Genomic DNA, 133,858 nt, shown 5'->3' with positions numbered 1-133,858 from the left:
ACACATCTTGCAAATTTTGCAGAGGAGCCTCCCCATCTCGCCCTAAGAGTGGTGAAGAGACCTTCAGAGGATGAACACTGAAAGCCTCCTTCTTATAACTGAGGATGTTAAGAGGATGAACACAATGCCTTGCACCCTGCTTTCTAAAGCTCCTTTCTGAATCTTGAAAGCTTTGGACAATAATGCAGCCTTCAGTATTGTGTGGCAAGGAGATTATTGTTCTTCACAGCCCGCTAGGAAAGGCTGCAGGATGGCTCCATAGCAACCTGTGGGTGAGGAGAAGTGCTGTGTTTATTCAGGTTGCAGTCCCTGGAGATTGTAGGATTCACTGTGTACAAAGGTCTAATTCCAGTGTACATCTTCATCTCCTGCATTTCTCTGATGTGCCAAGCAGATGTAGGGTGAAGATCCCAAATGCTTCTATGAGTGCTGCAGAAAGGTCAGAAGATCATCGGGATGGTTGAATCTCCTTGAGGTGATGCTGCCATGAGGATGCTGAAATACAGCTGTCCGCTGGACATCATGAAGCACTCTGGGAGAAGGGACTTCACCTTCTTTAAGTCTTGTCAGTTTTTCACATATTTGTCAGATTCTGCCTTCAATTTTTTCTCACATCCACTTTTCCCAAGTTTTGTGGTTATAACATTGATGGCTCTACCCACAGAACATGCTCTTTCCTTGGAACAGAATGTAAAGAGTTTGTCTGTCTATCTTTTGAATCAGCTTTCACGGGCTAAGACTAAACCAGCCCTCTATAGGCTGTGAATTTGCCAAGCCGGGGAAATTTAAAAGTGCAACCCAAATCTGTAACTAGGGGCTCTCTCAGTGAGTCACTGAAGTTTGGAGCGAATGGAGGATCACACCACAGGTCTGATCTTGCCCAGTTTCCTGCGAACTATGATACTTCTCAACACAACCATCCCATGAAGCCTGTGCCTGAACACGGACAGAAGGAGAAACAACATTCACCACCAAAGACTCACAGACTGGAATCTTATGCTATCTAAGACTCCTATATTTTCAAAGAAAGTTTAAATAGACAGACAAGTAATTAAGAAAAAAAAAAAAGGGAGAGGGGAACACCTTGAATTTCATCCTTCTCATGGCAGATAGAATCATAATGTCTCAGGTAATTAGCTTTGCCTGAGATGATGATCACTCATTTTTGGAGTATATAAAATCTATGAGTTGTGATGTGAGGCAACCTGCAACTCTCTTTGCATCCTTCTAGAATTCCTTCTGTACTTTTATATCTCTCTCTAAATCATACCTCCTCTCCTGCAGAAAGGCTCACCAGAGCTTATCAGATTCAATTACTGCTGTTTCATATCAATGTTCTCATGTGAAACCAGAATACAAATAAGCCAAGCTCCATACCCCCAAACAATTACAAATGCCGATGATTCACCAGTTATTCATGCCAAACCAATATTTTTCAGTATTTTATAGTTCATGAGTGAAACATTTCAGCATGTTCAGACTGAAATCACTGGCATGCCAGAAGGCATCTAATGGAGAAGGGCACTCTGCATGGGGACTCATTGAGTTTTCAGCAGCTGTCGTGCAATCACATATCTTATGGACCCTTTTTACTTTTCCCGTAGGTATGGAGGTGAGGGGATAATAGAAGTTATATTTACTTTCAAGAAACTTTAGAGTTAGATGATAAAGCTAACCAATTATTACTTTGCTACCACTGTAAGATGGACACACTTTGCCCTCCTACCACCCCAGACTTTTCTCTTAACTAGACTCCCACTGTGACCCCGTCCAGCCCTGCTGGTCCCCACAATTCAGAGGCTGTGCAATGGCCTTACAAGCTGCTGCACTTGTGTAGATCTCTGACAAAGGTGGTACAGGTGAGCAAGGAAATCACCCTAGTGTATCAGCCCCTTTCATACATGCCATTGTCAGCAGCTGCAGACGAGTGGTAGCATGTCACATGGAGCAGTTCTTTAATTTTGCTATAAAAACTGGGATCAGGGTTGACAGTGCTGAAAATGTGGAGGACTGCAACAAATTTTGAGGCAGACAATCACCCTTTAGCTCTCCAAAGCCTGAGCTCACTACTTTGGTGAAGAAAAGTCATTTGCATGCTGGGCTGTGCGTTTCTACTGGTGAGGAGCAACCCAGTGCTAACGAATTCAGGGAGCAGAATACAAAAACCCATTTTCAGTGTCCCATGGTCAGAGCAAGAACTGCCTCATCTCAGGTATGTTCTGTTGCCATAAAATTTGGTCTCTGAAAAGTTCTAATGAGACCTGCCTTTTATCTTGATTTCCATCAAATGTAATTTTTCAATACACATACAATGAAAAGTTATGTGCTGGTGTTTAAACTTTTTTTCTGGTGTGTAGAAAGAATTTAATTCACTATGCATGGGTAACCCATTTGTTTATACTCAAGTAAAGATCAAAGTCAGCTAATAAGCTTTGCTGTCACCTTTAATAAATGGTTTCACAAGATAATAACTCCATGCAGCTACGCCCAAGGGTCATCAGCATTTTTAGACTCTTTACGTTTCAGAAAAAAGTCACACTGTAACAGCCAGCAACACTGTGGGAGAGCTATCAAAAACAGATATTTTGATTGGATATTAAGGTTATGAGTTACTGGGGACCTGTAGCCACAGAGCCTTTAAGCAGATCCCCCATCCCAGAAAAGGTTTACACCAGAAAGCCTTTCCTCAGCTTGGACAAGGGCAAGCTGGAAACCAAGCCTAATCAGAAGCATGTGTCCCAACTTAGCCACCATGTGAAACACCTTGAGCTTGATTGTAGATAAATTTAGTCAAGCCAGTTCAAGCTGACTTGGAATCCCTGCTGAAAGGACAGCTGTGGCTTCCTTGTCTTGTTTCTCTGTGCCTGTTTGTTGCCTGATGTTGGCACCGGCGCTGCTACATGGGCTGCCTCTGCTCACTGACAGATCCAAAAATTATTCTGAAATGAAAAAGGGTAAGACTTTTGCTAGATCTCCATATCCTAAGGCCTCAGGATCGTCAGTCACAACACAGGGTAGGAGTTAGAAAACTGCAATCAGAGGAACAGGAGAGGGATATGACTTCCTACCCCCTTAGCAACCATTTGCAGTTAGATTAGTGTAAACCAATTTGTGAAATCTCAAGTGATCACCTGCTTCATGGAGAGGAACAGGGAGAGGGAGTGTGTGTGGGGAATCTAGCATGTTATAAATATAAAAATTAGCAACACCTTTCCTTAAATTTTGTGTGTTAATGAGGTAGTTTTGTGTTTTACTTTTACTATGATGATTCTCTGGCCTTAAGAGTGTTTTTGTATGCTTTAGCAAAGCAAAGATCTCCAGAGACAAGTGAGAATGGGGCATGAAACTGGGGACCCTCTTAACACAAAATGTGGCAACCTGGGGGAATTGTAAATCTCCTCTGCCAAGTAGCAAGGTCGAGTTTGCTGGGGAGCTAGTAACACAGGGTGCTAGTTTGAAAAAGATGCCTCCCATCAGTGAGTGTCCTCACAGGATCATGAGGAGGTCATATGAGTCACAGGAATCTCTGAAACTCTGACATCCAGGCTGCTCAAGGAGTATGGGAAGAAAGGGGATCAAAAGAACTGATAATTGGGTTTGGGAGTTCGGGGTTGGTTTGGGTTTTTTTTGTGCATATGTGTGTGTGTATCACAATGATAAAGAGATGTGTTATAAGTGGTGAAAAATAATTAAAAAAAGGGGAAACTGCAAAGATTAATTTTGGAATTAACTTTTTGACTGTGCAACTTGTCCTTCTAAAGGGCTGGTTGTGTAACTGGAGGTGTTGGGGCAGCAAAGCTGCTCTGTGCTCAACATGCTGCTGTGCACAATTAGAATTAGAAACTATTATAACTGTTACGACTGAAATTGCAGTGTGATGCATCTAGTCCTTTTGAACTCTGGATTCTGCATTTGCTTATATTAATATCTGAGAACAATTACCTCATCTCTCCTTAGGGAAGTTGTTGAGGCCCCATCACTGAGCACTAGTAGGGCCTGATTTACAGAGGCAGTGAGCAATCACCTATCCCATGAAAAACCAAGATGGAAAATAAACTTCAGAAAACAATCTGGTACTAGCAGAGGGACAGGATAGCTGTGACCCTATAGTTTGGGTCAAAACATAGGTATGTTTTTTTCCATCTCAGACTTTTGGAATTTGGCTCTTTGTGTTCACCAGATAAGTTAGTAAAAATAACAAATTTAAAAAACCCTCTGATCAACACACACAACTCAGTTCCTCAGTCAATCTCCACACCTTCCTTCCTCAGCCCATAAAAAGGGCTTGGTTGAAAAAAAAAAAGCAAACAAAGAAACCACAAGTGAAGTGGATTATCACAACCCTGAAAAGGCTTGGTTATAGAAATAAATTTCTTTTGAATAGATTATTCCCAGGGCTTACCCATCTCTCCAAAGGAGCAAAGTAGAAAATTTCGTCTCCCATTTGATGCTGAGAAGCGACTACACATTTGGATTCGGATGTGGTGTCCAGGTCAGACATCTGTTCTGCACATGTCTTCTCAAGAGCATGGGCACAGAGGTGATGTGGAGTTATAGCTTTGCTTCTCTGGCTCAGGTGGTAGAAAAGGAGAGGTAGAAACTGCTCTGTGAGGAGTAGATGCTGCTACTTCCTTCCAGGAAAGATTAGGAAAGAAAATATGACTCTGAGTAAATGCATGGGTTTCTTTGAAGCAAGATAGCTACAAATATCCTTTCATATCCTACATAAAGAGCTCGAGGTAGTAAGGAGATAGTAAGAGGTCTATGGTCCAAGAAGCCTATGGGTAGCAAAAGGCAGATCTCTTTATAGCTAGGGAGGTCAACATACTGCAGTAACAGTGCCCATCCTCCCATGCCTGCCATGTTCTGGCGAAAAGACAGGCAAGTGCACTGAGAGTGCCTTGCAATGGAAAGGGATAACAGTAAAAGAGTTGAGGTTTTACTGTCTTAAGATGTTCTCAAGTGTGTTGGTTTTGATCTACCAAATGCAATAAAGCGTAAATCATAACTATGACCTGTATGTGAAAATGTACCCATGTGATTATACATGAGTGGTTTCCCAGAGAAAGCCCATTATCCTAACTATGAAGTCCAAACTTGTTAATCACTCCAGCATGTGTCCTCTCATTTTTTCACTGGCAATGTCTGATTTTTTTTCTCCAGTTATTGTTTTAAGATAATAGAGCTTCAGGCTTCATTCTTTTTTCCTTGAGTGTAATTGTAAATGTATTTCTCCTAAATTCTGCTTTGGGTAAACAAGGTGGTGTGCTCATACCTCTGTGGAGTTCTATGTGCTTACTTATTAGTGGAATTTGTTATGTGTACAGCAATATAAAATGTGCTGTATTATGTTTGGTCACTTGGAGGGATCTTGTAATGGATGATATCAACCATTTCAGACATTCTCTAGTTTATCAGTGTGCCATGCTGTATTCCAGACACAAATCTTTCTCAATGCCTTAAGTAATTGCGGCACAAAGCTGGCTTATGACAATTGTGTATGGGTAAGATGTGAGAGATGTGGTTGCAACACCTATTCTCATTGAATTATTTCTGGAATGTGATGCATTTGAAAACGCTATTTCTGCAATGCCTTCTGTTTTATTATACATCCTTGTTTTCTGAACTTATATGGAGAAAGCAACAGTTTGCCAAAGGGAACCAGTATAATCCACAGGTGAGACAGCTCAGGTAATGGTCTCTGGAGTTGTTTGTTCATAAACCTTTAACTCTACTTTGGGCCTGTTGGTTTTATTTCACCATCTGGAAACAATAGCCTAGGCACTGGGTACCAAAGGTAAATAACACAGCTTTTAAATCTTGATACATGTAGTATGGTATGGAAGTGGAAAATTGCTGCTACTAGGTTTTCCTTGATGTGTGTCTCAGGGGAAAACGGCAAAGAAATAAAAGCTTCTTAAATTAATCACAATGTTTTTAATGTTGGGTTGTTTGTTGCTGGGTTTTTTTGAAGGTATGCTGCAAATAAGTAAAAGCACTCATGACTTCTAATTTCTAAATTGTTAACATATTATTTTTTTTAAATATCGTGAAAATGTTTGGGGTTTTTTTGTAATATAACACAATGTAAAAAAAGGTTATTTTTCAGTTTGGAATAGATCTCTTTTATTTTTCCTTTTTTCACAGTCCCCATCTGACTAGTGAGGGCATTTTGAACTTTTGAAACTTTCCCACTGGAAACTTGGTTGGGCTTCTGATCAGCATGCCCACACAAATAAACATCAGAAGAAAAAGAAATGAGACCTCAGACTGGAAAGGTAAAGGAATATGAGTTGAATGTTTCACATCAGTTGGTCTTTTCAAAATACATTCAAAATGATTTAGGAAGGTGACTGAGGCAATCTTGCAAATGTAGGTCAGGAGATGTAACTTCAGCTTCTCCAAAACTATTGCTACAAATAATCTATCTGTTACACACCTATGAAAGCCACAATGGATTTCCAAGCACAAATCCAACCAATTTTATTCTGTGTTAGTGTGACAGGCTAACATTTCTTTATAAATAGGAGAAGGAACACGTTAGGTTCAATGTGCTAACCTTTCATACGATGCCTTCATAAACAAAGTATGGAAACGTGATCTTAATGAAATGACTCTAAACTCTGCCCAAATTAGTTCCAAAATTGCACTCCAAGAGTGGCTATTAGTGATTCACAGTCAAACTAAGTTGAATTAAATGTAGCTCCACTGTGATCTTTCATGGGCCGAGTACTATTTGATATTTTCATTAATGACTTTGCTTATGAAAAAAGAGAGACAGTTTGCTGAGTTTGTGGGTCATGCCAGCCAGGAGACGCAGCCAGCCCTTTGAAAGAAGGGATGAAAATTCCAAACAACGATGACACAGTACAGAAGTGATAAGTAAATAAGTAAAAGGCCATTCCAGACAGACAAAAGCAAGATCAATGGCTCAATATGTTGCACAAATATGCAAGTTGCATAAATATGAGATGGTAGATGATTTATTGGATGGTTGTTTTGTAGAAAAAAAGAATGTAACATTGCAGTGGATCACAGGCTAAAAACGAGTTGGCAGTGCAATGCTGTTGTGAAAAAAATAGATGAGAACATATAAATAGGTGTGACACCTGTGAGATAACAACACTGCCCTTCTAGCCTACTCAGCAGAAGTAAGGCTAGCTTTAGATACAGTAACATGTTCAACTTTGGACACTGTGCTAATTAAAAAAAAAACCAAAAACAACAAAAAAAGCCAAATGAAAAAAACCCAAACCAAACCACGACCACCAAGAACAACAAAAGACAAAAAAACCCCAAACAAAACCTGGTAGTGCAGCAAGAAGGGCTAGAGGTCTAGTAAAGATGTTTCATGAAGAAAGGCTAGAAAATCAGGGTTATTTTGCAGAAAGACAGTAGGTAAGAGACTTCAAACATGTAAACATTGCCAGGAAAAAAAGACAAACCTTTCCCCCTTTCCAGTGAGACAAAAGGAGAAATAGCAAGCTTAAACCATAGCAAGTGAAATTGAGGTTACATGTACGCAAGAGAGTTGTGATGTGTGGATCAGAATCCCAACAGCAGACATCTATAAGAACAAGTCAGACCAACATCTTAGGGAATTACATAAGTGCAGGTGCTCTTTCCTTCAGGTGAGGGATGAACTAGCATGATGTTACATCTCTTCCAGCTTGGCTTTTTCTGATTTTGCAATATGTCTTCATGAATCATGTAGGCATTGATGAAACAAGAACGTCTCTATGGAAAAAATATTTTTTCAAAATATTTTGACTAAGCTGCATGCATTGACAATTCATAAAGCTACTTTTTGCTAGGATTTCACTGTTGTATTTGGTTACTTTTTTCTATATTTTTCAAGATATTATAGGCATTTCTGGGACAGAAGAGCAGCGCATAGACAAACCTCTTAAATTCAAATATGTGCAAAATCAAACTGGCTGCAGAGGACAAGTGGGAGAACAGTTCACAATGACCTGCTCTGAGTCATGTTTGAGCCTCACCTCTAACCTGTTAGGTAATTGTTTACTGTGTGCTGTTTCCCTGCAGGTGAGTGATAAAGCAAGTTCAAATTTTAAGAGGAATTAAGAGAGGTTGTTCTCATTAGATTGTAGGGAGCATTAACCTAGATTGGCCTGTACTTCTACAGTGGCAGCATCATGTGCTGCAGGTAACTGCTCTTCTATCTACAAAAAGATGTAACAAAAATTTCCTGTATGCACATAACACTTTTATAGCTCATCCTGGTGTAGTATAGTAAAATACTTTTCAATCCTGTCTTCAAAATCTTTCTGTCAGAAACAGAAGTATAATTTTCCTTACACTGTTTATACACAGAAAATAAAGTCAATCTCTATTTGGTGTTTTTCAGAGGCTTATGTGTGTACATGTGTGGATCTGAGCTGAAGCAACTTTGTCAAAGACATACAAATAGATGCTGAATGCAAGTGCATCTACCAGATACAGGTAGCTGTCCTGTGCTGAGGTTCCTTCCTTTCATTTAGCTGTCATGAAGCACTAAACTACCTCAAGAAGCACTCTCATTTCTAGTGAAATGCTTTTGCTTTTGCTGAGAGTGTTAGAAAATAAGGTTTGATGGGTTTTGTTTGTTCACTAAAAAAAAATACTTATGAAAAGTTGCCCATCTGTGGAAAATGGACTGTGGTAAATGAATAGTGCAAGATTTTAGCAAAATAACCACCACCACCACAACAATAACAGATAATAGTTTCTGGTTTGTCAGAAAAGCTCATTGATCCAATTATCAACCTGCCAAGTTGGCTTTTTTTAATGAAAATTAGAACTTTTAGCCAATCTCATTCTTCTTGTTGACCAGTGGGAGAGTACCAGTGAAAGGTTAATATGTGGAATAAGTAGTTTCAAAAGAAACAGAACAAGTTAAAGGAGTTTAGGCTATTTTTTTTTCTTCTTTCATGTACCATGTGTAGATCATATCTTTTGCAACACTTTAATGCTCTGGTTTCATTCTCCACTTCTAGTCTTCAGTTGAGTTCTCAGTAAGAAGATAAAGAGAAAAGAAGCTGAGAACTCTTGCTCACCATTGAACTTTCATATCCCTATCAACATAGCAACAAGAAAAGGAGATCTAGTCATCCAAAACACAGCTGATACAAACAAAATACATTAACAGTTCTTCTAAGCTGAGTAACACTTGGTATTTAGGAAGATAGTAACAAAAGGCTGCCTGCAGCCTAGTAAGACTGAGAATCTGAGGACCATCTGTAGCGAATGAAAGCTTTTTGTGTTTGCATTTGGGTTTGGGCCATGCAGGATATGCAATGCCTCTGTTGGGAGAGTCAGCAGACAAACATCGCAGGTACATAGCATGCTCTGCATGGCACTCCAGGAAGAGTAGAAAACCTATGCAAAAAATGAAAGGAAACCTATGCTGGCTGTGCTGTCATATCCGATCAGTTTGTAGCAACTACAGATAAGTGCTAACCACTAATTTACTTAGTACTACTACGTTAATTAAATTACTTAGAACAAACCTCTCTTCAGCTTGGTGTTTGGAGAATTTTTTTGCAAAATCAAAAGAGACAATGACCCAAGTGTTAAGAAGATGGAAACATCTTACTGAACTTGCCAGGCCACAGCAAAAAGATTTGGGATATCTAAAATAACTTGGTACCTGGTGCTATCATCCTCAGTTACGTAAAATTATGTGGGACTCAGATATATCAGGAAGAAAGGACTGAGCCTCATGCTGCTATCTTCTAAAGATAACTTGCTCTCTTCCTGATGCCTAGTAAGAATTGGGATATGCCTAATCAGACCAAACAAAAGATGTAGAGATTAAACTGCACCATTGGTATGCAGTAGTGAGATGACTGGAGAAGATCTCTCACATTCAACAGCTTCATTTCCATGCTTAAATTATTTACTTCTTTATTAAGTCCACTTGAATCAGCATTTCATCCAGGGAAATTAAATGTATGTGAAAGAACAGTTGGCATCTTGACCACAAGCTATGTTATAGATGCAGATTTAAATACACAAGCCTGCAGAATTAGATATTACTAATGAAGGAAACAGAGCAGAAAACCCATTTGCATATGCTTACTCTTGAAAAAAAAAAATGTTACAGAAATCCTAAAAGGTCAATGAAAAATATTTAAAAGATAAAAGAAAGCAGAGCTACCACAAATATTTCTCAGAGCACTGCTGTTTTGCTTCATGGTTAGACTATTGATTTCAGCAATGTAGGAAAAGTGGCAGAATTATCTGCTTGTAATTATGACACAGATTTAAGACTGTTACTTGTTTTCCAACATTCTGGGAAAAAAAATCTATAGCTTGTGAATAACTCTGTCCTCCCCTGCTCTAGACCAGAAGCAGTCATGATATTTTGGCATGAAATGTTTTATTTCTAGAAACTGCTAAGATAAAATTTTGCTTATGCTTTGTCTGTAGATTTCATTATCATTTTAAAATCAGTTCCTGCCTTACCCCTCCTCAACTGCAGGATACAGGAGGAGGCCTGGAGAGATGGTTCTGGAAATGACAGTCCTCTTAGGCCCCACTTTTGTGCATCAGGGGTGATGGTACTGCACTGGCACCATCCAGCAAGAAGTTTTAGTCCTTCTTAACACTGGTTCTTGGATTTGAAATTGACTGCTGCAGATGAAAGATTCCATATCCCAATTACTCACTGCTCAGTTATCCTACACCCCAAAGGTTTTCAATCTGTAATAAAAACACTTTGATTTTGATTCTCTGGAAAGTGGGCAATTTGTTAACCATGATTTGATAGGTTTGCCTCTTGCCATACCAAATAGTTCATCTGTGTTTTGAGAGCCTTGTAAATCCACTGTGGCACAGAAACTGGAAATCTTCCATTTAGAGTTTCCCCTTGCATTTACAGAATCTAAGACATGATGTAACTTTTCAGTACAGATTTCAGGTGAATTTGTCATTGAAATGAAGATGTCAGGAAAAATAAAAATTAAGAGGCATTCCAAGTTGCTTATGGAAGAAAACATCACAAACGGCTATTTGCATTCATATGAGGTGCCCCAGATTAATATTTATGTAATTATGAACTGATAACAGATTTACTTTGTTGTTGTAAAATGAAGTTGTAGAGGCACATGGAGAATCAGTCATCACAACTGATGGAGAAACATTAAACCCTTCCCAGAAACTGACAAGAAGGGGCGCACAGAAATGCCAAGCAATGCACTTTGATACTTGAACTTCAAGCAAACACCCTGAATCAAGACTTAGAGTTGGTAAATGAGCACCTGACGACCATTTTCACAGCACCCATCACCCACTGAGCCTTGCCGGGTGAAGAATAATGTATTTTACTGGGGGCAGATCTGCACATTTGCACAGGGGAAGACAGGGGCTGTTCCAGGCCACACAGGCAGCACTAGGACAAGGACATTCCTGTGGCTTGTTTCCGATACATTTCTGTTCATTATATAGAAGAACATAGTCTCAACAAAAACCTGGCAGATAGGTGAAATTTTTGAGGTAATTGAAGCCGTGGAAGAATTTTATAAGTAAGCATAGGTGATCAAGCATTTGAGAGGTTTTCACAAGAAAATATCAGCAAGACACTACTTTTTAAATGCCAGAAGGAAATATCTGGGAAAGCAAGTGCAGGTCACTGCAGAGCAGCCCAGCAATAACATGTGTATCTCTTTGGCCTTTCGGATGCCTCTGAACAAAATCCCAGCAGTGAGTGAGGGCCTGGTGGAGGCTGGGCACCACAATTTGCTGCAGAGTCTCTCTAGGTCATGCAACTTTGTTCCCCCTCTCCTAGTGCTTGTTCAGCAGTGCTGTGATTGCTTTTAATCAGGTAGCCAAAAACAGCTGCAGTTTTCTCCTTAGGTGATTTTGTTTCTCTTGGCTCACAGGCTGTAGCTGTGCACGCTCCCAAAGGTGATAGGACTCGGCTTTGGGCAGAAGGCATAGCTGGTGTTTTTTACCTTCTGAGTCCCTTGTGTTCTGACCCTGCATTTTCTTCCATATGAGCTGCAAAATATTTGGCTGCTCTATTGGTGGCTGGTGGCATAACCCAATGGTTACCTTGAAAAGTGGATGATAAGAAAAATACTTGGAATGAAAACCTTTGTGTCATAGTAAGTATCCCCTTTAGTTTCTGTATATACAAAGGTAGTTTTCTTTATATCTGATATTTTCTTGTCTATGTTACATGTGGTGATGCTAGAGCAAACTTGGTGAATTTGCAAAAGGAGTCAGTTTATCTGATTGCATTTGTTTTCCTTAGTGTTCTTTAAAAAATAATTATATGTGATTAGTAATATTTGCTGTAGCTTGGCAATACATATAGCGGCAACAGATGAGATTCAATCTCAGGTGAAACTATCATCCTCAGCTAATATGTGTGGGAGAGGCATGCAGACAAGATTTTCAGCTCATTTATTCAGTTATGTAATGGCCTTTTAAACATTTTCCATTTATGGTCCCTATTTAGTTTACTATAAGTCGCAATGGTTTCATGTCAATCCAAGCCATAACATATATCAGACAGCTCAGCCATAAATAGAACCAGCCTATGGTGTTTGTGCATTTCTTCTTTAATGAAATAATCAAATGTTCGTTCCCTGTCCCTTAAAATGAGACTTCAGAAAAAAATTCATTTTGATTACTGCATGGAAAAAAAGCAGTTCAGGGAGACTAGGTCCTTGCCCATAGCAAATGCAATAAAAGTTTAGAAGTTCTTCCTTTTAAAAAAAATTGAACCTACCTTTTATGTTATCTGCCTTCATTTGTGATTGAAAGAGAAAACATGGTGGGGCAAATCACTCCTGTAGTATTATTTTCAAACTCCCCAAAGTCAGGAGGGCTGACAGACTTTTTGCAGTATTGAAGTTTGAATTGGCGCCTTATTTACTTAACTAAGGAAAACCCTTGGCTCTGCTGTAAATCAGTCACGAGTTCCAGCAGTGTTTGCTTCCTTAATTACCTTCAGTGCTTTGCTCTCTCCTAAACTTTTTTAACCACCACGTGTGTAACATACCAGTGGAGGATGTATCTTTTTTTGTTAAACATGTCAATGGTGAGTTATGTTATTTGGGCTTCAGCCTTGGGGGTCAATGCTTTTTTTTCCATACCTCCTCTCTCTAGGCCCTGCACCAGAGGCATGAACCAGAATGCAACCACAAAGACAGGGCTTTAGGGAACGTAACCCAAACCCCATGGTATCCACTAAAGAGAAGCATAGCCCAACACAGGCTGTGTTGGGGTATGCAGTGCTCTCAGGCCCCTCTACAACATGCATCTCCCCCAAAAACAAGCAGAGAAAGTGAGTGAGGAACATGTTGATGGTGGTAAGAGCTGTGTTCTTAAGAAAATCATTGTGGTGTGCTAAGGCTTCCCCTGTGTCAGAACCAGCAGGTTCAGTTCAGGTGTGGCTCAGGGCAGGGTGCAGCGTTGGGGTGCCCTGTGTCATCATGAGCAGCCAGGCTGGGTGCAGGTTTTTGTGGAAGCAGGCTAGCCACAAAATTAGCACAGCTCCTCTGCTGAACTGCCTGTGCACAGTGCCCAGTGCAGCAGAAATGCATCCCTGGTGATTTTTCACCTGTTGCCCAGGACTGATGTAGCTCCTTAATTAGCAGTGTTCATCTCTTACTTTGCTAGGTGGATCTCTGTTTTAAGAGTGATGTTGTTGATGTGTGTTGGACTGGCTTGCACAATTTTGCATGGTGCTGCTTGGCACCCTGCTGAACAAACTGAAGCAACAGACCTGTTTTACTCTGTAATGCCCAGTGAAAGACACGTGGGTCCATTACTCACCTAAGTTGTCAACGTAGAAAACGCATGTTATAAGACAATATGTCAGGTGGACATGCAGATGGACCCAAGGTAGCTTTCATTTAGCCTGCTCAAGTGCTGGTAGTATTTGAACTGTGTGCATGGCCAATAGCCAATCTTACCTTGGAATCGGGATAAATCTCTAGGCAGTTAGCCCATGTAGTGCTCAGTGCAAACACACCTAGACCTGTAAGCTCTGGGTGAAAGCAGCTGGGGTCTGTCTCCACTGTACTGTCTGCTGGACGCCCTTGAGACGCTTCCCTGGTGTCCTTGGTGCTCCTGGTGCTGACACCCAGAGCAGGAAGGTGAGGGATGGCTATGTTGCGGTTCTGGCAAGACACTTCGCTTCAACACCAGTGGCCAGTGCTCAGCCCAATCCTCTCCTGCTCTCCACTTTTTCACTGTGGTGCACCCCACATTCCTCTTTAACATATTTCTTCCTCTTTACAAGGGATACATTAAACCACAGTAAGCCATATGACGGATGTTAAGCCTCTGCCAGCTAACTGATTATCTGTGTGGGTGCCTCCCTTTTAGCTGCAGGCAGAGATGGGGATAGAGGTCAATCCCTCGCTGAAGGTCTCCAGAGAGGCATTCCCAAGAAACCAAGATGCTGCATGGTCTTTCTACTTGTGGGAGGGCAAATCGCTTCCATGGCTTTTCTGAGGGACATGAGCTCTGGTGAAAAACAACAGAACTTTAAATTCTGAACTCCCAATATTTCAGCCTCAGAGGCTGGTCCCCGGGTCTTTTGGATTAAGAGCACACTGCAGAAAGAGAGTGGAACTGCTGTGCCTATTTCTGTGTTAATGAAGACAAACTGTACCCTATATTTCTTCTCTGTATTGACTTTATCAGATTGAAATCTGATGGGTCTGGTATATTTGTGAGAGCCTTGTGTGCATTGTTCTGCTGTTTGGTTTTGATAAAATGTGGTATTGTACTTGATGTTCTTTAGCTACGTCAAACCTTGCTTCATGGCTAATGCATGGCATTAGTCCATACCACAAATTGTGCAATGCTTTACAGCAAAAATATTGAAGCTTCTTGGGGATTAAGAGTATTATTTCAGTGTGAGTTCAATGAAAGAAGAAAAGACAGAATTGATGGAAGAATAATTGCATTGAAAAATTAATTTTGGCAAGTTGATTATACGGAAAATCCCCTTTCTTTACCTTTTCGATCATTATGCATTCATCTGTTGCTAAAAGCAAACTTTTTTTTTTTAATTTTTTGGTTTTAATTTCAAGCTGAAACAAAGCAGTAATGATAAAAAAGCAAAAATTTTTGTCTGGAAGCCCTTCAGAAAGCACATCTAACCAGGGGTAGGGGAGAGAATGATGAAAAATTTTACAATATCTGGTCTCTCTTTCAGTGGGTATTTTTAGTAAAGTCTCAAGAACTAAGACAGTTCAAACCAGCATTGTTTCAGTGTTTCTTGTACCTGACCAAATTCTTATAATTCTGCTGAAATAATTGAGGTGACAGCAGAGGTGGATATGGTCCATTCTGCATAGAGCTGGCACTTGGATATATGGAAATCTCCGATGGGAACTAAATGCGTGTGGCCTCTGTGCTTATATTTGGGCTGCTAAATTAAACAATGAAGAAACATCCTTGCTTGATTGTTTATGCCATTGCGCTTTCACAACATCCCTGACACATTTTTTGTCACTTTCTCAAGCAGTTCCCAGCATGTTTTAGGACTAGCTACTCCCCCCTAGCAGTCTGCATGGGGAGAGAGAGTCCAATGGCCCTGGGGACTGCAGGGTTTAGTTTGCCTGCAGGGACATAGCGGCAGGATCCGCAAACTGAGGGGGCTTTGTAGTCCTAGGGAAGCAGGGGTGACAAAATCATCTGGCACTTCAGCACCCCAAGATGAAGGTTGCCTTTTCAGCCGAGCCCTTACTGAGCTTGCAACGCTGTGGTTTTGGCCTTTATGGTGAGAACATGAGACTCTTTTCCCCTGCCAGGTGAATAGCTCCTTGCCCTAGCAGTGCTGAATTTATTCTGCTCCCTGTATTTCCTATCCAAGGAGGCCCCTGTGTTCTGGAGGGCAAGAATCACTGTGGATTAAATGGTCCTGCTTACAGGTGAAATGTCGCCTCCATTTCTCTGGGTAGCAGCAAGAGAATGCTCTCACACCCACCCTTTGGACTCTGGTTCATGAGCTGTACCCATTCATGCTGGGCTGATAGAAGAGATTAGCAGCATGATGGGCTGCCACACCTGTCTGGCTGTAACTGCCCTGAAACAGGGGCAATGAGTATCAGCTTCTTACGCTCTCTAGGTCATACACTGATAAAGACAAGCCAGTTGCTTTTTCGCTTTTATTTTATGTCACTCTGCCTTGAAACAGTGTGTGGCAGTAATACATGACCCCTCACATGCGCCTAAATAAAACTTAAAATTCCATTTCCAGCATAGATTCTTTGTGACTTGTTCTGGTTTTGATTTTTGCGGTTTTGTTTGTTTTTCCACAAACCCAGTCTTTTCTGAGACTGGCAGACTGTTATTAGCACTACAACTAACTAAAAGAATAATAACAGCAGTGATAACCTATATGAACCAGATAACAAGTTTATTAAATGCCACAAACACTTTTTATCATGCAATGAAAATGCTGCCTGAATCCAGAAGGTCAAAGAAGGATGTTCCACATTTATGCAGTAATTTATTCCAGCAAGATCACTCCAGCTTGCTCTAAAACCAGCACTCATACATATTATAGGAATCTCTACCCACTGGAGTTTGCATGTGGTGTTTTTGTTTATTAAATTCCCAAGACCTCAGGTCATCATTTGCATTGTGTCTTGGGCTGACATTGTTGCAGTATAAAAACACTGAGGCTAATTGTTCTACTATTACAAAGATCTCTTGAGACAAAGCAGATTTGGAGGATAATATAGAGCAGGTGCTCAGTACACAGGAAGCTCTGTTGTCCGAGTAACAGGTACCACATGAAACCATAGATACTGTCCTTGGTATTGGTTACTTTAGTCTCTAGATGTTTCAAACCTTCATAAATAGAGAGGCAGCTTAGACAAACTCCATGAGTATCTTCCATATCTAATCCTATAAGCATAACATTAATTTATGTTTTGCATAACTATGCATGTTTTTCTGGAAGTAGGTCTGCCTTTATTTTACTTACACTGTGTTACAGCTGTTAGTATCTTTAAGGGCGTAGACTCAAAACTGCATTTAAGCTCTGTGGATAAGTTGTCTTGAATGGGTGAAAGGAACAAGTCCTGCAAAGTCCAATATAAATCTTTTCAAGTCATACATAAATATTTTTTTTTTGTAGGATGTTGTAATTCATCCTACTGAATTTAAAAGAATGATATTGCTGTAGCAGAGCTGCATAGAGTGTTTCAAGTTCTTCAGAGAGGTTAGACATGAAATTCCATGGAATTTCCAGGAGGAAAATGAGAATATATGCCTTTATTATGACTCTTTATCCCCAAGAGAAACAAAAACCTTAGCCAGTGAAAGAAGACAAAGCTGAGCATCCCATTGCAGGTTCCTTGCAAAATATGTCCTTTTCCTTTTGCTGCAACTGTTAATTGGTGGCAAAGAAAAGCAGGCAAGGCTGCAGTGGAGTCAGATATAAAGGCAACCACATAAAGTGCTACTCCATTTTTAAAAATAACTTCCATAATCATATGACAGAGAGGATTTTTAAATGTAAGCTTCTTTTTGTTCCTGGAAACTGTAGTTGCAATCAAAATGGAACAAACCTAGGAATGTAAAAAATATGACTATAAATTATTCATCAAACACTGAAGCAAAAAACAAGATGTAAAATAATTGTAGAAATTAATATGAAGGGGGTTTAGAGGTGGGAAGAGATTTTTTTTGGTGGTTTGGGGATTTTTTTGGGCTTACTTGTATTAAAGTATCTTTTTCTTCTTTGATAAAATACAAGTGACATAGGATGAAGGAAAACTAACTATAATGGAGCAATTCCAAAACCGATACCAAAGAAGCTGTACCGTGATTTTACCCTGAAAGAAAAACTGGATGTATAAGCTAGCCTGTGAAATTTAGTGTTTGATTCAGCTGGATATTCCAGGAAAATTCCTTCCACATAATACCTGAATAGTTCAATTATAAATGCATTGGCAGCTGTAGCAATATCCAATTACAACATTCAATAGTCAAGCAACGTTATTTTATGGTAAAAACCTTTAATAGCAATTTCCTGGTGTTTGTTTTGTGTTTAATTAAAAGACTCATAATAATGCATGCTCATAATGGCATGACTTTTTATAATATATATACTGTACCTCATCAATACAAAAAAAATCACAACAAACCAAGAGAAACAGTCATTCTTAGCAGCAGAAGGGGGAGGGGAAATTTGAAAAAAAAAACAACAAATGACATGTAAATTAGCACTTATCTCTTCTTGTGCTGTGATGTCCAGATGAATAAACAGGAACTAGTTTAAGATTTTTTTTATTAACAGATCATTTTGTAGAATTATATATGTTTGATTCATTATGAACTTGTGAGCTATAATTAGGGATTTTCTAAGTGCTGTGCAATGAGCTGGTAATTCATAGTGCAGTAGTGGCTCTCACATTTACCCCTCCATGTACATGTGCTTTCAGTGCACCCAGGATTAGCAGCTAACTGATGGATCAAATGAGTTGAGATTACTGCATGTGAAGAGTTAATGAAGAGTTTTTAATACACCTTACAGTCATAATTTAGTGTACTACACAATTACATACCTGTGAAGAGGAGACCTTTCAGTCTGATCAGAGGATAATTTGGTGGATCGTTTCTCTTTTTTAAAGGCCTGCTTATTTAGCATTCCTTAGTTGATAGAGTTGATCTCCATAAAAATACATGGTAAGAATTAAATAGAAATAATAACTAATTGCATAAGGCTTTTGGAGTAGCATTTGCATTGCATATATTGGTGCCTACCTTCTAACTGCCAGCTAAGAAACAGATAGATGTATATATATGTGCATTATGTGATTGGGTGTATTTATTCATATTTTTAAGAAAATTTATTGACAGGAATTCAAATATTTATACTAGTTTTAGGAAAGTCATGAAGTTAACTTTCTTAATAAATAACTTGTTTTCTTTCTAGAGATTATGAATCACATTTTATGTTTCTTAACTACCTAGGAGTAGGTCATGAATAATCAGTCATGCAAAGCTGTCACACTTGGTTAAATAGCTCAGTCCTGGTTTTACTGCTTCAGTCCTTTATATCTTTAATTACCTTTATTTAGCTGATATGAATCACCCTAGAACACATATTCTCCTAAGCAGCCATATTTCTGCATGTATTCTGCAAAGTACTGATTGCATTTCTGGCTGAAGTGCAAAATACAAAAATGCATCTCTTTCTCTTTGGTAGGACTATGGAAATATTTCCCATACTTCTTAATCCTTTTGTCTATGAAAAATTATTTCTTCCCCCCTTCATCTTTCTCCTCCACCCCACCCCCCCCCCCCCGCCCTCCCTGCCCCAACCCTGCTCTCTCCTAGGTGTATTTCACTGCATTGCTATTCTTACTCAGTTGCCTTCTCATACAGATACACACATTTTTATTTTATACAAAGTCCCTTGCAAGAATACGCTGTTTTTTTCCAGCACCCTCACTACTGAACAAATTTCTTTGGATATGCAGCCCAAAATACATTAATGGATTCTTCCATTTGCAATTGAATATCCTCTGTCCCTAAAGAACCTTGACTCCAAAACTGCCCCACAGAGCTGGTCTCTACCTGGCAGCATGGCACTCTATATTTAAGAAAGCAATTCACTCAGAAGGGGCTTGATAACTTCAAACATAAACATTACTGTCATAATGAATGCCTGAAAAAGCCACTTGGCAACCTAACCTACTCAACTGCTTGGTAGTTGTAATGAAAAAGTGATGATGGGTTAAAGCCATAGTAGCTCGAAAAGCCAGTTGATGACTGCCGAAAACACTCAGCCTAATGTGAATGTCACTTTCCATTTATTTTTTCATAATCCTGCTGTTACAGTGGACAGACAGATTTGTTATAATGGCTAGTGTCTGCAGATTAAATGTGATTAGTTCTCCAAAATGAAAGGAGTGCATTTTCATGCAGAAACTTAATTAGGCTTTAAAAACTGACTTGCTAATCTCCAAAGGAAACACAGACAAAAAAAGCCCAAAGAAGATAAACTAGCCAGATTATTTCAGGATGACAATTTTGTTGGATCTATTACTTCAAATTATCTCATTTTTTTTTAATGTTTTAACTTCTGTTCAAGGACTACAGCTGATTATGTATACATGAATATAAGCAAATGACTCTCCCTTTCTCGTTGCAGTGGGTTGGACTAGATGACATTTAAAGGTCCCAAACTATTCAATGGTTATATTACTGTAGCTGATAAGGTGCGTTTGTGTGTCCTATATTTCTGATCCTGTAACATGCTTGTGACCAAGCACATGGTATTTCATGTTTGCGTGTTTTGGACTAAGTATATATGAGGGCTCAGACAAGCTTTCTCTCTCACTTCTTCCCTGTCCCTTCGAGCTTTTGTCTTGTTTTCAAAATTTTCCCTTGAAACTTCCAGCTCATGAGTAATAGGGAAACATCTATAAAAACAATACCTACTGTGAAAATACCTGGTAAGAGATAGCTGCAGAATGTCAAACACATCAACAAGTCGTTAGCACCCTAACCTTCTGATGCATTGTCTGACATCAGCGATGCCTGCAATCAGACTGGCAGAGGCTGCTGTTCTGGCTGGTCTTGCTTTTTCAAATTCCTCTTTGCATATTCACTGCCAACTGTACAGAACTGATACGCCTTTTTGATGAAACAAAGGAAATATTATTGGACAAACTGCTGATAACAATATGTTGTTATTTGCATATCTAAATGCTGGCTTGTGAGTAAGAGCTGTGGGCCTGGGAATGGGTGGGTTTCTGTTAGACTGACTGGAACTGTATCTTTGCCTAGTACAGGAGCTTTAGTGAATAATAATCACCAGGTGTCCTCCCATTGTCTGTACACAGACACCTACAGACAGGTAGAAGCCACTCTTTCCAGTCCACAGAAACATGTGTCTTTCAGTACATATTAAAAAAAGTAAGTTTTACTCTAATGTGATTTTTTTCTTGATGTTCCATGAAAACATTGATAATTTTCATCATGGAAAGTTACATGAAATGTTCACAGAGGTTTTTAACCAGATTTGGAGTTTCTGATTCCCAAAACTGTGACCCCACTTGAGTCTACCTCATTGATTTTTCTAATACAAATGTGTCATCTTTTCCAGGCCTTGGAGAATGCAGCTGACGAGATTGGTTTTGCCTCAATCTGAATACACTGTCTCTTTAATTTCCCCCTTCTTTCTCTTCCCTACCTACCCACTTACCTTACTTGCCTTTTATAGTACTGCCCCTCCACAATGTTAGTGATAAATATTAATGTCCCTTCCAGTTCCTCTTGGGCTTGCAACATTCAATCTATTTTGCTAAAAGACCTGATAAAGCTTCTGCCTCGCACATTATAGCAGGTACACCAATGTTCATAGCACAAGGTAGAGGTGCTCTACACCTACTGCTTATTTATTCCCTCCAAACTGTAGTATGCACTTGGGAGTCAGCCTGGATAGAACAGCTCCACATACCCACCCTTGGAAGGGAAAATCCCAGGTAAAAGTCAGAATGCAACAAACAATTTATGACCTGTAGATCTGTTTCTTGTATAACAGGTGTTTCCAACACTGGGAATTCAGGTGCTTTTTGCACTGCTCCAGGCTTTGGAAATGGTCCAAAGCTGCACTTGGAAGACCCTGATGAGACAGGTGTATTTTGCATGCAACAAGCCAATGTGTCGCTTGTCCGTGGTTTCTCTCAACTCCATCATTTCCTGAAAAAAAGGGGTGCTTCTGTCCAAGTCCCTTGATGGATGAAGACCTTTCTCAAGATATTACACCTCTCCACCCACAGAGGAAATTAATTTGGAAAATGCATCCTGTGAGGCCTCTCATCGACAAAAACTCTTCTGCTCTGCATTTACTGAGCAGCAGGTGTGCCCATCCCTGGGCACAAGCAGGGGAACATGAGTCTCATGGCCCTGTCACACCCACATCACTCCAGTTTAACTCTGGGTCTAACAAAGATAATCATATTGTCATGTTATATTTAGCACTTTGTCTTTCCAAATTGTCAGGACAATTTGGAAAAGTTGATATGTGAGCGCTTTTACAAACAATCCTATAAAGAAGGTATTAGACAGCTGATGGGCAACTCTGTTTAGTAGTGCCATTTTTAAGAGATATTTGAGAGGGAGCTGCTGTGCAGGTGTGGTTGCAAAGCAGATAGAGCTAACCAGGAGCAAAGTGCTTCATGTTCCTCTGGTGCGTGTGCTGAATGTTAAAGGGTGGTGAGAGCAAAGTACTCCTGGATTTTCCTCTCTACTGTAATCCAAAGTAGGCCATTTTCATGATGCCCTGCAGGTCTGCCTCTGCTAGGGCTATGGGAACAACTGGAAAGCTGTTTTTAGAGCTCTGCAGAGCGCAATCCTACAGACAGCATCGTAGGTTCTGGAGGGTAGGGTATGAAAGCTCTGACCTGCTCTGCAGGCAAGATTGAGTAGGTGATGGTGCCCTCTAGTGACTTCCCAAAGAGAAAATGGGATGGTGCAAATAACAAGGGAGTGTTTTTGAGCTAGTTTAAGTCCTATGCTGACAAAGAATTCAGGGCCCTGTCTTTATTTTTCTGCCTGATTGAATGCAATTATTCTATTTATTACCAGCAGCATGTTGTTCCAACATAACAAGAGTTTTGTTAAATATTGGGCTTGGTACAGTTTGAGTTTTAAATTTACAGACTTTTTGCTATAGAATTCTGCTCTACTACAGTAGAGTTTTCATAAAAGAAAATACACAGCTATACTATTCCTCTTTAAATAAATAGAGAACTTTTTATAACACAAGGGCTATGTTTTCATACAAACCTGATTAGTCATACTATGACTGTTTTCTTGCTGTGGGAAATTCAGGTTAAAAAATCTAATAACTGGATTTATTCCCTGTGCTCACATAGTGGACCTTACTTAACTTTTTGGGATGTCTTCATAATTTCTTTATTTTTTTCCAGCTGAGTTAGGTGGAATTGAATCAGACGTATTATAAGAATAATGTTAGGTATGCAGACAGTGTTTTCTGAATGCAGATGAGTCACTTGTAAAGAGCATAGGAACAGTGGATATAAAAGGCTGACATACACCAGGATTGCATTCAAAGTAGCTCTGATCCACTCACCTTCTTTGGTATGCCCTCAGTTTTTCATGAACCAATCCATTCTGCAGAGATGGTCTTGTTTGCTCCCAAGCTCTTCTGTCTGGGCAGTTTTTCTTGTTTCCCACATGACAGAACATTGTGATTTTTAAATCACTGCTTTGATTCACTTTCTACCTCTAAAGAAAATGATCCTCTTCTGTGAGACCCATACTACTTAACTATCATTAACAATCAAAGTTTTGGTATATCACTCCTCCTGGAAAGAGAGCTGGTTTTTGTGTGTGTGTCTGTTCTCTTATTACTGAAAATATGTCAATGCTAAATGAAAACTTCTAGATTATCTCAAGTACAAAAAAAGCCTAGTAATTTTCCTGCTTGTTTCACCATGGTTGTTCATGGCTTTGTTTAGCCTCAGTCCGAGGTGAAGAACTAGGAGGATGAGGAGGGGAAAACATATCTATTTTATGCTTGGCAAAGGAGCCATCACCCTGCCTCTTCAGCTCCTCTTATTTGTTCCCAGAATGCATCAAAATGGACAAACATAGAGCAAACGAGTATTTTACCTTGTACCAAACCTGCATGCTCCTTGTTTGCTTCACTCCTCATGTCTTTAAATATTCAGCCTGCAACATCTCTAGGCCTCCTCCTGCTCTGTGGATTATACCAAGCCCGGCATGGCCCTCAGCCCTAGCAGTCACCTCTAGATCAACATTGTACCAGCGGGTGGTGGATGAGTTTGTGAGAGCTGTATGAAAAGCCTACAGGCAAAATGAGGACCAGGTAGTATTGGGGAAGTGAGAAGGGGTGCAAAAAAGGAAGGCACACATAGGAGAACAGAGGTGATAAATTGAAAAATGTAGGAGAAAAAAGAAAGGATATATTTGGGTTCCAATTCAACCAGGTTCTTTGCATCTCAATATTCCCAAATTCTGGAAAGCAGAAATACCATGTTTGCAAGAGGTGAACAGTAACAAGGGAGACAGAGGAGAAGAGAAATAGAAAAAATAAAAAGGGGTATTGGAAATGAGGCAGCTAAAACCTAGGTACGTGTCACAAGATACCCAAGCCTTTTATCTTTGCTGTTGCTTGCCAAGTGACCATCTGAAATAATCAGAGGGTATTAATTAGATTAGCAACAAGAATTCAGTGGGTGGAAAAGTGGGACAATCTGCTTATATTATGCATGTCAGCATGTATGACTTCTGTGCTAACTCAAGGCGTCTATTCTGCCAGTCCTAGGTGTTCCTTCAAGCTGACAGAAAAGTGCTCTGGGTGGAAACAGGTGTACTTAATTAAGAGTAACACCAACCTGTATCTCACTACTTACAATTCTGGGTGGAAACAGATGTACTTAATTGGAGTAACACCAGTCTGTATTTCACTACTTACAGATCTCAATTAGAAGAGGGTAAAAAATGTGTTAGACTCTGTATGTAGGCCCTGTATGAATTGGGTGTCATGTCTGCAGAACCTCCCCTCTGAGAGGATGAAGCAAGCAGTGAAGCAAAGGGAGGTGTTTCTATTTATTTGGTTTTAGGTGTCCTCAAGTAAGACTACCAATTATGAAAATTAGTCTTACACTTTGATCACACTTTTTTTGGTTTAGTGGCTGTCTTTTTTTTATGTACACAAATGCTTGAAAAAGCTAAGGCCCTCCCTTGTTTGTACTACTATAATTTTAATTTTTTAATTAGTAACTTTTTGTTCACAGGTTGTTTTTAAGTATAGATAATGTTTCTGAAAAAAAAACCAAGCCTGTGCTGTTGAGTTTGAAAGAGCAGGTCTCTTTAGGACGCGATACACAAGCTTAGGACTGTATTACATGATCTTACTGGCCTTTCTGTGTGCATTTGCAGCCACCCCTTCAGCTATCACTCTACCTGATTCCCTCCTATGGAAGAGCAATCTTTAAGGATGTGCCTGACCATCAACAGAGGAGTGTTTCAATATATTCATTGTTTTTACACACACACAATTACTACAGAGGGTACAGGTGCCGAACCCCACCTACACCTGTTTGCCCACGTGGGGTGAAGAAAATAGGTTTTCTCCTTGTTAGACAAGGTGATGGAGAATCAGAAAGACTTTCCTAGATATAGATTAAATATTGGAGCAGGGATTGATAACAGAACTGGAGACTGCCTTACTGCTATGTCCTTTTGGTCTAGCAGGGGAAAAAAAAATCATAGATGAATTAGTAATTGACTTCTACTAGGAATTGTTGGGGGGGTAGTTATTAGTTAACTTATCCCAGTACGAGGATTTACCACAGACCTGGAAAATTTTATTTCTAAGTGCTCACAGTCTTTATGTTTTGATGTGGTGGGGGTTTTGGCTTCTTTATTATCAAGTAGTCATCTCTGAAATTGAGGTCTTTAAAGTACCTCAGTTCATGTACTCAAACCATAGAGCTTCCAAATTTATGCTTGTTCTTCATCCTGTATCTGAAAAAGCAGAATAGATTAGAGAAACTTATCACATTTTGAAGGGAATCAACACTTGGGAATGGATGGCTCTTACATTTAAGCAAGTTGTTCTTTGCCTGCTGTTGATATATCACAGACAGACTGAGAGGAATAGGTCTCTGCAGGTAGAACTGAGAGTAGGGTTTGGCTGCAAAACCTGGATGACTATAAGGGTACACAGAAGGGCAAGGACCTGTGTTGCAACTGTATAACTGACAGCTGGAAAAAACCACTTTCAATTATAAATTAAAAAGTGCACAAGAAACACTGAGATAATCCTACATTTTCAGTCACATGATGGGACAGGACCACACTTTGAGGCAATCTGATTTTCTTCCTATAGATTTAGGATCCTGCCACAATTCCCTAATTGCTGTGGAATGTTTGTAATAACAAGCAGGGCATTATCACTACATCTGGATTGTACAGCGCTAGAATAGTTTGCATTTCTTTAGTCTCATTTACCATGGGGAATTTAGATGTAACCTGACTGGTGAACCTGCATGATTAATGTTCCTTTTTTTAGGAGTGCAGAAATTGAGATGAACTGTGGTGGTATTTATTTTCCCACCACGCTAGGAAAAGAACTAGGAAAGCTTGAGATTGGAACACAGTGGTCACATTCGTAAAGGGTTAATTGCTTTAACCCCTGAAGTACAAGTATAGCTTGCACAAATATCTTTATTCTCAGCTTCAGTGTCTTGGGCATTCTCCAAAGAAATTCATAGTAGAAACTTCTTTAATGGTGTAACACAGAACAAGTTCTCTCAGGCTTTCAAAATGTATTGCATTTATAAGTAAAAGAATTGTATTAATACTGAGAACACACATAATCTCTTATTGCTGAGACCTGCTTTGTGAATATTCTTACAACTAGCATGGTTATTTGAATGGTCAGATCACAGTTATAACGTTTCTTCTAGGATCTATTTCTATAACATACAGAATTAACATGCTTCTTAGGTGCTGGTTTTGACTACACTGTAAGCAAAAGATTTGAACCAAGCCTTACTTGAACCAATTCAAACTTTTAATGCTATTAAAATCTACATGATTATTTCTAAATACCACTTCCTTTTGAGCAAAATATAGTAGGATCTTTACAGCAAAATGTAGATCTTTACTTTCTTGAAACTGAGGTTGAGAAAGGTGTTGGCTTTTCCAATCCTCTGATAGGTGGGACTTACAATTTAAGTGACAGTGTTTCGTGCTGACTATTTTAAAATGCTTCATTATTTATGTATCTTTTTTTTCCTCTAAAACAGAGAAATACATGTAATACAACAGAGTGGTTTGATGGTGATTACCAGATAGTGGTAGAAAAAGAACTGAATATATTAAAGACAAGAGGACCATGTGTGTGTACTGGTTTTGGCTGGGACAGAGTTAATTTTCTTCATGGTAGCTAGCATGAGCTACGTTTGGATTTGTGCTGGAAACAGTGTTGATAACACAGGGATGTTTTCCTTACTACGGAGCAGTGTTTACATAAGCCAAGGCCTTTTCTGCTGCTTGCCCCACCCCTTTCAAGTGGTTTGGGGGTACACAAGGAATTGGGAGGGAACACAGGCAGGAGAGCTGACACTAAATGATCATGGCGGTATTCCATACCTTATGACAACATACTCAACATATAAAGCTGGGGGAAGAAGAAGGAAAGGAGGGATGTTCAGAGTGATAGCATTTGTCTTCCCAAGTAACCATGACATGTGACAGAGCCCTGCTTTCCCCGGGATCGCTGAATACCTGCCTGCAGATGGGAAGTGGTGAATGAATTCCTTGTTTGCTTTACCTGCATGTGCAGCTTTTGTTTTACCTGTTGAAGTGTCTTTATGGCAACCCACCAGTTTTCTCACTTTTCCACTTCTGATTCTCTCCCCCATCCCACTGGGGTGGAGTGAGAGAGCAGCTCCATGGGGTTTAGTTGCCAGCTGGGGTTAAATCATAACAGTGTGGCTTGAACTGTCTCTATGAAATGCTCTTACCATGTTAAGGTGCAAGTAATGAGAAGCAAAATGACAGTCTCTCCCTTACGTACAAGTGTGCAAACAACTAGATACCTGTGTTGACAGGTGGAGAAGAAAATTTCATTATTTAGGGGTTTTCTGTTTCCCAGCAGCAAGGTTACTTTATAATGTCCATAGTTCATTGTACATAATGACCCCATGAGTGTAAAATCAGACTCACAAAAAAGTAGCTTTTTGTCTGTCTAGCTTTTTCACCTGGTGAGAGCTCAAGAACCTGGAGGTACTTACGTTTTGTACCCCCTTCTCCCCTCATTGTTATTCTGAAGGATGTGTACTGAAATGACCAGCTCAATTCCCACAATCTATCAGCCATCTGATGACTGCTACTAACCTTCACCAGATTAGAATGATTGTTTAGCCATTTAGCTGTGGGAGATAATGCTAGTCCAAGTTCTTGGCTCTTAATTCCTCAGTTTCCAGGCTAATGCATGTAGGCAAGATGAACCTATCTCAGCTGTGGTTAAATGGATATAAACAATTAAGTAATTATAAATCAATGAGCTCTGTAACTCTGGTATTATAATAATTACATTTTAAAAAGCACTACTTAGTTACAATTCAGGAATTATTTACAGGCAATAATTAAGGTCAAACTGACTTCCTCCTGTTACGCAGAGTATTTGTATGAGCAGCATGTCGAACAATAAATAATTAAAGGCAAACCTAATTGCCTAGTGTACTGAAGTGTGTCATTATCCTAGAGATTATGCTCTTGTGTCTATCAGTGGTTATATTTTAAAGAGAAAATATGTCTTTTTTTAATAAAAATGCAAATTGACTTAATATATTACTTTTTGGTTAGAATGGTATAATTTCCTTCGGGGTTTTTTTTACTGAGCCCACAGGAAAGGGAATAAAGTAACAGGAAAAAGAGTATGGCACATTCCATGTATGAAGCAATCCTATGAAGAAAGAATAGATGAGAAAAATTAGTGCAATAATTTTACGGGATTATTCCCCACAGTATATTTCCCAGTACTTTGTCTGGTCTAGTTTGCAAAGATGCAAATGATGTTGGTTTTATTGCTTCCCTTGGGGGAGATTATTCCAGTCTAATAACACTCACAGTTAGGAAATTTTACTGATGTTCAAACTGTTTTTCTTTACCTGACTTTACCCCATTGCTCCTAGTCGTAAGTTCCCACAGGCGATTCAGGATAGCTCCTCTCCTTCCTGGGTGTTCTGAGCCAAGCAATACACAAGTATTTCTTTTAATCTTTCATCGAAGTCTATTTAAATGATGGACACTTGGGCCTTGGAGGGCCTCCAACTTTGAATGCAGGCTCTGATCACTGTCCTATGTCCACACGTATGTCTGTGCATGGACACACTTTCAGAGTCAAGTATTCATGAAATGCTTACCCCAGACAATGCCCTCCTGGTACTCACTGACGGATTCAGCATTCTCTTGCAAATGGATTTCTTTTCCAGTTGGAAGAAAATTCACCCCAAAGACTGGTAACCTTGAGGAAAGGTGAATCCATAGAATCAGTACACAGTCATAACGGTGGGAAGGGACTCCGGGAGGTCTCTGGGCTGACCCCCATCTCAGAGAAGGGAGAATTATGAATGCAGACCATGTTGGACAAGGCTTTGCTGGGCTGGGTCTCAAAAGCCCTCAAAAACAAGTGTTCCCAACCTGTCTTTTTGACCTTTTCCTCATTTAAATATTTGTTCCGTTGCACCCAGTCAGAAACTACTATTGTACTTGGTAGTCTTCTGGGATTCATTTTACGTTTGATAAACACTTTTCAGCAGAAACAGCAGCTGAAAAGTATCTCATGAGTTCTGAAAGGTAGCACAATCTTCTCCAGTTTTGGGTCAACTGAGTATTGTCAAGTTACCTTCTCTCTTTCCAGTCTTGTTAACTTGTTTACATGTTGAACCTGGGGGGAAAAAAAAAGTCTTTGCAGTAACATCTTGAGAAAGCATACTTAAAGTGCTTGTGTTAAAACACTCTAGAATTTGGTCATATTATGAGAACCATTTCATAAAATGTTGAAAAGTTTCTGCTGTCTGATGAAATATTTCACTTTACATGACCTTGGTTGTCACACTGTGCAGTCTTTCTGCATGATTTGTATGAAAAATGAAATCTTCTACAAGAAACACTCTTTTTCTGGTCATGAGACCTACATCAGATCCCCTCGGTGACATCTTCTAAAGGGATTCACTTTCAGATCCCAGTGGTGAAACTCTGTCACCAAAACCCCATTTCCTGCTCAGTTCTCTTCTCTTTGCTTTGCATTCTTACTGATGAACAGGAATTGAGCCTTCCCCAGCTCCATCTCCTCTTTTTCATTTCCATTGGCACTGAATAATTAAGTCACCTACTAGTGCCCTTCCCTGAAATATATCACTATATCTCACAGTTCTGGCAGACTTAATTATCGCCTTGGAATTGTGCTACTCCCAGACGGATGTGTCACTGATAAAGAGATAATACCTATCCTTTTTGCAACAGCAAGTGGAGTGAACGTTTATACAATTTATTTTTTTCTTTTTTAGCTAACAAGCTCTAGTTCTTGCAGTCTTTTGAAGACCCCTGCCTCTTCTTGCTCTCCTCTGTGTCACTTTCAGATGCTGTATTTGTTGCAGTGGGGTTCCCAGTTCTGTAGGCTCAGTATTCCAACTGAAGTCTTACTAACACTAAGAACAGATATTCCATGTGTCTGTCAGGCTGTGCTCTGCTTTACACATCCAAGAGTGATGTCAGTCTCTCATTTTTTTTTTGTTGTGGCAGCATAATCTTTACTCAAGTGCAACCTGTGCTTAGATAGACGCCCTGCCTCCATGTACTCAAAATTGGTTTCTTAACAGTCATTCTCCATTCTATTTTTGTAGAGTTGTAGGTATCTGTGTAAGTGTAACATCTTCCACTTGACCCTTTTTCAAGTCCTAATCTGGTTTTCTTCCAGTTTCTTGAATTTTCTTATTGATAACTGCAGCAGTCAGCATTGTTTTCTGAGACTCTTCTCCATATTTTATTCAGAGTTAAGGGTTTAGTGAAATATAGTTGCAGTGCTCCATAAACCAATGGAATGATTTTACAGAATCACAGGATATTCTGAGCTGGAAGGAACAAACAACGATCATCAATTCTAGCTCTTAAGTGAATGGCTCATACAGGGATCAAACCTGTGACTTTGGTGGTATTAGCACCATGCTCCAACCAATTGAGCTGATCTCAGGGACTTGTTTAACAGGTAAAAGTCACAGTATTTGTAGTGGGGAAAATAGGCATTAATTCAGCAATAGATGTACTTGTAGAGGGAACAAAATAGCATGCCTGCTTTATAAATAGATGTGATGAAAAAATGATATGCCCTGTTGATATAAAGTTTCCAAAAAACAAGGAGGACATATTTCATACAAAGGCTGTTTAGGAAGCCATTGCAAACATGACAAAATGAAAGAGTTATGTTCCAAAGCAACTGCATTTATTTTTAATTTAACAAAATATCAGGTTTACAATAAGATTCTTTTTTAGAGATCTACAGATACGCATAGAATCCAAAATAATAATTTAGGGATACTGGAATAGCCTTTAGCAGAAATATTTCAAAGAGGACAGGCTTTTCAAAAACTTGGCTTCATCTTAAGAACCAAAGCAACCAGCAGCATTCTTAGAGACTTTTAGCATGCATGGCTTTGAGCACTTCTGAAAATTTGCCTATAGAGGTGGATGCCGAGCACTTGGAAAAATTATCCTTGAGCACTTCGGAAAATCTGGCTACATTTTAGACAAATGCCTGTTCTGTGATCTCTCACCCTTTGATATACCAAAGCTTCACATTGCTATTTGCTTGTTGACAGATATTTATCAGCTTTTAGCTGACTTTAAAAAAATAAGAGTGGAAGGGAATCCTGGGTTTTGCAGAGATGTCGCTCAACTTTAGAGGGAAAGTCAAACAGCCAGCCAAGCAATCAAACAAATTTCTCAGTCCCTTGAGATGATCTGTAGCCCAGAGTCCAGCTGCAGGCCTGGAGAGTGTTTCTCGCACTCCAATACTTAGTTACACCAAGATTTCAGGGTTTTATTAATGTTATTAAGAAAGGTTTGCATATACTTTCACACCACCAAATGGTAAGAAAGTACATCCTTTTATGCTGATGCAGAGAATGATTAGACAGTTTGTAAATTACAAGTAAGTACTATAACTAATCCCACTGCAGAAAAAGTATTTCCTAATAAAAGAAACAGTAAGAACATGTATCCTTCGATGTATCCAATAGTTCACAAAAAGCTAATTTTAAAAGATCACATACAATGGCTGTATTAATCTAGTTTAGTGTAGCAGACATTTACTAAGGTTTCTGGATTACATTCATGTTTTTCAGATATGCATTTTGACACAATACATTATTCCTATTTTTCATCCTGCTAGTGCAAATGTTAACCTGGGCATTCTTTTCCAGCCTCCCACCCTCTGAAGAGCATCTAAAGTGAATGTACAGAATACACGTTCCTGGAAACCTCCTTCCATATTTAACCTACAATTAAAATCTTGTTGCTTCCTTCCTGCATTTCTGGACCTATAACAGTCAAAATGCAATGTGGTGCAAGTTCAGATCAGATCAGCAAGAATATCTTGGCTGGCCTGAAAGTGTCCTAGGTGTCCTAGGTGAAACTGTGAGGCTACCTGCTGGAGTCCCAGTTGTTATGTGAGCAGTAGTCAACGCCTGACAGACTACCTGGAAGAACACTGTTGAATTCTTTTTAATCCATGTATATTAAAATGTACCATTTTTTTAAACATATGCCTCTCTTATTGTACTCATGGATGTTAAATTTATAAGAGTAGTAATTATTTGCAGCACTTGGTGGTTAACTTGCTCTTGTATCAACTACCAGTCCTATCCTGATTAATCAGTATTTAATTCTGCATTCCACATCTCTATTGACCTTTGAAAATATTTTTGCTACCTATCAGATAATTGTATACAGTAGGAGTTTACTGCAGTAGATCTTACTTGGATGATTAATTCCTTGTTTTTCAACGTGGTGAGAAAGGAAGACTTCTTGAGTACATTTCTCAAAATTACATTAAAGTAGTTCCTGAGCAGTACAAGTGGCAGAACTGTGCCATGGGTGCAGAAATCTGAGCTACATGATGGAAAACAACATTAATGGGGGTTTTTTAGAAGTTATTTGTTTGCTTATTCCCCATAGCCTCTTTTCAAAGATTATCCAAGAGATGCTTAACTATAGCAGCAAGGTAAAGATATGATTGAATAATAGATATGGTTTAGGATGAGTTTTAATCTGTACTGAATCTTCTCCCTAAATAATGAATGATATGTAGCTGATGGAAGAGATACAGGAGAGAAAGAGCAGCTGGTGTTTTGACTGATTCTGTGATATTGTAATTATGTTTCTAAATCTGTGCCAGGTGCTTTAACAATTCTAGCTAGGATTTATTCTATGTAGATGTAAGTAAATAGAGATTGTGGTTAATTTTCCTGTTTCCTGAAATAAGACTTCATAGGTGTCAGTGAAAACAATGTAATTGAGGCCTAGAAACAAACAGGAGACTTTATTATTGGAACTGTGCAACTGAAGTAATGGGGTGCTTGAGAGGTTGACTTGGTAGCTAGGGATGATTTAGAAATGATTTAGCAGGTTATTTATAGTCCATCAAAGGGTCTGTATTTGTCTTTTAATAAGAACATGAAAGCTGGGAAAGAACCAAACTTAAAGCATGAGCCCATGGTGCAGGCAGTGGTTGGAGTTAGCATGGGTGCATATTGTACGGATAAATCACTAATCAATGAAAAAATGCATGGCAGATTGATGACAGAAGCCAAGCAGTAGGGAATACAGGGGAAAATGTAAAAGGAACAGATTAGGTGTAATTAAAGAACAGGGGAGAACAGATTTGCATACAAATTTTTTGACTCACCTGCTTGAAAGCTTGACCAGCATCACACTTCATTCATTACTTACTGTGCTACATCAGGACATAGAACCTAAGCAACAAATCTGGTCTTGATTTAAGTTTGTGGTTAAAGGCAATTAGGTGAGTAAAAGTTCCTGACTGGCAGCAGAGGGAAGCTCCTGCCAGGGATGAGGAACTAATGGATGAACAGTCAAACCTAGAGTAGCATCAAGAGACCCTGGAGAGTCAGTGGGAGTGGGGTACAGAGGGCAAGAAGCTGACAGTAGCACACATATCAGTTTTAGGATAGGTGGCTTATTATATTCTTGAGTTTAATTTGATTTAAATTTAGATACTTATTTTAACGCAACATAAATCAGATAACATTAATAATAATACGTTATTATTTACTCCCAAATAACTGTTTTTAACACTGACTGCAATTGTCTCCAATGAAAGCATAAAAGTAAGTGGGAAAGAAACAATCTTGTTCAACTCACAATGGAAAAGGCTTGAGATTTCTGTGAAATGAGGTCATATTTTCTATTTCACAAAATAATTTTTGTTTTTGTTTGTTTAAAATGTCCTGTAAAGCCATATGATATTATAACAAATCTCATAATATTCCCTGTAATTCTATGATGATGGTTATTGTGCAATTTGCATTTCAACATACAGTTATGCTTTCTGGACTTGAGCCCTACTGAAACATGATTAACTTCAGGATAAACAACAAAGAGAGGATATAATTATGTGTACTCACAGGAGATGAAAATTAAAACTATTTTCTGGTTTATAGATGTTAAATGGGCTTGAGTCAATCAGAAAAGTCATCTTTCACCATAGGTTATAGCAGTCAATTAATTTTAAAGTGAGGGATGGTCACCTAGTGTAACTTCTCAAGCAGTTGTGCTCCTTTCAGTGACAGGCAGAAGTCTTAAATATTTTCTCTGCTCCAGCACCTAGCAGCAGAAACCAGTCCTTGCCAAAATCCATAAAGCTGATGCCTTATCCTCCTCTAAATCCCTTCTCAAAACCTTTTTCTACTGTGATGCTCGTGAACCACTCCCATCAGTTAGGCAAGTAGTGAGCTGTAGTGAAGTCTGTTTGCTTTACAACTGTAAAGCAGTTTTTCCAATCCACTCCCACCTTCTTTATCTCTCTCAACCATCACTTTTATCCTGTCCGATAAGAACCCTGTTAGATCTCTGATGCAGGAACTCTTTCTTATTATTGTTTGCAAAACACCTAATTAAACGAAATCCTTTCATTTGGGGTTTCTAGGTGCAACTATAATATAAATAGTAAATAGTAACTTTGTAAGATTATCATTATCTCTAACCCAAAAATCTCGAAATAAGACTTCATTGGTAGGTGATTTGCAGTGCACTAGAGTGCCACAACAGAATCTCAGCACCAGGTAAATCCTGCCCAGTAATATGGAAGAATGCTAATAGATTTGTGGAACAGTGCATGTGTAAGTCTATACAGCCTGGTCTCAAAACACCATCCAGACTAGGAAGTTAGAACAAAAAAATATTTCCATTGTAGGATGTTCTTTAGTATACAGTAAAATATTTTGTCCATACTAAGGTCTGTTTCATTAGTTTTCTGGTTGACCACCTGTGCCCAAAAAGTCTCCCACATTAATGGAGCTTAAGAATAAAATGTAACCTGAGAGTCCTCATGTTTGAACCAGTTTAATATATTTTGTCCTGCAATGAAAAGCATTTCATTGCAGAAGTGATGAGATCAGTAGTTTAACTTTACAGACGAGGTTACAGGTGAAAGTTCTGGGTCATAACTTCAGTGTGACTGAGCTTTTAGCATGTCACCATGGCTGTGATATTAGTAATTAGGTCAAAACTGGCAATAAGAATGAATACACAGGACATCACTAAGCCGAGAGAACACTATGTCTTTTGAGAACTCTGTGTAACTTGTCATACCTGTTCTAAAATGAGTACATTCTTTGAAATGCATTAAAGGAAACTGACCTTACCTTAGTGCCTCATCATAATAAATGACAGACTGAGTTAATTATTACTTGGTAATTCTTTATTTAAACTTTGCACTAAGATTCATTTGCAGTATATTCTTTCATGCAGAACATAAAAGATGTAATTGTGTGCAGAATGGGTGTGGTGTTTCCCTAGGTCAAGTAAGGAATAATTCCTTTATATATTTGCCCTGTATGAAAAATACATGCATGCTGTATTTGCTGGGATATATGAATATCCCAGTTTATAGGGCTCTTTCTATTAGTTGTTTGCACAAATTGAGGATAGTGACTTTCTTGATGCTTGGGTGTTGTTTTTCTTCTTAGACTGACCTAAGGGAGCAAGACACAGATGCATCTGCACAGTGCAGCAGTAACTATGCAAAAATTTCAAGACCCAGTCTTCACCCTTCCCCACTCCACATATCAGTATTTTTAAATTAGCTGGCCTGATTACTCCATTTCACAGACTTGTAGGACTTGTTAAAAAGCTGGGGACCAGACTTTGCTCCCAGGCTGTTGATTAGCCATCCCTGGGAATAAAACAAAGTTATTTTTGCTGAACCTTTTTACTCAGCTGACTGAAGCTGACGTTCTGCCTTCAAGAAATCTGTTACAGACACTACCTCACTGGATCACTTTTTTGAACCAAAACATATGTGTAGCTTTTGTAGGTGTCTCACATGCGTAGCTCATCCACCAAGGTGTTTGTGTGAATTAACAGAGGGTGTGAATTAACAGAGGTACTGGACATGTGGAATGAGACACAGACAAATAAAAGCAGAAGTCACTTTAGAAAACATTAGTGTAATGTTTTCATAATAATGCAGTATCCTGGGGAGGGGGGAATGCTAGCAAATACTCTACTGTTTTGCTAATCCTTTTGCAAAGTAGGATTCTTCTTTTTATTTAATCGTCTCCCCTCCCCACATCCAAAAAACCCAAACAAAACCCCAAGCTTCTCCCCCTCCCCAAATTAAAAACCAAAAATACAATCCTCTAAAAACTTCTGAGTCTGACTTCCTGGGATAGCCATCAGGTTTCTAGCAAAAACAACAGGATCCCGTTGAGATCAAGATAATTCAATGCCAAAATTGTAATTAATTCCCAGCCAGGCATGAAAGACTTCTTCCAGCACATTGCTCCTCAAAGCTGCTGCCTTTTCTCCCATCTTTGATCTCTCTTTCTACAGCTCACACCAATATTTTGAGCTTGAAGTCCCTGGCCATTCCCTACCTCAAGAACCTCTGGGACCATCTCCCTGTGCTTATTTTTAGCATGGCATTAATTTTATCATGCTCGAGGGAGGATGAATGAGCTGAGTCAACATCAACACAAAGGTTAAGAATGAAAGTCAAACCTAATCACTTCAATCATGGCTGGCTGATGTTTGTTTTCAGTATCTGGGCCAGTACAGGTGAATAAGAGAAACCAACAAAAGGCTAAACTCCATTGAACTGGTAACTCTGGAAGTTTCCACAGGGAGAGAAAAGGAAGAAAAGTAATCACCTTTGCTCCAGGGGATCAGGAGTGATGTGCTAGCTGCACTACATACACAGAAATAAACTGTAAAAGTCATCTCTGGCCATCCTTTGGAAGACTGGAACCACAGAGCTGCTAAACAACCACTTTAATTAGTACTAAATTTAGTAGCCCTCAAGGCAACTTTCTTTAGTAGCCCTTCTCTGCAAGTACTTTGGTTCACCTACTCTGCTCTTTGGGAATTTCTGCACTGAGGAGCTCTCATTTCAGAAGTGTCCAGGATGCTTGGCTACATCAGAGACAAATGCAAGCAATTACAGAGGAAGGAAACTTGTTTTTTCATCGTGGGGAAAATTGATGGTCTGCCACAGAGTATTCATTGTTTCATGACACAACCACTGTTTTTTCTGTTATCAACTATATTTATTAAGTAAATGTTTTTCTAAGCTCTACTATTTTTCTGCCCTTTAGATACTCTTGTTTTAAGTCCTTCACCCCATGTTTTTCTTAATGTTTTCTTCTTGTGTGTGTTTCTTAATGTCCCCATGACATCTTAAAGTCTTTGTCATGTTTGACTTTGCTTTTACCTTCTTAATTTCTTTTCTTTCCTTTATTCTCTCCTTCATATTCCTCTCCTTTCCCCCCAGTATTATATTTATTTATTAACAGTACTTAAGCAGTCTCAGTTGACCATGAGGTCATACATATTATGCTGGTCATAATCTACAAAGCATAGCAGAAAGGAATTTTATCCCCTTTTCACAGATAAGGAAAATGTGGCTCTGGCCAGTCAGTGTCTTGACCTAATCCACGTAAGAAAGCCAGATATTTTCAGGCTTGAGATCATTTAGGATAGGACAGGATAGGATAGGAATAGGAATAGAATGTTTCAATTGAAAGGGACCTACAACAATCATCTAGTCCTAGTCCAACTACCTGACCACTTCAGGGCTGACCAGAATTTATAGCCTGTTATTAAGGGCAGTGTCCAAATGCTTCTGAAATACTGACAATTTTGGGGCATTGACCATCTTCCTAGAGTGCCTGTTCCAGTGTTTGACCACCCTCTCTGTAAAGGAATGCTTAATAATATCAAGTCAGGATTTATCTCCCCTGACACAGATTTGAACCAGTCTCATGCATCCTATTACTCGATACTGAGGAGAAAGATCAGCTCCTGCCTCTCCACTTCCCCTTCTTAAGAAGCTGTAGAGACTAATGAGGCCACCCTTCAGCCTCATTTTCTCCAAATTAGACAAAGCCAAAGTCCTTAGCCCCCTTCTTATAGGACATTACTTCAAGCTCTTTCACCAGCTTTGTTTCCCTTCTCTGGATACATATGAGTACCTTCACATCCTTCTTGAATTGTGGGGCTGAAAACTGCACATAACATGCAAAATGAGTCTGCACCAATGATGAATAAAGCAGGGTGATGCTGCATTCAGCTTTTGACTGGCTGGTGATGCTGTTTGATACACCCAGGGTGGGGTTTGCCCTCTGGGTTGCTGCGGCACACTTCAGACTCCTATTGAGCCAGCTGTCAGCCAGCACCCCCAGTCCCCTTCTGCAGGGCTGCTCTCCAGCCACTTCTCTACCAGTTCACACTTGCACTCCATCCCAGGTGCAGAATCCAGCATTTGGACTTGATAAATTTTATCCCATTAATCATAGCCTGAAACTCCTGTCTACCTAGATCCCTCTGTAAGGCCTCTTCTCCTTTAAGACAGTCAACAGCACTGTTGTTTACTTTAGTTTAGTATAGTCAGCACACCTGCTAATGGTGCATTCAAATCCTGCATCCAGAGCACTGATAACTATATTGAACAGGACTGGCCCTCAAATGGGACCCTGAGGAATGCTGCTGCTGAACGGTTGCCAGCCAGGTGAGCCCCATTGACTGCAACCCCTTGAGCCCTGCCCTTCAGCCGGTTCTTGTCCCAGTGCACCATGAACCTACTCACATCATGGCTGGACAACTTGTCCAAAAGGATAGTATGAGGGACAGCATAAAAGCCTTAGTAAAATCCAGAAAAAAACAGAATTTTCATGAGTCACACTGATACAAGGCTATCCGTTGTGTTGGGGGGGGGGGGGTTGTTTGTTTGGGGGGGGTGTTTGGTTTTCTGTTTTGTTTGGGTTTTTGTTGGTTTGGTTTGGTTTTGGTTTTAACACACCCTTTCCCTCCATGTACTCTTTCTTTTCTGTTTTTTTTCATGCTTTTCCAGGGCGAACAGTTCATTCTCTCTAGTTACTAACCCCTGGCCACTTTGCTGAGTGGATACCTTTCCACCCATTCAGTAACAATGATCTCAGGTTACAGGACATTTCATCAACTACAGAACTCCTGTATTGCATAACTCAAGCAAGTTGAACAGTACACCCATCTTGAAATAACACTAAACACACAAGTTAATTGCATAGTTACTGTGGAAAACAAATCCCCACTAAAATTAATTATTTGGTGACTCTATCAGCAATGGCAGTAACTTGCTTGTTTAACTCAAGATAACATGTTCAGCACTTGTTATTTTCCAGTAGTCAGTCATGTAATTGACTGGTATTTAAACAAAATGATATTTTGGGAGAAAGTTTGCACATAAAATCCCAAGCTAACACAGCAAGAAAATGTCGCTCCTGCTACCTCTCTAAACATTACGGACAACTGTTATAATAACTTATTAAAAAATAAATGGAAAAAATCAAGTAAGTGCCCTTATTTATTTTTACCCATGTTCTGCTGCAGGGCAATGGGGAAAGATGCGCAACTGGGAGAGAAGGAGGAAGAAAAGACTTATTTGATTGATATGTATAAATGAAGATCAAATAGTCTTTTTGGTTTTGTGGTCCTCCTGTGTGGCAAATGATTTGGATAAGGGCAGGTTATTTGAGTTACATGGTGAAACATATGCTCTATCTCATTTACAAAGCAAAAAGACTGCTGTTGTGTCACTTTGAGTGACTAACTCTCCAAACCTAAACTTCTAGTTCTGAGATCAAGACAGAATCAGCTTCAGTTAATGGGAATGGAAATTAAATTACCAACACATCTAATAGTTAGATTCTAAGTTTCTAATGTGGAAATGAATATTTGGTTGATAAAAGAGAAAATTTGATCTTTTAGACTTTCTAAAAATTAAAGAGAAAGCTATTTATTGGTCAATTCTCTTAGAAGCAGTTTTGAATCAATAGGTTTTCCCAGTGGATTCTAGCATTTATGCTTGCATCTCAACAAAAAGAACTATGTTTGGTCTACGTAAGGAACACTATCAAAATAAAGCAGCATATGAATAAGAGGTTGTTTATTCAAATCCTAAAGTGGATACTCCTCTTCCAAGATAAAAACTTATCAGTATTAAGCCACTTCTTTTAGACTAGAGGGCTCCACCAATGACACTGTTACATGGGTACAACAAACTCCCTTCCTTTGATACAACACAATCAAAGGCTTTTTCTGCTTTTATTTTAGTTGAGCTTAACACCTTTCTAGTAAGAACAATGTAGCATTTAAAGCATATTCACAAAGGCATGATTTATCTGTGTTACTGTATAAAAATAAAAATGCATTTACTCATTTTTACATATGTCAGCAATTGAATTGGGTCTGTTATCATTTTTCCTGGGTGTCTGGAAGATTGGGATTCAGTGTCTTGAGTGCTAATGTAATAAAGAGATCTCTTGCAGAAATAGTATCTACTGGAAGTTCACGGCAGCTGTTTTTCTGTCTGTATTTTGTTAAGGTGCTTCATTATTAATGGAAATTCTAAGGGAGTTGTTATCCCATATTAACACATAACAAGAGATTGCAATCTATTATTGAGTCATAATAGCTACTGGCATGGTGTTTTTTTGAGTAGTAACTGGTTGGAGAGCAACTTCTGGACATGTTCCTGCAGCAACACCCACTCTTCTAGGGAAAAGGATTATCAATGCAAATTACAGGGGTGTGTTTATTAAAGATTACTAATTTGAAAAATGAAAAATTTGCTGAGATGAATGATTGAATGGAAAGAAGATTATAAGAATCATGGAAAGCAAAAGAGGTTTTTGTTAAAAGGGAAGTTTGGAAGCTGTAATTGCTAATTTCTTTAGATTTATTCTAAAGTGCCTATTCAAACCTCCATTTCAAGCATCAAGGACTTTTCTCAAGCATCTCAAGTAATTCTATTAGAGATGTCTAATCCGTAGGTTTTTCCCTTGTCATCTAAATTTTTCCTAGAGTCACCAAAAGCCTTGAATAGCCAAGCATGGACATCAAACCTAAACCCTTCCATGAACCAAAATCTTGACATGTCTTTGGAGGGTGTGAGGACATCTGGGGCAGACCCTGAATAAAACATTTCTCTCAAAAAAGTGACACAGAACAGTAGTTTTTTTTTATTCCATGTTATATAAATCACACTCAGTCAAAAATCTCCAGTACATTTTAATTCCTTCTTCTACTGTAGGGTCTTCATATCTGCGTCTCCCATGACAAAAGCTTTGCTGAGTGAGAGTACTTAAACTTCCTTCTGCTGACTCATCTTACTCTAGCTCAAGCTAAAAAAAAATTGTGACATATATTCAAGATTTTATCTATAAATTAAACACCGATTAGAATTCAGGACTCCCCTTTCCCATGTAAATGATCCATTGGTTGCTTGAGGATTCATAGGTCCCACTGCTACTTCTTTCCAAGCCAGTGAATAGTTTCACAGCATTTTCAGCAAGAAGGAATGAGAGTACTCCCTCCAAAGTTAGAATAACTGAATTTTTAACTCTCTTCTTGAGATGGGAGAAACTTGGTTGCACCTCCTCATTACAAAAAGGTACCGGGTTTTCATAATTCTGAATAACTGCCTTGGATGCAATTTGATGGAGCTGGTACTTCCTTCTCCTCAGGAAAAAAATTAATAATCCCTGGTTACCTTTTTTTTTTTTAAAGACAGTGCTTAGGAATGGATTTAGGTTGAGATTTCTCAAATAGGAGGAGGCTGCTATCTGCTCTGTTCCGTCTAACACTCAAATATGGCTCAAGATTAGAGACCTACTGCTCATATTGTGTGCTACTGGTTCCTTATTCTACTTCACATACAGCTTGCATTTTAAAAACATAAATCTTTTTGTACCTTTGAATACAAAATTTTTACAAGGCAGTTCATTACAAACATCAGAAACCTACCTCCTCTTTTTTTGGACAGCGCTTTCAAGCTATAAGCGCTCCAAAGACGAATAGGGAAGTACAAAACCTTTACAGAGCTTAGGCAGATCAGATGAGTCAAAGACCTGATATTACTTCTCCGAATGGGAATTGATTTACACCCTACTGGGAAATCACACCTTAATCTTTGGGCTGGTTTCAGCTGGGATAGAGTTAATTTTCTTCATAGTATTTAGTATGGATCAGTATTTTAGATTTGTGCTGGAAATAGTGTTGATAATACAGGGATGTTTTTTGTTATTGCTCAGCAGTGCTTAGATAAAATGGAGGCCACCTCCTCCTACCCCATCAGTGATGAGTCTGGGGATACACAAGAAATTAGAAGGGGACACAGCCAGGACAGCTGACCCCAACTGATTAAAGACATATCCCACAAGAATTCTGCAAGGAAGGATTCAGTTACTTACCTTATTTGTCCTGGTGAAATTATCTCTGGCCCCATCTTAGCCTTTTTGACATTTTAATCTTGTAAAACTAAGACTAAAAAGCACAGAAAATAATGAGAATTTTGTCTATAGATGGAATTAGTTCATCTAATTAATTAGTAGCATTAAAAAGCACAATTTCAGTGCATAGCTGACAAGGTGTAAAAATGCAACCCATGAAACTATGCTGATTTTAACCTCTCCTGGCTAGCAGCATTTTAGTGATCCCTGCTGTATTACTTTGATTTTGGGGTTTTAACACTTATTCTTCATGGCTTTTTAGCATGCCCCTTCCTGTTCATCTGCACTGTATTCCCCTCTTCAGGAATCCTGTGCTCATTCCTTGTGCTGACAATGGAAGTTTTTTATCGCATATGAATATTCTGTATTCCTTCTTTCATCCTGAAGCAGTTCTCATGTGTGGACACTTCTTCCATGAATAAATCTTTGTAAAACTATCCCCTGCACTGTAAGGATCAATTCTGAATATGGTATGAGGGAAAAAAATCAGAGACCTGTAAAGAGAGGTAAGGCAGATTGGAACATTACAGAGCTCAGAGGATTTCTGGAAGTTAAGCTGTGAATGGCCTATCATTAATAATAAAGGAATTAAACAAAGTAGTTTCAGGATTTTTTTTCCCCCAGAGATTAAGCCTTCTGATAAATTTCTTCATATAGATTTCTGCATAGATTTCCACATACACAGAAACATGATTAGGGAGAGCTCATGACTTGCATAATGCTGTTATATGGCATAATGCCACAATTTTGGTCTCAGCGTTGCAGCTTGGGAATCTTTATCAAGTTAGGGTTAAACATAGACTATATAGTAGGGAGAGAAATTAAATATAGGTAGGATGACTGTCTTCAGTCCATTGTCTCCTCATGGGAAGAGGTTGCAATGTATTGTCATTTCATTTTATTTGGTAATTAATTTTGTGCAATATGAGTTTTGGGTTACACTAAGGGTTATACTCGGGTTACACTATTGTCTACTTGATCAGACATTGTTCTCTTCTGGTCTGAATAGAATTAGTTCCTAGTTTTCAGTATAGGATAGTTTTGTTTTTAGCATTCCCAAAATCTAGTAGGAATCTACTTAAAATACCTGGACTTTACTGATGACTAGAAGTTTCAAACAGGACAATGTTTGTCCACGTATATTTTATTAATAACATTGAACTAACTATTCAGGCTACTAGAACTGTGCTGTTTTAATCATAGTTAAAGTATGGTGAAATACAGTACAATTTTCTAGTACAGTGGAAGTGTTGTGTTAGTGCTTAAACTGCAGTAGATGGAGATCATCATCCTATTTGCTTAACTGTGCTTATCTACTAATGTTGCCACCACTGCTACTAGATGCTTTCTTATTTAGGTGTCTGAGACCCTAATTGTATTCTCTCTTCTTGCCTTTCCTACAATTAAAGAATCATAATGTTTGCTCTTCACTCACTTAAAATGTTACTCTCCTCTTGTGCTATGGCTTGAGGCTTGATAGACTGAGCTGTCACTGAAATGCTATTCAATGGGTTCTCCTCCTTCAATTGCTTTTCAGAAACAGCAGCTGCTCTCTTGCTACACCTCCATATCTCTTTGCATCCCTATTTGTTTAAACTGTGGCAAGCGAGCATGACAGCAGCCTTGGGATTTTTTGCTTTCTTTTTTCCTGGTAACTGGACTTTTGGGTCCAAATAACTTACTCATCCAAGATGAGTGAAAAAAATCCAAACCTTTCAGACACCACTACAGCCCCCTAGACATAAGCCTCTCAGCATGTTAACTGAAGGAAGTACCAGGTGACAAGTGTGACAAATTCTCCAAATAAAAACTTAAAGCATGCAACTGAATTTAAAACGGAAGTCAGAGACCTCCAGCCCTAAGTATTAAGATGTTCAGAAACAGCACTGTTGTGTGCCTTGATTTTTAATTGCTAATGTACTTTCTCTTGAGGTCCTTCTGCCAAACTCCTATGTGGACAGTTCTTCATTTATATACAAGTTAAAAAACCCACTTGCTATGTTTTCTATAGGTGTAGTCCTGAACCCTTGTTTTTGTGGTGCATGCAGTATTTCCGAAGTTATCATAACCTGAAGGCGAGGGCATCAAATAAAATGATGACCCAAGAAGATGTGGTAGCTTGATTTTGAACACATGACAAAAATCATAAAAGGAATAATTTTTTTATTGTATTAATTAAGTTGCAGGGACTGTTAAGTTAAACTTAAAATAACCCTTTTAACAGTTGTTGAGGATAATGAATTACCCAGGAGGAGTTAGAGCCTGCTGCTGCCAACTAAAGTGCTTAGAGACTTGAGATAGAAGTGAACGATAAGAAGCAGCTTTCATATATTCAAATAAATTACATGTTGGGCTTGGCTTAATCCTGGCATCAGAATGATCTCAGGGGTTTTCCCTACATTATCTTAGTCTATGATTATGCAAATATCCTTTTAATGTAGTGACTCCTTAACAGGAAATCAGTCTCATACTTGCTCATATGCTCTTATGCTCTTGCAGTCAACAGACGCTTGCAAAATCCTAGTGTGTCTGAGATACAAAAGGCACATTAACTGTTTTAAGTACCAAAATTTTGCAAACATACAATAACAGGACATGCCTGGATATGTCAGGGATATAGCAGATGAATCAGGAAAGAGATGTTTCCTAACACAAAAATATTCTTGGGTTTGAAAGTTCAATCAGAATGCAAATGGTACTAAGTTCACATTTGGTTTCAAAGACTGTAAGGAAATCAGGGGAGGGGGGACAATCTTATAGAAAAGCAGGATTGAAACTGAATAAAACATGGAAATAAGACGAAGCATAAAGACAAAAGAAATGTAATCATTAGTGTTACATGCACAGCAACCTGCAGAGCCCGGGTAATCTACTGACATAGTGCAGTGATGTTGTTTTCAGGAACTGCACTGAAATGGGGACTGTGAGGGTAACCTGCTTTGTCTGGAGAACAGGAATTTAAAAATGACATCTTAAAAGAGATGTTTCATCTGGAAAGACAGCTAGTTGGTATCCTTCGGGAGGTGAGGAACTTAAGTCATAAAAATTGTGCTGTGTTACTTGTGGTAATATTAATATGTATCTGAGTAAGCAGGAGAGCTTAGTTCCTGATTTCTTGCTTTTTTAAATTTCTTCTAGGTGAAATTAGTTTATGTAACCTTTTTTCTTAAAACTACAGGGTTCTAGTATGGAAAGAAATAGCAGTTAAGCATTTGAGGACAAACTGGTATACACTAGTGATATGTACTCAAGGTGATCCCCACCGACCTTTTTTTTTTTCCTTGATTGAAACAAAGACAGCTAAATCCTTGGGGAGCCTAATGAAATTAAGCACCTAACTTTCCAATGGGATTTAGGGTAGTATCTGATTCATTCAAGCTCTTTTGAAATTCCCATCAAAGTGAACTGTTCAAGGCATGACCTTAAGGTAACACTTGGATCAGCCACAAAATCTAGACTTCCAGCTCTTTGTTTTAAACGTAAGACCTATTCTTTCTTCTATATCCAGTGTATTCTGTTTGTAATTACCAGAAATTACCATCAGAGAAATCGGAGCTAATGTGAGGCTCATTAAAGAGCAAGAATTTATGTTTAACTATTTTAAAAAATTCTTGTTGATCTGGTTTCTGGAGATTAAACCTGTAATTTTATCTGTCATAGATGAGAGAAACTTGCTAGTACAATAGCACAGTATCTTAAAAGTAAAAAAACCCAACACACATATGCAAGTATATATAGAGAGAATGTTTGTAAATGCTATTCAGACTACGTGAATTTCCACGATTCCCCATTAAATCCCATCTAGACAAACCTGCTAAGTCCATTTTCTGTACTGAGCACTAGCCAGTCACTAGTTTTCTTCTGACTGTTCTAGCAAAATCTAGTAGATGCTAGATTAAGTCTTGAGACTATAGAAAAGATTAAAAATTTAATATTTGGAAATGCTTTTGATTTCAATAGATTAAAATCCCAAGAAACAGACAATGGTTGTGGTTACACTCGAGGTTTCACCTCCAAAATAATTTTGCAATGGTGCACTCAGTATGCTGAACCCCTAGCACTCAAATTTAGCAGAAACATGACCCTGTGCTAATGATGTCAACCAAAAAATAGTGAGATTTTATTTATCATCTGATTTACATAGTAAAACCTTGGGTAGTACCAGGATAAATGCCTGACAGCTCTTTTCAAGATTCAGGGACTTAAAAATTTGCTCTTTTAAAAATCATGTTGGGTAGTATTCTTCTGGAGTAACAGCTTTTAACATGAAGCTGGCTTGAAATTAAGCCAAATATACAGATCCACCGACTTCTATGAAAGCTTTAAAGAGCTGGTAGCAAAGCGCAGTCACAGGCACCTCCACACACTCTGCTACAAAAGTCTCTCAGCTCAGAGGGCTCTGGGTCTGTAAGGCACAATTTAAATTTCACTTAACAAGTAGGCAAAGAAAACAAAAACAAAGCCTGCAAGGGTTCACCTCTCCTTAGAACAAAATCTAAATGAAAGTCCAAAGCAACTTGAAAAATGAAGCATTCTCCTAATTTCCTTATTGCTTACAAATCTCTAGAGATAACTCTCTTCCGTAGGAATGCATAAACTTGTATCTGCTCAGAGCTTTTTTAACAGTTTTGAAATTAGGAAGGATTAGTATCGAACTGGGTATTTTTTTCTGCTGCTTGATACAATAGTAATCCATTTATCGTGCTCCAGGGATTTTTTTACCAATTTGCCATCTCCTGTAAAACAGCAAGAAATTGTTGCAAACCTATTTGCCCAAAAAGCATGGCAAAAAACAACCTAGAAGAAGGCTACTAATGTATTTGTATTGTTCCATTAGACAGTGAGCTTTTTTAATGTTAATTTTTAAATTACAATTTCAGAGATAAAGCAAATAGGATGCCAGTTGTTCAGGCACTACAGCTTTCACTACAGAACATATATTGGCATCATAACTGCTTACTCTAAGTTACGAGTTCTATCTCTTTATGTTTCAAGATGCTGTATTCTGCAGTTTTATTTCCTTCTTGGAAAGCAAACAGGATGTTTTGTAGGAAGTTACTTTTATTGAGAAATGTTGGAACTTAGCTTTTTGGATGAGCCACTTGAAATGGGAATTATGTCATTTTGACATAAGCCTATCTGGTGATACTAAACCTAGATAATCGGCTCAATGGAGATCAAGCTTTTCCTGCAAACATATAAAAATATCTAGCTGGCTTATTAGCCCACAATTCCCATCAGAAAGTGATATACACTTAAAAATTATGTGAGCTTAGAAGTTTTAAATCACATGATCAGTTTTCCTATTTTTGTTCTACATAATTGGATCTGAACTGGAGGAGCTTTCTGAACACTCCAGAAAACAGTAATCATTTCACAAGTTTATGAGCCACCAAAGCTGTAAAGGCACTAATTTCTTTGATGAGAGTTCACATGAGAAGAGTGCATTTAGCTCAGTTCTATATCACTGAATGGGAATCCAAACATCTTGGAATCTTATATGACAAAACTTTTTGACTACTATAGAAATTGGATGTTTTACACAAATTTTAGAAAGGCTACAGAGTGGCAAATTGGAGCTGGATGAGAAAGTGAATATTTGTAATTAACATGACCCTAGAGGAATATATTTGGCAAAAAAACCTTTCCTCATGAATGTTCTTTTATATTTTGTCATTATACATGCAAAATAAACCAATACTAAGTGTAAATATACTGCTTTATACGTTCTTTATACTTACAGAACATTAGTATTATGGAATTATACAATTATGATCTATTCTGAAAGCATCATCAGAATACCACAGGAATTTACTTTTTGCAGAAATCAGGCAGTTCAAATATTTACCACTGACAAACAAGTGTCTAATACTGAAAAAATGTATTGATAAACATACAACCTGCAATAAGGTAGTGATAACCACTATTTCACAATAACCAAGGTCACTCCCCCCCATAATGCTTAAAGATTGCACATTGCAGGTACAGCACTGTATAGTAGGGAAAGACAAACATGGCCAACATTTCCAAGACATTGAACTTAACTGTCATCTCCATGAAAAGGGGAAAGTGTTGTCTGCCATCTCCAGTATCAGCCATCTCATCTTTTGCCCTGGTTCTGGATCTCTTTGAACCCACCTTTGACTTGATCCAACATTTTACCAGTGCCTTATTAGGAAACAATTTAGTAATTTTCTTTCCCCCACTCCCACAGTAGTTTCCTTTTAGGTTGAAGAGTTAATTAACTTCATGGAAGCTCAAAAAAGTGCCAGAGATGATGTAGGGGAAAGTGGCAGGAATGCAAGGCCCCTAGCAGAGAACACGGTCAGTCAGTGCTCACCCTGCCTCAATTCCCCCTTGGGAATAAAGTCTCAACGCTCAATCAGAAAACTGGTCACTCAAGGCTTACACTCAAGGCCACTGGGGAGCCACTGCAGAAGATCTTGAAAGACATTGTGTCATAAATATGCGATACGATGTTTTAATGAGCACTTTGATTAAATCTACCTTAGGGGGGCTAAGCAGAGGTCATAAAAAGCTGTCTTAAAGTTGCAATAAACAAAATCTTACTCAAAGTGAAGGAATGTAAAGATGTAAAAACCAGACAAGACCCAGAGCAGTCTTTCAGTAATAACTACAAAATATACACTATAAAATTATGTGTTTCCTACTCATTATAATGACAATTAGGAGAATTTAAAAATACATATGCTACAGGCTTAATTAAAAAAAAAACCAACCCTATGAACATGGCATGAAGGAATCACAGTTCAAACAATGCTTTAAACTTTATTAACTTCTAATTAAGGGGTTGTCCTCACTTTTTTCCTGAAGAATAAAAGCTACTATAACTTTCAGAAATAGAGAGTTATAACAACTTAAAGGATGTAGAATTACAGCAGGATCAGCCAATGCAGATTGTTGAAATATCCATTTTTAAGGCACACAAACAAAATGTCATGTTAGTTCTCCATAGTTGTTCAAAATCTTTTTTTTGCATCTCAATTTTCATTCCTCCTACTGTAGCACTTGACAGGATTCATAAATAGCAATTCAGTTGTTTTGAAGTCTCCTTTTCTTTTTGGATGTGTTGAACAGTCAAAACCGCCTGCTGGCATCTGTCAATCCCCTGAGTATAACAGCACCCCCTTCTGGCTTCAACAGCATGAGCTGAAATCTGGAACTCCCATCACCATGTAAGAAACCTGTACAGGAGAAACAAGGTAAGAGCGAAAATCTTCTAAAACTAGGCATTCAGTCATAATAAGTAGGCAAAGGAATATTAATGCCACTACATTAGCCCAACCTATTCAACTGTAGGGGCTGAGGTGTAATTTTAGAATGGTTCTCATGGGCCATGAGGTAGTTCTGTGCAGGTATGGCAGCCAGCATGTCTTTATCACTGTATGCACTGGCAGCACTCCAAATGTCTGCTAACACAGAGATTCACTGACAGGAAGCCTCCTGTCCAGCTGCTTCATCCTCCAGTGTGGGCATAAAGGCTAATGATCCAAGTCCCCGTCTGTTCTGGGCTCATGCAGCCTGAGCAACCATGTGTCATTTCTTCTGATGAAAACGTGGTGGGTGCAGTGGATTATCTGATAGCACAACTCTGCAACAAGTTAGTCTATCCTGTTTAATTACACCACCACTTTGGCCAAGAAGTCCTTTTATAATCTCTGTACTGGAATCTTTTAACTTGCTTACGTTTTCAGGAAGAGGTGTCTCAAACTCTGAAGTGTTATGCTACCGCTGTGTTTTGCCATACCAAGCTGTACATTGCTTTTGTGAGAACTGTTTCAGGGATCCTTCGTGTTATCTGTGTTATCTGTGTGCTTTTACTTTGAACAATTTCTTATGAAAACTTTCAAAACCGATCATTGCTACACTAGAAAACAGAAAGTCAAGGTAATTCGCTGCCTGAGGTAAACAGGTGACAGTAACCAGTGAAACTCTAACTGCAACCAGCCAAGTCTGCTGAAGGAAAAAACCAAATCCACAAAAACCCCCAACCAATCCACCATACAAGTAACACCAGGGATGGACTGATATCAAATCTGATCCTGCAAGATGAAGAACAACTGTGGGTGTTTAGATGTCTCTGTATAGATTATTTTACCATGCTGGGGTATTCTTAGTCCACTGCTTTTACTGGTAATGCTTGATACTGTTTTGTTTTAAAAAGCAATTGCACTCCATGCTGTAAATAGGTGCTAAATACGGACAGAACAAACTCGACTATTAATACATATTTTTTTTGTTGTATTGTATGGAAAAGGAGCTTTATTTCAGGCACAGATATAATTGCAGTGGTAACAAAGCAGACTGGGGGAAGATGAGCAATACTGAAGTTTCCTGAGTGGGAAAGAAGACTGAAGTGATGGTGTCATCTGTAGTCCCTCCCTCCAAACAGATCATCTTTACAGATAAATTCACACCTGAATATAAATGTTGTTGACATTTACAAGATCCCGTTTTCTCCGGCTGGATGTTTTGAAGGATCCAGCCCATGCTGCTTCATCTGCACTGCGATATCAAACAGGTAATCATAACACTCACACCTAAAATTAATAAGGTAAAAAAGTGAAATGTTAGTAAGGCTCAAGTCTTACCATGTTTTATGAAAACTAGTATTTTCCTTCCTTAAGCTTTATATCACCAATGCAATAGTCTGAATGGACAGCTCTATTACTGTTACTTCCAACACTGTGGTATGGAAAGTGCCCAGCATTTTTGTTGCATTTCTATCAGCAGATGAAGTAAATTCCAAAACTGGTACTAGGGAAGACTACACAAACAGTATTGGCAGGTGTCATATAAAAGCAGGGATTGTCTGCAGGTTTCATATGAGGAAGGACTTGTCCATATGAAAGGAAAATGTTGGCAACCTTATTAGCCAACACTGATATGAAAGAAAAAGCAAACATTGGAATTATAGATGAACCCACTCCCAAAAGCTCCCCATACATGCAGTGAGGCCTTAATGTTCTGAATCATTGTCAATGGGTTGAAAATACACATGACATTAAGTTCACTAAGGTTTTGAGGTATAGCAGCAAAAGACAGCACGTTGCTAAATTGTACTCACATCGTTTTGGCTTTTTCCCATGTTCTTCCCCACACGTAAACACCGTGACGTCTGACCAACACAGCACAAGAGTCTGGGTATTTTTCCATTGCACGTGCCATTCTTTCCTTGAGATCCTTCTCTTCTGGTGTATTTTCAATAATGGGAACCACTAGTGTATCATCATATCTGAAAGAAAAATGAATGTTCATGTATTTAAAAAAACCCTGTGCTTGGATCTATGAAGTTTTTCCCTAAGAAAGAGATTCTCCTTTGACTGTGTAAAGATGTTAATAAATTTTCAGCACTAATGATATCTTCTCTTGTGAGTCATGCTGTAACATAGGAATTCTCAGGAACATCTCTCACTCCCAAACACATACTATGCTGGCAATACCTGAGCTACACTTGAGGCACAAAAAGAAAATAACACTTTAATCTATTAGGTGTAGCTGTTTATTCACATATCACTTTGTAGTTGGGTCTCTTTACAACTTTTTCAAACTCTCCATCCTGTATTGGCATCACTTACAAGCTTTACCTCAGATTAAATTATTTAAAAGAATCATATCATGAAGAAGGAAATGAAGCTGTTTGCTGGAGAGCAGAAAAAAATTAATCCAGGTAGTCCAAAAAGCCCCTGGAAGATTGTCCTTCTAAGGCATATAAATAGAAAGTAGAGTCAACACATGAAAAATAAATTCTCTGTGATGGAGTCATTGGTGGGCTACATGTGATCTTAAGAGAGCCTCAGAACCCCAGTTCCAAAGACAAGATTATGCATGTTACTCAGTGGAACTTGCCTAAGAGTTCTTCTGAAGGAGGACTGGGATATTTGGCATTGTTTGAACCTTAATTAACACTGGCAGAAACTTGTTTAAATAGTTTTAATAAGTCCCCACTTCGGGTTCAGGTTTATCATTGAGATCACTTAGATATTTCATGAGTGGATGCTAGTAGTACTTACTTTTATAAAACACAGAAAGAAAGCAATGGTAAAAAACCCCAAAGCAACAGCTTGTACTTCAAATCAAATATTCAGAAAATTAAAGTCTCATCCCTTACAGTTTTCAATGCTGATACTTTCTCAAGGAAGCTATAAAAATAGTGAATGAAAAAAATTAAGTGGCATTTGCAGTTTGACTCATATATACTGATCACCAAAACTAGATTTGAGGCCAAATGAGCTAATGGATTGGCTTCCTAGGTTCTGCTTTCTACGTGAGTTTGGATGCGGGTATAAATAATATAACTGATCCCTAATGATAACCATAAGCTTTTTATCAAAAACTAGTATCTATAAAATGTCAAGAAGACTCTGAATGAGCTAAATACTTGATATGTCTTTAGTTTTATGGAAATATAAGCAGCCTACATTTAGTCAAAACTTAATTTAAAATACCTTGTCATATCTGGATTTTCAAAGCTGTTTACTACTGATCTAATTCTCCTTCTACAGAAGTTGAAAGGAAAATTACTCTGGCATCACTGGAGTCGTATTTAGGCAAAAAAATACTTCTGATTATCATATCTGTAGCGTTTTCGTGGATAGCTTCCAATTAGAAACAACACACTTTCAATCCCTTTCTTGAAAGGTTCCATTTTCTACTATCAAATTTCTTTGGAATTCAACGGGGACCCTTGTGTGAGGCAAGACAGTGGAATCGCTCTAGTATGGATAAATATGTGGTTATGAACCATATAACCTGAAGCTTTGATTTCTTCAGTTTTTCTGGTAAATTAACAGGGTGATACCAGACAACTTGGAGATATGGAACCCGATAAATATTATGTCTCCTGACCAAAATACGATGTCTCTTGACTAATATGTAGCAATATTTGAGAGTTCAAAATGCATATCCAAAACAGAAAATTGATGTGGATGTTTTTAAAACTAGTGTTGTTAGAAAATTCAATACAAGGGATTGTATTTTGCCACATTAAAAATGCACATGCTAATGCTGACAAGAAGGTAAAGGTTGGCAAGTTAACCAAAATGGAACAAAATATGCTTGGGCATAAAATCACATACGGCTTGCTCCCTTGCCAAAGGGCAATAGTTAGATACAAAAATTAACATCAAAAAGTGGAAAGAATTTAACATTTCAATTTCTCATCTACTTGTCACATGTTATATAAATGTTGTTTGCAGATCCCAATTCAACACTCTGTGGGTGGAGACCTCAAAACAAGCCATCACACATAATTTGGAATAACTCAGCACTTACCTCAGAGCTCATCCTTGAAAAGTAATAACATTATCTTTAATGAGCTGTTTATTCTGAATTCTCTTTCAAACTCTGTCAAGTAAAATCTGAAATCCTCTACTCTCTTAACATGCCCTAAACTAGCACAGGCAGTGATATGTGAAGTCCACCCGAATGTAGTTTTCACATGCTATCAATGCAACCTAATGTTGGTTGGCTCCAGTTTCAGCTTAACACTGTATAGATGTGTCAACATCTCAGGATGTAGCTCTTTATTTGGTTTGTTGCTGTAGCTCAACAGACCACAGTAGCCTTGACATTACAATATTTTATCTCAGATCTCTTCCACAGGCTTGCGACCTTACAGAAAGCCAATGACTCATTTATTCCAGAGGTCTTTTTACTTCTTATTCCTAACATTTTATATTACACACTTTAATGCACATAACTTGAATAACTCATCATCTATTTGTATTGTTGAAAACAAATGATCAAATATCATGCCTCTTTTCTTAAATATAGAGAAGTACCTGTAATAGCCTCCCGAAGTACACTTCTGGATTCCTTTTATCATCTCCTGATGGGTAATACGGAACTCAGTCCCTGGGTAAAGAAGGGTAGCCATAACAGCAGCCTTGGAATGAGTATGGATCACTGCACCTGCCCCTAAGAACACAAAAAGAAGAAAAAAAATTTAGAATTAATTTAAAAATGAATCTATTAGAAAAATTTTATTCACATACTTGATTAATTTCCTTTGATTGGGTCTCTTAGCAAACGGTGATCTACTGCATTAGAGGAAAAAATATACAGCAACCTAAATGAAGATATGAGATCATTACTCACCTATAAAGGATAGATTGTCTTAGGACACTAGTGTTAACTTTTAGTTAGTGACAAATTCCAGGAGACAAACTACTTGTACAAATTCAAGGAGAAACACTACTTGTACATTTCTTTACATAGTGCAATGACTGAAACACACTATTTATTTTATCAGAGTTCTGAGATTTTAAAGAATTCCCAAACTTATTTGTGAAATGAAAGTTTAGAGACTTTTACTTTGTTTTTATGTCTTCTTCAATTATCTACTGACTCTCTGAAAAAACATTTGTCATTACCTTACTGTGTCATGATGGAAAAATGGGCAGACAATAATTATAATCTACTTATAAAGTTGCAATGTTGCCATTCCTCAGGTACACATGTAAGCTTCTTGTGCAGGAAGACCTGAAGAGACTTCCTAAATCCTTTCTAAAACAACAGATGTAAATCTTACACAACATCAAAAGCTCACTATTACTGTCCACCTGCAAGAGAAAAGTTTCATACCTTTTTCACCTATTCATAATTCATAATTGTTAATCTCAGCCAATGGATGCAATGGGATCTAAACCATAGCTGCTGGATAGGCAAAACTACTGGTTTAAAGCTGCTGTAAATCCCCCCACAACCTACCAATATATTGCACTAAAAATTAGTGATGATGATCACAAGAATAGCTATACAAGAAGATAAAATTGTAAATTGTAAATGACACTGACAGGATGTTACTACGGATTCTCTTCCATTGTATATATATCTGTGCAAATCGATTTATTTTACAGTTTCATGTTTATTTCATTGTAACTTCTATGTATAAAGAATATGGTATTGAATATCAATTTTGTGGATGTACATTTACAGTGTTTCAGACACGGATGAACTAAAAACATTTGCTACATACCTCTCATAGTGTAGGCGTTCATAAAGAGAGGTGTGCACTGGCTTTTCTTTAGCTTCTTGTGCAGTGGAGGACCACTGATGTCCTGCTCATTCATGTCACAAACAAACATATCTTCTGGCTGTAAGAATGAAGAAACTATTTTGACCTGTGATGACTTGAATAGCTTTGTTTTCCTTCTAGGGAAACAAATACATATGCACCGTATATTTAATATAGAATGTGATTTTAACTTTATAAAAGTGCTGGAATGTACCACATTTATTCTAGCTGTTAATAGTACTTACTGACATTGTGTAATGGGAATTAATTTTAGGTACTCTTTTTATTATGAGGGATTTTAAGCAGGTATTTGTAAATCTACAATTTGCTCAGAAAGGAGACAGCCTGTACCTAAATAACAGAAAACAGATCAAAAGGAAAAGTAGTAACTGATTTAAAAAAAAAAGAAATGTAGATGTATTTTTCCTTCCCCACTTAAAGAACCAACAAAGGACACAAATTAAACTTACAAATAATCTATTCAACTTGTAGAACTATTTCTTTTAAACCTTGCTTTTAGTAGCTTTACATGAATGGTACCTTTGCATCAATTAGATACTCGTAATAGTACAAAGAATTGTCCAGGGCAGTAATAAAACTTTCTTTTTTTAATGTTATTTTAACAGTCAGCAGAAAATACATTTGCAAGAGATTTCCTCACTCACTGCACTCAAGCCACTGCTACTGATAGCACAGAAGAGACCATCATGGTTATCTAATGTACCTCTGCCTGCCTTCCTTGTTCACATCCCCAAACAATGCTGCTAAGCCCTGCGTTTCTATCAATGAAGGGATTCCTTTTACTCCTCATGGTATTTATCCTCAGATCTATGAAATGATAAATCCTTTCCACATATTATGCTATTCTGGGGGAGTTCCTGCTGTCATCAAATAGTAACCATTTACCATTCTCCCCTTCGCTTACATTTTGGGGTTTTTTTTGGAAAAGAGACAGATAGACAAGGTCACCTTTTCATGGGGAGAGCCCAAATATTTACTGAGACTATCAAGAAAAATATTTGTAATCACTCAAATGAAAATAAACAGTGACGAGGCGTTAATGCTTCTTTATGTATGTGCCAGAGTAACTTGAAACTGTGGCCAGACAGCTGTAAAGATACTCAAGCTTGACAAAGAATAAAGCTGCACTTGAGTTCAAATCTCACACAATTTGTGCTTATTTAAAGCAAAGAGATCTTCAAGACTAATATACACTGGCCACTGAAACACATACTGACTTGCTATGGTAGTGGAGTACTGGGAGAAATCAGCAGTTGTTTCAGTAAGCTGTTTCAACAACGCAACAAGTTTCCAAGTTTACATAAGAAAAAAATGAAATTCTAACCAAAGGCACTTTCCTGTATTTCAGGATGAGCTCTGAGGTAAAAGTACAGCTTAACGTACCTGTATTCTTTCCTTTTGGACTCCTGAAGGAGCGATGTAGATTTCATTCCTATGAAAAGTTGCAGACGGGGAAAATCAGTAAACACAGCTGAACAATGACTTTCCAACTGCACTTGATCCTTGATCCTTGAAAAGGAAATAGCAAATCTAGCCCCTAAGAACTTTCTTGCTCCTTCTATACATTGACATGTAGATGGTCATCAAAATAGAACCAAATTGTAGAAGAGCCTATAAAATCTTTAACTTGCAGGGGTACAAACCCCTGCTTTCACCTTTGTAAGAGGAAGTGCAGCCTTATTGTTCCTACCCCCAAAAAAAAAAAGCCTCTCCCTTCAATAATTCAAATTCTAATTTCCAGAATTCAGAATAAAAATTAAATGAGAAACTGCAAGCAGATACTGATCTGTGGCAAAGCAAGTCACAAAACTATTACTAAAAAATCCACAGACTACCTATAAACAGTAATAATTATCTGTAGCATTCTTCAATATAAATACTTTACTTTTTAACTGTGCAGTTTAGGTTTTTTGTGCAGTTATAAATCTATTTGTATTGATAAAGAGATAACACTGATACAATGAAATTAAATGAAATTCAAGTAGAAGTGCATCACTTCTTGCAAGGTCTACATGAACAAAAACCACAAAAATTGATTTAAATTAAAATTATTTTAAGATGGTGTCTGAATTATTCTCCATATTAGCAAAAAACTCCAACTACATTATCTCTCTCAATTGTAATCACTATTTGGCTTCAACAGTCACACAGTAAATTCAGGAGCATAGAGACATCTAGTGAATAATTAGCCAAGTTACAGATACATTTCCTACAGACCATGAGAAGTTTGTATTCCTGGACAAGAGCAATGGAGCTGGTGAAGGGTCTGGATCACAAGTCTTATTAGGAGAGACTGAGGGAGCTGGAGTTGTTTAGACTGGAGAAGAGGAGGCTCAGGGGAGACCTCATCACTCTCTACAACTACCTGAGAGGAGGTTGTAGCCAGGTGGGGGTCAGACTCTTCTCCCAGGTAACAAGTGACAGGAGAATCGGAAATGGCCTCAAATTGCACCAGGGGAGGTTTAGATTTCATATTAGGAAAAGGTTTTTCACTGAAAGGGTTATCAAGCATTGGAACAGGCTGCCCAGGGGAGCAGTTGGCTCACCATCTCTGGAAGTGTTCAAAACACTTTAGGCATGGTGATTAGGGATGTGTTTTAGTGGTGAACTTGGCAGTGGCAGGTTTATGTGGACTCGAGGATCTTAATGGTCTGTATCAACCTAAACAATTCTGTGATTTTAATTCTTCTAAAAATAAAAACTCTTAAGATGATGTATATCCATAGGGGTAAGATGTCTGTGAAGTACATAAAAATATAGCTTTATCATATTTGTAATTTTTAACATTCATGAATCAACACTGCCAACATTGCATTAATTTAGTCCTTTGCGTGAGCAAGATGACTGAGAGAGCGACATGGAGAAATCAAGTGGTGATTCAGTTACCAATGAAAGACATGCAACTTTTTTTAAAAACAGACTTTTTTCTTTTTAACAAGAAAGGAAAACTCTAATGATGAAATACAGCCTTCAAAATACAAGATATCTGACAATGAATTTTAGATCCATTTTTTAGTATGTTAACTCACGTCCAAAGTGGTATTTTTTTTTCTGAATAGTTGATATGAACAGTGAGTAATGCTGATTAGAATTAGCTGGTAAAACCAGTAGTTATATTTTAATCAAATTGTAATTGTTCACTATTTCCTATGTAACAATTCTAAGATAGTCTGATCTCTGCCTTATAGCTACTCATTTTGTAACAAAGCTACTGCTACTGTAGATATAAAGTAGTATAGTACACACACATAACTATTCCTAGACCATGTACAATATTGATATCAACTAAAACATGTATTTATTTAGGTGTAGTCTGAGCAACCAAGTAACAACTGCTGAGGAAAACTATACTACTGTGTTAGTGAATTCTCTGATAATGCCATTTGTCTTGCCACAACCAACATGAGTCACACTGAAATGACAAAGAAAATAGGCTACATTTAGCTACTGATGACAAATTAGTGCTAGAAAGATCCTTCCAGAGACAGCTTTGAAAACAAAAAATAACCCTCTTATCATTGCTCACATTGTTATTACTGCTCTTGCTTTGCTGGCAAAAATCAAGCAGGGAGGTGAGATGACCTGCACAAAGTCCAAACGGCACAAATATTTGCATTTAGAATCTTTTCTTCTATATAAAAAAATATATATATATAATATATATTTGAATAGCAATGGCTGTGCATGCATGCATGCAAGTGTATATCAGAAAATGAAAAGTCAGACACTCTCAAGTTAGTATCACAACCCTGTGACTGGTGACAGAATTGCAGGCTCTGTGTAAGGCATTTTGCAGAACGAGAACTTTTTTTCGTGGCCACTGAGAGGAGCCCTGTCTCCACAAAAGCTTGGAAATTATGAATGCGGGGAGACAAGCAAATTAAAACACAAAGCAGTGCTTCTTAGTAGCAGATACACACCAAAAATTGTTGCTATTACCTCAGTAGAATAGTAATCTCCTGCTTAAAGGAAACTACTTGCCTGCAAAATGTCTAGGGTGAGACTGATCTCAATTAACCACAGGCATTTGAAAGCCTTGTGCCTGGTGTAACCCACTCTAAATTCCATAGTCAGCAAAATGAAAATGAGGGAATGCATTGTGCTTTGAAGACAATTCATCTACCTTAAACAAAGATAGGAAAAGGACAGAAAAAAGTCTCTCTCTGAAGTTGTCTCTCCCCACTGAAGGGATTGCAGTGATTAATCCAGACTAGTCAGCTCCCTTTTGTGTGGTTAAATTTGACAGACTGTTCATTTCCCCCTCCGCTTTCTTGCTCACTCCTGACTTTCATTTTTCATGGAACTGAAATGCCCTCACCAACTGCTAAATGCAGCCAGCCCCTCTCTAACCATCACATTGTTTCTCTTTCATCATTACTTACCCATGTTTCAAGCTGATTCCTCCACCAGTTCCTGTTACCCAGCCTAAATCATAAAACAGTCTACAAAGCTCTGGGATAAGATTCCTTGGATGTAACTTATCCTAAAAATAAATTAAAGAAATAAATAAAAAACATCAGATATGCCACAAACCTAAGAATTTAAATTCCGAAACTGAGTTTAAAGGAGTAGTACTGTCGTACTGCCATACAACAGTCTAATTTATGTTTTCTGTGAATTTATTTTGCTTGATTTACAAATTTCAGCAGAACAGATTTTATTAGTTGTACATTTTTAAACAGCAGTCAAAAATAGCATAGAAAATATAGGCAAATTATTTTGTGAACTTCATATTCCTACATTTTTACAATATGAGGTTACTTCACATGCAGTTTAGCCAGAAGGTAAATTGCATTATTTTAACATTTCTTTCAGAAGGAAGTTCTTAATTTTTCCATATTCCATTGTTTATTACATCAATGAGTAAATCTGTGTCTATATATTAACCAAAGGTATCTGTAGTGTCAGAGATTCATTGATAGTTAATCTAAACCAGAACCAAGCCAAAACTATTTATTGGAAATCCTAAACATGATCCTGCACTGAATATATACAGCTAAGAAAGCTGTTCCTAACAGGTAGTGGTCTTTAATAAGTGAGTACTACACTGAAAAACAAAAAATTTTGAATATTGGAATCATTTACATGAGAAATGTAACCAGTAATCACAGAGAAAGCTGTGAGATGCTACTTTAATCCATTCTGTGTGCTTGAATTTATGCATGTACATATTGTCTTGAGTATTTCTGTTAGCTTATGTGAGAGAATAAAAAGCCAAAATCTTTCCCCCTTTACCAGTGTAAAAATAAAAATCATATTTGCTTTCACAAAGATCCTGATATGACTGAACCCATCAACCAGGAAATTAAAAGTAGAGAAACAGAATAGTATATTTATGTCAATTCATCTCCCAGGGATGGGGTAATATTTCCACCTACACTACCTCAGTAACACAGACACTTTTTTTCTTGTATGGGTTTCCTGTGAACTGGCATTCAGTTCAGATGCTATTCCTGCCTCCTCTGACTTCCTTTCTATTATTGAAAGTATCTTTTAATATATTAAAAAAATCATCATTTTACTCATTTGAAGCAAAAGAAACAAGACTCTAACCAGCACTCCTGGAAACTCATGAAGTCAAGAACCACAAACTGAACTCTCACCAGTTCACATTACCTGAAACAATTAGGACAGCAGATAAAAGCGTACATGAAGGAAAAAAGACCCCAGGCCAAATAAGCAAACACCTAAACTAACAGTGGAAAAAAACCACGTGAGATCTTCCCCATTCACATAACTGAAAATGAAACCACTACTTTCCAGCTCTTTGTCATTGAAAATAATAAGATAAATGAAGTTTACTCTGACTAGTGAAACATTTTTCAAATACTAATGACTCTGAAATGTACTGTGAACTGAAAACATTAATGTATGTGTCATATGTTTAAAAATATAAAGCAAGCACATAGTATGTGTAAACTATGAGTCCCTGTTTTGTTGTTCTGATTTATTTATACAGAATTAATGGCTGTACATAATTTTTATCTATTCACCTGTCTCAAAACTGAGTCCCACAGTATCTTGTGTTGACTCTTATTCAAAATTACATCCTCTATTTCATTTTTATTTCTAACCTACGTAGTACACTGGTATTTTTTCACTTCGAAGAAAAATTATGTCTCTTCTATTTTTGACAGGTTTATATTGCTATTGTTAATTAAATGTACACAGCCATAACAAAACCTAGATTATAACACTCCTATAGTTGTTACATATTTTCCCTGTTTGATGAATCTAGACATTTACTGAAAAATTCATATCCATGGAAGAACATAAGTGCTTTTCACCACTTATTAAAAAGAATTTCTAGAAGTTCAGAAATTCCTCTCATCAAGAATAAACATAATCAAGAATTTTTTACTATTTTTCTGCAGATTTCCAGGATTACAAATCAATTCACAGAGTTTAACAGCATTTTTCCAGGATAGGTAGATGTTGATGATAACCATAAACTATCTAAATAAAAATATTACTGTATTTCATATCTAAAATTACTGATAATAAAAATGACAGTACTTTCCATAACTACAAAAATGGTTCTTGCTCTAATGAGCCTGGGAGTGAACACATGGGAAAGCAGGAGGCAACTCAACAGGATTATCCTTGTCAAATCTCAGTTGGAAGCACTTTAGAATTTGATTTATAAGTTGAAGTACAGGTGCCACTGGGTATGCCTTCCTTCCTATTTCTCAGTCAGAATCTGGCCCAGTAGTTTTCTGATACAGGTAACATGAACAGTTTAGTTCTCTGTTGCTATGCAGTTGTCATCTTAGCATAAATTTATACATGCTATTAGGTATGAAGAAAAACTCCAAGAACTTCCATGAACTAAAAGAAGTGACTAATTTTTAAAACCATTAAATATTATGTAGAAAACAAATTTGCTGGTAAACTTCTGAACAGAAACTGAGTGGAAGTATTCACTGAAAATTTTCAGCAGTCAAATCTAAAAAAATGATTGTATTCTACAAGCCTGTGTTTGCTCAAGGAAAAATATTTTTTTCCTATTTTATTCAAATCACTGTACCTAATATTTCAAAACCAAAGCAAAACAAACCCACTCTCCCAACCCAAAACCCCAGAAAACAACATGGATCTAATAGAATGAAAATGAAGGCAGTCCCAGGCTGCTTGTGGAACAAATTCGTAAAGGTTTTGGGGATAATTTGCAAAAGGTGTAAAACTGAACTACAATGTGGATATTTTTACAGATTGTATTAAATAAAAATAAACAGTGCCTGAATTAAGTATCCCCCATTCAGAAATTGCTGAGAAATCACGTATTTTCCTCAGAAATAAGCATAGACTGCACAGATGAAATCACACCACTGATACATCATATTGATGGGCAGTAAACCATGATGAGGTTTCCTTGAATAGCCATGAAGTGATAAGTCTGATGTGGTAAAACAGATCTGTGCTACACTGTACACATGAAGTGAGAAAAGTACAACAAATAAGCTGGGAGATATCTGTTTAAAATCTGTCTTCAGCATAGAAATGGATCAAATAAATCAAAATAGAAAAAATAATGTCATGAGTCTTCAAAAAAAATTATTTTCTACAACATGTTCAGCACCACACAGTGCAAAAGGGAGGGTATTTTTAGGTGAGAAACAAAATAATTCTAATGAAGAGACAGGAAAGCAATGTGGTGAGAATTCCTCCTCCGCTAAAAGCTTTGGACTGTCAGTTTTTGTAGGAACTACGAACCTCCCACTGAAAATGATAATGTATGGCCTTTTCAAATTTTTTTATTGCAGTAACTAGAAGATTTAATAGTTTTTTAAAATGACAAATGATTAGCTGCTCTACTGCCCACCTTAGTCATTTATGCCCATGAAAGGATGTTTCCAAGACAAACGTTATTTTAGCAGCAAGAATCCACATTAGAGGGGAGTATTTTGTCAATACCCACAAAAGAGAGGGAACAAAAGCAAAAGAAAAAGCAGCACAGCAAAACTGGCAGGCAGTTGGTTAGTTGGTACCAGTATCTTTGCTGAAATATTTAGAAAAAAGTGCTGCTGTCACTGCTGTCCCCCATCACTCCAATGCCCCAGTGACTCTAAAGCTGAATGCTGAGTGATTCTTGAGGGTCTAAAGGTTGTAAGAATCAAGCAAAGGGGAATTGGGATTTTGTGACACCTCAAGACTGTCTCCTGGCCCACAGAACCACAACAAGCCGAGGTTTTGCCTAATGCAGTCCCTCTGAACAGACAGAACACCTGCACACTGTTGCAGCTGCTGGAAGAAAATGCTTCCAGTTGGTGTTGGACTTGCAGAACGAGATGAGGGGAGGCACAGGTGCAAGAGCACAGCAGTGGTTCTGAGGCAGGAGACAGGGAAGGTGAATTAATGGAGATGGCAGCCTGGGGCAAGCTTGACAAGGTTTGGAGTGTCCTACTTTAACCTCATCTTTACAACCTCCAACAATAGCAAGTCACAGGATCCTCAGGCAACCCATTTAACTGTTCCAGGTTAGAAATATTTTCCTAATGCCTACCCTAAACCTTGCTTGACAAAACTTGAATCTGTCCTCTCTTACCTAACAGTTATATACATAAAAAAAAGGGTATTCCCTTTCATATCTCTAACAACATTTTACATATTAAGACAACGACTCCATTTGCCCCTCATTTTATTTTACGACCAAGGAGATTCCTTCCCTCATTCCTAACAGGCCACATTACCCAATCTGCTGATTATCCCCATGTCCCTGCTGAGGTTCATACTGGTCTCTCGACCAGTGCCACACGCAACCCAGAGAGGTACTTTGAGCCCCATCCAGGTCATGTTTCATGTGCTCCAGCACAGTGTTTGGTTCCTCTGATGAAGCACAGCACTGCCAACTCACCTTCTGGTTGTGATGACGTATAAAACCCCAATCAAAACCAAAAAAATCACCCAAACAGAAAAAATCACAGAACAAACCTAAAAAATCCCAGTTACCATAAAAAGGGCCACAAGTCCTGTAGCTGCAGGCAAACTGACAGCTGGCAACGTTTTGGGAACTGCAGGGAATTTCCTAATATCTTGACAGAGAATCACAGAACTCTTAGGGTTGGAAGGGGTCTCTAGTGATCATCCAGTCTAGTCCCTCTGCCAAGGCAGAGCCACCTGGAGCAGGTGACACAGGAACGTGTCCACGTGGCTTTGGAATGTGTCCAGAAAGGGAGACTCCACGACTTCCCTGTTCCAGTGCTCTGCCACCCTCAACGTCAGGAAGTCCTTCCTCATGTTGAGGTGGAAGTTCTTGCGTTTTACTTCATGCCCATTACTCCTCGAATACTGGAGGCCGAGCGTGCTCAGCTCCTGCCGGCTGCATTGCCCGCTGGCCGCCGGGGCACTGCCGGCTCACAGTCAGCTTGTCACCCACCAACACTCCCAGGTCCTCTCTAACAATTAGCAACTACGAAGGCACATGCTAATTACGGTGGTTCCACGGGCAGCCCCGGCCCCCGCGGTCGCTCCGCTCCCCGGACCACAGGGGACCCCCTGCCCCGGTATCCTGCTCGCGAGTCTCCCGCCGGGCGGCATGGGGCGCGGGGTCCTGCTCGGGGGGCGCTTCTTGCGCGGCGCGCGGGGCGCCTGCGGATGCGCCGGCATCCTGACGCAGGCAGCGCCGGGACTGGGGGATGGAGAGGCGGGCGGCGGAGTGACAGGGGAGGTTGCGGGGGCGGGCGGGCACGCCCGGAGTGTCCTGCGGTGGGTTTGCTGTGCCCCGGGGCAAATAGGGGCATCGGTGCCGGGGGGGGCGGGCGGGGGTCGGTGATAGCGTTGCTTCGAGGGCTGAGACGTGTCGGCACCGGGGCGGGACGGTTTTTTCTGTCAGGCAGGAGAGGGGCAGCCTCGGGGCGGGAGCGGAAAGATGGGCGGCGTCCTGCGGCTGAGCGGGGAGCGGGGCGCTGAGGCTGCTCCGGGCCGGGCGGGCGGCGCTGGGTGCGGGGCTCCCCGTAGCCGGAGCGAGCGGGATGGAGGCACCTGCACGGCACCCGGGAGCTGCTGGGTGAGTGACAGGCCGCCGTGATGGCTGCTCTGCTGCGGATGTGCCTGCGGCGACCTGCGGCGGGGAGTGAGGAGTGAGGGCGGGTTGTTGCGGTGGATTGACCTTGGCTGGGTGTTTGGCACCCACCGCAGCCGCGCTGTTACTGCCTCCGCATCTGGACGGGGGAGAGAGGGTATAAGAGAAAGTTCATGCGTTGAGATAAGGGCAGTGGGAGGTCACTCAGCCACTGCTGTCGTGTGCAGAACAGACACGACTCGGGGATAGTAATTGGATTTATTACCAGTCGAAACCAGAGCAGGATAATGGAAAGTAAAGCAAATCTTAAAAACACTTTTCTCCTAGCACTCCCTCCCACCCCCAGCGGTGCAGGAAGACGGGAATGGAGGTTACGGTCAGTCCATCCCGGTTTGTTCTGGCGCTGCTCCGGTAGAGGAGTCGGAGTCCTTCCCCTGCTCCAGCCTAGGGTCCCTCCCACGGGAGGCAGTTCGTCCTGAACTGGGCAAGAAGTGAAGGCTGTGCAAGGGCAGGGAGCTATGAATGCCCGGTGTTGCCCGGTGGGGTGAGAGGCCGCTGGTGTTGGGCGGAAACTGAGCAGCAGTGATGGGGAGGTGGATGGGCTGGGTTTGTTTGGCAGGGTGCTCTTTGGTTTGGTCTCCCGTGGCCCTGCAAGTGCATTAGGATGCCTATGGGCTGAAAGGAGAAATTGCAGAGAGAGGTGAAAATTAGTAAAAGTAAAAACACCTGAAGGAGTTGGAATGTAGAGAGGAAAATGGAGTGAAGGGAGATGAGGCCTTCAAATATGAAAATGTTCTCTTGTGGATAAAAAGAAAAGTTTTCATGGAAAATAGGGGAGTGTTTTCTAGGTGTTAAGTATAGCTAAGCACTGAAAAAAAGAAACTTTTTAATTGGTTTAATTGGTGTTTTTTTTGGTCCATGTTTGGAGATTCCACCACACTTCTGTCCTCTTACTCTTCAGGTAATGTTTCAACTAATTAGAGAAGGGCATGGAATGTGTATTTTATGTAATTTTTTTTTCCTTTTTTTATTTTTTTATTTAACAGAGAAGTGGAGTTTGTATTTATTAATTGTATGTCTAGCATACACTTCCACATAGGAATCAAGGTGTGAGGTTATGACAACAACTTTTCAAGATGCATTTTTCAGTAGTTTTGTTGCAGAATTATCAGGCAGATCATCTATTGACCTTCCATATTTTCCTCTGTCTCTGAGAGATGTGGGAAGAGTTTTGGATGCTGAAATGAAATGTAATCTTTCCCTACTTGATCTGTAAGTTACAAGTTGTAAAACATTTAAACAATAACCAGGTGCATTGTTATGAGGTCCTGGTGTGATGCTGAGCATGAACTCTTTGGGTTTTAAGTGCACTTTTAAAGAAATAAGCTTGTGTAATAAAACTCAGTAGTAGTTCAGAGACTTTTTAGTGACTGTGGTTTAGATCTCAGTATTCCCTTCTTTCCAGCACTCGTTGCTTTTGCAGCTTTGCAGTATGAAAATCTTTTCCTTTTTCCAAAACCTGCTGTGTGTGATATAGGGAAGTCTATCCCTTTCTTGAAATGAGTGTTACTTATTTTCAAATTTTATTAGAAAAAATTTGCTTCTTTCTTCATATAGTATGTTTGTCTTTTTGCCCAATGCAGGATTACCTACCTTGAAATTAGTCTTGTTATTTAACTCTTTAGAGACCTCTTGTCTACAGTCCTTCCACACAATCTTTGTGGTGACTGTATTTTGTATCTAGTTGGAGTTAAATTTCTAAATTTGGATGTGGAAATGAGTGAAACCTTTTTTACTTCCTTACAGTAAGCTTTTGTGTTTTAAGGTGGATATATCACTCCTTGAACTCATTCAGTCTTTCCTCTCTGAACCCTTCTAATATTCCTTACAGCTTTTCAAGGTGGTGCATATCTTGGTGACATTGTCTTTCTTAAATGTTTATTGTGGCCTCTAAAATGAAAACAAAGAGAAAAACTCACGTTTTCTCTGGTAAACACTACAGCTCTTCTGGACATAAAACTCACTCTTGGTTCCTAGTTTGAGAATTTAAAGTTAAGTCAGTTTTATTTTAGCATTAGTTTTATTTTTTCTCTTTTCTATTTCTGAAAATACCACCATTTGAAGTATTGGCTCATATGGATCTAGTTTGGTTGTGTTACTTCAGTTTTTTGTTTCTCTCTGTGTTTCTTCCTTGTCTATGGTGGTGGTAGAGGAAAAGTTGTCTTGCATAATTAAAACAATTAATTCAAAATGGAATTCCTAGTTTGTTGGTCATAGGGAAGGAAGAAAAATAGAAAATAGAAAAAATAGAATGACCTCTTTATGTTAGAGGTTTGTCAATTTTTCGTTTGTTTTTAATGTATCTTAGTCTTAGAATTGGTACCAAGTTGAAGTAAATGTTTCAGTTATTGACTACAGAGTATGAATTAGGAAGTTATTCTCTCTGTGGAGCACATTAAAGCATTTCTCTTTAGTTCACTGCAGGCTTTTTTGGTATGAAAATGCTGTGATTGGTTCCATATCAAAAGGGGACAAGAAGAGGTAATAAAACTGTGTTACACTGAGTAAGTTTAAATACAAAATTCCCTGTCATTGGGATTCTTAGATTGTAGTTTATAGGAAATGATAGAGGTCTACTGGTCTGTTCTTCTCTTAAAGCCCTGCTCTTCTCACTGTTTGATATACAGCCTCAATATGCATTGAATCCCTTCATGGAGAAGGTGGAAAGCTGAGGAAAGATGAAGGAAAGAATTTTTTTGAGTTACCATTTTATTTGTCTGAATTCCCATTTAGTAGAGGTTTTGCAGTTTTTATGTAGTGTCAAGTGGGTTTATTCTGTGTGGCATGATTTTGTTTTAGTGGGACTGTTAGTAATAAGTAGTTAAGTGCCTGGGAAGATTGTTAACTACTGTATTGGCTATTAAAGATGTAGTCAGAGACCTTCTAGGTCAGTTTGAGTTCTGCTTCTCCATTACAGTTACCAATCCTGCTGTAGGGCACAATAGTAGAGAAAGTGGCAGTTTCTCATTTTTAGACTTGACATGTGCCTTAACTTTTTTTTAATTCCCCCTTCTACTTTGTATCCTTTTTTTTTTTTTTTTGACTTTTTAATGGGTACTTGCTGCTGAATCTTCTCTCCTGACTTGATCAAAGGACCAGAATGGACTGTATGTTTTGTGGTGGTTGCTCATAACATTGAAGGGAAAATGTTGCAGTTGCACAAATTTATTGCTCAGTTTTGTATTTATGCCAAAGTATGAAGCATGTTCTGGGAAATGGATCAAGTGACTCTTCGTGGAAGTGAAACATGTAAAGCACCGTGTTTAAAAATTAATTTTTTCCTCATTAAAAATGTGGATTATTTTCACTTTTTTTTCTGGGAATTCTATCCACTAGTTCTCAGTAGTCCTAGATATTTGTGGGATGTGACTTCAAAATAATGTTTTGATTGTCAAAGTTAGACTTGTTGAGTTAGACCAATGAAACTGAGAACACTTGTTTGCATCCTGTAATGTATTCTTTTTCTGCTTGCTGCTATCTGTTAATACTCTTTATGAGTAAATACATATAGTGTAAAGCCAATTGTTAACTTGTAACTTGTCAGTCATTTTTCAAATAGTACAAAACTATATTTAGAAAATGAACATAGATAGGCATTCACATACTTAATGTTAGCCCAATTTTTTTGTGTAATAGTCCAAGACGAGAGGTTGCAAGAATAAACTTTTTAAAGAAAATCCTTGAAGGTAATTCATATGGGACTTGTCAGCATTACAAGGAACATTGTCTGTATAAATTTCTAAACATTACCGTCTTGAGTAATATTAAACTGAAAAACATTTAAGTACCATGGTAAATCTGAGACAAAAAATATGTGTATTTGCTCATGCAGTCTTCTGGGAACATCATCCATGCAACTGGGCTGATTTCCACAAAATACAAGTGTTTGGGGGAGCATGATCCTGATTATGTTGCTGTCTGGGAGGGCTCTAGGGGGTAAATTACTCCGTTTCTGCTTTTGGTGCATTTTAAAATGTTGAGATCATTGATAGCTGCTTAGGTCATTAGGGGTTCACTACAGTGTTTCCATTTCACATTTTTTAAAAAATCACTGAAGGGTTTGGGTTGGAAGGTACCTTTAAAGGTCATCTAGTCCAACCCCCTGCAGTGAGCAGGGACATCTTCAGCTAGATTAGGTTGCTCAGAGCCCCATCCAACCTGGCCTTGAATATTTCCAGTGATGGGGCATCTACCAACTCTCTGAGCAACCTGTTCTTGCGTTTCACCAAAAATCTTCCTTATATCTGGTCTAAATCTGCCCTCTTTCAGTTTAAAACCATTACCCCTTGTCCTGTTGCTGTAGGCCCTATTAGAAGGTTTGTCTCCATCTTTCTTAGAAGCTCCCTTTAAGTATTAAAAGGCTGCAATAAGGTCTCCATGGAACCTTCTCTTCTCTGGACTGAACAACCCCAATTCTCTTGATGTTTCTTCATAGAAGAGGTGTTCCATCCCTCATCATTTTTGTGGCATTCTTCTGGGCCCCCTCCAACATGTCCATGTCTTTTCTGTACTGAGGGTTCCAGAGCTGGATGCAGTACACCAGGTGGGATCTCACCAGGGTAGAGCAGAGAGGCAGAATTACCTCCCTTGACCTGCTGGTCATGCTGCTTTTGATGCAGCCCAGGATATGGTTTGCCTTCTGGGCTGTGAGCCAGAAGGCTGCCACATGACCACCTTTTCATCCACCAGGACCCCAAGAGGTAGTTTTCACTGATGTCCATTGGAGCATTGAGACATTGCCCACTACCCTCTGGATGCGACCATCCAACCAAATCCTCGTCCACAGAACAGTCCACCCATCATATCCTTATTTCACCAGTTTAGAGAGAACAGTGTTGGGGGGGACTATGTTAAAGGTCTTACAGAAGTCCAGAGAGATGATACCCATAGCCTTTCCCTTGTCCATTGATGTAGGGCCTCCATCACAGAAGGCCATTGTGTTGGTCAGGCAGGACTTGCCCTTGGTGAAGCCGTGCTGGCTGTCCCAAATCACCTCCCTGTCCTCCATGGACCTTAGCACAGCTTCTGGAAGAAAAAGGACAACGAAGAACTAGAAGAATTTTGAACTGTAAAGCAGATAATGAGTAAAAAAAAAATTAAAAAGGATTAATTTCGAAGTTTTTTTAACTGTTTCTGCTTGCCCTAAGCAATATAGCAACTGGGAGAAATGTGGTGTTGTTTCCTACTGAATGATAATAACCCTTGTTGATAGGTATTAGAGAAAAGGGAATATGAAGCAGAGATGAACCTTGCTGCTGTATACAACGTACTTTCTATGTATCTGTTTCTGTTCTCTAACTAAATACAGATTCAGATGTAATAGTTTAAAAGAGAGCCTCAAAAATGAGCCAGGTATTGGAAAACTGCTTTTACAAAGTTGTACCTGAAAAGATATTTTCTTTTGGCATCATAACTATTCTTGGAAGATAGAAAGGTAGTATCCCTTGTGTTAATGTCAGACTACTGCTTTGGTGTAGTGGATCAAGTGACAAGAGATGTAATTTGCTACGAAGCCAAGGAATGTGCTGTATTCCTGAGCTCTGCCCTCGGAAGAATCCCACTAACATGGCAGGCAGGTTACTGTTACACGGTGCTGTTTTTGTGTGCGAGTTTACTGAGCCAGCTGAGTCAACTGGCAAAGTGCAGTGACCTGCCCGCTGGCTGTGCCTGGTGCAGAGTGCTGCAGGGCCAAAGAGGTTATGCTGTTGTGTTGCTTAAATACATTGGACTCTTCAGATCTTTTTATTTGGCTTGTCAAAGGAAAAAAAGTCTAAGAATTTACCTGTTCTCTCCGTAGACACCCACCTGTGAGAAGAAACACTAATGAGAAATTGTTCAAGGTTTTTAACAGATGCTTAAGATGAAATCACTGAAACTTGAAATTAGGCAATTTCTGCTAAGTAGATATAGTTAACTAGTAAAAAGTATAAATAAACATTGGAAAATATCAATGAAGGAGGCAGATCATAAGTTCCTGAAGTACTAGGGTCACAAAGGATTTATTAATTTGAAAGATATGCTTTAATCGGGAAAAAATTCCACAGCCTGGGTCGAGGAGGAGGATAGGAGAGAGAAAGATGTAGTGCTTGTGGTGGATTTCAATACAATCAGCAAAACTTCACGTCTAGCAATTCAGAGTTCTTGAATTTCCATTTCTTTTTGTAGTGTACCTTGTTTTCCTTCGTGCTCCTTGGAGGGCATGCTTGCATGTAAGCTTAAAAAAAGAGCATAATAGTGAATCTTTTGTTCTGTCTTTAAGATTCATGCAATTTTAATTTCATTTGTGTTAAGCAGTTAATTGAGAAAATAATTATACTGAAAAAGTATTTAGTCTGGATAACCATGTGCTTGTTTTGCAGGTACACCTGGTATTAAAATTCTTATGCCTGCACTTTCTCCTACAATGGAAGAAGGAAACATTGTGAAATGGTTAAAAAAGGAAGGTAAGACAGCATTTTCTATGGACATGTTTCATAATTTTTTAGCTATGTAAATCTATTCTGTAAATATAAGATTATTTTTTCTGGTTATGGATGAGTATTTTGAAGCAAAATGTTTGCTATATGGATGCTGTCATCTTGAACAATACCTGCTTTGAAATTGTTTGTTTCTGAAATGTTTTTCCTTTAGTTGCCTTGCAAAATGTTGTATTGATCATATTTTTCAAAAGTTTCCCTTAGGATGTTCCATGCTGTGGGTGGGTGTGTTGTTTTTAATTCCCAATTTTGTCATGCTGATCCGTAACTTTGAAAGTCTGAGAGCCATTGACTTTGAGGAGAGTCTCTGTTTCATTTTTCTGCTGTGACATGAAATACTGTGAAAGATATGGTATTTTTATAGTTGCTTATCGGGGTTTGCTGTTTAATATCTTAATTATAGTCTACAGTTAAAACTGATAGAAAAATCTAAATTACTTTCATAACCCTGTTTCCAAATGTGGAAATTTTTCCCTAAAAGAACCCAAACGAAAAGCCAAACTACTCTTCCAAAAAAAACCCCCTAACAACCTTGGTTATCTTAGGTTCTTTGTGCTCTGACAACTGTGTCCTTCTGTTAAAATATGTTGGAGCAACTGGATAAGAAGTGTCAGTTTTGTCTTCTCACAAGTTGAATGTAAATGAAAAATGATCTGTAGAAGAATCAGCAGTTTCTGTTCATCAGTTCCTGTTCTGTAAAGAGACCTTTTTCCTGTTTCCTCCTACCCTTTCCTCTCTTCAATTTAATATTAAAACAGAGTTTTGACAGTAACTTTGGATCCCAGGTAGCAGTTGTCCATTTTTACAGGACGTATTGCAGAGTTTTAGATGACTGTAGGAGTATATCTTGTTCACAGACATTTTTAGATTTGCTAAAGAGATGAATACATCTGGAGAAGAGAAAATCTCGTAAAGGTTGTTATCTTTGACAGATACAATTTGAATAGCTAAATGTGTTTTGACTATCTACCTAGATAAACCATTTCCTTTGGCTTTTCCTTTTAAGGGTCGATACAGCTTTCATCATTCTGTTATGAGAGCACTTTTGCTTTTACACATTTTGAGTATGTTTTGAGAGGTGGCTGGAAGGCAGCTTGTTGCTCCAGTAGTGGATGTGACCTTTTGCTCATGAAACTTCCAGTGAGAATTTCTGCAGAATTTACTAGTAACGATATGGCAGTTTATGTCTATTAAAAGAAATTGCACCAGTGTTTTTGAAACTTGAAGCTTCAGTTAAATGAGTCCAAGATTATGAGAGAAAGGAATGATCCAAAGTCCTTTTTCTATTCATTACTTTCCAATAATTGTAAGACATTAAAAATCAACAGCAGCCTGTTTGACAATAATTATAGCATTCAAAATTGCAAAAGAAAGCAAAGAGAGAGCATGGTAGAAGTTGAAGTAGATTCCTGTTTGCTCTACAACATGAATGAATAAGCTTTCCTCTTAAAAAAAGTGTTAGGATGCAAAAGCCTTACAATGGTTTTTCTCAGTCTTTCCACTATACTTCTACCCTAATGCAAAAGACAAAAAAGCTTCACACCTATTTTAGTTAATTAAAATAAAATCTTAATTGATGGTTGGACTTTGAGAGAAAACTATTTTAGTATTTTTATTGCTGGACTTTATATTTAGAAAAAAAAACCAAAACTGAATAGAGTATGTTGTCTTATTTGGCTACATCTGTGACCAAATAAGTTCCTATCAATATCTTTTTTTTCTCTAATAGTCTGGAAAATAAACATAATGACAACATTAAAAAAAACCTCAAGATAAATTTTGAAGAAAATAGCAAAAGTGATTTAATGCTTGTACTCCTCCTCTGTGTAAGGGATGCTGTTAACTACTTAATCCTCCAGAAAACTGGCCATCTAAAAGTAGTGGCATTGCTGAATATAAATGTTTGATAATCTAATATCGAAGAAAATAAATATTTTTTAATCAATTGAGAGAAGAAAACTGCTTCCATATGAAATGTTTTTCCCACTGTATAACCAGAAGGGGTCAGTATAATACTATTTTGATAATTTTCCCTGTTCTTTTTCTAAATATCAAATGTTTTCATTTTACGGTTTCACAGGATGGACAGATGATTTCAGTACTGCAGAAGAAAAAGCACTAAATTTAATTGACAGATTTACTTTCCTTCTCATTGTTAATGCAGTTTCATATTGATTCCTGTGGGTAATAAAGTCGTTCTTACAGAGATTAAAAATATGTTTTTAAAAACTTGTATTTATTATGTATGCATGTAATGTTGATGAAAGATGATAGACTGACAGCCCAGGAGACTAAAATCCTCTTGTTATTGTGGGCAGGAAATAGAATGTACAACAGTGCTAGCAGCTTCCATATGCAGTGTAACTCTTGCCACCTTTTGAGACATCAGCTCCAGGGAGTTCAGTCTCTATGTTCAGTCGACTCTGATTTGATTTGCAAAGAGTACATTAAGGAATGCAGTTTGTATCCTGTGACTTGGATACTTGTCTGTCAGTAGCTGAACAGAGCATGTAGGCTATTGAATGCCAATTGGATGTGATCTCCCAGAGGGAAACTCTGTTTCAGTAGAGATCCTGACCATTCAACCTAGCTGTAAGAACTTACGTTAAAAAAAATGAAAAAAAGGCAAACAACCCCCCCCCCTCAGATTTTTCAGGCAGCTTCTGTTGCAAATACTGCTCTCTCAGTTTAAAGTGAAAGAGCAAAGATATGCTTTGTAAAAGTATTTTTTTCCAATCATAGATATTGAGAAAGCTGATTTGTAGTTGACATCAAAGTGGGCATTGATTAGGAGCTATAGCAAATTTTATAATCTCTACTGAAAATAACTATGGTCCTTTCTATTGCACTTGGGTATTGAAACACGTAAGATTTGAATGCTGCTATGATTTATTCTTAAAATTGCATTTAATAAATTGCCTTCCCAATTTATGACAACTTTATGGCTGCATCAATGAAAGGAAAACAAAAAAAGTACTGGAAAACTGAATTATTTGGTTATCTGAAGACTTTTCCTCTTGCCCTCCCTGTGCAAGGGAATCCTTAGTTTTCTGTGAACTACCTCAGGTATCCAAGGTAAGAGATGTCATGTGTGACAAGCACATGGATGAAAGTGTTTCCTTTGTCTCTCTACACTGCTGGAGGTATTGCAGCAGGTCTCTTAGCACGGAGATTTCTTTTTAATGGTGCCGAACACTTACAGTCTGATCGCAGATTAAGATAGAGAGTTAAGCTCCTTTCTGCTTGCCAATCTCAGCTCTGTAGATTACAGAATTTGCCCAACAATTTGATTTCTTAACAGCTAAGAAGTACTTGCCTAATGAGCTGATATATGGGCTTCTTGAATTAATGATCCAGTGAAATTAAAACACTAGTGTAGAGCCTGGAGTTCTGACTTCCTCGTATAAATTGTTTATGCTCTAGTTATTGCAAAGTGCATTGTGGTTGTTGGATTATTACATTAAAGAGATCAGGTGCTACCTTATGTATTTCTCTGCCAATTTCTATAATATGAACATTTATGACTTAAAAACTATGTAAATGACTCAGTGTTGAATGCTTCCATTGTTTCCTACTGCAGAGATCACAAGGATCATACAATATCTAAGTTTCCCCTTCTAATTCTTGTAGTCTCAAAACAGAAAATAATATTTTTTTAAAAAGTATTTGTCTCTTACCTAAATACAGGTGGTAACCTGCACTAGGTTTGTTTAGATGCTTAAGCACGATAGAGCGATGTCAGGGATTCAACTAAATGCTTAGATCAGCAATGCGGTTGCAGCATTTCTGGTAATGAGGAAACATTAAAATTTTACTTCATATAAAATTGTAGGCATGTTTTAAGCTTGTATGTATTGTCTCTATAAGAAAAAAGTTGTATTTTGTTGGAGGTCAAATGTTCAACTGCCTCAAAATTTTTAATGTAATTTGAGTTTTAATGTTGGCCATCTAGTCAGTATTGATTTGTTGAAATAATCCAGACTCCTAATACCTTTATCATCTGCTAGCAGATAGAGATATTCTTCAAAAGCAGCAGAAGAGTATGCTTCAGAATTAATCATGGATTTGTGTAATGTAGCAAAAGCAATTTCTAGCACTTGTGCATATTTTTATTTCACAAAGTAAGTATGTTCCTAAAAGACCTTTTTTAACTATATAGGAGATTAAACAAGCTTTCAGATGTGCTTTCCCAAAGAGAATAAAATTCCTGGGGTTTTTATTTAAATGTCTTTAGTAGTGTAGATACTAGTTAAAGAACTGTGATACTTAAAGATGTTGTCTCCTGTGACCATTGTCTTAAACAGTTTTAAATAGCTTGCTCTGGCTGGTGGCTTACTGAATATGGAAGGGTCAGTATTTCATTCATGGCAGTGTTACTGAGTATGTGGTTCTGGAAATAAATTTCATTGTGTGTGTACTTCCTCTTGGAAAACCTACTGTAAACATCAGTATTTGGAACATGTAACAGCAGTTTGTGTTTCTTGAATCTTGGCAGTTTTATTTGGAAAGAAAAATGGGGGAGCAACTAGCTTTAAAATATATTAAAGAATATAAAATGACTATATTATATGGCTAGATCTCTTATTTCTGTAATCTGAAAAGAAGTTTAGGATAAGTATCCTTAAGTTCTGTTATATTTTGCAGGTGAAATAGTGAATGTTGGAGATGCGTTGTGTGAAATTGAAACGGACAAAGCAGTGGTTACCATGGAATCGAGTGAGGAGGGCATATTGGCTAAAATACTGGTAGGAATTCTGCATGTCTGGATAGGATGATGTAACTTCTCTTTAGACTGCTGTTTAGCATATTTCCTCAAAAATTAGTTTAGATAGCTAAATTTCTGCTCAACTTTGAAAATAATGCACTTGCTTGCATTTCTAGGGAGAACTAATTGTTCTATTTGTTTTGCACATGTACCAGACAACTGGTACATAGCACATGATTCTAGGTATGTATGTAATGGATTTTCAGTTACCCTGATTGAATTATGTTGTTTTGTATGTTTTACACCTTATGAATTATGTTCATGACATCTCTTACTCTGAGTTATAGAAAACAAGTCACAATCAGTTAGTTGGAATGTGGAATTTTGGGTGATACTTTATCCGGGATATGTGGTCTCTGTGCTAGATTATCTTGTACTAGTCATTCAGGGTAGAACATTATACAACATGGGCTGACCCAGAGGACAATTCTTGGAGTTAATAATTTTCTGTATTAAAATTAGATTGATTAAGGTTAATATAGAGAACGAGGATGAGTGTGAAGTTCTCTGAAAATAATTTGGAAGTATTGATGTTTATGTGCATATATAACAGAGATAATGCTGAGTTTGTTTGGTTTCCTTTTTTATGTTTGGCTTTAAATCCTGTTCTGTACCAAGACAGAAGCAGTAACAACTGGACAAGAGAGATCAGGATGGAGGACTTGGTTCTAACCCTAGATTGCTTAAGGTCTGCTTGCAGGTCCTACACTGTGCTTTACATACAGTGATATAAAAAGACAAGTTAAATTCTGTCTCTTTTCCTATCTTCTCCTCCTTCTCTTTTCTAACGTTTTTAAAAAGTCTTTCTTATTTCAAAATGGCCTGATGCTAATTCTCCTCAGAATTAAGAAGGGTAGGGCTGTAATTCTGTAGCATTCTGTTGTGGCTGCTATGTAGAAGTAAATATTACATTTCTTGAAAGCTCATATTTGATGCTTAAAAATTAAGGGAGACTTTGTCTTGTGCATTAAATATGTAAAATGGAAATATTTTCAAGTTTCTTATCTCTGGGGAGGGAAGTTAAAGTGTATTGTTAACTGTGTATAAAGGCAGGGTAAGTATTTACCCTCCCTTTCAATATTCACCACTTTTCTAAAATTTTCTCCAAACAATTTTCAAATATGTGGAGTTCCCTCATGTGTCCTGTGAAGGCTTAAACTGTCAACTAGCCTGTAGCACTTCCAACAAGAACAAGGATATCTTTTCTTTTTCCCTTTTAGAAATTGTGCAGATAATCGTGGATGATCTTAAATAATAAATTTACTTTTTGTTCCAAAACATGTTTTCCAGATATTCCCAGTGCTTAAAGGCTAGTCTATGCCTCACTTGAAAGAAAAGAAGACATGTAAATTATAGTCTGTGTTCCTTACGCTCCAAGGCTCCATCCTCAAGGTTTACTTGGGAGGACTAACATTTTGTGTCTTTGTTTCTTATGCTTTTCTCTCTCAAATTCTTGACTTTGAAATTTTCTGAACAGTCTCATTTCTATGCTGGTGGTGTATTGCAGCTGTTTCCTCTCTCCCTCGGCAATAATTAAACAATAGGGTGATTTGGAATAAAAATGAGATGTGTATTTATAGTAAATATTATGTAATTTGATCAGGGAGATCTCATCTAGAGAATAGCTACACAAGAGGTATGGATTGCATAATTATATATATTAGATATACTGATATTAATTGCAGTCCAACTACTTAGGAAACAGCAGAATGGGTGTGAGTATGAACTAGTTCCTAGCAAATTTTGCCCTATGCACAGTGAGGCACCTGTTTGTGCTGTTATCACAAAAGCTTTTTGGACTGGTATATTAGGTTGCCTATGTCTTCTACAGTTGCATTTTCTTACAGCAGCATGTATTTGCATAGTTACCCTTTGCCAAAACAGAAAAGGGAGGGTAGCATCCCATGTAACAGCTTTTAAGAACTGATGTTCTGTTTAGCATCTTCCTTTTTTGTATAAGCAAAGGCAGCATCCTTTGCAAAAATCAAAGCATCAAAATAAGTGGAGAACTGGGTAGGGAGGAGAGGTGGTATAAGATGGAACTCATCTGCAAGTGAAATATATCAGGATTTACAAGAAATTGTCATTAGTGTTTAATTTCTACAGGATAACTTGCATGTAAGCACTAGTTTATGTTAACAAGTAATATTTCTGTAAGTCTTTTCCTTCTTTTAATTCCACTGCTAGAGTATTTTTTTCCCAGATGTTCAATTTTTTTGTAGCACCTTGAAACTTCTGAGGTTTTGTTTTCAACTGTGGAACAACAAACATAATAAGCTTCAGAGAATCTATTCTGCAGTCCCAGGATGAAGTCTCACATCAGATGTATTTTTTAATCTGTTTTTAATCTCCCTGTAGTTATTTAAATAATTGCTCAGTAATGCTTTCACTATTTTTAATTCTGTCTTCTTCAGCTTTTAATGTTTCCAAAAAATTATTTTGCACTTAATAGCCTAGACAAAAAAACTCGTGCAACCTATTCTGCATTTGCAGACACTACTTTGTTAAATTGTATGAGGAGGAGATATGGGCATTGTCTCTGTCTGACTGTGAAGGCCACTATAATGTCTCTCCAAGGCCTTCCCTTCTCCAGGCTGAACAATCCCAGCTCTCAGCCTGTGTTGGTAGGAGAGGTGCTCCAGCCCTCTGGTTATCTATGTGGCTCGTCCTCTGGGCCTGCTCTAACAGGTCCATGTCTTTCCTGTGTTGAGGACTGCAGACCTGGACACATCACTCTAGGTGGGGTTTAACCAGTAGAGGGGCAGAATCACCTCTCTCAGCCTGCTGCTCACGCTGCTTTAGATGCAGCTCAGGATGGGTTTGGCTTTCTGGGCTGCGAGCGCACGCTGTTGGCTCATGTCCAGTTTCTCATCCATCGGAGCCCACAAGTCCTTCTACTTATTTCAGGTCTTTCTACATCAGAGATTGTTGGGTTCATTGAGATTTATGCAGAGGATTTTTGGTATTGTGAATAGTGAAAATGAAGCAGTGACTCAAAAATCCAGGCGATGAAAAGTTAAGCAAAATTGAAACAGTTTGTCTATTCTGGTTTTGAGCTGCAAAGGCTGTGTGTTTAAAAACTTACTTTGATTTCTGAATGCTAACTTGAGGTGTATGGAATTTGGGGACATAGGTTAATATTCCTAATCTTATAATAGCAATTATAGTTCATTTCAGTCTTGAGTCATCTTACTAATAATAAGAATAAAATGGGATATATTTTATTGATGAATTGTCATTAACACACCTGAAACTTTCACATCTACCATTTTTATTCATATTAGAGTAGGCAGCACAATATGTAACTTAATGTTCTCATCGCCTTAAATTTAGTTGGATGAAGGAAGCAAAAATGTACGCTTGGGCTCGCTGATTGGTCTGCTGGTAGAGGAAGGACAGGACTGGAAGCAAGTTGAAATACCAGCTGCTGACAGTGATCCATCTTCCCTGGCTCCACCGCCACCTGCACGTCCCTCAGCTCCTGCAAGTCCTTCCGTTGCAGCTCCTCCTAAATTGGAACCTCAGCCCGGAAAACTGCAGTAGGTTTCTGTGTTTGTTATGAAATGGAACTCTTTGTTAGATTAGTATACATGAAGCAAAAAGAGTCTTTTATCCCTTTTTACCTCAAGTAATAGGCTGTTAGTTTAAGAACATTTCAGTATGTGTGAGACAATAAGGCTTGCATGCCTAGAACATTTCTTTGCTTGTAAGCCCAAGAAGTCAGTTCAAACAACATAATTTTATTAGAATAAAATGTACTTTTATTCTGACATGCAATTGCTTTATGAAGGATTTTAAGCTTACAATTAGGAAGAAGTTGTGTTAATATATGGTGGACACTAATGCTTATGCATCAGATGCTCGATGTATCTATAACTTGTTTCCTGTTTCTATTTCTAGGAGATTTAAAAAACCCAAACAAATGGCACACTCTAAAACCCTTCCAAGCTCTTGTATTTTTGATATTCTTCTAATTTTCATAACAGTGGAATGTGAAAAACTCAGAAGAGTGGGTTTATGTGGTCTTTGTTTGTTTTGTTTTGTTTTAATCTGTTAAGGTGCTCTAAGCATTATAAACATTCTGGAGGGGGAGTCAGCCCCAGAGGGTTAGTCAGGTAACAATAATCTATAAATCACTGCTTCATCTTGCAGGATATATCCTGTTTGGATTTATCACTCCTTATTTGCAGTGAATTGTGATAGCACAAAAGCTGTGATATTACAGCCCGTTAAAGAAAAGATAGGGAACTAATTTTAGTAGCATGTGTTATGTAAACTTTGTAGTTTGAAGTTCTGTATTTTCTTGTTTGTGGGATTTTTCTTTTTTTCCTTTTTTCGTCCCAACCTCATTACCTTTTCAGTCTGGTTTATTCTGTTTACTAAGCGCTGGCAGCATTCAGGCTTTTCTCATGCAAGTGAAAGACAACTAATTAAGGTCATTGCCCAAGCCTTACCTGTAGTAGGAGGATGATCCACTGAAAGGATCCTTGAAAGGATTATGTCTTACCAATGAATATCAGACAGTGATGTCTCACTGCAGCTGTTAATTAGAGATGTATCCACATGTTCAGAACCAAGTGATCATTTTTGACATACCTTTTTTTGGTAAGAGCTTAATAGACAGTTCTTAAAATTCAGTGAGGTGCAAATACAGTCTCCTTTAGGAAATAATGAATTGGAGGTTTTGTGGAAAGACTTGAAACCAAGTATTTATTCTTTTATGAATATGTTGCTTCTTTTGTATCTTAAGAATTCTGAAATATCTACATGTTGGCTCTTTTCCTCGTTTCAGAAAGCAAGTCATGCTAAGGTGCACTGGATACTCTGTAGCTATGTACTCTGCTTTGTAGTTAATCACATTTCTGTTTCCAGACAGAAATGTAGTTTCTCTTGATGTACATTAAATGAAATAAGTTAATCTTATTATTTAAATAGTTTACTTTTTCCCCTCATGTCTTTAGGGTTCGTTTAAGTCCTGCAGCTCGCAACATTCTGGAAACACATGGACTAGATCCAAGCAATGTGACACCTACTGGGCCTCGAGGAATCTTCACTAAAGAGTATGTAGATATTTTGGTAAAGCTACAACCCCATATTTCTTTATTTCTTCCTTTGAAACTAGAGCAATCACCATGAGATTAATATCAATATATTCAAAAAGCCTGGTCTTTGTTCTATTTTTGCCTGTGGATTGGCTTAGTTAAATCTGAAAAACCTAATGAAAAGATAGGGAGAATAGATTAGGAAATATTTTAAGAAGCCTTAATTAAAAAACAAACAAACAAACATTAATATTTTTTATGTCCCACCTTAGCTGTGTGGTAATGCTGTCACATTTCCTGCAGCTGAGCCTAATGATGACTATTGACTCCTAAGCACCACTGTGAGCTACCGTTGTGTATCTCAAGTACTTTGCTTCTCCAAGAGCATAAATAAAATACCAGTGGTGTGTTTTCTTTAACTCTTGGGGATTTCAGATCTTTTGCTTTTTTTTAACTGAAGTTCAGTTATGAAATCTGTCAGGATTTCATTTGTTCCCATTTTTAGTAGACTGAGGAGAGCAATGAAGTGTAATGATAAGAAATTCCAGAATTCTGTTTTTCTCCCTTTTTTCCCTGTCTACGATTTAAAGAATGTTTGTTTACGAAGCTGTGGTTTGTTATGATCAGGCTTCTAGTAGTTTATTAAACTTTTTGAGTGTTCTCTTGTAATCATTGGCAGTCAAGCCTCTGAGTGGGGAAGTTGTATATAAAAACCCGGTAGGTCCAGCGCCTTTAACCTTGAAATGATGCATTATCTTCACATGAGCATGTATGTTATTGGAAGTGAGGATTTTGGCAGAAATAAATATTTTCGTTCTTGGTAAAAGTATTCCTTTAAACAAATGCCATCATTCTCTTACACAGACCTTTCAGGCTGCTGTTGTTTTAGTTCCAGTCAAAGACAACCAGGACCAAGTCAGTATAACTTAGAATTGAACCCAGAAAAGCAGACAGTTTTTTCAAAACTTTTTTTTCTTATGATCTTTGCCTGAGTTGAGATAAAATAAGGAATTGCATAGATATAATATCCTGTGTAACAGAAATCATCAGAGATAATTTCTTCTTAATTATGTAACTGTAACGGTAATTTATGGTGTGTAACAAGACTATGGCAGGTGGAAAACCCTTTAGGACTTCGAGCTAGTAAATTAACATTTCCTAGTTGTCATGGAGATGTAGCAAAGATTTTTCTGTAGCTATGAGAATTATCTAGCAAAATAATTTCTTTTTAAAACTGCTTTCTTTTATACAAAAGATTTGACTTTGTAATGTCTTTTTAAGGTACAGAATGCCTGGGGTTTTTTAACCATTCTTTTGAAATGGGGTTAATCTTTCATATGCCTACAGATTCTGCCATTATATTCAGTTTGAAATAAAGTGTGCAGATTTTTATAGAGAGCTGCTATAGATATTCAGGGAGGTATTTCCTTTGCTACACTCACCAGATTAAAATAAACAAAGAAAGATAGTGAGTTACATAAGCAAGCAAGAGTCTTTCCCCCGACTTTCTATCTTTAAATTCAACTCACTGTAAAATTTTTAATAGCAATAGAAATTTTTACTTAATAGCTTTCTCTACCACAATCTGCTTCCTTAGTGGGCTGATACTTTATTTATTTATATTCTTTTATTTATTTATATTTTTCTTATGTGTCTGTGCAAGGTTGATTTACAGTTGTCTTCCTCTTGCTTGTTTCGTTGTTGGTTTTTTTTGTGGGTTTTTTTTTTAAAGGAGTGGCAGCTTTTTTTTTATTATTTCTAAGCAAAATCCTTTGGTTTCTTCAAAAACATACTAAAAAACTGGTGGGTCAGTACCAAGTAATTCACAAATTCTGTCAAAGATTGTACCATGCTTCTACTCATCAGCTCAGACGCTGTGTTTGCGGGAGCTATGTTAAAATTGATCGCTACAGGCCACTCCTGTCCTTTCCCATCCTATTTAGGGATCTAGGGATTTGTAAATGCAGCCATGAAAAGGTGGGGAGGTTAGTTACAAGGAACTGTGTTTTTCTGAGGCCGTGTTCCTCCCATCAGTGCCTTCCCACCAGCTCTTGTTAAGTTAGTGTGGTTTGGGATCTCTGCTCAGACATTTTCAGCTTGCAAATAAAGCACAGTGCAGAGATGCAGTGCTGTTTTTCTGGAGATTATGTTCATGTGTATTTGTTGGGTACAGCAGGATCTCTGCTGTGTGCAGTTTGTGTGCTGCCATTATGAAGGAATGAGCTCCTTCTATAATGCTAATAGGGCAATAAGTCTGATTCCTAAAAGTTTGATGTGTAGCATTCTCTGCTCACTGTTTTCCTTCTTCCAGGATATCTTATAGGAATTGAGTAAAGAGATGTGTGTATGAGAGGGGATGGGGACAGTTTAGTAACAGTAACTGCCACCAGAGGAGTGTCAATCCATACATCTCTTGTTGCACCTTGGATTCTTAGTGATTTTTAGGTGTCTGTATGATTGTCCATTTCAAGCAATATATTTGGAATGCAAAATACTGGATTTACTGTCACTGTTTTTTGGATTTTTGCTAATGTGACTCTATAAAAGACAATACACTTCTGGAGTAGTGGTAAACTGAAGTGTAACAGAGTTGCCAGAATCTGCATACTTCTAATAATAACAATTTGGTAAGGCATATTTTTGTTTAATAAATGTTTATTAGGCTGTGGTAATTTACTGGGGAGCAGACTGCTCTTTCGTGTTTGTTACCCCCCTCTCTCTCATCATTCTCTCTTGCCATCCTGTGTTGTTAGAAGTTTATAGACTTGTTGGAAAGATGTGACCAACCCTTGCTTGAGACTTTATAGCCTGAATAAGTGTACCATCTTATTTAGCAGAATTGTTAGTGCAATTCACAAATCACATTGTACGCTCACAGTTACTAATGATGATTGTTATGCTTCTCTAACACAAATGTTTTCTGTTACTGCATATTCAAGCCCTTTTATTCATAGAAGTTAATAAGAATATACTAAGAAGATACTACAAAAATAACATAAATTTAATATCAGTTAATAATAATCACCTTCTTAATGTTTGGTTTGGCAACAGAAATTTAAATGTACAGAAGTGGCTAATTAGTTAGAATAAGTGATGGAATAGTAATACTTAGGGACTTATTAAATAGTTTCTTTGTTGTCAGTATTTCACTGTGTTTAATCACCAGGGATGCTCTCAAACTTCTGCAAGAGAAGCAGAAGGGTAAACCCACTGAACTGAAACCTATGGTTTCTCCAGCTCCTCTCCAGCCTGCTGCAGTGCCTTCTGCTTCGCCAGCAACAGCTGCTTATCCAAGGCCAGCGGTTCCACCAGTTTCCACGCCAGGACAACCTGCTGCTCTGGTAACACTCCTGTTAAGATTTCAGCATTCCTACAGCTGAATAGTGCAATGGCTGCTCAAGTAACTCTATGAGATTTCTAGAACTGGAGAGAGGGAGGAAACTAAGGCCACCCAGATGGCCTTAGAAAGCCCAGTCATGTGCACTTGTTAGTAATTTTCAGGGATCCTAAAGCAGTGTAATTCAAACTGTGAAATTCATGAAATTATGGCCTGCATAGTGCTTTGTGTAGCTTGCAAATTGAAGCCATGGAAAAACTTACACTGCAGGCCTTGGAAATCGAAAAGTCAGAGAGGCAGCAGTTTTATTTCAGTCCCCAAACAAGATGCCACTACTTTGGAAATCAACAATATTCTCTTTCCCTCAATCACTACAGGATCAGTATGTGAATGTGTATTTCCAAACTTGGAGAAACTAGAATTGTGATTTATTTTTACTGTACTTCATTCATTTGCTTTCCTGCAAGATGTAAATGCCCATTGATGAGTTGTCAAGACGTGAGCAAGGAAAGGGCTTAGTGATTGCTTTGAAGAGTGATTTTGCAAACTTTAGCACCTAAATACAGTTTCTATGTTAAATTGAAGTGTTAGAAATACCAGAAATTATTTTTAAGAATAAATCATAGAATCAGCTGAGACTGAGATCATGAAGTCCAACCCTTGATCCACTACCACCGTGGTTCCTAGACCATGGCACTAAGTGCCACATCCAGTCTCATCTTAAAAACCTCCAGAGACAGAGAATCTACTTCCCTGGGCAGCCCATTCCAATGCCTGATTACCCTCTCTGTAAAGAATTTCCTAATATCCAACCTAAACCTCCCCTGGCAGAGCATAAGACCATGCCCTCTTGTCTTACTGCTGGTTGCCTGGGAGAAGAGTCTGACCCCCACCTGGCTACACCCTCCTTTCAGGGAGTTGTAGAGAGTGATGAGATCTCCCCTGAGCCTCCTCTTCTCCAGGCTAGACAGCCCCAGCTCCCTCAGCCTCTCCTCATAGGACTTGTGCTTGAGTCCCTTCATCAGCCTCGTTGCTCTTCTCTGGACTTGCTGAAATAGACATTTGTAGAAATGGAAACGCTTTTGTGAAAATTTTCTGGCTCTAGCAGTAGATTTCTGCTCTAGCAGCCTATCTTCTTAGGCTGAAGTTTACAGTGTACCTACAATTCATAATATTCAGAAAATGTTGCCTTTTTTTTGCACTGTACAAGGAACCAAACAAAGAACACAGAAGCTCAAACTTAGATATTTTTCCATTACAGAATAAAACATTTCCATGATTGCACCAGAACATACATATTGCAGTTTGTTGTGTGTTGAGGACTATTCAGTATGCACTTAGGATTCTATGACTCCTTGTATGTTCAGGTGATGTGTTAAAGATTAGGTACACAAAGTTATGTTTTACAGATTCACTTATTTTCTTGCTTTTTGTAGTCACTGGTATTTCAAGAGATTTCTTACAAGTTGACTTGCTTCTGTGAAGAAGCTGGCATTGAAACATTATTGAATATATCTGGAAAGAGAAAGAAGAATAACAAAAAAGATACAGTAAAGCCTGTCTTAAGGAACCACTCACGGAACTGAAAAAGCAGTAGCTTACTGAGGAAATATTCTATTATATTTTAAGTGAAACCAAGTATAAACTGAGCAATATGCCAAGTCTGGGCACATAGAATAGTGCTTATATACTCTGGTTGAAAAGTAATGCCTCAGCATTTGGATTTTTGGGGTTTTTTTGTTGTTTTGAAAGAGGATTCATTCTATACTGTAAAATGAAACTATTGTGTAAAATCTGTTATGTTGATCCCACTTAGGAGGAACACACTAGAACACTCAATGGTCTTAATCATATTAATTCCAGTAGTTGGAATGTATCGCTTTTGAATACTTAGGGGATGTTTTAAGTGAGCAGGAGTCACTGATGGTTGCACATAAATGCTGGAGTACTGTTTCAGCAGAGGGGAAGTATGTTTGCTCTCTTGATAATTAATATCCAGCATATGATTTCTTTCAGGGCACATTCACAGAAATCCCAGCTAGCAACATCCGAAGAGTTATTGCTAAGAGATTAACAGAGTCTAAAACTACGATACCTCATGCATATGCTGCTGCTGACTGTAACATTGATGCAGTTTTGAAATTAAGAAAACAATTGGCCAAAGGTTAGTAGTTTAACTGGTTCACTATAACATGTACTACTAATGAATAGTTTGTTTTGTTTACATGAACTTCCCCAGGAGGTGTAGATTTTTGCATAGGCAGACAACTGTGCATTCAAATAATTTTTTTCAGTGTTCTGTATGTTGGAGTCAAACTGTAGTTCCCTGTGATTATTGAACTGGACAACTTTTAGGATAAGATATAGGAAGACAGAGGTGTTACTTTGCTAACTAACACAGCACTCTGTAGACATCTGCAGTTTGGCACAGTAGGTTTTTGTTTCCTTCCATCCAGATCCAGCAATATTTACTTCTTAATGCTTAAAATCTCAATTTATTCATGTGAAAGATAATAAGGGAAGCTTCAAATTAAAATACGTTCATGCTCTGTACTTCTAGGTACAATAACAAAATTTAGTTTTGCTGGCCTCTTTGTGGAACTAAGTGGGAAAGGAAGGCTAATGCATCCTTCTCAAATTATGAGTGAGAATGACTTTATCCATGGTGAGCAAAGAAAGTGAGTTTTAGTACATGCCAGCCAATGCTTGGTAAATTCTTCTAGAAGGCAAAGTAATGGTATTAGTGTGAAGGAAGCAGAGTTATCTCTTTCATTGAAATTTATATACATGCTTAAAGCTTGTGTTAAACTATTAGAATAGAAATCTGTCCCACAGAAAACTGAATTATTTTAAATATACACTGAGAATTAGATTAAAAACTATACATGTCAATATATATGTGTGTGTGTGTGTAAATTCCAATTTTCATGTGTCCAGTGTGTCTTATTTATACAGAAATGCTTATGTATAAGATCAAGAAGTTAAATTTTCCCTTTTTATCTCAGCTCCTGTTCACTGAAGTGACTTACTTAGAAAAAGTTCTTAAAGCTCAAGATATAATAAAAAATTGCTTTCTTTTGGCTAAAAATGTTTTTGTTTTTACTAAAATCAGCAATTACTAAAATTGCATGTACCATGCAATAGGATGCTTTAATAGTTTCAAAATTAACTTTGCAGACTAGAATCTTCTTTCCCAAATCTCAATTCAGCGAAGTATGTATGACATGAATTTAAAAAAAATGAACAGAATAATTTTTCAAGAGAACACTCTTTGGGCAGGTACTTCATTTTCATGCAAAATATCACAGAAGTGGGTTTTCCTTAGTGTCTTTTTGTTTCAGAACTTGTATTTAGTTGGGTAAAAATCCTGAATGAAAGTTCTTTACTTTACATCATAATCTTCTGAATTTAAATGATTTTTATTATATGTAAAAATATTTGGTCAATATACTGAATTTGATACTGTCTACAGGAAGTGGCTCTAATTTAATGGTTCTTGAAGATACTAGACCAAAACCTGTGGAAACCCTTTAGGAAAGCTCTCCCTTTTACTCTTCTGATTTTTTCCCACCTTCTGCTGTGGGGAAGTGAGCGAGCAGCTGCCTGGTGCTTAGTCGCCACCTGGGATTAAACCGTGACGCACCTTCACTTATCTCCTAAACTACTTGCAGAGGCTACAGATTTTTTTGGAGATAATTTTTCTTCACAGAAAAACTGGATTAAACTGTTGCAAAAATGCACTGTTTGTTTTTGCCTCTCTAGTATCTTCATTCCCTCTGATGCCAAAACTTGAGTTATTTTAAGCTCTCCCGATCCATGGATACGTTTCGACATCAGACCTGTAAAACAGTTAATACAAACATAATTGAGGTGATAACTGCAAAGTAAGAAGCAGTAGCTGAGGGGAAGGGAGACAAGGTGGGGGCAATGCCTGGCTGCAATTTGCTTCTTGTTCATGGAGCTCTAATTCTAATACATTGAGAAATGAAGTTTGTCTGCAGTTGCCCAGGAAGAGCAGCCTTCTCAGGAAATCTCTCTGATTTTAAGGCAGAACTTGATAAGTCAGTCAAGATAATGTGTTATGATTGCAATATCTGCAACGGATTCTTCTCATCTTAAATTTCTATGAAATGTGAACTATTCTTCAAAAATAATCATTTTCTTCAAGTGTCAGAGGTTAAAAATATTGTTTATTGAGTTGACCTCTGCCTAAAATGAAATCTCTTGCCTTTTATCTGCTGGAAACCAGTTGAGATAAGCTGATGTCTACTTTATCACTTGCAGCCAAATTAATTAAGAATAGCTTTTTTAATTAATCTTCATGCTCTTAGAGGAGATGTCCCTTTTCAAATCAAATTGGGAAAATATTGATTACTTTTTCTTTTAATAGGTTTAGCTAATTATGCTGGTGAAATGAGAATTTATTTGTTTACAGAACTTCTCAATGCCTACAAAGTTTGGGTACTATTGCAGGCACACACTCTGCCACTTAGTGCATTTAATTTTCTTTCATCATTCAGTCAAACTTCAGAAATCTCATTTTCCACAATGTTTAGGGTGTATAAGCAAGTAGTAAAGTTCTGTTTGCTGAAGGAGACATGCAGACATGCACCTCATAGACTGGTACTAAGTGTGTGGCTTGGGTAAAAAAAGTCTAAAGGCCCATTATTTTATAAAGTGAAGAAACAGTGGGGTGGTTTTTCTCCTATCTATCTGCTATACTTCTTTTAAAAAAAAAAACCAAAGATCAATTCTAAAGACTGAATACATTCTTGAAGATACTCTTTTTGTCCCAAGGGGGAGAAAAGTTTTCCTGCTTTTATGATTGTAGTTTGAAGATGAGTGACTTTCTGGCAGTGATTCGAAGAAGTAAATCTACTGAATTGCTGGAATCTTGTCATCACACAAATACTGATAAACAAATCTTAGGAGCAATAATTGTTGTCTTTTTTTTCCTTTTTGCAGATGACATTAAAGTATCTGTAAATGATTTTATTATCAAGGCAACTGCAGTTACTCTGAAGGTAAGCAAATAATTGACTTTTAAAATATATTTTTGATAGTCAACTGCCAAGGAGACAAAAGTATTTTGTGAGCCTCTGTGGAGATATGAATGTGATCATAGCAAAGTTGGTAATTCTGTATTGCTTATTGTCAGGTTTTTTAGGTCTCCAGATAAAATTCTCTGCACTGTCTTTGCTGTGAACTGAAAAAAATGAGAACTTCTTAGTAAAGGTCCACATACTATAGTTAACAGCTGCAGATAATAGTAGTTGCTTTGTCAGCAGACTAAAGCAATGGTCAAGTCTTCTATTCTTTGTTGCATCTTATTTCTCTTATAGTTATAAACAAATATTTATCTAAGTCTTATACCAATCTTATGTATACCTCAGATATATTCTGATGGCATATTCAGTGACACCTGCTTTGAAATAAAAGTTCTTCAGGCAACCAGTCTTTCCTCATTGCCAAGACTTGTCATTGTTCCCTTTGTCAATGTAAAAATTAAATTATTGTTATACATCCTGAAGTTAAAATTTAAATTGCATTAGTATGTCCATAATCCATGCCAAGCTACAGAGGCATTACAGTAACCATAAGCTATTTGTGTGTTCTCTGTGTAGACCTGGATACATTGCCTTCCAGTTTGTGTCTATTGCTCTGCTTGGAAAGCATTCCCAGTACCACTTAATTTCTTGAAACTAAAATGTTACAGAGATACTTCTTTAGGAGAACTCCCATGCTTTGGAACTACTTCCTCTTAGTCCAGGTTGTCTCAAATATAATCACTTGGAAAACATAATGTAAAATTAATCTTATTACCAAACTTATGAAAAGAAAGAACCATTATGGTTTCACTTACGTGTGGAAGGTGTTTGAAGGGGGTTTAGTTTTAATTCAGTTTACACTTATTTTAAAATTAAGTCATAGAGGGGAGCTTTGACCAGCCTGAAAGCCAGGAAGATTCAGGAGGAAATAGTGTCTTTTAGTCATCACTAATAGCTGGAATGTAGAAAGATAATTAAGGGGGACACACACTTGATCCTTAAAACTGTCCTATGGAGTTTGCTCTTGTCATCAGGGCAATGTACTAGTGTGTTACAAGGAAGAAATGCAGATTTTGAAGCAGTTTGGTATTGCCATGGATTTTTTTCCTATACCTTCTTAAATGCACAGTGATGACACCTTCTAGCTATATGATAAATGCCTAGAGAAGCTAGACTTTTCTGATATCAGTGCATCATTTGAGCAGCCGTTTCCGAAAGTTACTATTTTAACTATTTAAAAGCTGAGAGAGGAATTTACGTTTAAGTTGGGGAGCTATTCCTGTTCTCATGGATGTATAGAATTAGGAGAGAGTGCTGGACTTGAATGGACTTGACAAATTTCTAGTCAAACCTGTTCTAACATATAATAGTAAGAGCTATAGATTAATGCATAATTGCAATCTGGACAGAAAATATACAGAATACTCGGCAGTTTCATAAGTAAGTGCCTGAGAGAAATTCTGGGCGTTAGCTAGACTAGAAAAAAACTCCACAAGTTAATCAACACCAGAAATGGAAGGAGGGGCTAAATGTGTGCTGTGCTTTTGTTAGATGTGTACATAGCAAGAAGCTTCTTTTTGTGGCCCAGTGAAACCTTACATGAAAATGGTGGCATCCAGAATTTACTGTGAACTGCTAAGTGTGAGCATGGGATGACAGATTTCTGCACCAGAGAACAGGTGAAAGGAACAGGAGGCAGAGAGCAAGAGGAATGAAATATTAGGTTATGTGTTTTGTTTTCTGAGTGGGTTGTTAGATTGTTTTTTAGGGGACATTAATATTGTGTCGATATGGAAGTAATCAATTAATTCTTCTATTCTATTGCTTTATCACAAATCCATGCTAGCATTTGTTTGACTATTAAAATAATAACTTTAAAAAACCCAAACAGATTTAACTCAGTATATCAGGAAGCAAGTTCATGATCAAGCTCATGTCTCAGCTATTTTCTGTCATCATTTCAGAAAAAGATGTGGGCTACTTGTTTAAAAAAAGAAAACTCACTTCCATCTGCACCTCCCTACCCTGAAATTTGGTGGTGTAAATGCATTTGCAAGTTTAAATTCAAGGCAGCTTTATCAACTCTTTTCTGGGCACTGTTCAATCCATATTTTATTAGTATTTTCTTCCTGAACAATGAAAAATATGCTCTCCTAGCTTTAATGAGCCAACTGCAGCTGGCTTGACAGTTCGTGATTGGTTGGCAAACACATCAAGATATTGCTTATATCAGTTCTTTAACATGGCAAGCTTCTCCCTCACACCTGTAGGATCACAAGTCCAATTATGAGTTCTGTGGTTTGGCTTGGTCTTGCCATTTGACAAACAGAATTTTCTAAATGTGCCAGTGGGCCCACCAGATGATAACCCATTAGAGTAATTCTGTTTTTCTGGAACAAGGAGGCAAAAGTAAGGATGGAGGAAGGAACTGAAGCTTCCAGGCTGATATCCTCAAGTGGTTGGGCTTAGTAATAACAGCTGTCCTTTAAAAGTAAGTCTTCCATTGCTGAAGTGATAAACTCTTTGTCCCTAGCATCTCTTTTGAATACCTTATATAGATAGTCATAGTTGTACAGCACCTACTTGAGGGCATCTTACAAGTGTGTGTACTGTGGGACTTATGAAGTTTATTCAGCTTCCAAAGAGTAGTACTAATACTTTCTTTTCTTTAACTATACATTCTCATGTTGAAGAATAGGAATTGAAAGTACTGTCACACCGCTTCTTCTAGGAGTGCAGTTAATTTAGACAGAGATAGGTAGTGGAGTTAGTTTTGACAGAGATAGATAGTAGAGTTACTTTTGATAATATGTCCCTCTCATACTTTTTTCTGGGATACCTTCTTCACTAGGAAGTCAACTTCCAAATTTGTAATTTCATTAAGGTCATTAAATACTAATCTTGGATTTATTAGAAATAATTCCTTCACAGTATCTATGACCAGCTTACCTGAGGCTTCACCTATATGTTGGGATGTTTTTTCCCCTGAGCTGTTTCAGCTTTACATGATAAACTCAAAAAACTCTTGGAAATTATCAGTAAACATCTTAATTTTAATTGATTCCACACAAAAAAAAGTTGGATGCATTTTAGGAGAACCTTATCTGAATAACAGTGCGTGTACCTGCAGCATATTCTATTTGTAGCTTGTTTTGCTGAGAGTCATGCTTGAGACACAAATGGAAAACAACACTAGGATATAGTAGGATGGCCACTTCCATGCTTTTTGATTCAACACAGTTTGATTTATTTTGGGTAATTGCACTGCTTTGAAGCTTTACATGCTGGGAAACCATAGGGTGGTATCAATGAAGGAATTCGTAGAGTTTTTTAAATTTTTTTCGTTAATTTCTGGCCATTTCTGCCATTTTCAGTTTCTGGAGCATACATTCGTGCTTTCTGACAAGATAAATTTAAATAAAATAAGGGCAAGCTAATTAATTTGGTGAATGCCTGTACATAACTATGTGCCTTAATACCCTTTTTCTTAACAGCTGATTGCACCGTTGTTCTTTGAAAAGCTGTCTCTTTTTTTTTATTCCCTGTCTGCCTTTTAGCAAATGCCAGATGTGAATGTAACCTGGGATGGAGAAGGCTGCAGGCAGCTGCAGTCCATTGACATATCTATTGCCGTGGCAACAGACCGAGGTCTCATTACACCAATCATAAAGGATGTTGCTGCCAAGGGAATACAAGAAATTGCTGCCTCTGCAAAGGTAGGTCTTAAATGTGCAGTAGGCTGAGGAATAGAGTTGCTACACTGTTTTTTGTAGCAGAAAATGTAGCGTGACCCAGATACACATCAGTAATAGCAAAGACAGTGGGTCTAAAGCAGTGTCAGCATTACTTATACTTCAAAATTATTCCTCATTTTGCAACTCCATTTCTAATTAACAGTAAGTTAGTCATCATGTTATTTAGTTGAATGATGGCTAGACTGCTTGAAAAATAAACCTGTACAGACTTTTGTAATTTTATGTAATTGTGTTTGTGTAATCCTCATTAAAGCTAGATAATGTTAATTTCAGTAGTATTTCCGGTCTTTGAGTTTGTAATTTTGGTTTTTTGGTGTTTTTTTCCCTTCCCTTTCCCAGAAATTTGCTTGTATCTGTGTTACTCTCTTTACAATTATATTATGGAACCTATTTCTGTCTGCATTTTGTCAATATGCAATTCAGTTGAGGATGTCATCCTATAGATAACATTAAACTCCTCAGACTAATGAGCAGTATTTTGCCTAGGCCAGGTGCCAGTTAGAGTGATCTGTGGCCATTGTTGCCAGACAGAGAAGGAGTATTTTGTGACAGGCAAAAGTACAATGAATGATGAAATGCCCCAACACAAGCCTTTTTCTGTCACATAATGAATGCTAATCAAAGGCCTACAGCATCTGAGGAATGCAATGGGCATAAAACTGCTGCAAGGTCATAAAACTGTCCCCAGACTAGACACCACTGCGCTGTGTAAATTCTTGCCGAAACTACAGAAATCATATTAGTCTATGTGTAGCAGAAAAAGGTGTGTCATACCACAAAACATTTATAATTGGATGTTTTTAACATTTTTCCAGTCCATATTGCTTACTTTATGTTGAATGTGTTGTAAAAACAATTTCTTTCACTAATATAATAGCCAGCAGAGGACAGTCAGCTGAGATTGTTCTGAGATTAGTGATAGAATGATAAGAAGAAAAGCATTATACGAAGTAAAGTATGTCATGTTTTCCTTATCATTCCCAATACCTGTAATTTTGTGCAGTATTGAAAACCTCTCCTATCATAAATCACAGTGTCCTGTAGTTCTCATGATGGAAATGCAATCTTGCATCATGTTTAATATGGCCATGATAAAATGAGCATTATCCTTCGGTTTCAAATGGAATATATGTAACATAAGTCACACTACTCACTTTAAAAGACATTGGGTTACATAGATTGCGGATGTCCACACTAACACAGTTCTGCTTTTCACTTCTTCACTGAATTAGTGAAATAAATATGTAACTGGCATGCACATGGGGGAGGCACAAACTAAAACTGCAGCTGCTTCTCTGTCAGTCTCCCTGACAGTTTGGCAGGCACTTCCTTTGTGTAATTGCTTATATGTCCTCTTCTGCTGCATGTTAATTTTAACTTCTTTCCAGTTCATGTACATCTTTGTACCATATTTTCATCATTCAAGTAATGCAATTGCACAAATGCATTACGCTTATATTGACCCTATTGTGTGTATGTTATTCCCATGGCTATTGTCTTCTGGTTCACTAATTATTCAGAGATGAGTAAAAACCTAAAATATAATGCAATGTGTCCTTGTAACTTGGACACCTTTATTATGAATTTAAAATTTTGTAGAACTCTGGTATTATCTTAGAACATAGTATGAACTTCTTGGACTATATTTGAACATTTCTTCAGTTGCATTTAGAAGTCTCACAAATTAAATAGGGATCACAGAAAGGGTGGTCTTAAAGGCACCTTCAAAAGGTAGTTGAATACTTAGCTGGAAGAAATACTTTCTTTCATTGTGGTAGAAAGTTCTGAAATGGTACGTGTCAGTTTCTTTAAACAAGTCTGTTAAGAGGAATATTGTGATTTTGTCTCATCAGTATTTTGCTGGATAATCTGAAAACACTGGGGAGAATGGTGGTTCCATTTTGAAAATGGGAGCAACATTTTTTTTTTTGTAAGATGAGAGAACAGCTTTTATTGAACAGTCAGTACTGTTGGGAAAATACGTTTTGTGTGCCAGTCTCTTTGCCATATTATTACAGATACAACAGTGTTGCTGAGGTGCTTCCCTAAATCCAAAAGCAGATGACTTTTTAATGTCTGTATGGTACTTAAAATGTCTTACTGAAATAAAAAGAATTTGTCTATTACAACATGCTGGTTTTTTTTCTCTGCCTCTTTTTCTTCTTTCATTTTCCTTAGGCTCTAGCAAAGAAGGCTAGAGATGGAAAACTGTTACCGGAAGAGTACCAGGGAGGATCTTTTAGGTAAAACTCTCTAGCAGCATTTAATACATGCAGCATGGGTTCAGAACTGTTTTATCCACACTATTCCACTGTGTTTTAATGCATTGCTTTTAAAGTCTTCCTTCATGTAGGATGAAACTTCATTTGATGATTCTGAGGGCCAAACATACAGTGTCTTGTATCAGGGCGAAGCGATTATCTTGGTTCGGGTTAATTTCATTTGCACTTGACGCTGGTGATGCCGCAACTTGAGTATTGTGTTCAGTTTTGGCCACTTCCCCCAAGAAAGACACTGAGGTGCTGGAGCAAGTCCAGAGAAGGGCAAGAATGCTGATGAAAGGTCTGAAACACAAGTCTTGCAAGGAGCAGCTGGGGAAGCTGGGGTTCTTCAGCTTGGAGAAAAGGAGGCTCAGGGGGAACCTTATCACTCTGTACAATTACCTGAAAGGAGGTTGCAGTGAGGTGATGGGTGAGGAAAATGGCCTCAAGTGAGAAAATGGCCTGAAGTTGCACCAGGAGTAATTTATATTGGATATTAGGAAAAATTTCTTCATGAAATGGATTGTCAAGTGTTGGAACAGGCTACCCAGGGAAGTGGTTTAGTCACCATCCCTCTAAGTGTTCAAAAAGCATGTCCATATGGCACTTAGGGACATGTTTTAGTGGCAAGCATGGTGGTGCTGCCAGTTGATGGTTGGACTTGATCCTAAAAGTCTTTTCCAACCTGGTTCTGTGATTCCAGAAGTGGATGTAGTATTCTAGGTGGGGTCTCACCAGAGCAGAGAGGCAGAATTACATCCCTTGACCTGCTGGTCACAGTGCTTTTGGTGCAGCCCAGGATACAGTTTGCCTCCTGAGCTGTGAGCATGCACTGCTGCCTCATGACCAGCTTTTTATCCACCAGCACTCCCAAGTTCATCTCTTCAGGGCTCCTCTTGATCAGTTCACCCCCCAGCCTGTATTGATATCAGGGGTTACTATGACTCAGGCACAGCACTTAGCACTTGACCTTGTTGAACCTTATGAGATTCCCATGAGCCCGATTCTTGAGCTTGTCCAGGTCCCTCTGAATGACATCCTATCCCTCAGGTTTGTCAACCACACCACTCAGCTTGGTGTCATCCTCAGATTTGCTGAGAGTGCACTCTATCCTGCCATCTACATCACTGATGAAGACATTACACAGCACTGGTCCCGTGAGGGTCACAACTTGTCACACACAGGTTGCCCAGAGAGGTGATAGATGCCCCATCCTAGAAACATTCAAGGTCAGGTTGGAGGGGAATCTGAGCAACTTGATCTAGTTGAGGATGTTCCTGCTCATTGCAGGAGAAGCTGGGCTAGATGACCTTTAAATGTCCCTTCAAACCCAAACTATTCTATGATTCTTTACAGTTTAATTGTTTTTCCACTCTTTGCCATAATTATAACCCAAAGGAGGAAATGGTGTGTCAGCTTTCTCAACTGACAATCTGTCACAAAAGAGTCCAAGCCTTTCCTTATATACCATTTCACAGTTGGTGACACAGACAGAAATGTTCAGGGGAGAAAGGCACAATGATGTTTTCCAGTGCCTGAGTGATACCTAGATGCCCAAATTGTGTCACCTGGTGGATATCAGCAGCCATTCTAACTTGAAGTTGTGAGATTCAGTCTAGAAGACATTTAACTTGGAACAGGGATAGACAAAGTGTATTTAAAGTCATCGCTTTGCTGGCCTTCTTTCTGCCTTTAGTGTGTGCTGTGCAAGAATATATCACTGTAAAGAAATAGGACTTTTAAAAAGGTGCATTATTTGTAATTGCAAAAATCCCAAACTGTTGAGAGTCTAAACGTGCTCAACTGAAAACAGTTCAGATCTATTTTTAACTTAATGAGTTTTGCCTTAGAAGAGATTTAGATCATAGTACTCATTGAATATAGATTATTTCTTCTAGGGAATATGCAATTTCTGATGTTACTGATAACTCTTTTCTCTTTCATTCAGTATCTCCAATCTGGGCATGTTTGGCATCAGTGGTTTCACTGCAGTCATAAACCCTCCTCAGGCCTGCATCCTAGCTGTGGGCCGAGCAAGACCAGAGCTCAGGATTGTGGAAGATGAAGAAGGGAATGAGAAACTTGAACAGCATCAGCGCATGACAGTGACTCTTTCAAGTGATGGTCGAGTGGTGGACGATGAACTGGCTTCCAAGTTTCTGGAGACCTTGAAAGCCAACATAGAGAATCCAATACGACTTGCCTTATGTTGAACTTGGTGAAGATTGCTTCCTGTTTTGACAACATAGATAACAATTATATACTTAGGGTTGTTTTGCTGTATAGAGGAGTAAATAGCTGGAAATGGACAGCTAAAAATATTTAAATTATGAATTAATGTGAAACATTTAAGTTTCATGCTTTTAGTCTTCTGTAATGACCAGGTTTTATACTGTAAAGCTAAAAGACTTTAAAGTTAACTTACTACATTTCTTTAAACTTTTAGTACCAATGGCACATGTTTGCATAGGAAAGTCAGTCTCATCTGTAAAGAAAAACTCAATAAAACTTTATGGAATTTAAAAGGAAATAATAGAATAATTTGGGTCAGAAGAGACTTTTAAGGGTCATCTAATCCAGCTTCCCCTGCAATGAGCAGAGACATCTTCAGAGCCCTGTCCAACTGACCTTGAATGTTTTCCAGGGATAGGGCATCTACCACCTCTCTGGACAACTCGTGTTTCACCACCCTCATTGCAAAAATGTTCTTCCTTATATCTAGTTTGAATCTACCCTTTTTAAGTTTAAAACCATTACCCTTTGTCCTATTGTAACAGGTCCTGCTAAAAGTTTGTTCCCATCTTTCTTAGAAACCCCCTCTAATTACTGAAAAAAACACAAGTTAATTGTGCCAGCAGTGTTCTCATGGAGGTTCCAGTATGAAAGGTCAGATTTTGCACAGTGAATATTTGCTGATTAATGCTGTTCTTTGCATGTTTTGGATATAGATAAAAGTAGAAAGTGTTTCATCATCAGTGTATATTGAATTGTAACTCAGAGGCTCAAGTGCAGTGACCTGAAGTTTAAATTAACAGAAGTCAATTGGTATTTTTGTTATATGTAAATATGGAACTACATATTGTATGTATTTGCTATGAAATAACTATGTTTACAGGACCTCATGAGAATATAAATTGTCAGTAGAATTATGGGAGTTTGTCTTATTCTGGTTTGTGCAAGTACTTTTTTTTTAATGATTTGTAGGACTTAATTATGGCAGCAGCTCAACAAGTAAAAAGCTAATTGCAAGACAAAATTTGTATTTAATACTGCATTGAGAGTTTTTGCTAAATGGGCTTACTTTCTTTAACTTGTTCTGATATTGTAAATTTCATAGATTATTAATCTGACAGTCGGGAGAGATTTTGATTACCAGATCTAGTTTACTGTGCAGCAACAGACATACCCATTCTGTATTTTCAGGAGTTAATCACTGATAAACTATATTAAAGATCGGGTGCTGAGGATTAATTTGCAATTTGAAATGATTAACTGTTAATTTTTCCAAAGGTTTTTGTCAATCCCATATTACTTTGGGGAAAAAACCCCAATTTATATGTTTTCCTTACTGTACAGGAAGCTCCCATTATTTGCATAACTAAATCTACTCTGCCCAAGGGATTTTGGAGACAAATTTAAAACCTGATATACTGCTTTTCATTTTTGTACATGGTGCTCTAGTGGTGCTGTGTGCTCCCCAGCATTGTATGTCCTGCTCCCACAGTTAAGGGCTGTGTGGCTGATGTTTGCAGCTGTAGTTTTACATGTGTGTGTTCACATAGTGGGAGTCAGTGTTTTACTTCTGCTTTTGGAGCCACTGGAAGGCGCTGTTGTATGTAAGTATGCCGTGTGTGTCCTGTCTCATTTGTGTGGGTGCTCAGACATCCATTGTGCTTTCCCTGTAGACAGTGCAGCCTCTTCTGCAGGTTAAATAAACCTTTGTAACTTTTGAACTGGGCAGATCTCAGGAGGGCTAATACAGGCTTGAATTCCAGTTTCTTTACACCTGCTTGCTTGCCAGCATTGTCAGTTGGAATGGATATGACTCGTCAGTCATCAGCCTGTGAAGGAAATGTATGGAATTCAGACATGTGATAGCAGTCAGGTCTCGTCAATTCAGAGTAAGATTACTGTTTGATAACATCTTCCATTTAAACAGAAGTAAGACAACAAATATATACCCATGCAGATGAAAATTAAACGCTCAGTATCTTCTTGGTGATTTGGGGTAAAATGTCCTGGAAAGTGAATCATATGTGGTGGTTATGCTTACTTTTGGACGAAATTTGCCTCAAAGTAAAAATTTCAGAGATTAAAAATATAGCTTTTTATGTTTTATTCTTTCAAATGTCTCCTGTCAGGCTAAGCTAAGCTAAAAATACAATGAAGACATCTGCTTTCTTCAGTAATTTAGAAAAAAAACTAAGGAGTATACTAATATCTGCTAGAAATGTGTGCCTTTAGGATACTTACTATCTTTATATAATTTTCCTTTGCAGGACGCATGATTAGAAAAAAATATAAAGGGTAGCTATTTTGGATTTTGTCGTTGCTGACAAATCTTGAACTCTGTGTCACACTTTAATCCCTAATTACACTGTCAGAATATTTGACTTTTGGGGATTTTTTTTTTTCCTGCAATATATTCTTATGAAATAAAATTTCTATAACTTATCTTCCTGCTTGATACTGTATCCTACACTCCAGGATACAGCTGACCCTTTTGGCTGCCAGGACACACTGCTGACTCATTCAATGATGTTCTGTTCCATTTGTCCTTAAAATGTTGAAGGCATAGAGAGCAGATTCCTCTTAAATCAGTATGACAATTGCGTCCATAAGAGAGTAAACAAAAAAAAAAAAAATCCAATCAACTGAAAGTACCTTTCATCATGTTCTTAGTTAAGTGTAAGTTTTAAACTTATAACCTCTGGGGATTTTTTTCTTTGTAGTCCTGCTTGAGTAAAGCAGGAGGATGTTCATGGTAACCTGGTAGAGATGTGTAGAAACATGCTAATCTGTAAGTGTTCCAAGAAACACAGAAACCTAGGATTTGGGTGAAATCACGTGTGTTGATTAAACTGGGGTGAAAATCAGTTACTGGAAGCTTGACTGGCCTTTGCACAGTTACTTTACAAAATCTGCCTAACCTGTGTCAGTGTAAAACCATCACTGTTTGCTTGAATTCAGTTTGCACTCCTTCCCTTTTATGTCAATTTTGCTTGAACTTGAAGTATCGTAGTAGATAATTATTCTGATACAATGACCATATTGTTCTTCCCTCGCTCCACAATAGTGGTCCTACCTGGCAAGTTAAACATTTGTGTCATTATGAGAAATAACGAGCTGGAAAATGACAGACTTTTCTGTTTGTTCAGTACCTGTAGTAAGGAAAGTGATTCATGCTGTGTTAATGAATACCACTTTTTATATCCTTAAAAGATTAGAGATCAAGAGAAGATTCTCTTTTATAACTTGGAAGTTTCTCTCACATGGGCTAGACCTAGATAGGAAGAAAGGGCAGCTGTGAACATTTTATTTCTGTTCACTGTTGTATGAAAAATATGCTGAATTGTTAGAGCAGGAGCTCTCCTCTCCTACATTTTTGTGATTTTTGTGTTTTCTATGTAACATTCATTGCCACACGCTGTTCGCTTCACTTGGCAAGGGATCCAAACAACTGAACCTTGTAGGATATTCTCCATTGACCTAGTGATCAATTAAGTCCTGTTTCAGCTGCCTATCTTAAGAAAATAACTATGTTTCATTTTGAAACTTCAATGCACTTTTAATTTCTTCTCTGCCAAATAGATTATAAGCTTAAATATCTGTGGAGGGCGTTTGCTTGTGCAGATGCTCATACTTGCTGTGTCATGTCCCAGTCTCCATAAGCAGCATGCACTGACTTTTTCTAGGTTTCAGCAGACGGTAGTACTCTGTTTCCTCTTCCTTGCATGGAGAATAGGAACTGTAACAGATCCCTTGGTTGATCAGGAAAGGAACTCTTCTTATACTCTTCCAAAGTTTGAGAATTCTGGCTTACAGTGTAAATTTCACTCAATATTCTGAGTGCAATACATTACTTACTCACTTATTCTAGAATTCTAGGCAAGGATTCTAGAGCATCTTTACTATTCACTTTATATTATTTTCATTTGAATCTGTGCATTATTTGTAACATTAATTTCTCCCCCCTCCCTGAATATTTAGTAGTCTTTCTCCATTCCTATTTTGAACCTAATATAGCTATCATAGTGTTCAAAGCAGGTGGTGTCTTAACCTTATAACAAGGGCTAGTGATTCTGAGTGACTCCCCATCTGGAGCAGAAGAAACATTTTGGGATATGCAAGGTTATCCTAAATAATGCTGTAAGGTACATCCTTGGCTGCTATTCATATATATTTGTACGCTATCTGACAGGCTTCAGCTACTCTGACAGCTGCAGGTGGAGGCTATAAAGAGAGGGTCTAGGCCCTCTTATTGAAATGGATAATACTAATAAAGGAGAAGAAATGTGATAATTCAAGTTGAACTGTCAGGACTTTCTCAAATATTATTCACATGGCTTAAATATTAAGTGTGATCTGAGCTGAGAGAGAGGCATTTTAGCCAAAGACTACATTTGGGCAGTTGCAGGAAAACATCTTTAATTTTGAAGACAATCCCTGTTGTGCAGGGTAGAAAAGACAAAAGAAAGTCAAAAGAAAGTAGTCTTCTTCATCTGTACTTGAACTCAACTTTCTTCATATAAGTATTATATCTATTTTATTGATTATCCAGGAATGCCTGGATATCTTTAAGCCATAAAGTACAAGCATGACCTCTGTCCATGTGATTGGGTTAGGCATACTCTGAAGGAAATAATACTTCAAAATCTTAATATTCTGTGATGCATTTAAGAAAGGGGATTTTACTTCTTGGACCTTCTTTTAAAAGAGGTACATACTTTGCATGTGTGTGTGTGCCCATGTGTAACCTCTGTATATGCGGAGATAGACTGGTAAAGAGGGGTCAGCTGCTATTTCAGCCACGTTTGTTAAAGCTTTTCAGATTCGGGTTACAGGAGGAACCAAGGCAGGCTTCTGAATTCCCCTGCTGAGACTTCAACATTTCTGTTTTAATGTGTGTGTTCCAAGGTATGTGTGTATAGGTACAACACTGAGGGAGGCCTAAGAGAAACCTGCCCTGATTACATTTGAAGAAACTAGTTGCAACATTGCATCTGTTGCTCAAACACAAGTGATGAGACAGGTGCAATGATAGCTGGGAGCAATTACTCTTGGCTAAGAGAGAGACCCTGAAGGATCTATGAAGCAATCTCTGTGTGAGAACACAGCCTTCCCTTATATGCACCTCATCATGGTATTTTGGGGGATGTGGTGGTAGAAAGAGTTCTGTGAAAATAATTTGTCCAGTGCACCTGGAGAGGTTTTAAATATTTATTTTTGTTAAATAATAAAAAGACAATAAACTAAACAAGTAAAACATACAATTGTTGCAGAGTACTTTACGAAACTTGTGGATAAGTCTAACAGTCCAGAAAGGGATATTCTAGAAAACATATGGTGTTAGGACTGATTTAGGCATAGACTAAGCCATTATTTTTCTCTGCACTTTCCTCAACCTGAGTCTGGTTTAATTTTAAAGCTTTTTAATGCAGTGATTGTCCCCTTGTGGATGTGCACTATATCCAGCTTAGTTGTGTGTGTGTGTACCATTTATATCAAACTAGTCATGGATGGTAATTGCCAATTTACTTTCAATTTCGGAGTTGACTAGACAGATGTCAATGCCACAGGAAATGCCATCTTTAAAACAACAATAACAAACAAGACAAACAGAAATCCAACCAGCAAAACAAACTACCCCTACTGAGTAGCCATAATGCTTGCTCCACGGAGACATCAGTTTGTCTAACTAGTGACACAAAAGCAAGAGAGATTAGGACAGAAAAACAGTAGCTCTGTTGAGAACTCAGTGACAAAAGAACTCTGAATTCTTGCATACTTAAAGACTGTGGGGATGGGGACTGTTTTGGGTTTTTTTCAGTTTTCAGGTTAATTAAACACAGAAAAATGTGGGTTTGCCTTGTTAAGTGACAATTTTTTCCCATAGCAACCACAAGTTCTCATTAAAAACTCTACAATGTGTTCTTTTGACTCTGGAAGTTATAGAGGTTTCTTCTGAAGTTTTTGTGGTACTAAAAATAAATGTTGTCATGTGGTTTGCTATTATTTTTGTGGTCTTTTAGAATATTTGGCTGGAGTTTCATAAGTGAAGAGCATATTAAACAATTATAGATTGCAATTTCATTTGCTTGAGATATGCAACTGCTAGGTAAGTTTTCTGGAGCAGGTGCCCATGTCACCAGTGATAGGAAATGTAAAGATGGCCTTTTTGGAGGCTCTAAGCCAAGTGAGAACAGCAACTAATTTTCTTTTACTCAATTTTTTTTTTCCCCACTTAAAATTAGTTTCAGTGTCCTGAAAAAATTGGTGGCCTAGTTTACCACAACACTTATAAATACACTGATTTTCTCACAAAATTGTGAATTGTATCTATACATAAAAATGTTTTCATGCGAATTCCTATGAACATTTTAAAGATATTCAATTGCACAAATTTTGTTTTAGATGTAGATTTATATAAATAATAAAGTGTATGCATAAAGATTATTTTAGTACTGACCACCACTTTTAAAATAAGAAGTCATCTTTGTGTCAGTTGTTTAAATAATTTGAAGAATTTCTTATCTGGCACTGCTTAATCAGTATTTCCGACAATCCCAGAATGCCTTGACTCACCTCATCATGAGTTACTAGGAACTTATGTTATCTCTGACATCCTTATACAAACAGACTGTTTTACAATAAAAGCATATTTGGACTTGGAAGTAAACTTCAACTTTTTTTGAAGCCTGTGAGGAGTAAACTTTCTCAGAAAGAGTTAAAGTTTTTATGAATTTCTGTCTGTCCTTTCCTTAGTAACTGTTTTCTTGCTAATATGCAAATAGAATACTGAGTTCTGAAATGAAAATAGAAAATACAGAATACAGAAAATAGTCTTAAATTAAAATATTACTCAGGCTGTTCACAGAAGTACACTGAACTCTGTCCACAGAGAGGAACTGAAAAGATTAGGATAGCAGCTTCAACTACATCTTAAAAAGCTACCTTTGGCTTCCAGTGATACTGTGAAATGTCAGTGAAATGGTCCTTTGTGTTCATGTGTCTGAGGTCTCCTGGCACTCAGTCTCATGTCTTTCAAGTCATCAAATTGTGAGAAGACAAAGAAAACAACTGATCACACAGCAGAAAGCTGAAGCATCTTTCAAAAAATTACCAGCAGTCTTGGCTCACCGGAGAGGTCCCATTTGACTGAAAGTGAGCAAAAGTGTTGCCCATCTACAATAAGGGCTGGAAGGAGGATTCAGGGAACTACAGGCCTGTCTGCCTGACCTCGGTGCTGGGGAAGGTTGTGGAGCAGCTCATCCTGAGTGTGATCATGTGGCACATGCAAGACAACCAGGGGATTAGGCCCTGCCAGCATGGGTTTGTGAAAGGCAGGTCCTGCTTGACTGACCTGATCTCCTCTTGTGAAAAGGCAACTGGCTTAGTGAATGAGGGAAAGGCTGTGGATGTTATCTACCTGGACTTCAGTAAAACCTTTGACACTGTTTCCCACAGCATTCTCATGAAGAAACTGATAGTCCATGGCTTGGATGGGTGTTTGCTGAGTAAAAAACTGGCTGGATGGCTGTGCCTAGAGAGTGGTGGTGAATGGAGTTACATCAATGATGTCAAGCAATGGAACAAGCTGCCCAGGGAAGTGGTTGAATCACCACCATCCCTGGAGGTATTAAAAGACATGTAGATGTGGCACTTAGGGACATGGTTTATTTTGGGACTTGGCAGTGGTAGGTGTACAGTTGGACTTGATGATCTTAAGGACCTTTTCCAACCTAAACGATTCTATGATCTAGTTCAGCTACTTGGGGACATTATATAAAGATTCTAGAGATTAAAGGGGAGAGAAATTTTACCAGATAATAAGATTTATATTTTCCTTGTGATGATTTCAGCAGTGTGCCTGTACTGTATCTTAAATTATAACAATTTCTCCACCATTGTAAATGTGAAGGCTTGTGTAGAGCTTATTCTGACTGTGATTGAGATGATCTAGAGGCTCTTGGTTCATGTCTGTTGGATGCAAGTCTTGAGAACTGAGCCAATGTGTGAATCATATACTTAAGGCAAAAATCCCAACAGCCCTGCTGCCTCCTTTTCTGTAAGCTTGGGTTGATATCCTTTCTCAGTTGTTAGGTCATCTTCCCACTGGTTTTGAATAATCCTTGCTGGTGCTGTTTCTCCTTGAAGCTATCTTCTCTGCTTACCAGCACTGTGACAGAAACTGGTTGATATTTATCTTCACTTTTTTATCAGATTCTGCAAAGGGAGTAAAGCAGCAGCTATAAGTAAAAATCCGTGATTGTTTTCTATATACATGTGTGTGACTGTTTTAGTCATTTGGTCTACCCAGAAAAAACTCTTTGAATGGTTTGTTTTGAGCTAACTACTGAAAGCCTGTGAAGCAAGAGGAAGTATTAAGATTACTTTATTTCCTCCTTTGTAAACTGTTCTTGTAATCCAGCAGGATTTGCCGCTTCTTCAAAAGAATTTCTTTGTCCATCTGCAAGCTGATTTAATTCTTCAAGATTCACTAAACCAGGACTCATTAATAACATAATATGTTTTACATTTTAGACCAGAGTATCTGTGACTGTTGCCAAATCACTTTATGAGAGACTGTTCACTGAGAGATATATCAAACACAACATTGTTGAAGCCAGCATGGTTTATAATTTACTGTTTTATTTTTTTTACCCCTCAGGTCCCATGTTGGGATTGCAGTGGCCCTTTACATCTGGTTTAAAAAAAAAAAAAAGAAAAGGAAAAGCTAAAAGAATAGAGGACAACAGCTACTCTTCAGAAGTAGTAGCTAGAGACTAGGTGGGATATCCAAAGGTGTCTAAAATGAAGCTTGCATTTAAACAACAAATTCTCATTGCTGAGTTACATCACAGGTAAGCGTGGACAGAAACCAAAAACTGTTAGGTTTTTGACATGCTGTTTCTTGTTCCCCTAGAGAATGAACACGAAAGATTATTTTTTTTAAATTGAATGTTTTTTGACAGGACCTTTGTACTTTCACTGCAAAAGGCAAGAAATCATCTTGCAAGCTACTCTCATACTGTGAAGCAAAGCACTTACTGAAGAACAACTTGATTTTATTATCTTTCTGATAAGTTTCAGATCATTTATAGCAGTGAACTGAACTTCAGTGAAATAGAAACAGAAAGAAAGAGACACTTTAGTCTTTACATTTGATTAAAACTGATCTCATCTTCAGCATCAACTACTGTTATCTATAATTTGGAGATTTGGATCATGAAGCAAAGAGGAGGAAACTTGTCTAGTAAGTCCTGGGACAAAACTAGATGTATACAGATGACTGTTGAGTTTTAAGTTTAGGTGCCCAGGAAACTCCAGACTTCAAACATAGTATCACTCCAGATTTCCAAGGACTGCCTGCTAACCACATGCTTACATAGGGATTTACTGAAGCATGTTGAAGAAGATACAGAAATTTTTGAAAATCAGGAACTGAAAAATACATAACTGCTACTAAAACTGGGTAAGATACATGGAAGTAAATTAGAAGTGTGCTCTGATTTCGTATTGAACACATCCAGTCAACAGGATAATTGGACTCCTTTACTGAGTATTTAGAATAGAAATAAAAATTAAATAGCGCTCCTCAGTATAAGTGCGTTACATGGTAAATTAATATGAAATATAGTTATTTCTTTGATTTTTTAAAATGAAAAAGCCCTCAACCTACACATAAACAAAACCAAAAATCCTACTATAAGTATACAGACTTTTTCCAGCATACATCACTTTCCAAAACCTAAGAATAATTAGGTAGACATCTAAATACCTTGCATGTACACAATAAAACATTTCTTTAGTGAATAGGCTGACACTATGGCAGGAAAACAGTAGGGGAAAAAAGCAAGAGATGCATGTACGTGTTGGTGCTGATTATAACACACCAGCTTTGTTGTCTTAAATCAAGAACATCATCAAACCAATGCCTTTGATCTTAAACACTAAGGCAAATGAATAGCTATAAAAGACCATACACTGGATTTTCCCCAGTACCGTTCCAGCTGATTATTTGGAATAAGAATTAACAATTAATTAACTATTGTAATTCAAAGTAATGTAATTAAGTCTCTAATTTGGTGTGATTTTTAGAACAGATGAGAATGCAATTCCTGTTATATTCCGAGGAAGATAAATTGTCTCAAGGGGGGAGTACACGCGAGCAGGTGAGACAGGAGGTTACAGAAGGAGACCATGCTAAGAGAGTTATGGAATTTTCAAGAAGAGGTACATATGCCAGAGATTAGAGGTGGGTATAAAAAAATGGAGATGCAGGTCAACTGGCTGGCACTGCAGGAAGCAGAACAGGTCTGGTGAACAGAGGCAGAAGTTGTTTGCTGTAGTGTCATTTGCTGTCTGCTTGTGTATTCACCATGAGAACACAGTACTTCAAAGATCTTCTGCCTTTATCTTCTCCAGCAATTTTTTTCAATTCTGACATTTGAGAGAGTCAAATCTCTTATCCAGACATCAACACCCTGTATGGCAGATTCTTTTATGAAATTACTGCTACTCTTTAGCTGGAGGAAAATATAATCTGGATTTTACACAGAAGATAATATTTTCAGAATTATTAACAGTAGGGTGGGTACTTGAGAAAAAAAAATGTTTTTCTATAATAGCTAAATACATGTTATTGTGTGTCGTCCCTAAGGTAGCCTGATTAAACTCAAGTGGGGGTATCAGTCATTCTTTTTGGAACTTGGGAAACCGTTGTAACTTTTCAGGTTGCATTTCAACAATGTATTGTTTATCATTAATCTGCCAGAATTTTAAGCCGGTGTGCCCTCGTATTTTGATGTTAAAATATTTTGTAGCACCTACGTCACCAAGCAAGTTCAGTTTAATTTACTGTAAAGTAATCTCTGTTTTCTGGAGTGCATCAAGGGGTGTGGAAAACTGTCTAAATATGCCTACACTAGGGACAGAAAACAGAATGACGTAGGAAAAAGAGAGTTGCTGATACCAAAGACTGTTTAAAAAAAATCCACATACTAATTTACTGTATTACCTTATGACAGCTGGAGTGATGCAGAAAAGGATGGTTGGAAAATGAGAGTCATTTGCAATTAAGTATGGGCATAGATATAGATACATCACTCATAAATTTTCAAGTTCCAATGTGGAGAGAAAGAAACAGGAATCAAAGCCTGTAATACAACTGTCCCCTAGATTTGGAAAAAACTTGCTTCTTATTGTGACCTGAATTTTCCACAGGCCTTTTTTTTATCTCTGGCACATGATAGAATAAAACATTTACTATCCCGAAACTTTAAGTAAGTCAGGATTTCCATCCTTGACATTTAGATCCTCTGCCAAACCACCAAAGTAACCGTTATCCTTAAAACAGAAGATAAATTCCTGTGGCAATGAGTAAGCTAAAGAAAAAACAGCAGTGTATTAGAGAGTGGGTAAACACTACTATATCTTCTTGAGAACAGTTCCACTGTGCTTCATAAATAATATGCCTCATCTCTACTGTTTAATACAATCTTACTGCATCTCACTGAATAATTATTTACATTTTGTTTTAAGAAAGAAAAGTGCTGTCATTGCTCTTGTCTCAGCAGCAGAATTGTTATAATATGCCGATGTGTTTGGTGGCATGCTAGCAATTTCCAGTTTCTAACGACACAAATGCACTATGACCTACAAACACCAAGCTCTTCTCTGCAGTTTTCATAGACTCCAGAAAGAACAGAAGCTTGCTCTGCTGTGCCTGCTGGGTAAACAGATGGCAGTCAACCACAGCATTGTGACTGTTGACTGCAACTAAAACAAGGCAAGAGCTATCAACTCAATCTTCTACTCAGGGGTCATTGAAACCAGAGGTAGAAAAGTCAGAACAAGGGACATATTTCTGCCGAAAGCAACCAGAGAATGGTTCTTCTGTAGTTAACTTTTTATTTGTATGGAACTAGCCACAAGGCCTCTGTTTGCAGATTGCTTTGCTGAATCTACCTGTCATACCTGTTGCCAACCTTTCCAGTTCCAGCAAGCCTTGTGTACCCAGTGTTTTATTTTTCAGACTGCCTCATCTTCTTTTCCCATATATCTTTCCTTACCTTCTTTCCTTGAGGCAGTTTTCTGCTTTTTCTCTGTTTTGGCATCTATAAGCATTTTCCTGGATGGATCTTATGGTTGTGTGATAACACAGTACCTCCAAAGGAACCATGATAAATCATAAATGCAATATTGCTGAAGACCTTAGAGGGCTCTATCAAAAGACATTATTGTTATAAATTTGTCTAGAAATGCACTCTTAAGGAAAACCACCCTTTTCAGAGTGCTTAAGTGAGATTTCTTAGGGTGTACACTTCCTTGGAACAGCTTCAGTTTGACTTAAGAAGTCAGTGCAGAGAAAAGATGCAGAAAAGAATCCTGTTGGGCATGTTACTTCGAGCTAAGTCCTCACCTGGAGAAATAGCTCCAAAATTACGCATATTAAATAACAATGTCTTCATGAAGCTTCTCAGACTGCAAAAAGCCATTTTTAAAGAAAAGTAGATTAGAGGCATCAGACTTTGGCTTGTCTCCTGGAATGTCTGTTGGATGTATATTATAGCCTTGTTTCTGGCTCTGTCTTCTGCTCCTGGATGGATGCTGTACCTGGATGGACACCCTGGATGGACTCTGTACCTGGTCCATCACTTGCCTTGCCTGGGAGTGTCATTAAACCCTGCCAAAAGCAGAGTCTGGCTCTGCCCACTGTTTTCAGTTTCTGTGGGACTGCTCTGGCCTTTGCTGCTCCCAGTAATGCATCACTTTTTGATGCAGCTTTTGAAGACCTCAATGCACTATAACTTCCACATGCAATCTCCCTTGATGCAGCTTTACCAAAATCAAAAAACTGTTCTCAATTCCAGATCAACCTCTGGTAGTTCCAGTATTTTCTTAATACTTTTCCTGGTAGAATGTCAGCCTTGCAGATCATCTTTTACAGAGCCTTTCAAAATTACAGTTGTATTCATTTCCTATATGCTCTTTTAATAGATGGGAAGTTTAGTTTCAGAGATACATTTATAATGTACCCATATTTTCACTTAAAAAATGAAGGGTTTTATTTTTACCCAAATTGCCTATGTGTACTTGGCATACTAGAACCAGTTTAATTTTATCTTAGCATTAGACCTCTTTTCTAAAAGACAGAGGTATAGCAAACTCAGGATGCTGTTGCTTTCTGCCTTACTGTGTTTTAGATTCAAAAAGGTCATTTGAGAAATATTAGGCCACACCGAAGTGGCCTAAGAAAGAAGAAATACACTGAGTTGCCAAGTGCACTGTCCCTGAAAAAAGGCAAAATAAATCCAGTCATTTTTAGGGCATCCTCTTCCTGGACAGCTACTACTTCTTCAAGAACAAGGACACAAGTGTGGGATGGGTTATGATGCAAAAAGGTCTTCCTCAAGTTGTGCCCATAACTGCTGAGTATCAGTCTTTAATGTTGTCTTGACTTCAGAAACAACTAAAACATCAGACTGCTATCATCATCATTCTCCTACCGAGTCCAAAATACAGCACTGTACCATCTACTAAAAGAAAAGTAATTATATCCCAGCCAAAACTAGGACTTCTCTCCCTTTGTAAGGACTGATTCCACAGCTGACATCTTTTTCAGAAATCTGCTGTAGTGATCTAATATCACAAGTGTGCTTTGGAAAAATATTTCTAATAATGCATCTACTTTACAGTCCTTATTGTTTTCTTTGCCATATTTATTTGTCGGGGTGAATTTAGTCTACAGTAGAATAATTTTTTTGAGTGCATAATTATCCAGTACTTCAGTCAGAGTAGTGTTTTTCCTTGATTGATTTTCTGTTATTAAGGCACATTTTTATAAAGCAAAATGTTTCAAGGTGTCTTTTTAATTACTGATTTTCAAATACAAATGTGAAAGTGTTAAAGTCCCAAAGTTCAGGCCTACACTCCCCCTCTCTTGAGGCCATTGGCAGGTGCAAAACAAACAAGTTTTTTCAACTTGCTGTGAATGCAGCTGCCTTCAAGTTAGCCACAGTGACCCTACAGAAGGTTCAGGTGTTTTCCCATCTAGTTGATCATACAAGTCTGTGGTTATTGTTTTATGCTGTCTCCTCTACCTCCTCTTCTGACACCTGTTTTTGGTTTCTGACAACTGGGCCTGTTTGCAGAACTGCAAAGCTCTTCTCATTCGAATCACTGTTCTTCTAATTCTGACCTGCAGGAAATGGTTACAGCCTTCCACTGTGTTGCAGCTCACTCTTGGTGCCACTTAAAAGCCTGATGCAATGATCTGCCTGCTGGTCTGCAGGCAGCTCTACAGACTCATCAAAACCTGTGGGTGACCTTCACCTACATGATTCTAGCCCAGTATTCTGTCTAGTTTCTTCTATGTCTTCCAGTCTCTGAGCGTAGAGGTAAATTAAGTTATCTTTGCAGAGTCTTTTCTGAGTAGAAAAATATTCAGGTGCAGAGAGCTTATGCTCACTAGGATGGGAACTCCAGTCACTTTTTTACAGTCTAGCAATTTAACCTGGGAGATAACTGTTCACCTCTGCGTCCTGTTTTCAGTACTATGGTATGATAGGTGAGCTAAAGTAAAACAGGAACATGACACATGAGGAATCTATTCAAAGTTACACACGGAGGTGGAGAGAGGGTGGGAATTTTCCAGTGATTACACCCTGGCTCATGAGACTTAAATATCAAAAATAGTCTGATAACTAATGAAATTTGTTTGCTTAGCTAACTCCCCTGATTAGTTCTGAGGAGGTGTGTGGCTTTCTTTCTGCTCCAGGGAATTTCTTGTATAAGTTTCTTCTGAAGGTGAAAAACATTATATTTCCCTAAATGCAGCTGGCTCTGAGAAACAAACTCTGAGAATCAAACTCCGTGTTCAGCAACTGAATTTTCAATCTCATATGGTTTGATGGTTTCCTCTGCTACAGAAGTTTATTTCTCCTTTTCAATACATACCTTGTACAAGTTGCTAGCTCACACTTCAGCATATGCAACAGTATCTTTAAAGTACACCTTTTTCAGAGTAAACCCATTCAGCTGACATCTCATTCCAAAATTTATCTATGTGAATCTCTCGCATTGTATAAAAAAAGACAGAATTATCACAACCACTAGTTTGAATGGCAAAAACTCTTTAGAACACCAGTCTTTTTGTCCAGAAATTATTTGGATTGTCATCTAGATTTGGGGTTGGTTTTTAACAGTTCAGCAAATTGTAGTGTTCATGCATGGTGATCTAGGCTATAATTGTTCAGTACACAGAACAGGTCATCTCTTGACAACACCAAACTCAACAGGTCAGATACTGTAAGATCTTTTGTGTAAATTAATTTTTAGGACCTTCTGTTTTGGTGTTTGTTTTGATCATCTGGAGACATTTCTAAAGACTTAATGGAAGAATACTTTTTTTCCTTTATGAAAGGAAAGGTCTCAGCCTGAAAATTAGGCCAGCTGAGTGAAATCAAGAAGTTTTGCTATAAGCAAAGAAAGTAGAACATTAATAGTTCCTCTTTATGCATGTCACGTCTCCTTTGAAACTATTTGAAATGCTGACTACAGCTCACTATTAACATGGGCCCAGAAAGAGAGATGAGTTAATACTTCTACTGGTTTAATGTCATGCTGGACTAGCCGCATTTTAACAAACAGAACTCATTTTCAGGACGAAATGTGCTGCCTCAGTTCTCCTACTTTTTAGACATGGACAGTAATGCAACATTTGTTGTTGTCTGTCTGCATATATGTTGTGTTTTCTGCTACCATAATAGGTCTATCACATCCGAATCAGATTACACTTTGTTGATGTTATTTGATTTCTCATCTGAAATTGCCAGTAAATGTGCATATAGAAGAAGGAAACAGAGTATTGCATGGCAGCTGACAAGGCTCAGAAACTCTTTTTTTTGTTCTTCTCAAAGACATAAAGAGGAAGAACCCACTCGTCATGAACACAGGATGTGACGCTCCTCAGGCTGTGATCAGAGGTGCATGCAAGGAGGTTTCTTACTCCAGTTAAATCTTGTGGAGTAAATTATAGCTGCACATAATGGAAGAATACAGGTTTTCATCAGGTTCTTGTTATGACTGTAATGGCCTTGCCTGGTGAACCTTGAATGCAGTAGTATTTTTTCTTGGCATCCAGCATCTTAACATTATGGAGAAGCAAATAAGACATCTCTTGACTTGCAACACTCTGGCTTGCAGATTTTGGGAGAATATGCACTTCCAAACAAGGAAATTCAATTTACTGTTTCCTTCAGAAGGAAGAGAGAGACTTTGGTGCATGCTTTATATTCCTAATTCATGCCCTGAGATTTCTTAGTGTTTTGGACTGTCAAAATTATTGAAAATCGTGGAAGCTAATGACAGAAATCTCAGATGAAAAAAGGAGCATATAGATGTTAAGCTTCTTGCAATACATGGAGAACTGGGCTGGAAGCCAGCCTGGTTGTTCAAGGCAGAATGATAGAAGCAAGTAGAGAAGTAATTCTTAAATCGTACCTTTTTTTCCTGGGCTTGGAATTCTACTTTAGTCATTACTTGAGGTACATGGAAACCTGAAATTCCTGGTAAGAAACCCTCTTCTAGAGTTCGGAGGCTGTCAGGATTCCGGCTCAGTGGTGGTGGAGTTTTTAGCATGCATTTCTCTGAAAGGAAATCTGACACTTAGACTTGCTCAGACAGCAGGAGATCTTGGATCAGTGCTTGCTTCTGACAAGGGTTCATCCTTCCAGTAAAAAAGCCATAGATAGACCAGCGGTTAAACTGGCACCTGGTTATCTCTACCCATATCATGTGGAAGGGCATCCTGGAGTCATGGTTCTCAGGAATAAGCCTGTGCCTTATTAATCATTACTTCCTATAAATAAGAATTGTCTTACTACCAGTAAGTACTGGGTGGACAGTAATTAATATTTCCCATCAATGATAAGAAATCTGATAACTTTCTAGCTCTTGTGATCTCAGTATATTTTGCAATTGGACCTTCCAAGCATATTCAGTAGCAGAAACCAAAATCAATTGACTGACACAACCGTGGAATGCTGAGATAGGATTGCTGGCATTCACAGCCTTGAGCTGAGAGCCCCCTGAATCCTTCCTGGTTTGTATGAGTCTGTTTTGGTCTGGTTCTGTGTAAGTACACATTTCTTGGTTTTGCTGTTTAACAATGAATAAGTGCTCTGCCTTTCAACTCTTAAAGAAAGGAAGGGCCAAGCATTTATCAGGGAAAGTAGACATAACTCTCCTGCCTGCAGCATGTTTTTCAGAGGAAAGTGATGTCTTCTGCAAAAGAAAGGTGTAAATATCTTATTTTCTTCCTTTCTTTCATAATACTCAATGGGAGAAGGGGAAAATATTGTCTTCTAAATGATTGGTGCCACTTTCTACAGATGTTTCTTTATTAAGCATAATGATAGAGTAGTTAACATTTGAAAGTGCCAAAGGAAATGCAGCATACCGTGGCTTCACTGTCTGTCTCTCTGGGTGAAATAATCCTGGCCAGAGATGAGATGTGTGTCAGTGAAGGAACCTGTCCCATACTGTGTGTGGTAGCTCACAGCCAGTAAAGCCAAGAGAAGTCTTGGACTGTGAGGAGCTAGACTGAGATAATAGCAAAGCCTGCACGCATGAGTTACATGAGAATGATTATCCCTGTCACAAAGTTTTCCATGATTGTACTACATAGCTACAATGCACGCAAACGTTGTCCTGCTATAGCAACATGACTCATTTGTTCTTTTAAAGACATTTCTATTACATCAGGGAGACAATTTTTGGAAATCTGATAATTTTCACTGAGTCAGTTAACTGTCTTGTCTTTTCCAAAGGTGCCTGGTTATCTTCTGAATAAGCTTGGAGAATGTGATGCTGAATGACTATTGCTTTGGTCTGTCTGTCTACTGGCAGAAAATACTCTGAATAAATACAGGGTTTGTATGCCATGCCGGTGTTATTCATGCACGTACTATTTGAGAAATAGAGCAATTTAGCAAACCAGTAGTTTTTTTTCCCAATAGTAAGTTGAAGGATGTGCACTGAGGAAGAGATAACTCCTGTTTCTCAGAGGACTTTCTGGTTGGTTTTGCTTGCAAAAATAATTCTTAAATTGCTACAGAATAGCTCCATAAACAAAGTCAGAATACTTCTTTGTGTTATACAAACTACATTTTATGAAAAAGCCAACTTCGTATCACAATAAATAAGTCATAAGTAGTAAATTTTATAGATTTTTATATGTTGATATGATAAAAATATGAGGTTATCTATTGTCATGTTGTCTACTTCAAAATTATTTTTGTTATAACTATATGGTCCTAAGTATTTTCACTGAATTTCTGGAAACTTCTTAACTAGAATTTTTTACCAAAAATGATCTGAAAAAATCAAGATTATATCTACTTCTATCTATGTATAATTTTACTGGAAAAGTTTATAATAGAAAGCTGTGTCTGTGTAAGTGCATATTGATGTGTGTGCTACTTAACAGAAGAAGAAGAGGCAGAATTTCTTGTTTATGAAACATTAAGCCCGCAGTAGTCATTTGATAGAAATCAGAGCCAAAAAAAAAAAATCCCCATGGGTAATATAAAAAAAAAATCTCACCTGCACACTGTCCATTGTGTGTAAGTGGACAATGATAAACCCTTGTCACTTGAAAATATAAAAATTAGAGTGAGGCAGAGCTATGTTTATAAAAAAATATATCTCTTCTTAAAATGGCTCTAAGGATAACATAGACACTGATTTTTAAATACAATACTGGCTTTGTTGCTTCACTTAGGTAACTATTCTGCAACAAAAAAAAATCTATCTGTTTGCTATAGTCATGGTGTGCTCAAGAGGTATACAAGCAGTGCTTGTTCTAATTCTCAATTTCAGGTAAATCTCAACCTAAGTGCTTGTGAAATGGCTCTTGACTGCCTTGAAGCGAGTAAGAGTTACTGTACAGAAACCGAACAGCAGGGAATTCCCCAGGCTTGGTGCTTGTTACCTAGAAACACTGATTCCCTTAATATAAATTGCTTAAAAATGCCTCCTCCATCTCTGGAAAACCTAGTTACGCAAGCTGAAAGGCCAGCAGACCACTGCTGTCTTTATGGGTAGTCTGATCTATTGCTAATACTGTAAACATTCCTGTGACCTGAGTGTGGAGTTACAAAGTAGGAGGTTTTCTCACCATCACAGCAGGCAGAGGCAGCTGAATTAATAACTTCTCATTTATTAATGCTACTCTTACAGGATCACCATAACCAGCTCATAAGAAGTAACATGCCTCAACTTGCTGGGTTGCCTTTAGTTTTAGTTTCCTACTTGCAAAAGCAGCTCTTGCTGCAGCAAACAGGAGCATTTTGGGCTTTGGATTCATCTTAAAGTACTTACAAAATTTTTAAAGAAATTATTCTTTAGAATACTTACTCTATTCTAGGAGTCTTTCATGTTTTTATTAACACAATATATTTGCCAAAATCAGACGAACCAAACACCTGTGAAAACTGGAACAGAAATTGCAACCGCACACAGTAATATGATATCTACCTGGCATTTAACTGCAGGTATGTCAAGATTAAAAATAACAACAGAGAACTCCTAATTAACAGATATACACTGTTTTGACAAACAGCAGCTTTTGAAATATTAATTCACCAGATCAAGCACTCTCAAATCCTGTCTCCTCTGTACTGCAACTCTATATGAAAGACACATATGCAATTTGTTTTCTGTATTTATTTACTTTTGTTTAAAAATGTAGTATGCCTAATATCTCCACAGAAGTTTGCATGCAAATCATCATCTAAGATTCTATTTTTCTAGGACTCATTGATCACTTTTGGCTGGTGTTTGGAAATAGAGTAATTGGAAGAGTAAAGCAAGAGTTATATCACCCTGGATTTTGTTCTGAGGGGGGTACTGCATACTTTGATCTGCTGATGCAAGCCAGAAAACAATGTACAGGCCTACAAGAGGGCGCAGAAAGCACATGGGAAAAAATAGTATAGGAACTGCAGGTACAAAAATGTCTATGCATGTATCTGGGGGCTAGTTTTGTATTTCTGTAAAGCAAACTTTGTTTTAAAATATTCTGCTGTGGAAAAAGACCAGTTAGGATCTTTAGCACTTGAGGAAATAATCACTTGTTTTCTACATACTTTTTCTTTTTTTTCCCACTCAATGCATCATAAACTTGTTTTGGAAAATTTTTAAAAATTTTTCTTTAACTGGGAAATTATTACGGGAACAGCCAGAAAAAAGCAGTAATTACATAATGCATTACAAAATAAGGTACTGTTGAAACCAGAAAAGCAGCAAAGCAACCTGCTTGTGGCTTATTCCCTGTGAGAAAAACAGCTCAGGGTGTGACTGGGAAGAGGAGGTTTATACCATGGAAATGTAGTAATCACCACCCATGAATAAGGAGTTGTTGAATAATGGGCAGTGAAGTTTTGGGGTGCAGATGACTAACGGCGAACCTTATTTCATCCTCTGCATCCTGCCCATTACTCTGAGAAGGGCTCTCCATATTTTTTTCCCATCTGGCTGTGCATTTGGCTTTAGTCAGGATTAAATCAACTGCATACAGAATGCTGATGACTAACTTGCTGTAACTATTTGATGAACATCTTTTTGCATTTAAGAGCAGGACCCAGAACTCTGATCAGATTCCAAGTCACTGTGTTCTTCTTCCTTAAATTGTCACATATATTCATCTGAAATAAACAATTGTCAAAACAATATGCTTTCAATCAGTTGTTGTATTGCAATGACAGATTTATTCTTAAATGTAGCCTGAAGTTAGAGTCAATTGATGACGAAGGACAAATTGCCAAATAAATGGCAATTGTCCATTAAAAGTACCCATATAATAAATATTGCTCTGTAAAACTGGTAGATAGAGAAAATTAAATTGATGTGGTTTGTGTTTTACTTGGTACTTTTAAAGTTGAAATGAATATTATACAGTATATCTGATATGGATAGCAAAGAGCATCATAGGTTAGTTTGTTTCATGTCAGTCAAAAGGTAACAGCAAAATCATGTGAATCATTAGCTATCAAATATGCAGGGTACTAAAATAAAATTTCTGTCTCTTAAGGAGGCAAAACTGGTGGTGCTTGCAACATAGTGATCAGGAACTTAAAAAAATAAAATAAACCTACTAGGAAAGCAAACTTCACTATTAGAGGCTACTATGTTAATTAAATTTCTGTTGAATAATGCTGGATTGGCAGCTTAGAATATGAAGAGATTTTTAATTAAGAAAAAAACCCACACACAAAATCACAGAATATGCCAAGTTGGAAGGGACTCACAAGGATCATCGAGTCCAACTCCTGGCCCTGCACAGAATCATCCCCAAGAGTCACACCATTCGCCTGAGAGTATCATCCAAACACTTCTGTCAGGCTTGGTGCTGTGATCACTTCCCTGGGAAGCCCGTTCCAGTGCTCAGCCGCCCTCTGGGTGAAGGACCTCTTTCTAATATGCAACCTAAACCTCCCTGACACAACTTCTGGCCATTCCCTTGGGTCCTGTCACTGGTCACCACAGAGAAGAGATCAGCGCCTGCCCCTCCTCTTCCCTCACAAAGAAGTTGTGACTGCAATGAGACTTCCCCTCAGTCTCCTCCAGGCTGAACAGACCAAGTGACCTTAGCTGCTCCTCATATGGCTTCCCCTCAAGGCCCTTCATCCTGCTCACTTGAACAGTACTTTAGAAATGACATTATTAGATGAGTAGTCTTGAGCTCTAGAACAGATAAATAGCTTGTTTGATTCTTGGTATTGGGAATAGTATATGTTGCCAGGTTTCCCTCTCTTCCCTATCAGACTGCCACATCTTGCTCACTTAAGTACCAGATATTACACTGGATGGTCCTCTAGCCTAATTCCTTAATTTCTTTAAAACTTCAAATCTGTATCATAGATGTCTTTACCAGTTCATGTTTTGGGATGTTTGTTACCAGTGTGTAACTTGATTGATCTGCCTTTAGTGGATGGTAATTAAGGGGGAAAACATTTAAAACACCTGCAGAAGTTAGGATTTTCCCAGTTTGGCGTAATTTCCCATTCTCAGCTTAAGATAAAGCTGTTAGAATGTGGTGTAGTAACAATCAGCTGATTTGCACTCAGATGAAATTGTGTTATTAATAGTCTACAGAGCCTTCCTTAGTTTCTCTCTCTCTTTCTCTTGGCCCATATGATACACTCCATGTGACTGTCTAAGATTAAACTTAACCACTAATTGTATCAGGATATTCCCCAGCTGATAAGGGAGGCTGGAACTGGAAAATGTCAAGGATTTCCTCATACTGAGCAGTACAGGAGGAATATTTTTACTGGATTTACTTTCTAAAGAGCCCAGATCCTGTCTATAAAAAATGTAGCTGAGATATTAAAATGATATTTTCATTCAAAAGGGTCTCTGCTGCTCTGCCCAGCGGTGGTGTCTCAAAGTGAAACTGGTCTTTGGAGGAGAAAATCACAGCAGAATTTTCTAAGCTTAGCTGTAGATGGTTGAGAACAGGCAGAGTAGTTCTAGCCCTTTCATAAGAGGATGTACTTTGCTTAAGATGGGGGAGATAAGAAGCTTTTTGGTGAGAGATGCTCCAAAGTATGAAAGTGATGTCTGTTCAATTCTATCTTGTTGGTAGACGTTCTTAGAGGATGCAGCCAGTTTGACTGGTGTAGGTTGTTTTGCTCAAATGTGAGCAAAGGAATGTAAATGTAAACAAGGAAAATGGGGGATTTTGGGGTGTGTTTTATAATCTCTCCCTTACTGGTTGTATATGAATATGCTCATCTCAATAGCTTAAAACTCATCATTCTCTCTCCCTGTTGCTTATTTGCTGGCTTCCCCACTGTTGCTGTCTTTAACCTGGCAATAGATATCCCTAGGTGCCCTCTAAGTATCATAAGAAACAACTAGATAAACCATTTGAAATTAAATAAAAAAAGGAAATAAACTGATAATTATATAGACATGAAGTTTGAAGAGAACAGTATGACAGTCACAAAGTCAAACATTTGAAAAGAAGGAAATAGCAGAAGCAGGTTTATCTGCAATTCCATTGTTTTAGCTTCTTCACACATCTGATTACAATTCCTTTTTTCAGTGCATGATCACATGCTTCCTTCTGTCCTTATCCTCCCAGGACCCCTTACTGCAGGACATACTTACTGCATGGCACACTGCTCACTTAAAAAACATCTTTTCAGTGTTTTGTTTATGCTTCATTATTCTATGTTTGTTGTTTAGGGACTGTGTCTGATGACCAAGAAGATATGTCCTTTGAGATGACTTTTTTTTGCTATAGTGCCTGGATGCTTCAAAAGCGGTAGTTTGTCTATACAAAGGCCCCTGAGACAAGCAAATCTTATCACCTTCAGGAGGTTTTATGATTAAAAGAAATAATTGGCTTGAATCGAGACAGTGTAGTTCTGACAAAACTGAGACATACAGGAAGTCTTGTTTAAGAATGTGTAGGAGGAGATTGAACTTCATACCTTCAAAGTTTAGCTTTCTCGAACTTCACTTACAGCTGTGAACCAACGAGATTATTTTTTACTGGAGCTGCAGCTGCAGTTCAGACACCCAGAAGTTAACATGCAGATTTCACTTGTTTTAAAAAAAAATAAATATTAATTCAAGCAACTTCTCCAGTTTCTGACAAAATATGTGGCAGAGAGAGGAATTCAGTTTAGCCTTTAACCTCAACCCTGACCACACCTTTTTCCTCTTGCAGTCCCTTGGTCTAACTGCTATACACCTCCCAGTCTCTATGAGGATTATGTGTGCAACAAACCCAAATCACTTTTACTTCAGAGCTTTCCTGCCTTCCCAGAGGAACTGATGCATTAAGACTGATTTATGATTATACACCAATGGATGCTGGTATTTCCTCATTTTCATAGAATCAGAGAAAGGCTTGGGTTGGACGGGAACTTAAATATCATCTAGTTCTAATCCCTGCCATGGGCAGGGATGCCATTTGCTAGAACAGATTGCTCAGGGCCCCATCCAACCTGGCCTTGAACACTTCCAGGGGTGGGGCAGCAACGACTTCTCTGAGCAACCTGTTCCAGAGCCTCACCACCTAATGAGTAAAGAACTTGTTCGTAATATCTAATCTAAATCTCCCCTTTTCTAGTTTGAAACCATTCCCTGTTGTCCTGGCTCTATCTGCCTGTGTAAAAAGTTATTGTCCCTATTTTTCATAAACCCCTTTTAAGTACTGGAAGGCTGCTATGAGGTCTCCCTGGAACCTTCTCTTCTCCAGTTGAGTTGTTCTCACAGTCTTTGCATTAGCTAACAGTACTGCTTATTTGTGGTAGGCTGATGCTTATAATCAGACCATCACTAGAGGAAAAATGAGGGAGTGGTAGCTGACAGTGAGGCTGCACTGTAGAGTGACTATATTTCTGGAAGGCATTTACTGTACGTCCACTGGGACATTGCTTCTGGCAGGAGAAAGGGAAGTCTTCAGAGATATGGTATGAATGTGGACATGGCTGCAATTTTTATTTATTTCAACACAGAGCTGAGCTTTTCTATTCCTTTTATTCTACACTGCAATTTCGCTCTTGCTTTCTGGCCTGTTTCCTTTCTGAATCAACCTGAGTCTGCTTTTCTCCCTGCCAGGTCTTTCAACATGCTTCTTTTTGCAGTCCACTTGCATATTAGGCCAACTTTTGTCCTATCCTTAACTCTGGAAACTTTTTTATTTCTCTGGAGTTGGTGTGGCTACATGGAATTTGACAGTTTCAGGGATAGTTGTGTGTTACTCTGTGCTTGGTCATGCCCTGTGCAGGTGGAATATTTGATAATCGTGGCTGCAAAGAGCTACTGGGTGTATATGAGATGTAGTTACTCTTAGAATTTTAGCAGCACTCATAGGATTAGAATATGGCATACTCGTGTTGCAACAGTCATTCCCATGTAAAACTGTAAAGTCTGTGGGTGTTAGAAGAACTGAGGGAAATAAACCATGTTAGAAGTATGGATATTTGAATAAAACAATAAACTATTAATTTTTTTATACTTTAAGCAAGCCCAACTATTCTGTATAAAATTTTCGAAAAACTAAATTCACCTTACATAGCATACTCCCAGAAAAATTTTGTTTCAATTTTTTTAAAATATGATTTTTTAAAATAGATGTTGTTACATTAGTAGGTGGAGCAACCAATAGAAGCTACTAAGCCACCAGCAAATGGAACTATGCTTCTATCTACATAAGACTGACCTGGAACCCAGGCAATAGTCTAAAATTATAGGACTATGTATTTTATTTCCAGTCTCTGAGCCTTAAAACTTATTTATTTAAGGATTTTCTTTCCTCACTGGAAGGCACTTCCCTGCATAGCCAGTCTTGTCTCTCCCTCTTTTCTTCCCCTTTCTTTACTATAATAAAATGTTTTTCTTGATCTACAATATTGAAATGAAATTGAGCCCTGCCTGGCATCCTTCAAAAATAGAGATGTAGGAGGATATTTGAGCTATTAGTTAAACCTTGTATATAAAATTTTTATTCTCTTTTAGCTATGCTTTGTCATTTTCTTAGTGCTTTTTGTTCTTTGTAAAAACACACCCTAAAAATACTTCACAAAAAGAAAAATTAACTAGATCCTTGAATGGAGGAAGAAAAAGGAAATATTCTTGCAAGGCTCTGTAACATACAGGCAGAGGAAACAAGCCAGATTTCACCCTCCTTTCATAGAATTTGTTTCAAAATGGCTTTCAAAAAAAGGTCTTGGAACTTGTCCAGATTTCTTAGGATTTCTGTGAGCAGCCAATGTTTCCTTTGAATTGCCTCAAGTAATTTCAAGGGGGAGCTGTACACCCTCATAACAAAAAAAGTCAAATATACAATAGCACTTATAGTGCTTGTGCTCTGGTATCTGTTGCACAGTTATTTGTACCTAAATGTACTCCAGTATTAAAAATCACTGGAAAGATTTCATACTATTTCTCCCCTTGATTTTTCTTTCCTTTCTCTTATTCTCATATATTTCTTTATTTTCTCTCCCTTTCTCCCACAACTCTTTACTTTCTCTCTACAACTAATTTTTATTGCTCACATCAAACCGTAGGTTAGGTTACTGAGTTTCTATGCCATTACTTGTAAGCCAAAAGAATACCTCTTCATTAAAAGCAGAACAAACAAAAACCAAACCAAACCAAAAACAAACAATCAACACACAACAAACAAACAAAACCCCAATTCTCTACTAGGTGAAGAGTCTATGTAGAGCTGTTGAAGGATTTATATTTCCTTCCATCACATTCACACAAAGGCATATACCAAATCTGGTTTTATGACCATGAAGGAAAAGTTGGACTTGTTTGGAAGAAAAAAAATTCAAGATGCAACATTTGTCTTTTCACAACTGATGAGTGCACACTTCACGGTGAGTATCTTAGAATTTGCCTTTCCAGGTCTGGGTGCACAGTAATAAAACTGCAAGGAAATTCATTAAAAAATGCTGAGTGAGAAAAGGACAAAGAGGCCCTTTCTAATACTCTCCCTCTTACAATGCCTCTGCAAAGGAAAATTAATTGCTATTTGTAGTCTTTTTTCTGAGACTAAGAAACTTGAAACTCTTAATCTGTAAATCAGCACTGCAATTGGAGGTTAATGCAAGTCCACAGGCCTGCTTTTTTTAAGCCAAATGGCCTTTGTCAAATGCAGCCGAAGGCAGTTTTCTCACACCAGTGTTGACTTACTTTTCCTTAAGATACCTAATATTTGTGCTTCAACCTTCATTATGATAATTATTCAGAACTTCATGATAAGAACAAGTTTTGAGATTTGAAGTGCAAATTTAGAAACCTTGGATAATTGCACAGTAACAAACTGTTCGAGATTCATTGTGCTTTCTTGGTTTCTGTAGGTACCAAACCACCTTTGCTACCTTTTTACATGTCAAGGAGTTGAAAAGAAACAAACAAACAAACTCAAGAACAAAACCCAATATTTTATGTTCTACATTCATACGAGATATCGCGGTCACTGTATGTTCTTTTCTGGTTAATGTTTGTGGTTCCCCTAATGTAGCAAGGCATCATTTTATGATGCACTACACAGAGACATTGTAGAAGATCTTTCCTCATCCCCAAAAGGTGTACTACACTATAAGAAAGAATGCATGACTAAAGCCAGGAGACACAATCAAGTAGTGCTTAAGTCACTTGTCAGCATGAAGAGCATTACAATTCTACAATTCTATGGCTTCATTCAGTAATGATGTTGTAAATCATAGATATGACAGTGGAAAAAATTTCAGCATTATCTTAGGTAATGCTTGTTTGGTGAGGCAGGATTAATATTCTTTGTAAGTTTAAGGCTCACAAAAATTGCAAAAATTCTTGAGTAAGGCACGACAATAAAAATTACTGTGGTCTGGACTTCGGAGGAAAATGTGAAATGACAGCTCAGAGTGAATCATGAGAACAGTCTGCAAAAGCTGACACATATGAATGCCAAAAAAGGAGAGGAATTTACTGTGATGTAAAGGAAGTACTATAAGAATTAATGAGCTGAAAAATTTGGAGGAAGTATAACTATGAGACTGCAAAATGCTGTAAAGTAGTCTTAAAAAATAAGACTAGACATATGTCTAAAAATTATAGATCAGGAACCAGCTTGAACATTGGAACTGGATATTCTGCTGTTACATCTGAGCCTTATAGACTTCCTGCCACCACAATGGTTTTCTGCCAGTAACCTCAACACTCATGCAGAGCCAATATATTGCATTCCTGACTGTTACATTACTGATTATGGATTGTGCTCTGATAAACTGTGTAAAAAAAGATAAATACCTAATCGGTGACCTACTTCAAATCATCTTCAATCCAATTACCTGGAGAAATCTGCAATGATAACAAGATATAGAAATTTTAAAAGAAGGGGAGAGGGTGGGGAGAGATGTATGATCTCGAGGCTTAGTGTTTACTCACCAAAAGTCTAAATCGAGTAAATAAGTATGAAAAAGAATGCAAAGGAATATGATCACTGGACAGAAAGACAGCAAAGGGAATATGCAGATGAAAACAAGGAACAGTATAGGTACTAAAGGAACTCCATGTAACCTCAGAGACTGGGTGTGGGGAATGTGAAACCAAATATTTATATACTAACACCGCAGCCTGGTAACGCAATGCAGGAAGTTGAGATGATGGGGGAAATGAAACTAGACGGGTTGAAGATAAGAGGAACATGGTGGAATAAGAATCATGACTGGAGTGTTGGTACTGAGAGGTATACCATTGACAAAATCACTGTTAAACAGAGTTACATTTAGCTGGCACATGGAGAATGCAACACACTCAGGACATGATCAGATATAAACAAACAAACAAAAGCAAACAAAAAAGAAGTAGTATGGCTTAAGTAGAATAGGTTTAAATCAAAAGTAAATCTATTTTAAAATAGTAAAATAAGTTATTGTAGGACAATACTGAAACCTGTATAGATGTTTTCAGATTTCTGATGGTGTTAGGAAATGCTTTTGGAAATTGCATAACTGATACTTTTGGCTTTCTTGGTAAGAGTTGGAAAATAAATGCTACTTACAATAATGAGCCCAAGAAATTCTGAGATTTGATAGTTGAGATATTTCTTCATGTATTGCTCCCTGAATTAGAAAGGGGTGATGTTATTTAACTTGGTTTGGGTGCATAATAAAATATGCTACAAAGATAATATAGAAGAGTTGATCACAGAAAATACTTGTGAATTGAATTATACCAGCTTCATTTGCTATAAATTAATGGGAAGATAAACAAAAGAAAATCTGTGAATAAGGACTTCAGTTTTGAGATAGAAAACAAAATAATTTTCTTGTATAATGGATGGGGATTTGTTAGTCAAGTTATTTGAGCAGGAAAGCTGAGAATCTTGCATATAGACAGTACTGACACTTGCTTAATTAAAATGTTGTGGAACTGTCAGGATTTCCTATCTCATGCAAGGAGAAGCTTATTTAAGGCATTCTGTACCTGAGTAGATAATAGATACCTCCGAAGCGATATTACCATAAGTGGAGAGTTGGGAATAAATGGAAAAAGATCTGCTTACCAAAAATACCCCGTGTCTTGGACATGAAGTATATGGCTACAGTAAGATTCAACAAAAACCCAGTGGAGACAGACCTTGTTAAGAACATATAAAGTAGATTCCAAGGGGTCCTTTAGCCACATAAACTGAAAAGTTTATAAGGAAAAATGTTCAGTGGAGTGAGGACGTGATCAGGAGTAAAGCTATTTCTCTGTATGATTCAAACCCTAAATCAGCATCCCCTTCTTTCACAGATTTCCTAGTTAGCTAGCATGCAAAAAATTGTGAGGCTGAGTTACATCTTTTTATTATACAATACTCAGGTTAACATTAAAGACACAAATATGTTTTATCAGCACTTACAGAGAGGAAGGAATATATCTGCATATCTGTAGGTGCATTAGTTCAACCTGAAATAGAGGAAAGCCTTAAGAGCAAGTATGCACTCAAACAATGATTTTGCAAATGGAAGGTTGTGCCACACAATTTTTTTATCATTTTCTCTAGAAAATCAGGGAATTGTTTGGCAGTGAGGAGAATCTGATTTATTTGAATTAAACACATCATATATAGGGCTACATTTGAAACTATCCATTAAGAAGGGAACGAGTGCAAAATGTAAAGTGGAGAAGAATCTGGTAAAGGAGAAGAGAGGTAAAGAAACACCTTGGAAGTGAAGGGTAGGGCAGATGATGACAAAGATTGTAATCTATTGTCATCATGGGGTAGAACTGGAACATCATACAGGAAGGCTCGTTTGCATTGGGTACTGGAGTAATAGAAGGAACATAAAATTCAACAGTTCAGTAGAGAAAAGCACTTAATGGAGAGACTAATCACAAAACAACTCTGAATTGTCACTACCACAGGGGTAGTGGGCAACTAGTGCAGCTTAGAAAGCAGAAGAATTTGGGTGAGAGAATGGACAACTATCAGTTGCTGACAAGATATACAACCATGGGAAAAGACAAAAGTCCTGGGAGACGTCGTTCAGAGCATTTCTAGTAATGGTAGTAGGTTAAGGGCAAGTCGGATGCTCAGAAGGAATTTGCATTCTTTGGCTTAGAAAGAGAAGTGGAAAAGAGGATATTGCTCTCTGCACATGAACAAGGAGGATAACCAGGACCAAAAAATGACATCTTAAACCAAGGAACACATGATCAAAGAGATAGAGGTACTTTGTCTTTATGGAATCTGAAAATGAGACCAAGAAGGCTCTGGAGGAGCCCTTCATTAGAAATAGCACTCACTGGAGTTTTAAGATAGAGATCATAATAACATGAAAAGTCACTTATGTACCAAAGTGACTGTTTGAACAGGGAAATGCTTTGGGTGAACTTGCAAAATCTTTCCAAACTTGCAGTCTAAATGCATATTCAATCTTTTTTGAAGAGGTAGTCTCTGATTCCTTTTTCCAGTTACCTTAATGTACAATGCAGGAACTATTTAGCTTTTCCATATATAAACACACTTCTCAATAAACATTTCCCAAGACTCATCTTTCTGAGCACAGCAGTGAACTTATTCACAAATTTAATGGGTTAAGTAGCATTTCCAGTAGTAGCCAAGAAGAAAAAACTACTCTTTTTTCACCTCTATCAATACTACGGAAAATCCTACAGGTAAAAAAAAAACCCTTTTCATTTTACTTTATTTGAAAGGTAAGATAAAGATAAAATGGCCTGTCACCATTTTAGATGCTATAAACTGCCAAAATACTGGCTCCTCAGAGAACTGCTGGCCTGCTGTGTCTGAAGAACTGCATAATTCGAAGTTTGAGAAAGGGAATGACATGAAAATGCCATCCTACTGAGCTTATTTAAATTACAGGCAAAGAATACCCATCCTCAAACATTAACTAGGTATTTAATTTTCTAGTACTCTACTTTTACTCACCTCCTTCTCCCCCCATTTCCTAACCGGAAATATTGTTTTACTCCTACAAGAAGTCAATATGTGGCACAAGAAATCACCAAGCATAAACTACACAGATGATGAAATGACTGGGTTTTCTACACCAACATAGCTGCTCTGAGTGGTTGAAGTATGTAGAAATTCTACTCTAAACACTTGCTTCCACAGACCAACCTCTCTATCACCTCTTTCATGTATTTATCTTGCTTAGTGCAGGTATGTACATTATCACTTGGAGACAGGTTGCCAGTCTTAGTGTCTGAGTTAATGGCTTATCTGGAGTGGCTAAGTCTGCCTGGAATTTTGATGTGCAAATAGTGCATATAAGGATATGTCAAATAGAAAACATTAAAATACATACATTGTTGGTCTAGGAAAGTAAATTGTTCATTATTGGTTGTTGTTCTGCACTTCACTTAAGAGAAAAACTTGCAGGAGATTGCATAATTCTTCTATGGTGAGTGCTGGATAGAGGAGAGGCTTGTGCATGACAGAAAATGAGAAAGCAGTGGAATTACACAGCACTAATCCCTTCAATGTAGGAAAATATAATCAAAGAGAAAGAGTCTGGGATGGTTGTGAAGAGGCTTGAAATATGCAGGATAGATAAACAGGAGGTAGTACAGAACATTGTACTTGGGCTTAACTGCTCTGATATTTCACTTAATGTACTGTAGCACAGAGAGATTGTTTAAATTCACTGGTGATGTCTTCATGTCCGGGTTCAAACTCCAAGTTAGAAAAAAAAAAAGCCCCACTGTTACAAGGTATTGTACTTCTGCAAAAGTAACATTTTTCAATTTCACAAAGTTTATTAATTGCCAAGAAACTTGCTTTTTCTCTGTGAAAGTGAAACGCCTGAGATTCCTCAGGTTTCAGTGTGATAATTTTTATAGAAGAGAAGTAAATAAATGTATATGTTTGGGAAGAGAAAAGCTGTGTCAAAAATTCATTCATTTTTTCATCTATCTACTTACGATTTTCTGAAAAATGCTGGAGACTATTCACAAAATGTGACCATTTTAGAGGTTTTGAATGATAAATCTAAGCCTTCAACTTTCTGCCCATGGGAAACTTTCCCATAGGAAGCATGCATAATATCAATTAAATGATGTCATTCTTTTCTGGAAGGAATATATCAGGGTCAACATGTAAATGCTCAGAAAGTACTTTTTTACATGTTGCTTTGCTTTGGAAGATACAATCCCTATGTGAGGGTATTCCTAAGTGACAGGTGATGATTAAACTAGAGTGGAAGAAATAAGAGCAGCAGTTCAGCCAGCGACAAAAAAAGAGTGTTTCCATTTCTTTGTCTCTGATTACCATTCTAGTAAGTGGATTGGGGGTAGGACCATATGGTGATTCCATAGGGGTGTGGCAACAATTGAGGAATGGAAAATGAAGTGCTTGCAGATGATGTATCTGATTCTCACAGGCTTTTCTAAATGGAGAAGATTTAATGCAGTAAGAAAAATTTCCAGTCTGTTCATTGTATATTACTCTTCATTAAAAATTTGTTTCTTTTCTGGAAAACCTCCTCATGTCGGTTGTTTTTAATACGTAGGCAAGTTAATTTCATTGACTTAGACTATACTGAGTGAGAGGGACACAAAAATAAATTGAATATTCTTCTCATGAACATAGAAGTTGCTACAATTGTAACTTCAGTGGGTTTATATTTATAAATAGTGCCTAAATTCTTTGCACAAATCTGCATAGCAGTAGGATTTGATCATACTTACAGATGCTGCATTCAGACATGGAAATATTTGTTGGTTTTATTTCAAAAGTGATTGCTTTACTACTTTGTAGTACAAGTAAAAAGTAGTGGTTTAAAACTGACCTTCAGTCACTCTTTCAAGTTCAGAAGAGTTGATAGAATTGTTTGTTATATATTTTTGAAAGAATTTGCCCATATCTTTTCTGGCCTATTTATGTCACATGAACCTGTTTCTAAATCCAGTTTTAAACATTTCTTGGTTGGATGCCATCTGATCACTGATCATGTTTGTGTGAATTTGGACTGATGGCGTGTATTTGCATATAAAGAGATATGGTATAAAGAGCTACGCACAAGGTTTAAAGTATTAACAGGTGAGAAGAGCCAGTGAGGGGGAGCAAGGCACATCTTGATCTGCCTATTGGAGTATTGCCTATCCTGGTAATGCCTATGCTATTGCCTGTAGTTGTCTGTTGGGCAGAAACCTAATTCTGTCACTTTGAAAGACATCCCAGAAGTGATGGAGCATACGTGCAGTGTAGAAGACAAAGGCAACAGAATCCTTGAAAGAAACTGTCAGTGTAGATATCCCCAAAATACCGAAGAAGAGATTGAGTGAAACCTAAAAGCTAGTTCTATTTCCTGCTGCTTACCCATCTGAAATAAGCCTGGGATAACTCAAAAGATTCAGCAATGGAGCTGGAAGTGGGAGTGGTTTCTAGTTTCCAGACTGTGTTCCTGCACAGTTGTTAAAAGAGGATTTTATAGTCTTGATCTGCACACATTTTTAATATCATTTATTTGAAGGACTTTTGTATGAAAACTTTGCTTTTCATTTACAGTTAAAGTAGTTTTTAATAGAACATTTTGTCATACATTCAAATACTATTTGGAATGCTATTCACTGGAATCAAAAGCATATCTGAATTTTGGAGGTTTCCCCAGATGTGGTACCACTAACAGATGTGGTAAGCAATAATTACATGCTAAAAATTCAACACTTAACCTTAACCCTCTGTTGTTTCTGGGTGGGTTTTTGGACAGAGGAGAAAATTTTTTGGGTTTAATGCAACTGTGGCAAAGAACTTCTGATCTGTTGCCAGAACATTATAGTGTGTTCCTCTTTGGGATAATCATCCTTAATTTATATAGTTTATATTTTTGCATAAACAATTTGTAATTGCAGAAGTGCACAAGCATAGTCATTAAAATCTGGCTAATATAGGGCAATATAAGTGTGAGGCTCAGACAGCTCGTGTTTACAGAAGATCATATAGATTGTACTGCACAAATGAAAATGTGGCATAAAGTTCTATTTTTCCTTTATCAGCTTCTTAATAATCTAATCCCATTTAATCAGACCTGATAGAGACAGAAATACTTTCCACTAGTAATTTCTAACTTGGAACATATTCTGCAGTATTTCTCTTTTCCTGCACTAAAGAGGAAAAAACAGTTTGAAGATTCAATGCTTTTTAAGTAGCACACTGGAGGTCAGTGTTGTGGTCAAGGGGAGATTTAGCGTAAGTGTTATAGACCCAAACCACAGAAGGTCAAAAACATTTATTATTTTCTTCCTTGGCACAGCACCCAATACAATGAACAGCTCTTTCATGCATTTGCAGAGTGAAAACTCAAAGAGTACTGAGAGAATGCTGGAGCATTCTCTATCTTGATTTAGAACACTGCCATTATTTAAATCTCAGCTGCATCTTTGTACTCCTACTAATGCTCCATGGAAAAGGTATTAGTTCTCAGGATGGGAAAGACTGTAGTGATATCATTCTGATGGCTACACATCTACTGCATTTCTACATGGAAATCTGGGAGAAAGACATGGCTGTTCAGGTGTGTCACTATTGCTCTGCCTGCTGTAAGCATTTTTAAGTTGCTGCTAAGAATTTTATTCAAATAGAAACATGAATTCTAGTACTGCTTTTGTGTAGAGGCATGCGAGTAGTGGTAGGATTTATACACCAAATTTCAGGAGTCAGGGGTTGACATTTTCATCTGTTAGCTCTAAAAAACCTTTGGTTGCTATGGCAAGGTAGTTTCTTCAGAGGAAATCTCATGAGATTTTTGCCTCCCTAGCTTGGCTTTCTTTATAGTAGAATCAAATGGCCTTTATGTAATTCAACTTCCTTTTGTTTGGTTCTTTCTGTTCAGCTTTACAAACCACAGAAATCTTCAGCTGAACAAATGGGAAGTCTAAAAACTGAGAGCAATTTGTTCAAGATAAGAGAGTTCTCTGTGAGATCACATTAAACTTAAATACATGATGTAAAATTAACCATCTGAATTATGTCCTCAAATACATAACATATTAAGTTTGACATTTCTTGCAATAATTTTTTAGTGGATTCAACAATCAAAGAGAGTGAATAAGAAAAGGGGAAGGAAAGGGAGGGGAACTGGAACATAGAAATCAGTCAAAGAGGAAAAGTTTTAGTTAAATCGTCTCTGTTTCAGTTGAATAGATTAATTGTATGAATGAAGTGGCTTGCTTCAATAGCTGGCAGGAAAAAAATCTGATCTGTATTACTTTCCCATAAACAGTATT

The 133,858-nt window shown here is 37.9% G+C and overlaps 2 protein-coding genes across 2 annotated transcripts; one reads left to right on the top strand and one right to left on the bottom strand.

Moving 5' to 3' along the window:
- Positions 1 to 45,747: 45,747 nt before the first annotated feature.
- APIP (APAF1 interacting protein) lies at positions 45,748 to 65,154 on the bottom strand. Its single transcript, XM_029963335.1, has 8 exons — positions 65,050 to 65,154; positions 60,000 to 60,100; positions 57,001 to 57,049; positions 55,558 to 55,675; positions 54,362 to 54,497; positions 51,646 to 51,813; positions 50,996 to 51,118; positions 45,748 to 49,762 (listed from the first exon to the last, which is right to left on the bottom strand). The coding sequence occupies exons 1-7, from the start codon at positions 65,152 to 65,154 to the stop codon at positions 51,019 to 51,021; spliced, it is 777 nt and encodes a 258-aa protein (XP_029819195.1). The 3' UTR covers positions 45,748 to 49,762; positions 50,996 to 51,018.
- Positions 65,153 to 100,335, top strand: PDHX (pyruvate dehydrogenase complex component X). The gene is given in 13 exon segments (XM_029963334.1): positions 65,153 to 65,322; positions 65,516 to 65,573; positions 65,575 to 65,623; positions 72,058 to 72,141; positions 76,819 to 76,919; positions 80,273 to 80,478; positions 81,901 to 81,999; positions 85,148 to 85,322; positions 87,335 to 87,482; positions 90,284 to 90,342; positions 93,924 to 94,082; positions 96,300 to 96,364; positions 98,331 to 100,335. Coding segments are annotated over 13 exon segments (1,638 nt in total). The 3' UTR covers positions 98,596 to 100,335.
- Positions 100,336 to 133,858: the final 33,523 nt, after the last annotated feature.

The sequence above is a fragment of the Manacus vitellinus genome, unplaced genomic scaffold (genome assembly GCF_001715985.3).
Source record: "Manacus vitellinus isolate BGI_N305 unplaced genomic scaffold, ASM171598v3 scaffold_59_pilon, whole genome shotgun sequence".
Taxonomy (NCBI): domain Eukaryota; kingdom Metazoa; phylum Chordata; class Aves; order Passeriformes; family Pipridae; genus Manacus; species Manacus vitellinus.
Note: the sequence above shows the minus strand (reverse complement) of the source record. Positions and strands in the feature narration are given on the sequence as shown.

Bases quoted from the DNA above. Each gene is read 5' to 3' on its own strand.
- APIP (XM_029963335.1), bottom strand. From the start codon at position 65,154: ATGCCGCCCGGCGGGAGACTCGCGAGCAGGATACCGGGGCAGGGGGTC. The intron at 60,101-65,049 runs GTAATTAGCATG...ATTTATTTTTAG, and splicing joins GGGCTGCCCGTGGAACCACC to GATAAGTTACATCCAAGGAA. The intron at 51,119-51,645 runs GTGAGTACAATT...TATTAATTTTAG, and splicing joins TGGGAAAAAGCCAAAACGAT to GTGTGAGTGTTATGATTACC.